The sequence below is a fragment of the Bacillus rossius genome, assembly GCF_032445375.1.
Source record: "Bacillus rossius redtenbacheri isolate Brsri chromosome 9 unlocalized genomic scaffold, Brsri_v3 Brsri_v3_scf9_2, whole genome shotgun sequence".
In the NCBI taxonomy this organism is placed as follows: Eukaryota; Metazoa; Arthropoda; class Insecta; order Phasmatodea; family Bacillidae; genus Bacillus; species Bacillus rossius.
In genome coordinates, this window is record NW_026962013.1 from 8,707,986 (window position 1) to 8,837,216 (window position 129,231).

Consider the following 129,231-nt stretch of genomic DNA (forward strand, 5'->3'; position numbering starts at 1 on the left):
TACAATTTCAATCTTTACAAACTATTTCTTGGCTACTGGTTTCCAAATGAATATATTTGTTTAAAGTACAGAATTGTTATGTTTGGTGTGAAACAACTCATAATTTAATTGTGGCTCTACATTAACTTGTTGTCGAGGAAAAGTGCATACGAACAACGCCGAGGTCAATTTTTTTGTCAACTTAAATAATTAAATAGAGGAGAGAAATATATGGTACTTATGAAACAGGGAAAATTTGATGCATTCAATATGCACAGCTCCGCGCGCTCTTGAAACGACCCAGGATAAAGACAGTACGAGCCTGGCCCGTGGCAGCTCGGGCGTCAGCCCTTGCTCGTGAAAACACGAGTTTACGGCGCTACGTGTAGAGAATATTACATCCCCTGGCCTCGTTCAGCCGCCGATATCCGCTCCTCGAGAGGACAGAGTTGTTAGGGGAGGAGGGGGGGGGGGTTGCAATCTTCCTGAGCTGGAAGCAGACCGACTTAAGAGCGCCGGGTCGAAACTAATATGAAATTTCGAAACTGTATTTCGTAACTGGCCAGAGCACTCTTGCTCCGCCGCGGCAGGCCACCGGCAGAGCACATTCGTATTGCTCATTGCACCACTGTCATTGCAAAAACAAAAATAAAAAATTCGAAATAATTTCTAAGAAGTCCTTGAGTCACAGATTGTTTGTTTCTCATACAAATCTGCAGTTAGGCTCCGATCTCGATGATATTTTACGCACTTGACCTTCGAAATACGAGAGAGGTCTAGGTGAGATTTCTAGAAAACCACCCATAAAGAAATTAAATGGTAATACAGTAATAAAACGCGAAGAAACAGCTGCGTAACTCAGCGCAAAAACTAATAAGTAAGACCGGAAAAATTCGCGGGTTCAATGACCTCCAGGATAGACTCTAATATCCTCTGCACACTCGGGCAAATGCCAACTGTTCATTGGCTGTTGACTTGTGAGTCGTCTCGACTGGGTGGCCTGTGATTCGACACTTCTATGAGTGAGGGTCTCTAATTGGCCCTCAGTCCTCCAGATTAACAGTGAACCAATGACAGAAGGAACCCGCGAATTTTTCAGGTCTCTACTAATAATCACACTACAGCTTGAATACGTATAAAGTTTTACGGACCTTTCATGTGCGAGGAAAAGAGTACGGGAAGAAATCGTAACTGTAATCATAAGTAGAGCCCCGCAAAAAAAATTCGGGTTATTTTCAACGTCGTATATCACAGTTTAACGCAATTTTTTCGGCGGAACGATACGGCAATGGTGAAGATAAAAAAAAGGACTTCAACTACGTCACAGAGTTCTGTCTCCTGACGGTCCCTAACTCCGTGTTTCAACGAGCGATAATAATAAACAAATTGGCATCGCACTATCCTCGGGGCGATTCGCGGTCGATATGCTGGCAACGAGGATCGCTTCGAAAAGCCATCAGACCAGACGAGGCTCGAGTCAGGAGCCCATTCGGGATTGTAGACCTAACGGTCGGGAAACGGCGTGGTAATGGCGGGAGGCCGGGGCTTGTTTTAATTAATGCCCCTCGCGACAGTCACGCCGCCGACGCTGCTTTTTATTGCGTCGCTGGATGACGCTCCAGTTTGGGGGGGGGGGGGGTAGAAGGGGAATAGGGGGCAGGAAACATTACCATCGTTATGCAGTCGTGCAAGGCCTCGCTCAAATTGCTTTCCGAGAGGGGCTTTTTACGGTCCAGCAGGCCAGTACTGTTCGAGGGAAGGAGGGGGGGGGGGGAGAAAGAGAGAGAGATAAAGAGAAATTCCCCAACACCAAGCAGCGTAAATATGGGGGGGGGGGATGGGTGGGGTTGGGAAGGACCGAAAGCTTTAGACCGCGTGAAGCTATAATCGAATACGTGTGTCAATGAACTGGGCCACGCAACTTGCAAATTTTGACAGTTCCCGATAGTAAGTTACTACCAGCGGTTCCAAATTCCCAACTATCACTTTAAAAAGCATCACATGACGTTTGTATACAAACAGTGTTGACAGAACATAATTGCATAAGGTTACATTGACCATTGGTGCCACTTGTTAGAACTGTAAAATTTGAGAAAAAGTACATGCCAAATACTAATTGTTGTCCTCTAGCCTGTTTGCTGACATGCTAAAAAAAAAGGGGGGGGGGGGGGGGTTTGTCTGTAAAGTCGATTTCCGAACGATAATTTTACGTGATATGGTCATAAGAAAACATTGATGAAAAATTGCATACTTTTCAATTTTCAAATATTATATACAGTTTTTGCAAATTTAATTAAAATACTTTGTTTAAATATAATTACGAACAATTAGTTAAAAAGCCCGCCTTAACCTGTTTGATACTATAGAAGATTTTCTCGCACGGTGGTTGGCCGGTTCTTGCACGCTCGGCTCAGGCGTAACGTGACAATTTTTCGTGCGTGCAGCCGGCATTCATCGATTTACAAGACGTTATCACGTCAAAAAAAAAATTAAGCTAATCGTTCAAGGGCTATTATCCAAAAACCAGAGTATTTCAAAGTTGTAAGAACTATTGTTCACAACCAAGGACCTTGAAATTCAAAGCGCAACCATACATTTCTACCAATGAAAGGTTATCAAAGCTTCAGCCAGGGTTTTTTTTTAATTTTTTTTTTTAGATGTTACGTATTCTCCTGAAATGAATTATTTTGGCAATAATATCGACAATGGAAAATAAGTTCACATCTCATGGTCTAGGATTGGATGTTGGACGCAAGTCAATTAGCCTGCCTATGGCACACGTGGCCACACTTCCCCCCCCCCCTTTTTCTAGTGATGATGGCTGGGGATCCCCATCAGCTACCAAGCGGATCACTCCATCATCATCATTCTCTTACAATGGATCGAGTGATGGTATTGGGGAGGGGGGGAGGGGCTTGAACCATCGATTCCTCGCAAAATGAGTACCGCCCGATGAAGATTCATCGCGTGATAGCGTCACTCCACTATTAAATGATTTATTATGGGTTCATGGACCTACATACAGTGCTTGTTGAGATGTTTGCCTGGAAAATTGGTGCACTTGTTTGAGTTAGGCAAAGTTGTAGGAACTATTTTCCACAGCATATCGAGTGCATACACTGGGCGTTATAACTCAACCGAGGACCTTGAGATTCAAAGCGTAACCATACATTTATACCAATGGGAAAAAAAAGCTTCAGGCAGGTTTTTAAAAAGGTTACGTCCCTTTCTGATTTTTTTTGCAATAACCCATTCCTATAGTACTTCCTTTTAAATAAGTTTTCATCGTTCAACATAATTTTTGATGTTACACGGAGCAATTCACATAGAATGATTCTTAAATGACATGAGGTAAAAAACGAAAAACATCAACCAAAGCTCTGAGGATATATTCGCACTCATCTATAGTAAAACGGTCACGTGGCTTGGTGCTTTTATTTCTAATCGGATTTAGCTGTTGAGTAAAGAATAGTAAAATCCACAATGGACAGGTAAAATACTAGTACTGTTTTTATCTAAATTACGAAACCATCCCTAGTTTACACGAGCATTTCCCACCTTCATACACAAGAGCCGGTCTGAATGTTATCGCTAAATTTATGGGAGGTTCTTGCAGAATGTTTGCATGTCACGAACTCAATTGTGCTTACGTGAATTTTTGTTAGTGTGTTAATTCACGTACATGCATAAACATTAATACCTTCGGATTATAACAGATTATAAACGTTAATTTCAAACCTTGCTTATAAAATAAGAATCCTCTGATATGGAAATTATGTGAAGATTGTTTTAACCAAAATCATACTGTGGCAATGGTTAGGTTATCAAGTTCCGAATTTGAAAACCTTCAGAAGTAGAGATTATTATAAAAGACTGTTTATTTTGTAAAGAATAATCTGTGCACGACGTTTTACATCAGTGATTGACCAGACGAGTCCATAAAACAAATTACTTTTTTTCCAGTCTCTAATTGCTATGTTTCAGTTCAAATTTTCGTAAAGCAAATGAATTTGCAAATCTTTATTGTAGTTACAAAATCAGTTTTCCTGCCGGAACTATGGAGAATGCTGTTTTGTTTGTTCCAACAACGTTTTCCAACTGAAATAAATTTCGTTTTAATCAGAAATCGCATTTTTTCTAGTTAGTTGTGATTCATTTTTATTCATGTAGATTTTAGTTGGAAAAAAATACTTATAGTTTCAAATATTTCTTTCACCACTATGAACATGATTCATACTTTCATAATTAATGCATAATTACTTTAGCAGTTACTTTTATAATGTTAAGAACATACACATAAAAAAACTATGCTAATAGAAACCAAAATCATGTTTGCTAGTGAGTTACTCGCTGTGCTTATTTATAGCGAAAATTAGCTTTGGAATCTGTGATAATGATTATTATATATTTATCTTTCCCTCACTCAATAAAATAGAATATTTGTTGCAGGGACAGTTAAATTCGTCATAGCTGAGTGGTCAATTCACTTGCCACTCCCAGAGAGAACACAGGTTTGATTGCAGGCGGAGTCGAACCCTGATTTTACTCACGTGGGTAAACGTGGCGGACGTTTCCTTTTAGCGGGTGGGTTTTCTCGGGGTGCTCCGGTGTCCCGCACCGGTACATTCCGTCGCTACTTCATCCTAACTATACAACCATATATTAGTCCTAAATCTCCTTGATTTCGGCAAGACATTACTGTACCATAATGCGAAATTTCATTCAACGCTCAAGCAATCCGTTAAACTAAATCAAAGTGCATTATTAAGAATTTAATTTATGAAGTAAATATTTGACTGAATTTTTTTTGCTTTGTTAATGACATTAAATGCACACATTTAATCTTTGCTCTGTAAAATAAATTTAAAGTAATAGTCCATAGCACTCGTGACATTTTCAGAGCTCCAATATGTCCCGCTTAGTATTCATTATAATTTTCGTCACAAGTATACACATATTAAATTCAGTAAACAAACAAAAGTGGTTTAACGCGAACGTGACCCCCAGTGTGTGAAAATAGGCATGCAAATTGAAAAAAAACTTACATGCATAATTCACTATCATTTTAACTGCGTTGAAAAAAATAAATATTTAATTTGATTTGTGGCGAACTTCGCACGTAATAAATGCACATTAGCTGACGCTATCGTGAATATTTATGATGTTAAGTAATTGTTTAACCGGATAATAAACCGCAGCCAGCAAACACGGGGCCAAAAAGGGGAAAGTGTGTCACAGAGCAGACTAAAAATGTATCTTTTAAAAATTATATATATATTTAATTTACTTAGGTCTCGCATTGTAATGCAGACCATCAAAACACGTTTGTCACACTGTTGGAGACAGATAATCACACATGTTAAATTTCAGTGGTTTCAAAACAAAAAAAAAGTGTGGCGCCAAATTAGAGGAGTGTATTATCATTTTAATTTCTGATATCATAAAACAGGAGTAAAAACAGAAGCGGACAAACAGTTTACACAAAAGTTCCACAAAGGTTTTTTTTCTGCAAAATGGATTTCAATTCAATTTCAAACCATTGCCATATAATAAGCTTTCGTAAGAAAGAGAAATTACAACAGAAAACTTTATTCAGGACACTTCTGTGTTCGAGTATTGGCAATATACAACATAAATAGATATTAGTCTAAAAAACTAAAAAAACACGCTTTATATAGAAAACCAAACTAAAAAATAGAAAATAAATTTTAATAAATTTGAATTAAAAATACCGTAGTGTAAATTTTTTTTATAAATATAAATTAATAATAGTGTAAATAAGAAAATAATGTATTTTATTTTAAAAAAAAAAGCGTGGGGTGCGTGGTGTCAATACATATAAATATTTTATTGACAGATATGTTTAGAAGGTTTATCATTTCGATAATATCTTAAAAAGCACCCCACGCTTTCTTTTTAATTAAAATACATTATTTTATTATTTACACTATTATTAATTTATATTTATAAAAAAATTTCACACTATTCTTAACTCAAATTTATTAAAATATATTTTCTATTTTTTGGTTTGGTTTTCTATATAAAGCGTGTTTTTTTAGTTTTTTAAACTATTATTTATTTTCTACTTTTTAGTTTGGTTTATTTATAAAAGTGTTTTTTTTTTCCTCAATTTATTCCAGGTAAAAATCCTTAAACTGTAAGTTTTGATCTCTATCCAAATATGTTTTTTGATATATCGTCTGTCAAACTTATCCATATTTTACGTGTTTTTGATGTCTTTTATTTAATGATTTACTGACCTTGGCATAGTTTGGAGTATTTGTAACTGCTTGGTGTAGATTTACAGGTTGGTGTTCGAGTGGAATTTCAAAATTCTGCTTATCAGGTGTAACTATTGAGGTTATGCATATGGTGTTTGATTTCCCATCTGCTGTTGGTTTCACAGCAAAATCAAACCTCAATTTATCCATGTTTCGTGAAATATTTGCATAAAATGTTGTTTTATAATAATGTTTCACTCTTGGTTAATTGGTAAAATGACAAAAAGACGTAATTCTGTTTCTCTATTTAACGAAAGAAACAACATTTAAAGCCCTTATTTCAGGTTTTTTCTTCATATTTTTACAAATATAGATAATATTCTCTTCAAGAAAGTATATTGTTCACAATAATCATAACCCACTCTCACTTTTCATTTAATTAAATGTCACAATATTTAGTAGGCTTTGTTCATATCGCGCCAAAGACAAACTGAAAGAAAAGAGTTCGCACATGAGAGAAATGGCTTCCTTTACATATATGTCTTTGTTTCATTTTACCAATTATATAAATTGACAAAAATCTTATTTTGCAAATTTATTAATGGAATTATCTCATCAAACTAGTGTATTGTCGTCGGTCCTCGATAAATCTACAAAGTTTGAATGAAATCTGGCTGTTTAAAGTAGGTCAAAATCGCACCCAAAGGAGTCGGTTACAAACATACAAAAAAACATACAGGTGAAGCTAATATAAAGCGTGTAAAAAAGGAACAATTTTTGTGGAAATACTCAATTTTAAAATTATTTTATTATTGATTATACTTTGCTAAAATATTATAGATGCTTATTATCACTATGTTAATCTTCTTTATAAACGATAGTGTGTGTCTGTCTGTTCGTCTGTCTGTCGCTCAAACAGGCAGAAATGGAACAGCCAGAGGGCGTCTGTATGCATCTCGGAACCATTTTATTGACACATTTTTCTTGATTATCTTTGCTTTAAATCATTACCAAATTTCATTCGTAATGTAATTTTGTACCACTTGACCGTGTAAATGAAATAAAGTTCGTTCCGACTTTCTAACTTAACTACTCGATTGGAAACAGTAACTGACAGTAAAGTCATTTTGTACCACCGTGTAAATGAAATAAAGTTTGTTCCGACTTTCTAACTTAACTACTCGATTGGAAACAGTAACTGGCAAAAAAAATATTAATTCCACAATTTTTTTATAAAATGTTGGATGAACGACTGAGTTACTTTAACGCAGTGTAAGTACATTCGGTTTACTCTCGATTATCGTTTGCTTATTTTACTCCGCAGGAAATAAGCCAAAACAGGTTATTCCCCTTTCTTCTGGCTCATTAAGGTCTAAAGAGCTGAAATTTTGAGAAAAGGTTTTCCTTAGACCCTTAGAATCGCACAAAAAAAAGTGATTTTAATTTCAGCTCGTTGATTTTTTGTATCGGGTTAAAACCAAAAAACAGAACTTTCTAACTATTAACATTTTTTTGGGTCAACTTTAAACATTACGCTGGTATTGAAGCACATTTTTATATAATGTTAACAATAATGACATTTTTTAAACATCTTTCATGTCTAATGAGCATGTTGAGAGTTTTCTGCGTGTAGACTTCTGTACTGAAGCACGCGTAAAACAGCTGGTGAAAAATAATAAACTCTAGATAACTGCTGAAAACTCACCATACAATTTAACACTAAAAAGGGAATACGTATGTGCAATATTGTGCATTGATGAAAAAAGATGTGTTCACATTATTAAAACAATTTGTACAAATGGTTGAAATTAATATCTAAATGTTAAATAAGATGTATGCCAAAGCGATGAAAACCCATAAAGCTTGCTATTTAGAAGGGTCCCGCTAAGGTGAAAACGGGGAGTGATCGGGGGGGGGGGGGGGAAGGAGGGGAAATTCCCAGGAGTAGGGCTAGGTGGAGTTTCAAGATTATTTTCATTGTTTAGGTTTACTCTGATACGAACAAAATTCACAAATGGGTATATTGTTAAAATAATTTACAGGAAAACTTGCAAAAAACATTAGGTAGTAGTTTACAGTCTTCACATTTTTATGTTTAACTAGCTAATATCTTTCTATTTATATATTTATCTTTACAAAACAGAAGAAAACACATTTATATATATTTTTATTTATCTATATTTTTATCTATTATTTTACCTGCCACAAATATTACGTAGGTATATATAACACGTGCGTATTCGAATGAAACTTTGTGTCAAATTTTCAAAGCAATCGGTGAAGAACTTTCGGAGATATGGGATTTTAAAAAACCGAACATTTACTTTTTTATTTGTATAGGTTGTTGAGTTTAAAGTTATGCATTAAATAGTACGTAGATCACCCGACGAAATAATTTTCCCTGTGCCCTTGGTTTGTCTGGACGGCTGTGGCCAGGACACGGACAGACTGACGGTTACAGCGAGGTGCGTGTTCTTGTGTGTGCCAGCAGCGGCGGCGGCGGAGACGGCGGCGGGGACGGCGGGGGCGGCGCTCTTCTTCCCGATGGACGCCGTGCGGGTGGCGGTGCCCGCGCGACTCGCCGCCCCCGGCCTGAGGCTGCTGCGCGCCGCCGCCCTGCGCGAGGACGGCTCCGCCCCCGGCGCCGGCCTGCGCTACCGCCTGGACGCCGCCCCCGGCCGCCTCTCGCTGCACCCGAGCTCAGGGGAGCTGCTACTCGCCGCGCCTCCCGCAGGTCTCCTTGCTTCGTTCCCTTCGAGCTTTCAATATATATACTGTATAGAAGTCGCCAGCCCAGGTTAACATTTCTAATACAGTTTTGAGGTAGTTGGTTAAGGGGCCCGCCTCGTCAGGGGTGTATCTGTGTTAGTGAGGCGGGATGATGAGTGCGACGCTCGATGGTATTTCTAGCGCGGTATCGCCTCTAAGCGCAAGGCTCTGAGTTGACGCGTAGTCTTCTCGTCGTCACAGGATAACTGTGAAATTTGAGCGGTGACCGCAACATTATATGGCCGATAAATGAAGATAAAGGTGTAATGTAAGCCCCTTAAGTGCTTTTAATAATCTGTACTGGTTGTTTTACGCTTAAAAAATTACTCTGAAAACATGCGTTTTAGCCATTTTAACTCTTCTAGAAATACAGTTTAAAAACATGATCCAAAATTAAAAGTACTTTTCGGGCCTCAGCGAACTCTAAAATGCTTTTCGTAAACATACCCCACTCGGATATCTTGAGTAGTTTTGAAATCGCGTTGTTTTTCCTGAAGCTCTGCGCACCGTCTGTGTGACCAGGTAGGCGGAGCCCTTAATTCACCGCCGCAATCGCCACCATCTCCAGGGCATCGACTTGTGGTGGTCCCTAGCGGACAAGTGTCGAACTCTTCAAACACCCCTTCCCCCTCCCGTTGAACGACCTTGAGCTGCAGTGAATGATGGATGAGGGGTGCGGGGAATGACAGCGGGCGACAGTGCTGCGCCCTAACGGGTGAATAACAACTAAGACGATACAGGGCGTTACGGCAGCGCACTGCAGCGGTGAAGTTCCCAAGCTGCTCATCATACGCTTCTGAAAAACGTAGAGTAAATCCTATCCACTCGCGACTTCTATACAGTATATATATATATTCAAAGCTTCGAGCGACACTTCTGCGGGCAATCACTACAGACCTGCGAAATTCGCGGGTTCGATGGCCTTCGGGATGGACCGCACATACAAACCCCTGTACACTCGGGGGGAAAATAACGCAAGGTTCGTCGGCTGCCTTACTTGTGAGTCGTCTCAGCTGGTATGTGTCTGTGATTCGATCCTTCTTTCGGTCGAGGGTTTTTATAAACTGGTTGAGATTCGTCCGGATGAACAGTAAGCCAATAGCAAAAAATTATCTAAGAGGTATAGGTATGTGTGTTTGAATTCTAGCCTATCACCGAATGAATCCGCGAATTTTGGCAGGTCTCTAGCAATGACTCATCAGAGCATAACGAAAAATCATATGTTCAGTGCTCAGAAATGTGGAGTGGCAAAGGGAAGGTTTTTTTAAAAGGTTACGTCCCTTTCTGAAATAATTCTTTTATTTCTCAATAACCCATTCCTATAGTACTTCCTTCTAAATAAGTTTTCATCATTCAAGCATAATTTTTGACGTGACACGGAGCAATGTAGGCTACATAGAATGATTCTTAAATGGCATGAGGTAAAATAACGAAAACCTATAAAGCAAAAAAAAAAGCTTATCAAAAAAAGCTCTGAGGACATATTCGCACTCATTTATAGTCAAAGGTAATGTGTTTTACGTCGGAGTTTATTTATTACAATTTTAAACCTTCCATGTAAACATACATTGTTTATTTTTATCGTCCAAGTGAATTACTGAATACTAGCCGTGTGCCCAATTGGATTTCCCAAAATTTCATTCCCTATTTAACCCCTTTAAGGGCTGAATTTTCCAAACATCATTTCCTAGTGCTCACCTACATTACATAAGGAACTCTTAAGCAAAATTTCATGCTTCTAGATCCAGCGGTTTAAGCCGTGCTTTGTCAGTCAGTCAATTTTAAGAGTTTTATTTTGGATGAACATGCTCGGTGATGGTGTCAAAGTATTAGAATTAGCTCGTCACACTGACGTGTGCAAGTCCGATGCTGAGGAGCTCGTCCCGGTGGGGCATAACCGTTGAGCGGTCTCCCAGGAGTGACTTGATGTAGGCTTTTGGACATACGCCATTGCTAAGCACATGTATGTCTGTAGAAGATAACTACAAAAAAACCCAAATGAAAAAAACACAAATTAAGCAAAAAATTGCTGTTCTCAGGATTTAACACCATTGTGGAGCATTGTGCGGTGTTAAATTCTGACAACAGCAATTTTTTGCTTAATTTGTGTTTTTGTCATTTGTGTTTTTTTTTGTAGTTTTCTTCTACAGACATACATGTGCTTAGCAATGGCGTATGTCCAAAAGCCTACATCAAGTCATGCACTCCCATTGCACAAATCTCCAAGGAGTGGTTCTGAACTGGTGCAATCACGCAACGAGCCGACCGACACTGAAGCCACTGGTGTGGGTCCGTGCTGAGGTGCTGTCAGCTGTCGGCCACTGACTGGCTGTGGTCTCCCGCCTGCAGGTAGCGGCGAGCACCAGTGGACGGCGGTGGTGGAGGCGTCAGAGTCTCCGCTGGGCCCCGCCGCCAAGATGAAGGTCAGCGTCGTACTGAAAGACGCGGCGGACTCCGACAAGGTGCGTCCATCCAGCTCCTTCCTTACCCCTTCCCCCTTCTGCTCCGCGCGACAGAGACTAGGATCTGCAGCCCCGTGATCGACTGAAGTAGCTCTTTGGCTTCCGGGTTGTAGCCGCGTCCTCGGCGGATATGATTCAACCGACGTTTCTGGTCGACGTTGCAGTCGCCATCGTCAGGGAACTTTTACCTACATAGGTAACTGCGTAGGTAACTACGTAGGGTAACTGCTACCCCTGATGATGGCGACTGCAATGTCGACCGAAAAGTCGGTTGAATTATCCGCCAAAGACACGCGGCTTAGATAACTGCTCCCTGATGATGGCGACTGCGATGCCGACCGAAACGTCGGTTGAATTATCCGCCGAGGACACGCGGCTTGGGTAACTGCTCCCTGATGATGGCGACTGCAACGTCGACCGAAACGTCGGTTGAATTATTCGCCGAGGACACGCGGCTTGGGTAACTGCTCCTTGATGATGGCGACTGCAATATCGACCGAAACGTCGGTTGAATTATTCGGCAAGGACGCGGCTGGAACTCAGAAGCCAAAGCTATTTTCAGACAATGGCCAGTGAAAGCCGGCGAACGTTATTAACGTGATCAACTGTTTGTTGTGCCCGTCGTCAACGGGCTGTACAATGTCGTGATCATGAGGGAGCATTATGATCAGCTAAGTTGCATTAAGTGTCTTTTCGCATCTTCAAGTATACAACAATAACAACGACAATAAATTGATCCGTCGGGAGACTGGGTTTTGTGTACCAGCCATCACCACAGGACATTGCCTTGCAGAGATGAAAGGGCATAAATTCATCCAGTTCTTAACCCGGGATGGGAATTTTTTTTTGTAAGTTGACAAATACTTGACCTAGTTGGGAATCCAACCTCCGAACCCTTGGCTCACAAGCCAGAAGCTCTAACTTCTGAGCCAACTGTTCTTATTATTTGAATATAATCATGATTATCATGACATTTAAAATACAATATGCAGTCAAATATTTCAGGTTTGTTAAGGTAAAATGTAATTATAAAAAATAAATCTACAATATATCTCGCTTGTGCCAAATATTAGAGAACAAAACTTGAACTTTTATAAATTTTTGTCCCTATACATAAATATATATTTAAGAACTTTAACGAAGTGTTAAGGGTGAAAACAGTGGGTGCATCAAATGCAATTTCGCCTCTAAATGCTAAGTAGTAACATAGACTGCAGTCTCTTTTTACCGCTAGCTGTATGCATCACTGAGACTAAACGAAAAGATCCTGTAATTTCACTGAAGAAAAATTTGTAACAAATTTCAGTGGAGATATTTTGGTTAGCTTTGGATGTATTAAATTAAAAATATTTTAAGACATTGTAGCATAAAATCCCACTTGTTTCATTTAAATATATTCCACATATTTTTTCAGTTACCACAAAATGTTTGGACGTTTGGCTAACCAATTAGTGTAAAGCTTGTCCTCTTTTCATGAGAAAAAAGACTGCGAACATGTATAATTTGTTTTTGACGTGACAACGTCTATTAAATCGATGAACGCCGGCTGCACGCACGAAAAAGTGTCCCGTAACGCACATTGTCCCACTACGATGTGTCCCGTTACGCTCATTGTACGCTTGCGCCGCATCTATCTCTCTTCCACTATATTGGTCTATGCGTCCGAGGAGAAGAAAGACAGCGGCAGCAACAACTTACATCTATCTACACGTGATCTGTTTCGTCGACTGTTTATAAAGTGAAGTGAAAAGTTAATGTGGTTTTCATTTCGGCAACAAAGGTTCATTATTCTTGCATTTTAAAAATCTGATTACTAGTAGGCCTATAATTTCAAGTATTTATTCTTTTATTATTAAAATAAAAATGATTCAATTTTATTCATAAAAGTATGCAATCATTTCATCAATGTTTTTTTAAGACGTTGTCACGTTAAACTGTCATCCGTTAACCGACTTTACAGAAAACCAATTTTTATCTGTTAAGTTTCATCGTTGTGCACCGTAAATTTTCTTTTTAAATGAAATAGAAATATTCATGTAAACTTACATATTTGTTAATTTGTACATTTACACTAAAATAACTATATCACTACAAAAAAGTGTTACCATTTATGCTTCGTGCTGCCCAGTACCTCCATTATTGAGTTATTTGCAAACAGTTGTTTGAATAGCTTTCCAGTATTAGCTGCGCAAGTTAAACACGGAAAAGCAAGTGAAAGCCAAAAGTAATATAAAAAATTAACTTTTCTGTGGCTTTAAAACCAAATAAATAAAATGATTATACAATAACTTCATGATTGTAAGCACACACTCTCTTAATATCTAGCATTTATTTCAAAATAACTTTATCATCGTCAGTGTAAGCTCTTACATATGTTTTTACTAGTCTGCATTTCTATATAATTATTGTACAGCGGAACTGTAAGTATGTTTGCAGGAAATCGACTAAAAAATTGCCAAACTAATTATACAAATTATATTTCACTGTTATGAAATTACATAATTCATGCTGCAATAATAACAAAAGAACACATAAATTAGTTCGTTACCGAGGTTAGATGTTATTGCACGTAATGCAGTGTTAAGGACACACAAAACTACAGTAAACTCGTGGAATAACATCATGTCAGTGTTAAGAAGACTGCAAGTATCCGCTCTACCACTCTGGTTCTGGGGGTAGAGCGCCTGCCTTGTGACTTGTAGGACCCGGGTTCGCGCCCCGGCTCCTCCAAGGCGGATTGCCCAGACAAAATGGTGGCATTTTCTCTGGTAGGAATACAATCCCTTGTAACAAGTCAGGCTACCAAAGAAACGGTGGGTGGAACAGAAAAAAACCTTCCAGGTGGCTTCCAAATGGGGAGCCCGTTTCTTTTCCTGGGCTCCCCATGCGGTGGCCATTCCGGGGGTTTCTCCGGGGGAACGGAGTTTTGCAAAAATATTTATTGATATCTAGAATGTACCATTTCAACAAATTAAAATATTAAATTTTGATTCTATTCGTTTGATATTGTTTCAATTCAAATCGGTTTATTTCATTACAGTTGGATTCTTACGATTCCGTTTTTTTGTAAAAATCACTTCATTTCATTTCGTTTATTTGGTACCAATTCATTTTGTTTGATTCATTAGGTTATAATTCACTGTGAGACTTGTGGTGGTACATCTTGCAGGACGTGTCCGCTCTGTGCTTCTGGCAGCACGCGGAGTACTCTGTGTTCGAGAACCGGCCAGCCACTGTCCTAGGTCCTCTGGGCCCCGCGTTCTACTCCCTGGACGCCACTCAGCTCAACTACACTCTCCTGAATGGTGAGCAGAACCGTGACATACCGCTACAGCGGCATGAAGAACAGGACACTCTCTTAGTGAGACTCCATCACCCAACTAGATGGAACTAGATGCTTGCTATTTGGTTTTAAGGTGTTTATATAGTTCAACGATTGGGGTTTGAAACTATAACGTAATTCGTGTAGCTAAACACTTCATAAATAATTTTTGAAATACCCGAAACTGTTTACTTCCTGAAGAATGTTCAAGAGCAGATCATTCTGTCGTTCATCACCCGATTCCAAAAAAATGTGTTATTAGTACAGGACTGGCTCAGCCCATTGTTCTTCAGTGTTGACTATCGGAATGCAACCGCTGTTGTGATGAACTTTCAGCCAGACTGTTTTTGATGGTTGATGTAACAACGACAGGAACCAGCCAACGGTCAGCAAACAGGCGGACCGCGGTCCGTTTGCGGTCCGAACCTCGGACCGCCAAATATTGTAATGTATTGTAGGCTATACCAAGTACAAATTAATACGTAGATAAGGTATATATTATCAGTTGTTTTTTCTCTGGATTTCTCGTTAAACATTTTCCCACGGTAGCCGGTCCCCACCTAAAACTACTTGCCGACCCCTGAACCGGACAAAAACAGCGGAAAATTTCAAAATTCTCGTCTGTTGGGCAACTATCGCGGCGTGGATCTCGGAGGACAAGGGTGAGTGTTGTCTCGTCTGTTGGGCAACTATCGCAGGACAAGGGTGATTGTTGTCGGGTGTCCGCAGGCTCGCAGTACGCAGGGGTGGAGCTGCTGCCGGGGTCCCAGGGCTGGACTCTGAGCACCAGGCCCGACCTGGACAGGGACTCGCTGAGCCCGGGACCCCAGCTGCGCCTGAGGGTCGCCTGCTCAGCCCCGGGCGGTGGCCGGAGCGCTGAGGCCACGCTGACTGTCTCCATCAGGGACGAGGACGACAACCCACCGGCGGCTCAGGAGCCGGGCCAGCTGGACGTGGGCATCAGGGCCGGCAGCCTCAGCAAGGTCGGTCACGGATCTTACAGAAGTCCAAACTGTGGAAGGGTTTAAAGGAATTGGCGACCCGTACACCCTATCCAAAATTCTGGCTCCAAACTGTGGAAGGGTTAAAGGAATTGGCGACCCGTACACCCTATCCAAAATTCTGGCTCCAAACTGTGGAAGGGTTAAAGGAATTGGCGACCCGTACACCCTATCCAAAATTCTGGCTCCAAACTGTGGAAGGGTTAAAGGAATTGGCGACCCGTACAACCTATCCAAAATTCTGGCTCCAAACTGTGGAATGGTTAAAGGAGTTGGCGACCCGTACAACCTATCCAAAATTCTGGCTCCAAACTGTGGAAGGGTTAAAGGAATTGGCGACCCAAACACCCTATCCAAAATTCTGGCTCCAAACTTTGGAATGGTTAAAGGAATTGGCGACCCGAACACCCTATCCAAAATTCTGGCTCCAAACTGTGGAAGGGTTAAAGGAATTGGCGACCCGTACAACCTATCCAAAATTCTGGCTCCAAACTGTGGAATGGTTAAAGGAGTTGGCGACCCGTACAACCTATCCAAAATTCTGGCTCCAAACTGTGGAAGGGTTAAAGGAATTGGCGACCCAAACACCCTATCCAAAATTCTGGCTCCAAACTGTGGAAAGGTTAAAGGAATTGGCGACCCGTACACCCTATCCAAAATTCTGGCTCCAAACTGTGGAAGGGTTAAAGGAATTGGCGACCCAAACACCCTATCCAAAATTCTGGCTCCGAACTGTGGAAAGGTTAAAGGAATTGGCGACCCGTACACCCTATCCAAAATTCTGGCTCAGTCTGCCTTCTCGCGGTGCTGCGTCGGTTCAACAAAGTTGTCCTGAGCTGTTTTTGCGGCACCTGATGAGTAGTACCTCAAGACCAACTTTCGGTCTGATAATCATAAACACACACTTGGTTTCGGTCATGAAAACAAACCGAATGTTACTTTAACCCCATTGCCTTTTTTTCTCTCTCTCCTACCTGCATGAGATTAATAGCATGTCAAGTTTGTCGATGGGTTGGAATATGGAAAAAAAAACCGTTCTACGTGTCTTAGCTGACATCTTCAGTATGTCATCTCGACAGCAAAATGTCAAAAGTGATTTGTTAGGAACCATGTGACAAGGGTAACACCTCGAGGGCATCACTTTGAGAGCTATAGATTAAGTGTGACAAGTCGCGACCAACACATCGAAGCTACACAGCAATGTAATTATTGACATCGTCGAAATTATATACTTTAATGAAGAAATTAACATGCCACACCTTTATCGACATGGGATGCATGTCGAGATGGTTATCGATTTCTTTGTTTTGCCCGTTTAGGTCAGTGCTTAAATTTTTTATTATGCTTTTATAACTTGAAGTTTTTATTGAATGACAAATTTTATTATTTTACAAAGTGGACACATTCTGGTTGAATATCTCATCAATGTTTTTTATTATGACGTTGTCACGTTAAACTATCGTCCGTAAACCGACTTTACAGACAACCAATTTTTTTTATGTAGTTTCTCGGACACAATGTGATTGTTGAAGAAACCCTCGCCGTACCTTGCCTCAGGGAGGTGAGGTAATAATGGGTAGTTGTCGTCGACTGGTGGCAACACTCACGATGTGCTCTTGCGTGCGCGACAGTAACCGCTCGGCGGTGTGACAAAATGGACGGGGGGAAAATCACCTCCAGCCGCCATTTGCAGCTCCATTAGGCCTAATGAGCCGACGGGGCGGTGGCAACCACTCTCTGGTCGGTGGGACGGAGGTGGGGGATGGCGCTGTTAATGGCCACCTTCCGGAAGAGTGTTTTCTCCCTTCTGCGTCGCACAGAAGCCATTGCTTCAGATTTAACCATGAGTTAAAAAATAATCAGGATGTAGTAGGGGAAACGAAGGAGTTCTGGGACAGTGTAAACATTGATTACGCAATGATGGTAGCCTCCAGCAGACGATGACTGGTTGTCAACATTACGTAATCAATGTTTACACGGTCCCAAAAACACTGTCGTTCTCTACAATATGGCAGCCTCCAGCAGACGACGACGACTTCTGGGGGCCACCATCATTGCGTAATCAATGTTTACATTTTAACAGAAGCCCTTCGTACCCTCTGCTCAGGGACCCCCAGAAAATAGTTACGACATGAATAAATAAATTTAAAATACATATGAGCAGTTTAGCATCGTTTAAAGTACAAGTAGTCACATGGGAAAAAAAGACCCCTCATATAATAGTGGTATTTACATGACGACGATTTATGACACCATGGTCACAGAGGTGATAAGAACCAGAGGCGAAATCAGCTGTGCACACCCGAACTCGCCGTGTTGACACATCGTAGGCTAGCCGCCATTTTTGTGGCAAGTATAATTCTGGCGTTGGTATAGCGTTTTAAACTTTGGGATGCTGCAGAGATCAGTTTTATGAAAATGAATGAGTTTCGTAAACGTTTTGGAGCCACTTGGTGCTCGGCACCAAACTGTTCAAACAACAGTGGTTAATCTGAAAAAAGAAGCTTCTTCAGATTTCCTATAGATGAAATACTGTAAGTAAAAATAACGTGTCAATCCAGTACCTATAAGTTCTGCAATGTTGATTCCACAACTTGCAAAATGTGGCTGTTACTTTCCTTCTTATATTTGTTATCTTAATTATCAGTAATATTTTAGAGTGTAATGTGGGTTTGTTAACTTATGCAGTAAACGAATATAGGAACTATCGCGATTAAAATTGGCCTAGCGTGTTAAAATAAATTAGCTGCCTATAGACCTATAAGTGTTCGAGTAAAACCATCAGAGTGCTTTAAAACATAAGTGATGGGCTAAAATTTTCATTTAATTATATGTACTTTTTTCATGTGGGTACATATAGTGTTGAGTAATGATTTCATTAACATGAAACGTAATCAGTTCGGTTACCTAACCTGAGGTAAACCTAACCAAACATAATTGTAACCTAATAAACCTTATCCCAATGTAATCTAACCTTATCATACTTAAAAAATGAGGGTAAATGTTCCGTATTGCATATCCAGGTGTATCCAGATATACATTTGTCCTGATGGCATGATCCTGTACAACTGAACCTGGGGTACATGATGCTTTTTTTTTTTTTTAGCAGTGTGGATGAGCGTAGCGCCGACGCATTTTACAGCGCGAAAGCTGATATAAAAAAATAAATTATTTGTAAGATAAATTACATCAGGTTTCGCGCTACGCCTCAGCGCTACGTGTCTCTCCCACTGCTAAAAAAAAAATAAGCATCATGTACCACAGGGTCAGCTGTACAAGACCGTGCCATCAGAATCGTACCATCAGGACCACAGGGTTAACTTGGATACGCAATACGGAACTTTCACCCAAATGAGATTAAGTTAGTTCTTTAGTAAAAACAGGGATTTTTTTTTCAAGACTTTTGCACGAGAAGCTATTCCTGATATTTGTTATATAATTTGAATTTATTGCAACAGGTTGACTACCTACTGTCCTAGAACTAGGCCTAATACTTTCCATGCTTTACTCACTTAGGTACGTACCAAAAGAAAGGAATGATTAGTGTGCATGTCATTTGTGTATATTTTTTTTTTAATATTTTTGGAGGATCAAATGCAACAAATTTTATATAGGTCTTCCCACTATTTCTTCTTGTATGCAGATATGGTCATGGATTGTGTGCTAAATAACCTCTGATTTCAAGCAAATAAAATATTTCGTAAGTTGCCTATGCAAACACGCCGTCACACACGGACAAATAGGCTCGTCACTTAATTAAACACGCTCTAACACAACAAAAAATCACCGTCTCATAATACTTCACCACTAGCCAATCTACGCATGAATCGTAACTGAATGCATTCGTTACGTATGGTCCACGCATTAAACCTTAATGGCAAATTGAATATAATTATGTGTCGAGTAGAAATTTTACGGAATAATGATCCATACTTCAGGAAAACGTAGCATTCAACATGTGTTTATGAGCAGCGCACACGCCACAAACATGGCGACCAACTTTTCGACTGTCTGCTGTCGAGTTCGCCAAGATCAAAGAGACCGCGCCTCTATTTCGTCTCTGGTTCACTTATATACTCTGTGCCATGGTGGTATAATCATCACATATCTTGCCTTCTAAAATGAAGATCTGGTTTCGATTCTTGGTGGAGTTAAATATGTATTTTATATAAATAGAAACATGGTAGACCTTTCTGTGAATTTGATGCGTTTCTTCGGGTACTACAGTTCTCACACCAATCCATTCCATCTCTGAGGAACTATATTTCGGTGAGCAGTTAAAACCAATTTCATTAATTCAGTAAAGGAATGATAGTCTTGAGAAGTTTGGAGGCTTGACTACTTGAAGTTATTTCCTACTTTCGAAGAACTGTATTAAGGCTAGCATTGACCCTACCACCACTAAAATCAAACAATGAGTTTATATGCAGTATTTTCAGCGACCTACGTGCAATTACGAGATTTAAGTTTTTCACAAAAAAATAAATGTTTGTTTTGAGTGTAGTATGCATTTATAATTTAAAATATTAAAAATGTGTACGAGACTATTACACATTGCATTATATATTTATATTAAGACCCTCAATTCTTCCACTTGTGAATAACGTTCATGATGCTAACATATCGTTCGCACACTTCATGTCCATTTACAAACGTAGGCATTCAAATGTATGCATGTAACATTACAATAAGTTTTCAGAATTATATGTCCTATATGTAATTTTTACTACTGGTAGGAAAGAATAATGTGATCAATTTTTCGTCTCACCCAGTGTGCGAATGAGCGAGTGTGAAGTGAGGAGTTTCATCTTGACAAACATATCTCTATGGCTTAATAGAAGGGAACAACTTCCTTGCCTGTGAAAAAAAACTCCCCTTATGAACGTTAAGGTTATTTTTAATTTTTTTCAAACATTTATATATTTAAATTTAACTTTATTTTTCTTGTGTTAAAGCTATTTCTTGCTCTTTTACTCTCCACATGATGTTTGCTTAAAATAACTTAAATATATTAAACTTATTACCAGGTAAATTAATTCAAACTCCCATCACTCTTTCATCATTAAATGGGTTTGACAAATGTTGTGTGGTGTTAGGGTTAAAATAAAACCTAAATAACCTCAAAAATATACATCTATATCTCATATCAGGTTAAAAAGTGAGTTCCCTATTCAACACAAACTACAATCCGCAACCTTGTTAAGCTCGAGAAAAAAGTATTCCACAGCAGCTCCAGAAGTACGACTTCAATAAACTGGAATGTGTCGCACCTGTAACGAGCTCCAGCGTTGCCTCTGATGCATTTGAAGTCTGGTGGGGCATGAAAGAAGTAGTTGGAAGTGCAGATTTCTCTCGCTGCAGACTGGAGTCGCCTCTGACTCGCCCCGTGTCTGCAGCAGGAAGTACAACTCCGCAAACGAGCGAAACGCAGTGGTCGTTCTACCAGAAGTGCATTCAGCGCGCGAGCTTCCAAAGCAACACTCCTCACAGTTGTGACTTCGTCGAATAGAGAGAAACATCCATCGGCTCAAATGAAAGCGTGCGTTGATAAGTATTTTTATGAACATAACTCAGAAACATCATTTTTTCATATTTGCAGACTGGAATAAAGAACCGTTAGGCGCCCGCATTGTGTTAGTGAGGCGGGATGATAAGTGCGACGCTCGCTGGTGCTTCTAGTTGCGGTGTCGTCTCTAAGCGCGCTAGGTTGTGAACTGGCATGCAGTCTTATCGTCGTGCTCAGAGCAACAATGAGATTCTAGCGGTAACACGTTGTTAGCCATTTTCACGTTTCTAAAAATACAGTTTAAAAAATGAATTACGGAAACAGATCTAATATTTTTACCCATTCGCCTTCAGCGTATTATTAAACGGTTTTCTTAAACAGACACCACTCGAATATCGTTATCATGTTTCAATTCATGTGGTTTTCTTCTGCAGCTCTGTGTGCGTAGGTAGGCGGGGCCCTTAAGAGGCCGCCAAGGAAATAAATCACAAACTAGCGGACTATGAAACACGAAAGTGTTATTTTTGGACAGGGAGACGGTGATACCACGGGAAGGATCGCCCATTGGATCTGACAGGTGACACTAATCTCCTATCCTGCAGGTTAAAAATCCCGTGGAGTGGATACATAACCAGATCACGGGTCAGGCTATGCAGTACCGAAAATTCGTGGCTAGGCTAACATATTAAACACCGCGTCGATTCGAGATCATTGTCCACGAACCGCCCCGAGTGTCGGTTCATATCGAATTTCCATTTGATCTTCGGTCAGAGCTCGAAACACAACGGTGCAACAGCAAACGTGGTCCGACCATGATGAACGGGTGTATACCATTTGTCCGAATGTCCACTTCTCCGATCTCATTTTGTTCGAAAGAACCACTTGTCCGAGTGACCACTTGTCCGAGCTCGGAGAAGTTGACATTCGGACAAATGGTTGGCCCATCGACGAAACTAGTCTCTGACGGTAAAGTACGCTTTAACTCTGGCGGTGCAACTGGCCATGACTCAGATACGCCCGTGACTTGGGAGGGTGCCGGAGGGGGTGGAGAGGGGGGGGGACAGACGGTCCTCGACGCGCGGGGGCGGGGGTCGATACCTCGCACATGACGTCGCCGAGGATGCCGTGGGCAGAGACGTCCCGTAGCGAGGAGAGGGGGGGGGTGAAGGTTTAACCCCCCCCCCCCCGTCCCGGAGCACCGGCTGGGTGCACGAGCCCCAAGAGCGCGTGATCGCTAAGGTCGACTCTGGCTCGTGCGCCTCACGCCTCACAGCCTCTACGCGCCTGGCACAGGACTGGCGTGCGCCTCTACGGAACATTAAATTAAAAAGGGTCTCTGCACGTCCCTTCATCTCATGCAATATTAATTTAGAACTTTTCATAACGGTCTTAAATGCTATTCGTAATCTTGACACATTAAATAAATCTTAAACCATTTGTAAATGACGCCTTAACAAGGATTAGGCCTCGCAATCTTGCGATTTAAAATATTTTGATACCGTTTGCAGTAAAGTCTCCGTGATTTTTTTTATATGGCATAGTTTTGAATGCTTGTTGAAGTCAACACTTGTGAACTGGTGTGATATTTGTAGTCGCCAACGTGAAATAATAAGTTATTTCCTCGCAGCGCTTACGGACTAGTGTGGTTGCAACAAGGTGCAGAAGGACTGGGCGAGATGATTTGACATGAATTGGGATAAATAACTCAAAATTAGAATTAAAGCAAAAAAAAATGGTTGTCTGTAAAGTCGGTTTATGGACGATAGTTTAACGTGACAACGTCATAACAAAACATTGATGAAATGATTGCATACTTTTATGAATAAAATTGAATCATTTTTATTGTATTATCACTATTTTGTATGGATTCAAAGAAGGAGTGAAATGAAATCTACAATTTAATTGACAAATTTACTTTTATTCGCGCTCATTAATTCAAATATGTTTATTACTTTAACGAAGAGATTATTTGAACTATAACTTTTATACATGTTTGCTATTTAACATCTTCCAATCTGTGTTATTCTGTTAAGGATAGGACGATGATAGGAAAAGTAGGAAACGAATGGGAGTGTTTCAAGTTAAATGTGCCTCGAAAAAGTCAAATCGATGGTTGTTCCAATCGAGTGGAAGAGAGATAGATGCGGCGCAAGCGTACAATGAGCGTAACGGGACACAGCGTAAAGGGACAATGTGCGTAACGGGACCCTTTTTCGTGCGTGCAGCCGGCGTTCATCGATTTATTAGACGTTGTCACAACAATAAAATTCTTTATTTCGTGCATATAATTCTACAATCCCCGTTGCCATTGCAAGTTATCTCTTGTAATTTTATAAACATTCAACATTAAGTCTTAAATCAGTTAAGGTAAATGGGACTGGGGGAAAAAGCATTGCGTACATTAAGATACCGAAACAAATTTACATCTTCCACTCGTAAATACGAGGGCAATGGCAAATGCCCTGATAAACCAACAAAACGCTTTCTTTGAGAGGAGTTCCTCGAAAGTTATGTTCCCGAGTATCCCAGCGGTATGCGCCGGCTGTGGACTCACTCTGTTGTAGTCGCAAAGTGTACGGAGCTAATGAGGGTCTGGGGTAAGTGGAATATCTGAGCAAGAAACACGGCAGGGGTGTTCTGCAAAACGTCTTAACCACTGCGAACAAATTATTTAATCAAAAAAACGCGAAGTATATTGCTCATAAAGACACCTTCACATTTTGTGACGTTTAATAGTCTAGCGGCTATGGTCTGAGGAATTTTCCTGCTCATTTATTCCATTAGCCCCCGGTTCACAAACGGGCCAACCGGGAATACGCCCAGAGCGCCAGATTTTAAGGGGCGGGAGAATTAGGGGTGCGAAAAAAAAAAATAAGGACAAAAAATTTTTATGGGAGGGAAATTAATTTTTTTATCGTATGGTAATATTTTATTTTCAAAAATATATTTCAAGGGGAAATTTGAGTCTGTACTAACCATTGCAGTGCAATTAAAAATATTATACTTAAACCAAATACTTCAGAAATAGATTAATAATTATTTCAATAATATACAGTATATTATAACATGTATATGAAATTTAATAATAAAAAGGACAAACGCCTATGTATTTGATAAACCTTAGTATTAAGTTACATAATACTCTGTTTTAAAATTGATAAAGCTTGGATTTGTAAAATTTTATGATGTTCACTGTACATGTTATACTGCAAGGACAGAAGACTAAACAACAGTCTTCAATCTCCCATCGTTATATATGCTAAATAAAACGTTACAAAGCCTTAAAAATAAATCGCACATGCTCATTCATATTTCAAACACGTTTGACTATTTATTGTATACCGACATAGAAGGATAACATTAAGATATATGATTTATAAATAGCAAACATAATTTATTAGATTTTTGAATTGTTTATTGTAAATTAAGAGCATGACAAAAACGCATTCACGTGTGCCGAGTTTGCGCTCTTGTGGCATAATCACGAAGAAAAAATAAGCGAGCGAGCCTTTCAGTATGTGTAACATCTAACTTTCGTAAGGAGCTAATTCATGTGGTCTCATGTTTCAAACACACTTATAATAATAACTTGGACACGAAATTTTACGTATAGAATTTTTTTAAATGATGACAAGAGTGATAAATATACGCAAATTATGTTTTCAACTACATTTCTTGACACAGTTTTAGTAACAGCCGCTAGAATCTGTTGTCAGAGGAATTACGTTGACTATAGAATCATTCAAAGTGAAGACCAAAAATTTAAACTCTGTAATGAAACTGCTCCGATATAAGCGAAAAAGACTTGAAAAAAATACTAGACCCCGGATTTGGACCTGATTTTCAACAAGTAATTTTATTAAAATACTGTCCTCTCTTGTTAAAATTCATTTAAACGGTTGATTAAGTTTCCCTTTGGCTTTGCGAACTTGCGTTCGCGCTCTAAGGCCGCAGACGGCAGCACCGTGGTTGTTGCACATTTCCGTTTCTTCACTTTCGCCGCATTTCGCGGAAATGACTCCTGCCAAATGCCGTATCCCGAGAGCTGCGCCGTCGCGCATCACAAACGTGAAAAATCGATGGCAGCGCGAGTGTCCGCTCCTGAGGACTGTGGCCAGTGTGTGGTAGGGGCCTCCACCGGGATCAGAGGCGCAACAACTAAATTTCCAAAAAGGGGGGGGGGGGGGTGGCAATATATCTTTTTATAAAGAATCATTGATCCCCTTTGTTGAAGCGGGGGGTCCGGGGGTCCTCCCCCGGGAAAATTTGAATTTCAAGGTGGAAAATGGTGCTATTTAAGCAGTTTTATTAACTAAAAATTGATTACACAGCACTTTCTTTGCCCCCGTTTGCCCCCACTTCAAGGTTTCAGAGGGGGGGAGGGGCAAAATACCCTTGCCCCCCCCCCCTGTTGTTGCGCCCCTGACCGGGATAGCATGCCTTCTGGAGCTAGCGGGTCGTATCGGCGAGGGGTGGGAGTGATTCAGGGAGCTCCCCCCGGTGGCGTGACGGGAAGCCTACAACTCACGTAGTTTCGGTTCCCTGCAAGAATTTCCGAAGATTTCCGAAGTTTTTGCGTTTTTGGTATTGTCACACTTCAGCCGCTAAATCAGAAGTTTCCGATGAAAACAAGCATGTTGTGACTGACCTGACCTAACCTAACCCTTCGATTTTTTTTTTAATTTCAATTTTTGAGAGAAATGACGAAGTTGCACGAACGTGGTAGGTAACCGAAACTACGTGAGTTGTGGGCTGCCGGTGGCGTGACAGTGTTGCCAAGTGGCAGGGTCGGCGGCGCCCTCCCCGATAGGGGCAGAGGGTCAGAGTTCACTGGCCTCATTGTTGACGCACGAGTTACTCTCTGCTCTGCTAACAGCATAGGGGAAAGAAAACTACCAGCTAAGAATTTCATCTTTTTTGGAAAGAAAATAAAGAATCAGACGCAGGTCCCATGTAGCTTGCGCTCTGGCCAGACAATCTTCAGCCGTCTTCTTCCCCTTCATTTTCCAGTTCCCTCCCAAAACATCATACAATTTTAAAAACGTTCGCAGGCTTTCACCGGCCATTGTCTGAAGTAGCTCGGCTTCTGGGTTATAGCTGCCGCGTCCTTGGCGAATAATTCAACCGACGTTTCGGTCGACATTGCAGTCGCCATCATCAGGGAGCAGTTACCTACTGAGGTTCTTACAAGTTATCCTGCCTTTATGTACTCTCGCCTGAGGGGAAGGTGCTTCCTGATTGGCCCTGAAAGGCTCTGATTGGCCCACAGCTACAGCCAATATTATTCGCCAAGGACGGACGCGGCTACAACCCAGAAACCAAGCTACAGCATAAAACTTTACAAATTCAATCTTATTTGCTATCATTTTTAAAACAGCACATGATGCAACTAAATACTAAGGTTCTTCAAAGACCAAATCATGTTTGTCTTTTTTTTATTTTTTTTAAATTTTGATAAATGATTGTTTCTGTTTTATAAGGCTGTGATAAATACCGTAGTAAATCATGAGTAAACTGTATATTGTTAAACCAGTTTCTAACGTTTTTTTTTGTTTTAAGGCCTGCACAAAGCTGACGCATTCGCAAAGATTCGCAGTTATCTAGAACCCGAAGTAAGTTGTTGTAAGAAAATATCCTTCAGCTGAATACACACGCCCTCTTTTTTACTTCCGGTTGACCGTTAAACTTCCTGTCTCAACTTTCATAAGCGTTTCTTATTTCTCCGGTATTTATTTTACGTCTGCGGAAGAAAAACACGTTGGTCCTCTTTTCCTCGTCCGCTGGGGAAAGGGGGAGGGAGGGGGGAGAATTCCAGGGAAAATGTCGAGGAGAGACTCGCTTTCCTGATCGAAAAATGAAATGTATCCTCAGTAAACATTGCGAGAACCCGCGTATGCGAAGATCGCCTCGAAGCATTTTGTTTTATTTTCTCAGTTTATCTCGTGAAACAAATCATTTTTTTAATTTCCCCCCGGATATGCGAGATCAATAACTTAAGATCTTAATCCTGCTATTACTCTTCTTTACGTTTGCTCTGGTGACTTAAACACACAATCCTTTAGTTTACTAAGGCAGAATTCTTAAGTCGTTTTTTACGTGACGTGTCTCTAAATCTGAAGAACTAATTTTGAGCGAAAGTAAAATTTTGGTTTCACACTCAATTTTCAGTTGAAATAATTACCAGTATTTGACGCAAAATAACACACAAAATAAACTCCCGCAATACCTACTTATTACTTGATAAATTGTATAGTACGTAATTAATCCCGAAAAAATGCCGCAGAATGTATTTAAGGTAAATAAACATCAAAAAAATTAATTCGTTGAACTCTGTGGACTTGCATGAACTCAGCATTACTTTGCTGCAAAGTTGTTTTTTTTTTTTTTGTGACACACTTCCTAAAACGTTGGTATATTCTCCCAACTTCGATGCGATTTAGCCTCGAAAGCCAAGGTAGTATTTTTACAGTTCCTAAGGCTGCCTATTTCTCTCAAAAGACAAATTGTGTTACGTTTAATTTCGACAGGCTTCACGTAAAAGCACCTCGCTTATTTCCGGATTCTGGGAAACGTCTGCTAGTTAACCAGCAGAGAGAAGAAGCAAGAGCAGACTAATTGTTCGCAATTACAGATGTGCCGGCAGCGAAGGGCTGAAACACATTTTGCGTAACTGCGAACTGTCTCCGGGGGTTGCCCTTGGGAATCCCGGAGTTATTAATTCCCGGACCGGTGGCTCCGGGCAGGCAAATGACGCACGGTCTCTTTTTATTTTCCTGACAAAAAAAAGTATCCTGCGAGAACATAGGTCCATGGTTTAATGAGCAGTTTTTTTTTTTAAATTCCTGTTTATTCCTTCCAAATGTCACTTGTCTCCTATCACGTGTCTCAGTCAGGATTACAATATTCATCTCCTAAGGTGCCCACCTAGTCAGACGTGATGTGTGTTGGTGAGGAGGGACGATAAGTGCGACGCTCGCTGGTATTTTTTTAGCGCGGTATCACCTCTAAGAGCAAACTTCTGAACAGGCGCGAGGTCTTCTCGTCGTGCATGGGGAAACTATGAAATTTGAGCGGTAACATTAACATATATGACATAGAAATTAAGATAAAGTTCTAATACAAAGACCTTGGGTGTTTTCAAAAATCTTTATCGGGCATTTCATGTCCAAAACGTATTCTGAAAACACGCTGTTTTAGCCCTTTTCACTATTCTAAAAATACATTTTAAAAATGAAATACTGAAATATAACCACCCATCCGCCCTAAGCGAATTTTTAAATGTTTTTTAAAACAGACACCGGTTTTAAAATCCCGTGGATTCTTCTGTGGCTATGCACACCGTATGTGTGCCCAGGTAGGCGGGCCTGTTTAAGTCACCATTCTGATCCTGGTTTCATTACTGTCGGTATCAAACCCGTGGTTTTATTCATCTATTAATACAGTTACTCGGTTGAAACGGAAATACTTCATCAAATGTATGTAATCGTATGTATTGTGTATTAGTAGCTGTAGTAATTCATCGCAGTGGACTTAAATATCAGAAATGATCTTCCGTTGCTGAGCTTATTTTGTCATGAGGCTTGAAACAATTCCTTGGCTTCTCACCTTCGGAGGATTTCAATTTCTGAGTTTTAAAAAAAACTAGGCCACCTTTTTAAGTTAATATGGAACATATATTATCCACACGTAATGTTTCATTCAGATCCCTTGCGTCGTTTAATCGTGATAGAGTAGCATAAAATTATTTCCTCATTATACTATAGAAAGGATTGTGAGGATATATTATACAAACGAACAAGTCAGTGTTAATATGCGTGACCTAAGCACATTCTAGCCATCAACGTAATCCAATCGCTGTCCTTTTTAATTCAATGGTAAGTGAAGCCTCAAATATTGCCGTTTTATCTCGCCATATCGATCAAACACTACAGTATGTAGCTTAAGACAGTTATTTTTTTAATGTCTGTCTCACACAGCATGTTGGTTAATTCATTTTATCATCATTTATATTATTCATTTTATAATTCGTCCCTAATTTTCTGAACAGATACTTACGAAATACTATCTAACAGCTTTAAAAGGTAACGCAAGTGTTTATAGATACGATTACGTGTGTGACATTTACAGCTAGAAAATGATTTTTGACGTGACAACGTCTAATAAATCGATGAACGCCGGCTGCACGCACGAAAAAGTGTCCCGTTACGCACATTGTTCCGTTACACTGTGTCCCGTTACGCTCATTGTTCCGTTACGATGTGTTCCTTTACGCTGTCGGCGAGTGCAGTAATAATAGGTTATGTTACAATTGACTAAAAAATTATGGTGATTCATATAATTGATGATAGATATTTGATTACAGTATATTTATATGAAAACTTGTTCATAATTATATTTAAACTTTATAGCTAAACGCCAGTTTTTAAAATTAATTACAAGTCATCTACACGTGAACTCTTTCGTCGACTGTTTATAAAGTGAAGTGAAAAGTTAATGTGGTTTTCATTGCTTATTACAACAACAATTTCGTCAATAAAGGTTAATTATTCTTGCATTTTAAAAATCTGATTACTGTTATAATTTCAAGTATTTATTATTTTATTATTAAAATAAAAATTATTCAATTTTATTCATAAAATAATGCAATCATTTCATCAATGTTTTGTTATGATGTTGTCACGTTAAACTATCAACCAATTTTTTTTTAATATCTGGTGGGAAAATATAATACCTACCTTGCAACATATACAATAGATCCAAGGAAAACAATTATAGTAAAATCCCTTAACTGACAGTAATGACAAGAAAATAGACTGACGAACTCGGCGTGTGAGGCAGAGACTAACGGACTGTACGTGGCAACGTTATGCTCGCTGGAGGGCCATGGAGAGAGGGGTGGTGAAGGGGTGAGAAGAGGGTAACTTGAGTCCCGCAGGGAGGGGCGTGGGTGGTTGGAGACAGCGCATCAACAACGGGCGTTCCTAATTACTGCGGAAGCGACGCATTAACCCTTTAGGGTCAGGTAGCGCCCTCCGTAACTCCCTCTTTCCTTCTTCCAGTCGGTGGACAGCCCTTCTGAAATTTAATGAAAAACTTACCCCCGCTGGATGGAGTCGGAGACAGCCCTTTTCGCTCCGCCGTCGTTGAGGCTACACAGAAGACACAACGAAACAATTTGTCGACGGGAAACAGAAACACCGCCGACATTCGCTTGCCGCCGGAGTACACGAGATACCAACTAACAAATCCCCAACTATCAACTATTTATGTCGAAGTTATGTACATTAGGGCTCTGCCTCTGTAAGTTATTTCTTTTGAGGTAGCATCCACAAATTTGAATTACAAACATAATGTTTTAGTACCGAAACTTCCCTGAGCATTAACACGCAACTAATTAAACGCAACTTCACCAGCGTGAGGTTGTGGGTCCAACGACCCAGCAGCATGGGTTCCGCGCACTGAGCTGTGTTGCACCGGGCCCCACAGGGAGAGGAGCTCAGCGCCAACGTGGTGCTGGTGGACGCCGACACGGTCCGCGCCAACACCTTCCAGGCGCTGCTGGAGGGAGACCAGGCCGGTCTGCTGGAGCTGCTGCCGCCCACAGAGTTCGAGGACGACAGTGGCATCGTGCCGCGCACAGCCCTGCACATCAGTGAGTAGGCTGCCCGCCGCACATCCCTGCATCGCGGTCTGCATATGTGCCAGGCGTTCAGAGTATAGGCTGCCCGCTATTCCTCCCTGCACTGCGGTATGCATACACGCCAGGCGTTCAGAGCGTAGGTTACCCGCCATTCCTCCCTGCACTGCGGTCTGCATACACGCCAGGCGTTCAGAGGGTAGGCTGCATGCCATTCCTCCCTACACCGCGGTATGCATATGTGCCAGGCGTTCAGAGCGTAGGCTGCCCGCCATTCCTCCCTGCACTGCGTTCTGCATATGTGCCAGGAGAGCCACCTCGCATGTAGCCTCCATGCATGCTGGGCTGCACGACGCGCTCAGTCATAAAAGGCGACCATACAAAACCGTGAGTCCTTTCGATCAGCACTGGAAGTAAAATTTATATGGTTTTTTTATGCGGGTTCTTTTAAACATTATAAGTCTTTAATCACAATTAAGTCATAATATAAGTGTGGATATTTTAATATTTCAATACGCAGATCTACCACTGGCCACCTAGTAATATACAAAAACTTTTTATTATAAATTTTGCTTGGATTAAACTGTCTGTACTGCTTTCCCGAATTTTATATTTCTTGTGCTAGATGTTTTCTCGTTGTATGATAAATTAATCGTACAATTATATTACAAATTTTTCCAAGCGTATTTTTACTCCCCTTTTTTAATCATCTCTTTATATTGCCTTTTACAGCATTTATCATGCAAATGGAATTTGAAAAAAAAAATCCGTCTTTGCATATTATTCCTGTTCGAAAGTTATTTTTCATTTAATCTCTTTCTGAAAGTCAATAAATTACATTCCGCTTTGTGATTATTCTTATCTGTCTTCCATATCAAAAAGAGAGTTTATTTTTTCAATCTACTTTGAATATTCTTTCCCCAACTGTTGTGTGTTCTTCCATATGGTTATTTACAGAAAATGGAAATTGGCTCAGCCCAGGAAGGAATGTTAGATTGAAATAGTGATTTACTGGGTTAGCAATGAACAATATTCTAAATAACTTTATTGTGAAATACCACGATTGTACTAAAAATTCTACGTTAATTTTTTGCAACATAGTGTTTTGTGACAAACGAATAAACTTTTTATAATTCTAATTTTCCTTAAAATAGTAACCAAGATGCTTCGCTTTGTGGTTTTAATTTGCGAATTTATAATAGGTTATTAAGTATTCTATCAAGGGATTTATATATATATATATATATATATCTTGAAGTAGCGAGCCCTCATTTACAGCGTTGCACTCGGTCCGGAGTTCTTCAAGGCCTGAAGATTGCTTCCTCAGGGGCGGCGGGGGTTGATGGAGCGTGCTGGTGGTTTCAGAGCTGCGGGCCGCGGCAAACGCCAGCCTGCCTTCTTCGCCCTACTCCGTGAAGGTCAAGGTCACAGACACCTCCATGGTGCCACGCCACAACGTCGCCAATCACGTGAGTCGTCCAGCGTTGTGCATGGTGTCTCATTTCTCACTGGCGAAACTATGGGATTCAATAATTGTAAAGTAGCTTGGCTTCTGGGTTGTAGCCGTGTCATTGGCGAATAATTCACCGACGTTTCGGTCGACATTTCAGTCGCCATCATCAGGGAGCAGTAGGTAACTAACTGCTCCCTGATGATGGTGACTGCAATGTCGACCGAAACGTCGGTGAATTATTCGCCAAGGACACGGCTACAACCCAAAAGCCAAGCTACTTCAGACAATGGCCGTGAAAGCCTGCGAACATTATCAATAATTGTAAAGTTCAAAACTAACAATAAATGCCTTGTAAAAATGTGTCGAAAATCCTACGTTCACCTTTTATGTTTTTTTTACAACTTTTCTTTACCTCGCAGTTCAAAAACGCTAACGACTGCACATGTAGGAACTGGGGCTAAATCGATAATTAATTTCTCTCTCCACCATTAAATTATTTTCATATTAGGTTACAGACAATGTTACCTATGTACGTTGGATGAAGACTTTTTTTGTGATTACTTGACTGGTTGTGTGTAATTTTTTTTTAATAACTCCAATACACATTCGAAATGTTTTCAATATCCCATTTGAAATTTTTAAATATTCAAATTGATAGAAGCCTATAATTTTTTTTTAAACTGATACTGTAGATTCAAAAATATATTTTAGAAAACATATATATTGCTTTTGAACACAGTACAATTGAATCCCCGAATAACTGTGTTATACTGCGTGTATTAAAAAACAAATGACAATGACTTTATCATTTTCACTGAAAGGAATAAAACAATCGACGTGCTCTGTCATTCAAACGGACTTACACGCTGAAGTTGAAAAAGTACGTATTAAAAGAAATCATGTTCATGAAGATAAGACATAAATGTGTTCACTCATTTTTTTAAACATACAATATTTCAATTGGTAGTTACTGAAGGTGTTTTGTTTTTGTTACAATTTTACGTTAGAACTGACCATCACGAGATGTGTATCAACACAAGCCCTAGCTTTTCTAATTCGAAAAAACAAAACAATGACAAGTGTTTCGAAAATATAGCTTACTAAACTCTTCAGAAATGTTACTTAAATCGAATCAACTAGTAATCCCTGGCTTACAAACGGCGCACAAAGCTTCATCGTGAATGACAATAAATATTCATTTATATTTAATATAGTACTAAAAAAATAATGTAGGAAGTTGCTTTGCTTCTGGGTTGTAGCCGCGTCGAAGGTGAAGTAACTGGCAGTTGTACCTGCTTCTTGATGATGGCGACGGAAACGACGACCGAAACGTCTGTGATATCTTCGCCATCGACGCGGCTTGCTACTTCTGAAAGTGGCCGTGAAATCCTGCGATCTTTATTTCAAATAACGTACATAAAAAATAATGCATTATATATAGTAATAATAATAATACAGAAAGAGTTTGACTGTCTGTCGTATAGCGTGGAGAGGTAAAAGCCTGGAGCCTTGAAATTTGGTACTTAGGTCATCCAAACGGGGTCTATATGCACCTCAAAGCGATTATTTTCCAAATTCTCTCCATTTGAGGTAGGTTTCGAAGAAACACTACCTATTTTAGCCGTTACGATGGTGCGACTTCCGGAAAATTTTTATATAATTTTTCGTTTCATGGTCCATAGAACCCAAAACCATCGAAAGTAAAACAATAATAGTTATACTGTCAAATCCGTTACAATATGTTGCAAAAATTCGAAGCACTCACTGAAACTTCTGGCTCAAATAATTTTCGATGAAATGAATTATTACCATAAAAACCGGGGTTGAAATTTAAAAAAAAAAAATTCAGAACTTCTTTAGTATCAAAATCCATCGACATAATTTTTAAAAAAATTAATATTATCTTAAACTTTCGTCTAAATCAAATTTATATACGACCACGTTTTTAGTGCAAGGGATGAAAATAGTGTTTGAAGGTTAAAAAAATTGAATTACCTAAGATGGCATAAAATGAAATTCGTTCTATCCTATTCAATGCAGGATCATTGAGTTAAAAACATTCATAATATTTCCAATGCATGGAAAATCAGAAAATGTTTATTAATCATTTTTTTAATATTGGAGAGCAAATTTTATGTAGGCTACATTAAGGTCTTAAAATGTTCCCGAAGTTTATAGAAGCTTCCAAAATATTCCCAGAAGAAATAGATACTAAGATATCTACCTATGCCTGTAGATTTTGCCGAAAGGGATTTTTTTATTTAATATTTTAGCTTTTTTTATTTACATAATGGCTTATGTAGACCTCGATGGCATGATAAAATGAGGTACGTTTCATATCATCACCTTTACCAGCCTGGGAAATCCGGGCTTACAGAAGCAGCCGCGCGGAGCGGCACGAATAAACACCACCTTTCTCGATGTTTCGGACGTCGGGTCGGTCCGGGATTACGCGACTCGTCACGGCCGTTCTTGTCGGTTCGAGAAGGGCGCCACAGGTACTTAAAGCAGCGACGCCGGCCTTCGCGAGTAGTTCCGAGAGTTCGGATAGTTCCGCGAGTGAAGGGAAGTGCGACATCGGCGAAGAGGGTGAGAGACCCCCTCGAGAGTGGCGCGACGCGATAGTGCGATTGGATCGTGAGAGTGCAACCGAGTGGCGCGAGACTGTGTGTGTGTACAGGCGCGAGGTAAGAGGCGAACCACTGTCGAGCCTAGCTCCAGTGAGGAGTGCGAACTGCGGAACTTGACAGGACACTGATTGACATGCGAATAAACATTTTTTGAGTGCCGGTGATTTGCGATAGGTAGAGACCGGAAAAATTCGCAGGGTCAATGACCTCCAGGATGGACTCCAATATCCTATCCACACTCGGGCAAATACCACCTGTTCATTGTCTGCTGACTTGTGAGTCGTCTCGACTGGGTGGCCTGTGATTCGACACTTCTACGAGTGAGGGTCTCTAATTGGCCCCTCAGTCCTCCAGATTGACAGTGGACTAATGGCAGAAGCAGCACTAAGGTATAATTATTTGAAGTTTAGCATAACACGAAATGAAATCCGCGAAATTTTTCAGGTCTCTAGTGATGGGAGATTTTTAAGTGGAAATGTAAATATTGGCGATCAATAAAACTGTGATGAAAGTTAATCGGGCTGTCTCTCGCGAACGCAGGCCTGGCAACTGCACCGCTCCAGGAGCGACTGGCGGGTGACGCGGCGGCCGCCCCAGGGTGCATTGCGCGCGCTGGGTTCGCGAGGTCGACCTTCGACCCGGCGCTGAGGGCTTTCCGCTGTCACCGCGCGGCGCCCCGCGGTGGGAGGTCGTAGCTCACTTCCCGGGACGGTCAGACGTCGTCACCCCGCCGGTGACCCTTCACCCCTGCGCCTCTTTCCCTCGAAACTAATAACGTAGAGTCCCGGGAATTTCGCGGATTCCTCTGGCCTCGGGATAGAATTCAAAGTTACAGGTGTGCTCGACCCATGTTTACTTTCCCATTGGTTTGATTTCTTAGCGAGAACATTTTTATCCTTGTTATTTGGCACTACCTGATTCGCTTACTTCTCTCCTAGCTGGACATCGTTGGCTCACGGTCGTACAGGGGCGTGTCCAAATAACTGCGGTCCAATCATGAGCATAGTGCGACAGTGTGGAGGTTTGCATTCTAGCTTGCGACTAAATGAATGAGCGAAAATTCCGTGGCTCTACTAATAAGTAAACAAAAAAAGAGGGGGGGGGGGGGTTGTCTGTAAAGTCGGCTTACGGACGATAATTTTACGTGATAACGTCATAAGAAAACATTGATGAAAAATTGCATACTTTTTTTAATTTTCAAATATTATTTACAGTTTTTGCAAATTCAATTTAAATAATTCGTTTAAATATAATCACGAACAATTAGTTATAGAAATAAACTGAAATCAAATCAATGTCAATAAATTGTTAATTTGAAATGACGAAATTGGACAAATAAATTTTTTTTTTATATTTTGCTGCTTTTAATTAAAAAGCCCGCCTTAACCTGTTTGATATTATACAAGATTTTCCCGCACGGTGATTGGCCGGTTCTTGCACGCTCGGCTCAGGCGGAACGTGACAATTTTTCGTGCGTGCAGCCGGCGTTCATCGATTTATAAGACGTTATCACGTCAAGAAAATTTCAAAGCAGTCATGAGGACTTCCACAGAAGTGAATAAATTTTCGCAATTTTTACGGGGAAAAAATATATATTATCACACAACAAATTTGTTTTATCATGTTAGTAAAATAACTCCTAAATTACTATGAAATACGCATTGCATAGTAATTGTAGGTATTAAAAAAGTAAATAATAAAATTTCTTAATTGTTGGGTTATATTGCTACAAAGACTTCGTTTATATATATATATATAAGAATATTAATATATTTTATACTCAGTAAAATACTGCACAGTATACTTAAGATTTAAAATAAAAATCGTACAAAAACACAATTTGAACACTGTATACACACATTCGATTCACATATGCACAGCTCTGATGTACAGGGACTGAAGACGCGCGCACCACTGAGTGTGTGTATGTATATACATATATATACATTCACGTCACGTGACCATGTCGATGACGAATTACATACATGAATTTACTCCCTATCCAAACCTTCCTATAGATGTTTTCACTTCAAAAAGACCCAGAATAATTAAAACAATTTTGCAAAGCACATCTTCAATCCTGGTAAGTAAAACGACCCAGTATTAGATGCTATGTCAGTTACATTCAATTCAAATAATAATGCTCACGGAATAAAATGTTGCTAGTGCCTTAAACCTCTGACGTATTAATATTTTTTTATCAATGTAAATATGATTCTCCACGTATCTAAAATATATAACTAGAACATGTTTTTTGAAATAACTAAGGAACATGGTTACAAAACCTTTCCTTCCTCTTATCGCCCGTCAATGCGAGTTTAGAAACCAGCTGTAAAAAGAAGAAAAAAAATTTAACCGGTCTACTTTTTAAATTTACTTATAACATTACAGTGCTAGATGTCGTGATATTTGGCTCGACCCCCTTCTACCCATAATCTCACGTTATATTTTTCAAAATTGCGTCTTTTTTAGTGTAAATAAGTTAATCTGTGCTTGATTACGTTGGAATTTTTTTTAATATTTTGTTTAATTATTTTTTAACGACTAGTTAAGACTAGTATTTAAGACTATTTTACGGTCTTTCTTGCTGGAAAAAAAAAATAACGTAATATTTGCCGAGAAACCCTCCCCCCCCCCCCCAACCACAAATTCTTCTCCACAAACGTGAGATTGGTTGAGATTCGGCTCGACCCCTTCCCCCCCCCCTCCCCCCAAACGCCTCACGTAATAAATGGACGCCCCCTTATCCATCCAACATGTAACTGGTTTTTTTTTTTATTAAGTTGTTGTGGTTTTCTTAATCTGACTTCAGTAGTTTTTGACGTGACAATGTCTAAAAAATCGATCAACACCGGCTGCACGCATGAAAAAAGAGTCCCGTAACGCACATTGTTCCGTTACGCTGTGTCCCGTTACGCTCATTGTACGCTTGCGCCGCATCTATCACTCTTCCACTCTATTGGAACAACCATCGATTTGACTTTTTCTTTCGAAGCACATTAAACTTGAAACACTCCCATTAGTTTCCTACTTTTCCTATCATCGTCCTATCCTTAACAGAATAACGCAGATTGGAATAAGTTAAATAGCAAACATGTTTAAAAGTTATAGTTAAAATAATCTCTTCGTTAAAGTGATTAACATATTTGAATTAATGAGTGCAAATAAAAGTAAATTAATCATTTAAATTGTAGGTTTTATTTCACTCCTTCTTTGTATCCATACGAAATAGTGATAATTCAATAAAAATGATTCAATTTTATTCATAAAAGTATGTAATAATTTCATCAATGTTTTGTTATGACGTTGTCACGTTAAACTATCGTCCGTGAACCGACTTTACAGACAACCAATTTTTTTTATTTATTTATAATATCATTTGAATCCCGTGAGGGAGGGTCCGGCCCCAAGGACCATGTGACCTCACTGGTCACGTGTCCTGGGCTGTCGGACTGTGTGGTTGAGAGGGGGGGGGAGGGTGGTTGGTGAGGACATCGGCCTTGCAGCTCGCTTCCTGGAACCTGGGGGACGACCTGCCGCCCGCTGATAGGCTCCCGCTTCCCCGAACACCAGCTCCGTGGGCGGGGCCTGGCGCTCAGAGCCCCTTCCTCCAACCTGGTGGCGATCCGTGGTGCAGTTCAGCGCCTTAACCGAAAGATCCCGGCCAAACAAACAAACAAAATTGCCAGATCTTGTGGAATTTTCTTCACTCCTATTCAACTTACGATCATAATTCATTGTCATGTCACAAGTTTTTTGACGTGATAACGTCTTATAAATCGATGAACGCCGGCTGCACTCTCACGAAAAAAAAAGTGTCACGTTCCGCCTGAGCCGAGCGTGCAAGAACCGGCCAACCACCGTGCGAGAAAATCTTCTATAATGTCAAACATGTTAAGGCGGGCTTTTTAAAAGCAGCAATTTAAAAAAAAAATTGGATCAATTTGTCAAATTTCGTCATTTCAAATTAACAATTTATTGACATTTATTTGATTCCAGTTTATTTCTATAACTAATTGTTCGTGATTATATCTAAACAAATTATTTAAATGAAATTTGCAAAAACTGTAAATAATATTTGAAAATTAAAAAGTATGAAATTTTTCATCAATTTTTTCTTATGACGTTATCACGTAAAATTATAGTCCGTAAACCGACTTTACAGACAACCCCCTTTTTTCTTTTATACGTACAGGATCTTTCGACAAGTATCATGTACCACAGGATCAAAGTCTACATGTTCGTGACATCAGGATCGAGGGCTGGACTTGGATATGTGGTACGGAACTTTTACCGAGCTCTTTTAAACCGGCATTATTTAGTTCGGCACATTCGGTACTCCGGCAACGGGCGAGAGATTCACCCGTGGAAAATATTACTGCTGTGTATACAACCATGACTTGCAAAAAGTATCAACCTACGTAGGTAAACAAATCACTTTATTCTCAGTTCTACTATCAATCGTTAACTTTGAAAAAAGGAATTGAACAGGTAATTGTTTGAACGCATGAAAAATCACAGAATTATTATCCCTGACTCGTACACCACGGGCATTACTGCATAGAACTGTCAAACTCGAGAAGAGTTACGTGACGCAGACTATAGGTGCGATCGAAGAAAGCAGCTTCAAATACGTTTCAGCTTTGAATATATATACTGTATAGAAGTCGCCAGCCCAGGTTAAAATTTCTAATACGGTTTTGAGGTAGTTGGTTAATTCACCGCCGCAATCGCCACCATCTCTAGGGCATCGACTTGTGGTGGTCCCTAGCGGACAAGTGTCTAACTCTTCAAACACTCCTTCCCCCTCCCGTTGAACGAACTTGAGCTGCAGTGAATGATAGGTGGGGGGGTGCAGGGAATGACAGCGGGTGACAGAGCTGCGCTCTAACGTGTAAATAACAACTAAGACGTTACAGGGCGTTACGGCAGCGCACTGCAGCGGTGAAGTTCCCAAGCTGCTCATCATACGCTTCTGAAAAACGTAGAGTAAATCCTATCCACTCGCGACTTCTATACAGTATATATATTCAAAGGTTTCAGCGCTGGCCCGTAACTTAAGGAAAACCCGGACGACGATGACGAGGGGCGAAAGACGTTATTCTGCTCGACGACTGGGTTACCGAAGAGGCTCAGGCTCAGATTTGTTGCTCGATCAGGCGACACCGCCGCAGGGTCAGCTGCAACTGTGCTGTCATCACAGCCATTGCGAGCCTCGAGGTCCGAATGCAATATCCGGGCATCGAACCGCGGGCCCGCGTAGTAGAGTTCCAGGCCGCGGATTGCCGCCCACTGCCTCTGGTTGTGAAAATAGATATGATGTCTGGTGACTCCTGAGGTGTTGTGAGTTGGGTGGTTTGGCGGGGTTGCAGTCAGGACTCGAACCCGTGGTTTTGCTGAGGGCGATTTCAGGAGCACGGTGGGAGAGAATGTGTGTTAGTGTGATTTGGGTTCGTGGGTTCGAATCCCAGTAGAGATAGTTTCAGCGGGCTGCATGCCCTGCGCTCTCTATTTCGGGTGTGTAGGTTGTTAGCTGGCTGTGGTTTCTATTCGTACTGGGCGGAATGAGCAGTTGGATAAGTTATAGGATGGTGTAGGTTGATGGTCACTGTGGTTTTTGTGGAACTTGTTCGCGACGAATGGTAGACCTGAGTGAGATGTTGTGTGAGTACACTCCTCGGGGCGACAGTCGGAGTTCCCGAAGACCTTCTTCGGGCGGAGTTTCGCCCCGGCGGAAGAGAGGCAACCAATCAAAGTCGAGGCGCGAAGTGCGAGACCAGAGATGAACGGCAAGCTTTCGAAACTTTCCGGGCGTCGACCTCTCGGACCGAAAACAAGTCCTCGACAGAGATGTGTAAAGGGTCTCTACTCATCGTCTCGAGGGGGTCGTTACCACAACGCCGAAATACCATAACGCCGAATGTCAAAATTGACCACAACGCCGACAGCTAGAAAACTGCTGTGTACCACAACGCCGAAATAACAACTGAATGAAGTCGTGTGTGATTCTTAAATGTACCTTAACGCCGAAATACCACAATCAAACCTAACCTCACATAACCTAACCTAACTTAACCTAGCCTATCCTAGCCTAGCCTAACCTAACCTAGCCTAACCTAACCTAGCCTAACCTAACCTAGTCTAACCTAACCAAGTCTAACCTAACCTAGTATAACCTAACCTAGTCCAATCTAACCTAGTCTAACCTAACCTAGTCTAACCTAACCTTTGTGGCAGTCCTGCAATGGCATTTTTCGGCGTTAGTGTATTTCGGCGTTGTGGTATTTCGGCGTTGTGGTGCGTCCCCGATGTGTAACATCACGTGTTCTTGAGCTGCAAACACACATAATACGAAACTCAGACATGAAATTTACCTTTGAATCCTTTAAAATAATGCCGGTCGTGATAAATATACACACAAATTGTATTTTTCAACAGCATTTCTGGACGCGAATCACACGTAGTTTCACCACTCGCCGCTGAACGTCGCTGCTGAAGCAGCTACGTCGAGTGTGTTGAATCATTTGATTAGCAGAACGAAATTTTAAACTACAAAACTAAAGGTCTTCAATAAATGCGAAAAAGGCTTGTAAAAACACTACTATAGCATACTACAATGCTACTTTAGGCCTGATTTTCAACAAGGGATTTTATTACAATACTGCCCATCTTGTTAAAATTGATAAAAAAGTAAATGCTATAAAGTGTCCCTTTGTCTTTGTGAACTTTGGTTCGCGCCATCCGATACAGATGGCAGCACCGTGGTTGTTACACATTTCCGCTCCTAATAAAAGTTTTGTAAAACTGCAAATGGCATAAAGCTTTGCCTCGCAATTTTACAAGTTATATCGTCGGCACTTGAGTTTCCAATGAACATCTTTGTAAAAGTGCGAAAAGAATTTTACAGTGTAAGTTAGCGGAGAAATGAAGATAAAGGTGCAATGCAAGTCCCTTGAGTGCTTTCAAGAATCCGTACCGAATGTTCCATGGCCTTAAAATTTATCTGAAAACACGCATTTTTAGCCATTTACACTTTCCTAAAAAAAAAAAAAAAGTTTAAAAATTAAATACGGAATCAGAACTAACCATCTGCCCTCAGCGTATTCGGATAACTTGAGCAGTTTTCAATTGGTGTGTGTGTTTTTTTTTTTCGGAACCCTCTGCTCACAGATTGCGTGCTACAGGGGCAGCCTCGTCAGGGGTGTATGTGTGTTAGTGAGGCGGGATGATAAGCGCGACGCTCGCTGGTGCTTCTAGCGCGTTATAGCCTCTAAGCGCAAGTCTCTGAACTGGCGTGCATTCGTCTCGTCGTCACAGGATAACTGTGAAATTTGAGCGGTGACCGTAGCATTATATGGCGGAGAAATGAAGATAAAGGTGTTATGCAAGCCCCTTAAGTGCTTTCAAGAATCTGTACTGATTGTTTAATGCCTAAAAATTACTCTGTAAACACGCGTTTAAGGCATTTTAACGCTTCTAAAAATACAGTTTAAAAACTTAATCCGAAATTAAAAGTACTTTTAGGCCCTCAGCGAACTCTTAAATGCTATTCGTAAATAGGCCCCACTCGGATATCTTGAGTAGTTTTGAAATCGCGTTGTTTTTCCTGAAGCTCTGCACACCGTATGTGTGCCCAGGTAGGCGGGCCCCTTAATCTCTTAGTCACTCACGTATACAAGGGTCACAAACTTGGAAAATACGTCAATGTCACATACTACTTCATAGCTCACTCCACAACGATATTCCAACCTCCCGTATAATACCTCCTAGAGTTTCCGCTTGCGTTGTCCGACTTCACTGCGAGTCGCAAATCCACAGCCCAGGCCTCAGCATTTCTCATTTCTGGAAAGATGGCGTCGCGTCGAATCACATCGCGTATTTCCGCCCGCGTTCGCCGAACTTCGGCTCCGACTGGCCACGCCTCCCAATCTCCGGGTTCCGCGGAAATCCAGCCGGGCCGTTAGCGGGAACGTGGATGGAGGGAGTGGAAGGGGAGGGGGGAGAGGAGGCAGATAAACACGGAAAGGGACGCGTCGGCAGATAACAGCGCATGCGCGCGAGCGCGTGTCAGTTGTTTTTCGCGCGCGGGATTAACGAACTACTCTGGCGCTGTGTTCCCTGCTAGAGACGCCGAGGAGCGTCGCTCTTTCATTAACGTCGCCGGTCTTTTTATTTCCCCCCAAGGCAAACTACCGCCGAGTCAAGGAAAAACTTTCCGGCGCAAGTTAATGGATCCATACATCTAAGATTTTTCCTGTTGTTAAAGGAGCGAGATAAGAGCCGCAATACAATATACCGGTTCCAAAAGTTTTTAGGCCCTAGCAATTTTGACGTGAATACGTCTTTAAAATTATTTTCATGCTGGGAGGCAATTCAAAAAACGAATGATAACAAAATTGATGTTGCAGCTACATATCTATCATCTACATCCAAAATTTAATTACTCCGCTGGATAGCTAAAGGATCAAAGAATTCGTTACGCTAAGTGAGGACTGTGACGCATCGTGCGCGGTGGAGGGGGAAGCGCCGCCTTTTGAGGTCATTTTGCTGCGTTTCGAGATTTCCATTTGGACTCGGAGAAGCTACGACGATCGTTTGAGTTTCAGACGTCAGCTCTCGTCAAAATTTATCGATCGCATATATAAAACATTAGTGTAAAATAGATGCAGTGAATAAAATATATATATATTCAAAAATATATAATGTCGGCCTATACGCGTCAAAAAGCCAAATCCAAATACAGAGATCGTATACGGTTGGAAAGTGCTTCCCAAGAGCAACCGAATTGTACCAATAAAATGCCATATGACCGAGTGAAGCAGTGCCGGGAACGTAAAAGAATGAACGCGGCCGAGCGGATCAACGAAGGTGCCAGTACATCTGCAGCTGGGGCGGTTGAAATCATGCAAGTGGATGATGACTTGTTAGTGTTCAAACATGATTATAACGTACATAAAATAGCGTATTTTTTTATTTTGTATAGAAAATATTACCTGTTACCTACACGTACATACGGCCGTGTCCATGATACAGCCACACTTCATTTTGTTTTATATTTTATATATTTCGAATTTCCTTTCATTGAGACAGAGATCACTATCAGTAGATTTACAGAGACCTTAACATAGCGTTTATTGATAGTATTAATACAGGTTTTTTTTCCGTTCCCAAAAAATTAATTTAATTCTAAGGACTGTTATACAATGACTCGAAAACGGAGGCGGATCTCATGGAAAAGAGTTTCTACGATATCACGCAGACGTTGTCTCAGCAATGCTGAGCTCTGTTTACGTTGCTCTGTGCGACCAACAGTAGCCAGGCACTTGTCTGCGATGGTAGCAATGTATGTTTATGTTCTAAAAACGTTTTAAAAAAGGGGGTTGTCTGTAAAGTCGGTTTACGGACGATAATTTTACGTGATAACGTCATAAGAGAACATTGATGAAAAATTGCATACTTCTTAATTTTCAAATATTATTTACAGTTTTTGCAAATTTAATTTAAATAATTTTGTTTAAATATAATCACGAACAATTAGTTATAGAAATAAACTGAAATCAAATCAATGTCGATAAATTGTTAATTTGAAATGACGAAATTTGACAAATAAATCAATTTTTTTTTTAAATTGCTGCTTTTAATTTTAAAAAACCCGCCTTAACCTATTTGATAATATAGAAGATTTTCTCGCACGGTGGTTGGCCGGTTCTTGCACGCTCGGCTCAGGCGGAACGTGACAATGAGTCATGCTTTTTCGTGCGTGCAGCCGGCGTTCATCGATTTATAAGACGTTATCACGTCAAAAATGTTTCAAGTTCCAGAATATCGAGTGTTCTATTATTACTTTGTCGTTTACTTTTTTTTTATTAATGTAAATTCTGACCGCGCTATGGTTTCGAAGATTAATATTATTATTTTTTAAAATTTAATTAATATTTCATAACCTTGAAATGCAATCTCGTTGGTTGCCACTTGTTACGTTTCCGTGCGTTGTGGAAGCGGCAGGAACGATAGTGAAATACTCCGTTTCTAAGCCATTGTAGAGCGGGTCTAATGGCTTCTCAAAGAAAACAATTTGAAACAGGCAGTTGTTATTATTAACTTGAGACATTCTACCAAATTATACACCACTATGCTTTAGTGAAGCAATTTTTTAAATTAAAGATACGATAAAAAATAAATACGACCTAAAGACTGTTGAAACCAAGATGGCGTATTTCTATTCTTATCTCCCCCGTTAGTGTTTTTCAAAGTCTCGCACTTACACAGAAAAAAAAAATTTTGGAGGAGCGAAAAGTAAAGTGAATCCAAGTTTAGAACTGCAGGCTGGAGGCTCAGTTGCGTAGTACAGTTTTTTTATTCCTTTAAAAAAATATTGTTTGTCTGTAAAGTCGGTTTACGGACGATAGTTTAACGTGACAACGTCATAACAAAACATTGATGAAATGATTGCATACTTTTATGAATAAATTAAAATCATTTTTATTGAATTATCACTATTTTGTATGGATACAAAGAAGGAGTGAAATGAAATCTACAATTTAATTGATAAATTTACTTTTATTTGCACTCATTAATTCAAATATGTTTATTACTTTAACGAACATATTATTTTAACTATAACTTTTTGAATGAAAGTGATTGTTTTATTGGAATGTTCAATTGGCTCCATAAAATAGTATATTCCCTTGCACGTCGGTTAGGCGGCTCAACTTGATATTAAAATTTCAAAATATTTTTTTTTTAAATTCTCTTTTATGTTTCTTTTTGTTTATTGCGCTTTATTTTGGAAAAATAGAAAAATAGAAGAAAAAAAACCAAAATAATTCATTACTAAAAAAAATTGTTTAGTTAAAGTACTAAATTTAAAAACTACTTTTGAAAAGCCTGCCTTAACCTATTTAATATAATAGTAGATTCATAGGCCAATCGAGTGGAAGATAGATGCAGCGCAAGCGTACAATGAGCGTAACGGGACAATGAATGTAATGGGACAATGAGTCATCCTTTTTCGTGCGTGCAGCCGGCGTTCATCGATTTATTAGACGTTGTCACGTCAAAAAATCCACACAGTACATCAGATAACAAATGATTAGCATAACCTCAAAGGATACACGACCACACAGTTCGTAAATTAATTTGCTGAAATCAGTTTGTAAATAAACATCGTGAATCGAATAAGCTGCTAACAGGTGATGCGGTCAGCTAAAGAGATAAATTTAAAAAAAGAAAGTAATAGGGAAACAGAATGTTCCAGCAAAAAAAAAAAAAAAAAGTTCTGTACCGCTGTGAACTAGCGTAGGTCTGGATAATGTGGTGTTGAAGGTTTTTCCGAGAAGGGGCATTGTAGAGCCGCAAAACGAACATGCAGGCCGGCCGGAAAAAACACGTTCCCAGCGGGAATCTCGCTGGCGCTTACAAAGAGATGGTCGTCGAATGCAGGGATGATATATCAGCAGAGGTTATGGGTTGTATGGAGGGGGGGCGGGCATTTTGGGAGTAGCGCCAGTTGTACTGTGCACACGCGCCGTTACTCTGCAGTCAACACACACTCTCTCTCTGGGGTCGCGTTCGATATACTGGCAAACAGGTTGCCCGATTCAAAACAGCCGTTTACAAAAATATTTCAAAGCAGTCATGAGGACATGCCGACGGAAGTGAAAAATTTTTCGCAATTTTTACGAAAAAAATATTATCACACAACAAATTTGTTTCACCACATTAGTAAAATAACTCCTAAATTACTATAAAATACGCATTGCATAGTAATTTTAGGTATTAAAAAATAAATAATGATGTTCTTAATTTTTAGGTTATATTGCTACAAATACTCCGTTTTCTTTGTTATTCAAACTATATATCTATATGAGAATATTAATATATTTTATACTCACTTTTTACTTCACAGTAATCGTATACTTAAGATTTAAAAGCGCAATAAGTTATACAGTACTAATAGGAACAGATATAGTGTTATCGTTAACACGTCACGTGACCATGTCAATGATGACTTAAACATGAATTTACTCCCTATACAAACCTTCCAATAGAATTTTTCACTTCAAAAAAAGGACATTAATAAAAGCAGAAAGTTTTCCAGTAAAACGAAGGTTTCGCAAATGACAAATGACATGGACTCTGCATCACAAAGATGCCTATAAGTTTTTTTTTTTAAAACAAACTAATAGAATTTTACAAATTCATCTTAATTTATAGTTACAACGTGTTTCGGAAGAAAAAAAACTCTTGTGAATTTGTAATGACAAATAGAATTTTTCACAACTTCACAAACATAATAAGGTGTCGGGGTGTACATATGTTTTGTGGTATAGTTTCTTGAAATTTTTATGAGGACGTTATTTATTGAATTTAGTAACTAGTGATCTTTTGCTGGAACTCTGCAAAAACATATCGTGCATTTTATTTTATTCATTAGTTATGTTTGAGCGTAACGTCAATTTAAAATTAAAATTTTAAAAGATATTTTTTTAAAATATAAAAAAATGTAATTAATAAGGCTTGTCTCAAGCTGAAAACTAACTGCAGCATAGTGTTTACATTATTATGGAAATATGCAAATCCGGTTTATCGGGAAAATAAAAACCTATACCGTGACATACGCATAGCTATTAGCACATTTACGTTTTTCTGCATAGTCGCCTATAAAAACGCGCTTTACTTCAGAATTTAAATGATCAATCTAACTACAGTTACACAAAATATCTTATAAATATAAAGGTTCTTTAGGGTATACCTACATGTTTCTATTTTTATGCTTAAGCAGGTTTCGACCCGAGTGTTCGAAAAACATGTGTTGTTCAGGTAAAATGATCGCGTTGCCTCCTGTGAGGATTGAACTCACGACCCCTGGTTTACAAATTCAAATTCAAATTCAAAAGCTTTTTATTGCGATGTTTGCGTACATTGGTATTTACATAGGTTTACATAGTGGAACGCCAGCACATTGTGCTCTTTTTCCATAGTTTATAGACATTATACAACCCTTCATATATACATTTGCATTTATTTAATAATTGTTTTTAGGAGGAAAAGTTTAAAAAATTACAAGACCAGTGCTCTGCCACTGAGCTAAAGAGGCCGACATGAGTGACGATGTTATATTATGGAAACAATTGGCGGGAACGTGCTTCGGCAAGGTCATCTGCCATGTGTGGCGGGCGAACGTGACGTATTGACATAACATCGCTGAAGAGGAAAAGCTGTTATCTCGTTACTGAAGATAAGCCTAAGATGTATATCAAGCTCTGTCCCTGCCCGCACACGCCTAAATATTCACCTTCGGCCAACCTCGGGATTTGTTTTATTTTTGCGCAGGAAAAATGAATTCAAATATTAAAAGTGGTCGGTTAGGTTAGCTACATTAAAACACTTTAAAACACTATGGACGGTTAGTTAGGTTAGTATAGCTACATTACCGAGGTTGGCCGAAGGTGAATATTCGGGCGTGTTCGGGCAGGGACAGAACTAGATGTACATCTTAGGCTTCCCGTTACTGAACGCTAGTTTGTCAGTAAAACCACTCGTTTCATTTTAAAGGTTAAACATTTTTGCATGCCGATAGTTTTCTTATAATAATTTTTACGTATTTTCAGAATTTGACTATGAAAATGAAATTTTTTTAAGTCATTTTACATTTAAATTAACAAACTGTTTTCATGATTATTTGCAATTGTTTTATGAATTTGTAAATTAAAAATTTCTCAAAAAACCGGCTGTTATTAGAAATGACGAGAAAATTCAGTTGTGGGAACAACGGTTCAGACTTTTTTAAAATTGAATAATTTTTATTAAATTTGCATCAAATTATATTCATGATTTTTGTTTATAAACACAAGCTGTAAAAGTATTTAATATGAGTTAAAAATATTATGTATACATAATTATATTCATGTGACTATAAACAAGTTCTAGAATATGTAAATATTGCAAATTTGAAAGCACAGGCGGAGAAATGTTTGGCTTCAACGTCTTCATTTTCAACTCCCGCAACAGCATACCAAAAGTGGATTTAAAATATAGACCTGTTTCGGTATGCTTAAAACAAATTAAATAGTTTTATGATTTACGCATAGTTTACATGCTAAGACAAATTTGGTATAACTGCTTACGGATTAAGTGTAAGAAATTTAGTAGGTAGCCTACTCTGGTTGAAAGGAAAACAACAAAAATAATCGTTGAGTCATTGCATAGGTTGATTAATGACGTTACTTGCGGTAGCATCCAGTGCTCGAAAGTCGGCCCAATCAACTCGAGGTTGGAAATTAGGGGGCTCGTCTAGTCGGAGTGTAGTGAGGCGGGTTGATAAGCGCGACGCTCGCTGATATTTCTAGCGCAGTATCGCCTCTAAGCGCAAGGCTTCTGTACTGGCGCGCAGTCTTCTCGTCGTCACAGGATAAGTGTGAAACTTGAGCGGTGACCGTAACATTATATGGCTGAAAAATGAAGATAAAAAGGTGAAATGCAGGTCCCTTAAGTGCTTTCAAGGATCTGTACCGGTTGTTTTACGCCTAAAAATTATTCCGAAAACACGCCTTTTAGCCATTTTCACTCTTCTAATAACATAGTTTAAAAACTTAATCTGAAATCTAAAGTACTTGCCGGCCCTCAGCGAATTCTTAAATGCTTTTCGTAAACAGATACCTACTCGGATGGCTTGAGTAGTTTTAAAATCGCGTCGTTTTTCCTGAAGCTCTGCGCACCGCGCGTGTGAGACAGCTACACTACGCACGTGATAGCAACTCCTAATCATGGCGTCAGCTACGCGCACATCCTGGTGATAACACCAGTCACCGGGTGAGGGGGGGGGGGATGACCCTCTTATCCGTACTTACGAAACTATCGAGACTATCGATCGGCTCTTGTTTTGTCTTATCTCTCTCTACGTATTGTGTCTACTCCGAAGAGCCTCTCATAATACTGCCAACATCACAGCCCAGCTGAAGTGCTTTCGACCTGACTTGGTTCTAAACAAACACAGCCTTATTATTCCACTGCAAACTTGATACGGTACTCTGTTAGATTTTTCGTTGTTCTTTTTTTTTTGTCATTACTTTTATTCACGTGCTGTTTTTTTTTTTGACGTGATAACGTCTTATAAATCGATGAACGCCGGCTGCACGCACGAAAAATTGTCACGTTCCGCCTGAGCCGAGCGTGCAAGAATCGGCCAACTACAGTGCGAGAAAATCTTCTGTAATATCAAACAGGTTAAGGCGGGCTTTTTAAATAATTGTTCGTGATTATATTTAAACAAAATTATTTAATTTAAATTTGCAAAAACTGTAAATAATATTTGAAAATTAAAAAAGTATGCAATTTTTCATCAATGTTTTCTTATGACGTTATCACGTAAAATTATCGTCCGTAAACCGATTTTACAGACCACCCCCCCCCCCTCGTTTTTTTAACTCGATATCTCCCTTGCATCTCTGCCACAAATATTTTTAACAGATGTTCACTGGATATACAGACATTACGCTAAGTGAATATCTGTCGAGAATATTTGTGGCAGAACATCAAAGGAAAAGGAGGTATTGTGTTAAAATTTTTGAATTTTTGAATAAAAGTAATGACGAAAGAACGAAAAAAAAAAATACATGTATTTAAATTATCACGATCAATTTCCACAGTTATTCCATATGTAGGTATACAAGCAATGTCATGACAAATTAAGTGTTTTTAATCGCTAAAGTCTTTTTTTTACTGTCTGCCTTGCCTTTCTTGGCTAAACCGTATATACTCGTAAATGCCCATGTAGAGTATAACATACTTTAAAGCAAAATATCACGTGCAAAAAAATGGTCCAAACAAAACATTTAAAAAACTCGGATCATCACTTTACAACTCAAAGTACTAATTCATTATCTGATTGTTAGTGTTATTTTAATTTTGGTAATTTTATTTTGGTTATCCTGTTTGTCTGCTTTTCTAACAGGCATGTGTTAGTAAAATTAATAATAAACCTAAGCAATCAAAGTGTGTTCAAAAAAGTTTCATGGTTTCAGTTCATTTTTAAATTATTATTTGTTGACAATTTTAGTATAAAAACATGTCCACACAAAATATTTAGTGGACAGCACTCGCAGGTTGATTGTAAATACACTGCAGGTGGCTTACAGTAGAGACCTGTAGATAATTCAGCAACCTTAATCCTAATTCCAACACCACAACCATGCCTTTCTTGGGAATTAACCCTACTACCCCTTTTCCCACTTGAATTTGGCGCCATCCAAACTACTTTGACTATGCACAGCTAGATTTAATTACTTTTGTTGAGTGCTGTAACAGTTTTAATCCACAAAAATAAAACTGAGTTTTGCTTTGTAAGTCGTCAGCTTAATTACTGAACTCTCGTAACTCAAGTATTATCAGTACTTATATTTTTGCATTAAGTTTCTTTCATTTAATTACTGCGTGACCTCTCCGAGTGTTATAACAAAAAAAAAGTTTTTTTATGAAACACAATTCCCGTTTCAGCAAACCTCTTGAACAAATGTAAAAGGTTCATGAAAGTATTATTACAGTAAGCAGTCATACATGTTTGTTTTTTTACCTTTTTGGAATGGAGTGTCAAATTTTAGTTCTTTCTCTCTCCTGCAAAATTAGTGTTAAGGGAGTCACGAAGGTTTGCTAACTAGACCAACAAAAAGGACATTCGCCGTCAGTTTATACAGAAATTTATTGTAAGTGGCCAACGTGACATTCAGCTCGATAAGTCTCCTAATTTCGATAAATTAAAGGACAACGGGTCCTGGCTTATACTACACAATTAGTTATAATTTATTTCGTAAAAAAAAAAATCTTACCGTTATAAAGACAGTAAATGAGCTAGAGATGATTAAAAAAAAGTTAATTAACGTGTTTTGCTGTCAGTATTTTGACAGGCATGTCTGTGGGAAGGACTGTAGAACGTTGGCACGGATCTCTTTTAAGTCCATTTCATCCCACAGTGATTTCGGCCGATGAAGATGTCTGTCATCAGTCAAGCACGGCAGTCAAAATGACGCCGCCAACACGTTTACGGCGCGCGTGGTGCAGGGGGTAGCGGGTTGAATGGGTCAGCAGGGGATGGCCCGTGGTTAATGGCTGGCATCCGAGCGTGTGTGTGTGTGTGTGGGGTGACAGTGGTGGAGGCAGGCATGCGTCGACGCCGAATGGCCTTCGATTCCGGGAAACACGACGCAAGTCGCGAACATCTGCAGCTGACGTGCGTGGTGGCAGATGTCACAGCACCCACCTGCCAGTGACGTATGAGGACCTACCCGGGCACACGCACGCGGTGCGCAGAGCTTCAGGAAAAAACACACGCGATTTCAAAACTACTCAACATATCCGAGTGGAGGTCTGCTTACGAAAAGCATTTAAGAGTTCGCTGAGGGACGAAAACATTCTTTTGATTTCGGATGAAGTTTTTAAACGGTATTTTTAATAAGAGTTGAAATGGTTAGAACGCATGTTTTCAGAGTAATTTTTAGGCGTAAAAAAAAAGAGTACAAATTCTTGCAAACACATAAGGGACTTGCATTACACCTTGATCTTCATGTCTCGGTCTTATAATGTTACGGTCACCACTCAGAGCTCGCAGTTATCCTGTGCACTGGGAGAAGACTGCACGCCAGTCCAGAGGAGACACCGCGCTAGAAGCACCAGCGAGCGTCGCGCTTATCATCCCGCCTCAAGAACACACATACACCCCTGACGAGGCGGGCTCCAAACAACTGCTCAAGGCTCCGTCTCAAACGACATGCTGATTTTCCTCAAGGACTATTTTCCTAAAACTTTAACAGGATATCTCCCTTGCGTTTGCAGTTCTGCCACTCGGTGCAGAAAGACGCACAAGTCTTCGTGATTACAATCAGTTGCGCACCTTATTTATACACCCATGGTATTACACCAAGTGAATAACTGTTAAAAAATATTCGTGGCAGAGCAAAATAAAAAAAAAATTCAAATGGAGGCATCGAGTTAAAATTTTTATAAATAGCCCTTAAATACGCGACGAAGAAATGAAACAATCCACGTGTCGCCTGGGACCGAGCTTTAAGGAGAAGAGATAGGCCATCTCGGTTTTCAACGGCGGCGGGACAAAAGTCCAGTGACATGAACACAGCTTCACTATAGCATTTTAACGACTGAATGTAGTCGTTACTGACTGTCACTGGACTACCTTCCCAATCAAACAAGAGCGTGCGATCCCTAACAGTTGTGTTTTAATTATGTTCTGGAATGTAAAAAATAAATCGAACTGGAAGTATCTCCCACCCTTCCCGAAAGGGCGCATTGTTGGAAGGGAATGTGAGAATTAGAGCTGAAGCAAATCGTATGTATTCGGTACTGAGTAACGGGTGCGCCATCTGGTACCGAGTAACGAAACGTTACTCACGAATGCATTCGTAGTATGGAACAGTTCACTTGTCGTTCTACACTTTACCTATTAAATCAAATTAAATTTTAGAATGACTTAAACACAAGTCTGTTATCAAAATACGGAAAAGTGAAGAAAAAAATGCACCTTACACAGTTTGGTATGTAATGTATAACTGTATGATTTCTACCAATTACGAATGTTGCGATGCCGCGACGTCATAACTGTACGCGTACGCCAATACGACTCGATTCGTTGCTCTAACATAACATAGCATGTTATGAGGAATCAGAAGTAACGAGTAACGTAACGATACGATAGTAACGAGCACTAATTGGCATAGTAATGGATACATACGGGTATGCTTTTTTTTGGTTACTTTTACACCTCCAGTGAGAAGGGAAGCCTTCATTTCACAGACGTGAGAGCCACACCCGAAGTTCCCCGAAGTTCATGCTCGCTATTTTTCCGTTCCATCTCATTGCATAAACCGGTGTGGCATTAAATTTTGCGGTCGATTAGGATAGGTTAGCTACGTTATAAATACTTTAAAACATTGTGGATGGTTGGTTATATTAGGTAAGTATTGCTACATTTAAAAATACTTTAAAATCATTTAATGGTTGCTTAGCAAATAACTATTTTAATATGTAGCTATCCAGCGCTAGGAAACCTTTTACATGTATTCACAGTATCTTTAATGTAGCTATCCTAACCAAATCAACCGTCCACAATGTTTAAAAGTATTTATAATGTAGCTAACCTAACCTAATTCACCATTAGTTATCATGAGTTACAATGAACAAAAAAAAAAACCGAAGATGCACGATCGGGCATTGACTCTCTCGTCTGTGAAGAGAAGGCTTCCCCCAGTGAGAATGCCGGCCGCAGGTCGGAACAATCTGTGACCGACTGCGGACTGCGCAGGCGGAGGTGTCCCTGCGGCTGCGGCGCGAGGACGCCGCCCCCAGGCGCGCCGGGGGCGGCGGGTCCCGGCGCGAGCGGCCGGCGCCCGCCCCCGACTACCCGCCGCGCGTGTGGCTGTACCGCGGCGCCAGCGCCTACTCGCGCGTCGCGACCCCCCGCCACCCCGCCGGCGCCTCCTTCAGCCTGGCGCAGGGCGGCCAACTGTTCGGCGTGACGCCGCGCGGCGGCATCCTGTACGTGGCGCGCGTCGAGGCGCTGCAGGCGGCCCCGCCCGCAGTCACGTGAGTCCCCCGCGGCGGTGTTGCCGGCGTGTGCGCGCGCGCGGTGTTGCCGCGACTCTCTCCCTCTCGCCCGCGCGTTCGCGTTCATCAAGCTCTGTCCCTGCCCGAACACGCCCGAATACTCACCTTCGGCCAACCTCGGGTTAATTTAGCCTATATATATATATATATATATATATATATATATATATATATATATATATATATATTTCTCTGTTTATTTTAATGTAGCCATACTAACCTAACTAACCGTCCATGATGTTTTAAAGTGTTTTAATGTAGCTAACCTAACCGACCACTTTTTAATATTTGAATTCATTTCTCCCTGCGCAAAAATAAAACAAATCCCGAGGTTGGCCGAAGGTGAATAGTTCGGGCGTGTTCGGGCAGCGACAGAGCTTGATGGACATCTTAGGCTTCTCGCACGGGAAGACTTCTTTCTTTTCACAGACGAGAGAGCCACACCCGAAGTTCCCTGAAGTTCAGGCTTGCTTCCCCCCCCCCCCCCCCGTATCTTTAATGTAGCTGGTCCTAACCAAATCATCCGTCCACAATGTTTTAAAGTATTTATGATGTAGCTAACCTAACCTAATTGGCCATTAGTATCCTTTTATCAACACACATTTACAATGAACCAAAAAAAAAAAACCGAAGATGCACAATCAGGCGTTTTGCTCTCTCGTCTGTGAAAAGAAGGCTTCCCGCGTGTGCACGCGCGGTGTTGCCGTAACTCTTTCTCGCCTGCGCGTTCGCGTACTTCCGGACACAACACGTTCTCAGTCCGGTCGTCAAACAGGTGGAAGACCTTGTGGAACTCAGCTCTAGCGATGGAAGTGAGACTACTTGGGTCAAGTTTATAGCCCACACGCTAGATAGTAGCTTCCATAATATTTTACTAACATAGCTAAATTGATTGCGGTAAGTAATGCAGAAATCTATCATCAGGGCAAACAAACTAGTGAAAATGAATTCGCTTTATTTTGGTAACAACGTATTTTATGGTGTTTCATACCAGACTTTTTTTTTAATCTTCTACTAATTTATAATGAAATTTTCCTTTTTTTTTTACTTACAAAATTGTTTTTCCTTTCTGGTTAGATCTCTTTTACTAAGTCGTCAAGTAGTTAATTTAATATTATAAACTTAACACGTTGGATTTCAACCTCTTGCAAGAGTTTTTTTATTATTGTAGTTATGGGCCCAACTGACAGATAGCGCCACGTGGCGTTAACCCTTTCACTGTTTTTGTCCTCCTAGCTGGACAATTTATATCTGAATGATGCATGCAGTTTATGAAACCTTGAAAGGGTGGATTAAGGTTCGCCTACATTCTACCATAAATAATATTTTATGGTTATGAAATGATATTGTATTGTAGGACCTACTTTAAATAATTATTATCAAATAATTAATCTTTAAGATGAGGTTATTACCATACAAAACATTCCAAAAAAATAGTTTAGTTTTCAATAAAAAATATAAAGTTTGGCATATCTTAGGAATTGACAAAGTGTGACTGAAAGGGTTGAATATGTTTTTCTAGTTTGTAAAAAATTATAAATAGTTAAACATTTGAAAATAAGAAAACAGGGCTGGACCCGGGGGTGCAGCCATTGGGGGCCATGGACACCCCTGTGGCCACGTGTCACGGGCGGAAGCGGTGCACGTGTCTCGTCTCGTGCCGGCGGCAGGGTGCAGGTGAGGGCGGAGCAGCCCGGCAGGCCGGCTGCTCTCCTGCAGCTGGAGGTGCAGCTGCTGGGCGAGGCAGCTGGGCCCTGCCAGCTGGCGCACGGCTCGGCCTCCGACTGGAGCCGCGAGTACTGCTCGGAGCAGCGCCGCGCCAGCGCCTGCGCCAGGACCTGCGGCTTCGCCAGCGCCGCGGGCCAGCGCTCGCCCGCCAGGTACGCCAACCCCTCCCTCCGACACTCCCCTGTTACCCCCAGCTGGCGAGACTTCAACCGCGCCGTCCGTCTGAAGCTGTGTTCGCCCGAGACCAGTACAAACCGCAACTGCAACGCGAACATATGTAGTTATTTCGGGGGCGCGTCGTTTTGCCTAAAATCATTCTGCCTAATCGTGTTTCCCCACCTTCGTTTTGCCTAAAATTCGTTTTGCCTAAAGTCTATTTGCCTAAAGTCGTATTGCCTAAAACCATTTTGCCTAAAATCGTTTTGCCTAAAATCGTTTTTGCCTAAAGTCGTTTTGCCTAAAAGTCATTTTGCCTAAAGTCATATCGCCTAATGTCGTTTTGCCTAAAGTCTTTTTGCCTAAAGAACATTTTAGGCTAAATGACTTTAGGCAAAACGACGTGTGCTCGTTATTTCACAACAAAAAAAAAATAATTTCAATTTTTTTAAAAAATTTTCATAACGGGTGTTACTTTATTATTGTTTTTTTTTAAATTCCATTAAGAAAATTACAAAAAAAAATTTAGTCGTAAAAAATAACAAGTTGGGCATAAAAAATGTACATAAATTCCATTAATACACGTGTCCATTGCGCTCAATCTTGCCTGAAGCTCTCTGCAGTGGACAAGTGCGTGTGGCAAGCTGCGTCAGCGCCGGCGGACAGACCGGATTGACGCGACTGCGCGGATGTGGCAGGCCCTCTGGTGTCATGCGTCCAACGACTTACACCCGGCGTCGGCCCACGTGTTGAATTCTTGTTTGCTAAGCCCGGAAATATCTCCGAAACGAAACTATGCAACCAACGTTGAATGTATCTTTTATTGTATCTTCTTTTTTTTAGTACTAGTTATTTTATTTGTTTATGGTAACTGTATTAGTTTTGAAACTTACTGTGGCTGGCTGTCTGGATGGATATCCGCACCAGCCCTTCACAATGATTTTCGTGTTTTTTTTTTTATATTTATGTTTGTTTTGGTGTTTATATGGTGCCAGCCAGTTTAAGACTAGACTGCCACTAAATAAATAAATAATTTAAAATTAATCATTGTGAAAAACGGAATCAAAGAAATTTTTTACTTTTACCCCTTGCCGATGTTCCCCTTGAGACTTCCTTTTGCCTCACCTTGCCCATGTTCCCCTGGAGACTCTAGTTTACCTCCCCGGCGACAGTGTTGTGGCGCTGCGCAGGTACCAGGCGGGCTGCCAGTGGCGCACCAGCAGGAGGGGGCAGGCGGGCTACGCCACGTGCTCGCCCTCGCTGGACACGTGCCCTGACGGCACGTGCGACGCCCTGGAGAAGATGCAGCGCAACATCTGCCCGCAGGACTGCAACTGTGAGCACGAGCGCCTCCGATAATACCTCGTGGAGAGACAGGGGTGGATCCAGGGGAAACATCCTCCCTCCTCATTTTATACTTTTTAACTTATAAATTTCTAAAAAATAAATAAAAAAAAATTATTTAAGAATGTTTTCAAACACTTTTGTATGCAAACAGTGTACCATTCCCCCCCCCCCCCCCCCCCCCCCCGGTTTCAAACCGCTGCTGTCGGAATCCTAACCCGACTGTGATAGGCGCAGTATATCTAATAACCTGGTGCCATTTAAATTTAGTTTCATGGACGAGGAAAACAAATACTAGTCCAGGTAGGTTATTTTCTGCATTACACATCCATGTAACTGGAAACATTTTTAAAAATAAATATTTTTGAGGAAAGTGAAATGCGGCACCTACTATAAATATAATTACAGTGAGTCATGAAACGTTGCTAGAATATTTTTTTTCCCACGTGAAAGATTGGATATTTTTGAGTTTGCCTGTCAAAATGCATACGTATTAGAATTTTATATGTATTTTTTAATCTTCATACCTTAAAAAGGTTTTTTTACTTTTTATCTAGGACTAAAAATACCAATAAGATTGTAGTATGCAGACAAAAAACAAAAAGTGTCAGTTTTCCGCATAAATTCAAAGGAGAATGCATAAAGACATTTATCAACCTCTCCCCTCCCCTCTTATTCAACTAATGCCCAGCTACGCTCCTAAAATTTTATACTAAACAATTTTCTTTTAAAACCAGTTTCTTTTGCTTGAACTTGTGGGACGCGAAGCCACCACAACAGTGTGTTTCTCAGTTGTGACAGTTATAAGTTGTATGTTTCTAAGTTACGGCAGTTCCAATGTGTATGTTTCTAAGTGATGGCAGTTATAAGTTGTATGTTTCTAAGTTGTGGCAGTTATAAGTTGTATGTTTATAAGTTGTGGCAGTTATAAGTTGTATGTTTCTAAGTTATGGCAGTTATAAGTTGTATGTTTCTAAGTTGTGTGTTTCTAAGTTACGACAGTTCTAAGTTGTGTGGTTCTAAGTTTAATGTTTCTAAGTTGTGGCAGTTCTAAGTTGTATGTTTCTAAGTTGTGGCAGTTATAATTTGTATGTTTCTAAGTTACGGCAGTTCTAAGTTGTATGTTTCTAAGTTGTGGCAGTTATAAGTTGTATGTTTCTAATTTGTATGTTTCTATGTTACGGCAGTTCTAAGTTGTATGTTTCTAAGTTATGGCAGTTATAAGTTGTATGTTTCTAAGTTGTGGCGGTTCTAAGTTGTGTGTTTCTAAGTGACGGCAGTTATAAGTTGTATGTTTCTAAGTTGTGGCGGTTCTAAGTTGATTGTTTCTAAGTGACGGCAGTTCTAATTCATGTGGTTCTAAGTGCCGTGGGGGTGCCCGCAGCGAGCCGCTTCTTCGACTCGGACCGCCTGCTGAGCGGCCAGCCGGGCTACCTGAGCGGCGACATCGCGTGCTGGTGCGAGGCGGACGGCACGTGCCTCTGCCTGCCCCAGGAGCCCGACGGCCTCGCCAAGAGACCCACGGCCGCCCCCGCCGCCGCCGCCGCCTCCGAGACCCCGACACCGCCCCCGGGGGCGGCGCGCATCCGCCAGGCGGGCGCCGCAGGTCAGGGTCTCCACTTCGCCCATTACAGTAATACATGCATCGCAAAGGGTTTCTGCAGCGTTGAAATACATAAGTACTTGATGATAATATCCGAAGTGAGGCTTCCATGGGCACGTTGAGAGTAAAATTCCGAGGCCGATTTTTAATGCAACGTTTTCGTGAAATATTGTTGTCAAACTTTCCTGACGCGAAAAAGACAGATAATAGGTACTTGGCCCGAAGATATATAAAGCAAGTGCTATGATATATACGTTGCTGGCCTCGTTTTCGTTCTCCTCTTTGTCCGATGATTCGTCCAACAAAAAAACCGAGAGAGATAGATGAATGAAAGAATAAGACAGGGAGTGTGCGCATGCGCTTGTTACAGAAAATATATATAGGGATCCTATACAGTCAGCTGTGAATTTTATCTTTGCTACCAGCGGGCTCGCGTTCCAACTTGTTCGACCAGCAGCGTAGAGAGCGCTGTTGAGAGACAGTCCCTGCATTTACCTCATAGCTAGCGCTACCTGTTGCGAGTTTTATATATTTCGTTCAGAGACTGAAGAAACGGGTACTACGCACAGTTTTTGTTGTCCTTTATGGTGTATTTCAACAGTTAGTAATATTTATTGTTAATTAATCATTATTGATTTATCAATAGATATTGATATCCTGAGCAGTAATTTTGTTAGACCGTGTTTGTTTAGGAAATTGACTTTTCTGTCTCTTTTTCGCTCTCTTTCTCTCTCACATTCTTCTATTTCTCTCCCTCTCATTCTCTCTCTTTATCTCTATTTCTTTCCCTCTCTCTCATTCTCTCTCTCTCATTCTCTCTCTCTTTCTCTCTCTCTCCATGTTGTGGCAGTGTAAACAAGCAATGGCGCATGTCCAAAGTAATAATTCGAATCAGTCTTCCCCCCAAGGCAAGACTCGTTGTAAGAACGGCGGGACCGTGTTGGGACCGTGCTGGGACCGTGCTGGGACCGTGTGGTTGCAGTTCGGCCCGTGCAGTGCGGAGCTGACTGCGTGGTGGGGGTGACGGCCGCCTGCCTGCTCGTGGTGTTGTCCGCCGCGGGCGCCTGCGTCCTCTGGAGGCTGCGGTGAGTACCACCTTTGAATATATATACTGTATAGAAGTCGCCAGCCCAGATTAAAATTTCTAATACGGTTTTGAGGTAGTTGGTTAATTCACCGCCGCAATCGCCACCATCTCTAGGGCATCGACTCGTGGTGGTCCCTAGCGGACAAGTCTCGAACTCTTCAAACACCCCTTCCCCCTCCTGTTGAACGACGTTGAGCTGCAGAGAATGATGGATGAGGGGAGCGGGGAATGACAGCGGGCGACAGCGCTGCGCTCTAACGTGTAAATAACAACTAAGACGATACAGGGCGTTACGGTAGCGCACTGCAGCGGTGAAGTTCCCAAGCTGCTCATCATAAGCTTCTGAAAAACGTAGAGTAAATCCTATCCACTCGCGACTTCTATACAGTATATATATTCAAAGGTACCACACCCTCTGGCAACGAATTCTAGCGGCGGGTGCGGAAACTACGTGTGATTTCGCGTTCAGAAAAAATCAGTTAAAAACACACAATTTGTGTATACGATTGTCGCGCTCGGCATTGTGTTAAAGAATTCTACGTGGAATTTCGTGTCCGAGTGAACACGAGAACACGTGAATTTGCTTATAACAGACGTTAAGATGTTACACATCCCTGGCGAGCACTGAGACACTTGCTCACGTGTTTTTTTTTATTATTTACTTGTTATTGGCATGTAGCGAAAGTCCTGTTTGACAGTTCCCCGGCGGGGACGCACCACAACGCCGAAATGCCAAATTGACCACAACGCCGACAGCTATAAAACTGCTGTGTACCACAACGCCGAATTACCACAACGCCGAAATACACTAACGCCGAAAAATGTCATTGCAGGACTGCCACAAAGGTTAGGTTGGACTAGGTTAGGTTAGACTTGGTTAGGTTAGGCTAGGTTAGGTTAGGTTAGGCTAGGTTTGGTTAGGCAAGGCTAGGATAGGCTAGGTTAAGTTAAGTTAGGTTTTATTGTGGTATTTCGGCGTTAAGGTACATTTAAGAAACACACACAAATTCATTCAGTTATTATTTCGACGTTGTGGTACACAGCAGTTTTCTAGCTGTCGGCGTTGTGGTCAATTTTGACATTCGGCGTTATGGTATTTGGGCGTTGTGGTAACGACCCGTTCCCGGCGACTCGTGCACAAATGTGCGTGGACAGTGGCGTAGCCAGGATTTGTGTATGGGGGGGGGGATGTTAAGAAGCACGGCCTCGCTTATTAAAGCGGGAGGTCCGGGGGTCTTCCCCCGGGAAAATTTGGATTTTAAGGTGTAAAATAGTGCTATTTTAGCGGTTTTCGGTTCTTAAATTTAAATATTTGTAATGGTAAATTTTTTATTAATTTTTAATATGAAATTTGTTTGAGTGATGAATAAGAAGTTAGTAAAAAGATTTGGCGCTAAGGGGGGGGGGGTGGTGGTTTGATCACCTAAACCCCCACCCCCTAGCTACGCCCCTGTGCGTGGACGATCGAAGGCGACTCGAGCGAGCGAGTGACGTGTGTGTGTTGCGTGCAGGTGCGTGGGCCGGGCGCGGCGCGCCAGGAAGTGCCCCGCCGGGCCCATGACGGCGGCCTCAGGGGCGCGCGCAGACTACCTGGAGGGCGCGAGGCAGCCCTTGGACGGCCTGCTGTCGCCCTTCGACCCAAGCCTGCCGCTGTCGCCCGCCGACCCGCGCGCCGCGGTCAGTGGGAGAAGCCTGAAGATGTCCATCAAGCTCTTCTGTCCCTGCCCGAACACACGCGCCCGAATATATTCACCTTCGGCCAACCTCTCGGGATTTGTTTCATTTCAGCGCAGGGAAAACGAATTCAAGTATTAAAAAGTGGTCGATTAGGTTTAGCTACATTAAAAACACTTTGAAACACTATGGACGGTTAGTTAGGTTAGTATAGCTACATTAAAATAAACGGAGAAACATAAATATATATAAATAAACCCGAGGTTGGCCGAAGGCGAATATTCGGGCGTGTTCGGGCAGGGACAGAACTTGATGGACATCTTAGGCTTCCCGGTCAGTGGCCACTCCTGTGCGACAATTTATTAATATACATTACCGAGACACACACAACACTGAATTTCCTAATTTTTAAAATTTTGTTTCTAATTTTTTCTTAAGTTACGATGGTTTTAAGTTCAAGTGGTTATAAGTTACGATGGTTCTAAATTTGTGTGTTTCTAAGTTACGATGGTTCTAAGCTGTGTGTTTCTAAGTTACGATGGTTCTAAGCTGTGTGTTTCTAAGTTACGATGGTTCTAAGTTGTGCGTTTCTAAGTTACTGCTATTTTAAGTTGCGTGTTTCAAAGTCATGATAGTTCTATGTTTATGACTTTCTAAGTTGTTTCTTGGTTGTGTGTCTGTAAGTTATGATCGTTCTAACCTACCTATGAAAGTTCTAAGTTATGTGGTTTAATTCTATGTTGTGACGGTTCCAAGTTAAGACTTTAAAAAGTTATTTGGGGTTCCCCGATAATGAGTATCAGTCGGTCGCTGGGTTTTTTCCGACACTTCTTTCTCGTGGATTTCGAAGAAAACTTCTGAGAACTCACAGTCCCTAGATCCAGAAACCATCGTCCGCTGGCGCATCCAGTTTCGAATTTTGAGAAGGGGCTGATGACCCAAGAGGTTTGAGTCGCATGAAATAATACCCAGTTAAATAGTTAGTTAAAAAAATAATAGCCAATATAAAAGTTATGTTACCACAATTTGAATCATTAAAAAAAAATTACATTATAGTAGTACTAAAAAATTATAATTTCACAATTTTTATAAAAATTCGGACTTACTACAAAGGTAAAGTGCTGTATGTAGTATATTATTTAAATTATTTTTGATCTGGGAAAACCATCATAAACCAGCAGTGGATTATGTCAAAGATATTATGTAAAATCAATCTGCTCATTACAATAATTATCGAAAGAAAACTATTAATAACTGAAATTATGCAAAACTCTAATTTAAAAAAAATGAATTAAATATCGCTCATGTAAGTAGAACAATTAAAGATTAAATTAGTAAAAGATTCAGACTTTCTCAACCATTGTCTGTAAGGCTATCAGTGGTTTTCAAGGTTAAGCCATGTCAAATTTGTAGTATTCCAGCAAGCATCACTAGAATTACCATATTTTCATATTTTTTTCCTTGACGTCTGAGACACAAGGTGGTTGTATCATTAGCCAAATTCATTGCAAGGATTCGATTTACCTTGTAATATTTGGTTGTAGTTGGTTTCAGTTGTAAATGTAGTTAAGGTAAGGTCATGAGCTTTAGTATTCAGACATAATATCAAAGTGTGTTAAGGAGGACTGATAGGAATCGTAACATACCATCTTCGTCTGAACCGTTTTAAGATGATAACAATAGTTTTTCATTCAGTTTTGCAAAATTTAATTTTTCTAAGTATGACACATGATCTATGGCATACCGGAAGTTAATAGTTTCTGGCTTCTAATGACAGTTTCTAGTGTGAATTAATTGGAGTTTAGTTTTGTATTATTTGTTTAAAATTACTATGATTATTAATACTATCAATAGACACTGTTTTATAGTCTTAGAAAATTTCTGCCTTAACAAAGGCGAAGTTTCAATGTTATTCAATTTTTTTTTTCCCCCAATAAGGTGTATTTTGTACCCATTCCTCCATCTAAATAAAATAAGTAAAAAAGGGGGTTGTCTGTAAAGTCGGTTTACGGACGATAATTTTACGTGATAACGTCATAAGAAAACATTGATGAAAATTTGCATACTTTTTCATTTTGAAATATTATTTACAGTTTTTGCAAATTTAATTTAAATTAATTTGTTTAAATATAATCACGAACAATTAGTTAAAAAACTCGCCTTAACCTGTTGATATTACAGAAGTTTTTCTCGCACGGTGTTCGGCCGGTTCTTGCACGCTCGGCTCAGGCGGAACGTGACAATTTTTCGTGCGTGCAGCCGGCGTTGATCGATTTATAAGACGTCTTATCACGTCAATAAAAAATATAATAAATAATATATTGGCATATTTCGTGAGCCGATGTTGGTTTCAGTTTCCAGGACTGGCCCGCCAAAGGCCCGCGGTGTTGAGACTGTCCTAGCTGTGGAGTCGGACGGGTCGTGTTTCAATTACCGGGAAGGGAACGCCGAATGACTGGCATCAGTCTCGGGACGTTAGGAGGACGAGATTAAGCGCGCAATCCCGAGGGAACTCGACAGGATCTCGGGAGCACTTACCTGGAGGCGTCTTAACGAGGTCCCTGGGGATATCACGGTCCCTGCCGGGCGCGAAAAGGAGTAGGAGGATGTATAGGACCTCGGTGGGGCATCGACTTCAGCACCGGCTGCCTGGGCAGCTGGGCTGGGCTGACGTGTGAAGTCACCCCGCCCATTTTAGAAAAGAGTCGAGCACTATACCTAAGTATTTTGTATCCTGTACTCTTTCTAAGACACTACATTTTTTACAGTTAACGTTTATTTCGTTACATACATGAATTGTTAGTTCGTGTTCGATAGGTTGACCCAAAATGTTGGCAGAGAAAGTAATGTATTTGGTTTTATTTATGTTTAGAGAAAGAAAACTATCATCTAATATTTCTTTGACTTTTTAAGTTCGTTATTTACCGTTTCAAAAACCGAAGGACAATTGTCGGATGAATATAAAATTGCAGTATCATCTGCAAAAGAAACTATCTGCCCCGTTATGTCTAAGTTACATAGATCATTTATATATATCAGAAACAAAATTGCCCCAAGAACACTGCCTTGTGGGACGCCTATAATTATATGTAGAATGTCTCCTAATTTATTATAACATTAATAATGCGGGCTGCAAGGCCCAAGCGCCCAACCCGTGCATGGTTCATTCTTTCTGCCCCGCCCAACTCTTCTTACATGGACCTTTTTTCCCCCTTTGTCCAGTAGTTTCTTGCTTGCTTTAACGCACGTTTATTTGATCCCCGCATTACCCTGCCCAGGGTTTTCCCTGTGTCTACGCAGGTTTTACCTGGGTCACTTTAGTTAGCTTTTAGGCTAAGGCAACCTACGGGGCGTCAGTCAAGGCCAAAATGGTGCCATGACTGGCCAGTAAACCCCAAATAGGCACACGATGCACGCGCCCTTGTTCAGCGTGTTTAATGCCCCGCGTGGTACAGTGTACAGGCTTCGGCCTGAGACACTCTTAGGTCCTCCTCTAACCCGGACTCCCCCTCCTTGCACACTCAGATTGACTTAGGCTAGGAAAAAAAACTTGAGCACAATGAACCTTCCTGCGCGGGAGGATGTTTCACCCAGGATAGGCGACAAGTAGTCTGGTCTGACGAACCATCGACGTGGGAAGATCCAGGGCCAAGACCGGGTGATGACTTAAGTGTGATGAACCCACGACACAAGAGGTTGTCGAGAAGTATACCTGGCTTGACCACCACGATTATATAAGGCCTGCAACATATTCTACACAGAGGCATTGCTTGAGGATTCGACGACTCTTAACTGAAAGCAGCAGGAAATTATCATTGTAATCCATAAAAACCCATTACCAATCATCAATCACAAATAATTTATCAATCATCAATAAATAAAATTTGTTCAGTCATCAACAAGTTTTTTATCACTGAATCAAATTTATCATCATTTTATATCACCAATGCCATTATCTTAAATGAAGGGTTTGTACATTATGCCACTTTATTACTACTAATCATAACTGCATATTGTTATACACAATACCAAACAAAGAGAGAAAAATCAGGGGCCTCAGGGTGTATAACACATCAGTCTTAAATGACACGATTTTGATTTTGACTAGCGTCGATGAGTTTGTCTCACTCCCTCCGCCTAGCTTCCACAACATATAATGTTTTGTAATGTTGTAAAAATGGCATGTAATGGTATAAGGTACGGCTTACAATTTTACAATCAATGTTAACACACTGGGTTTAGCTGGTGACAAGTACAACAAATTGCAATACAATGCTCTGCGTCGTATTTAAGTTTAATTGCCACTATCGGCAGTGGGTGCAACTTCCCGTGTCTATTGACCATGGTATGAGTGTTTACAGACGTTCAGTATAAATACAAAGTTTGTTTTTGTAATGCTACTGTTACTTTTATTGTAACTGTAAAGAAGCTACCTTTTTACAAAAACCAATTTGTAACTTTACAAACATTTGTACTTTTATAAAAACATTTCAGTTCCAGTTGCATTTATTTAGAACTGTGTGTTGTTTGAAGAGGCCGTTGTGATCTCGGAGGGACTGTGTTCGCAGCCCGACCCGAAGTGGGAGTTCCCCCGCGCGCGGCTGGTCGTGGAGCAGACCCTGGGCGAGGGGGAGTTCGGCCGCGTCTTGCGGGCCCGCGCCCTGGACATCGGCGGCCGCCCCGGTGAGTGGGCGGCGTCCCTCCCTGCCGCTCGCCCCATTAGCACCTCTTCTCCTTGTTCCTCTTCCCCTTGTTCCTCTTCTCCTTGTTCCTCTTCTCCTTGTTCCTCTCCGCCTTGTTCCTCTTCTCCTTGTTCCTCTTCTCCTTGTTCCTCTCCGCCTTGTTCATCTTCTCCTTGTTCCTCTTCTCCTTGTTCCTCTCCGCCTTGTTCATCTTCGCCTTGTTCATCTTCTCCTTGTACCTCTTCTCCTTGTTCCTCTCCGCCTTGTTCCTCTCCGCCTTGTTCCTCTCCTCCTTGTTCCTCTTCTCCTTGTTCCTCTTCTCCTTGTTCCTCTCCATCTTGTTCATCTTCTCCTTGTTCCTCTTCTCCTTGTTCCTCTTCTCCTTGTTCCTCTCCGCCTTGTTCATCTTCTCCTTGTACCTCTTCTCCTTGTTCCTCTCCGCCTTGTTCCTCTCCGCCTTGTTCCTCTCCTCCTTGTTCCTCTCCTCCTTGTACCTCTTCTCCTTGTTCCTCTCCGCCTTGTTCCTCTCCGCCTTGTTCCTCTCCTCCTTGTTCCTCTTCCCCTTGTTCCTCTTCTCCTTGTTCCTCTTCTCCTTGTTCCTCTCCGCCTTGTTCATCTTCGCCTTGTTCATCTTCTCCTTGTACCTCTTCTCCTTGTTCCTCTCCGCCTTGTTCCTCTCCTCCTTGTTCCTCTTCTCCTTGTTCCTCTTCTCCTTGTTCCTCTCCGCCTTGTTCATCTTCTCCTTGTTCCTCTTCTCCTTGTTCCTCTCCGCCTTGTTCATCTTCGCCTTGTTCATCTTCTCCTTGTACCTCTTCTCCTTGTTCCTCTCCGCCTTGTTCCTCTCCGCCTTGTTCCTCTCCTCCTTGTTCCTCTTCTCCTTGTTCCTCTTCTCCTTGTTCCTCTCCGCCTTGTTCATCTTCTCCTTGTTCCTCTTCTCCTTGTTCCTCTTCTCCTTGTTCCTCTCCGCCTTGTTCATCTTCTCCTTGTACCTCTTCTCCTTGTTCCTCTCCGCCTTGTTCCTCTCCGCCTTGTTCCTCTCCTCCTTGTTCCTCTTCCCCTTGTTCCTCTTCTCCTTGTTCCTCTTCTCCTTGTTCCTCTCCGCCTTGTTCATCTTCGCCTTGTTCATCTTCTCCTTGTACCTCTTCTCCTTGTTCCTCTCCGCCTTGTTCCTCTCCGCCTTGTTCCTCTCCTCCTTGTTCCTCTTCTCCTTGTTCCTCTTCTCCTTGTTCCTCTCCGCCTTGTTCATCTTCTCCTTGTTCCTCTTCTCCTTGTTCCTCTTCTCCTTGTTCCTCTCCGCCTTGTTCATCTTCTCCTTGTACCTCTTCTCCTTGTTCCTCTTCTCCTTGTTCCTCTCCGCCTTGTTCCTCTCCTCCTTGTACCTCTTCTCCTTGTTCCTCTTCTCCTTGTTCCTCTCCGCCTTGTTCCTCTCCTCCTTGTACCTCTTCTCCTTGTTCCTCTTCTCCTTGTTCCTCTCCGCCTTGTTCCTCTCCGCCTTGTTCCTCTCCTCCTTGTTCCTCTTCTCCTTGTTCCTCTTCTCCTTGTTCCTCTCCGCCTTGTTCATCTTCTCCTTGTTCCTCTTCTCCTTGTTCCTCTCCGCCTTGTTCATCTTCGCCTTGTTCATCTTCTCCTTGTACCTCTTCTCCTTGTTCCTCTCCGCCTTGTTCCTCTCCGCCTTGTTCCTCTCCTCCTTGTTCCTCTTCTCCTTGTTCCTCTTCTCCTTGTTCCTCTCCGCCTTGTTCATCTTCTCCTTGTTCCTCTTCTCCTTGTTCCTCTTCTCCTTGTTCCTCTCCGCCTTGTTCATCTTCTCCTTGTACCTCTTCTCCTTGTTCCTCTCCGCCTTGTTCATCTTCTCCTTGTACCTCTTCTCCTTGTTCCTCTCCGCCTTGTTCCTCTCCGCCTTGTTCCTCTCCTCCTTGTTCCTCTTCCCCTTGTTCCTCTTCTCCTTGTTCCTCTTCTCCTTGTTCCTCTCCGCCTTGTTCCTCTTCTCCTTGTTCCTCTTCTCCTTGTTCCTCTCCGCCTTGTTCATCTTCTCCTTGTTCCTCTTCTCCTTGTTCCTCTTCTCCTTGTTCCTCTCCGCCTTGTTCATCTTCGCCTTGTTCATCTTCTCCTTGTACCTCTTCTACTTGTTCCTCTTCTCATTGTTCCTCTTCTCATTGTTCCTCTTCTCCTTGTTTATCTTCCCCTTTAACCTCTTCTCCTTGTTTATCTTCCCCTTGTACCTCTTCTCCTTGTTCCTCTCCGCCTTGTTCATCTTCGCCTTGTTCATCTTCTCCTTGTACCTCTTCTACTTGTTCCTCTTCTCATTGTTCCTCTTCTCATTGTTCCTCTTCTCCTTGTTCCTCTCCGCCTTGTTCATCTTCTCCTTGTTCCTCTTCTCCTTGTTCCTCTTCTCCTTGTTCCTCTCCGCCTTGTTCATCTTCGCCTTGTTCATCTTCTCCTTGTACCTCTTCTACTTGTTCCTCTTCTAATTGTTCCTCTTCTCATTGTTCCTCTTCTCCTTTTTTATCTTCCCCTTGTACCTCTTCTCCTTGTTTCTCTCCTCCTTGTTCCTCTTCTCCTTGTTCCTCTTCTCATTGTTCCTCTTCTCCTTGTTTATCTTCTCTTTGTACCTCTTCTACTTGTTCCTCTTTTCTTCTTGTTCCTCTCCGCCTTGTTCCTCTCCTCCTTGTTCCACTTCTCCTTGTTCATCTTCGCCTTGTTCATCTTCGCCTTGTTTATCTTCTCCTTGTTCATCTTCTCCTTGTTTATCTTCTCCTTGTTCCTCTTCGCCTTGTTCCACTTCTCCTTGTTCATCTTCGCCTTGTTCCTCTTCGCCTTGTTTATCTTCTCCTTGTTCCTCTTCGCCTTGTTCCACTTCTCCTTGTTCAACTTCTCCTTGTTCCACTTCTCCTTGTTCCACTTCTCCTTGTTCAACTTCTCCTTGTTCAACTTCTCCTTGTTCAACTTCTCCTTGTTCAACTTCTCCTTTTTTCTCTTCTCCTTGGTAACTTCTCCTTGTTCCTCTTCGCCTTGTTTATCTTCTCCTTGTTCCTCTTCTCCTTGTATATCTGCTCCTTGTTCCTCTTCTCCTTGTATCTCTGCTCCTTGTTCCACTTCTCATTGTTCAACTTCTCCTTATTCAACTTCTCATTGTTCAACTTCTCCTTGTTCCACTTCTCCTTGTTCATCTTCGCCTTGTTTATCTTCTCCTTGTTTATCTTCTCCTTGTTCCTCTTCTCCTTCTTCCACTTCTCCTTGTTCCACTTCTCCTTGTTCCACTTCTCCTTGTTTAACTTCTCCTTGTTCAACTTCTCCTTGTTTCTCTTCTCCTTGTTACTCAACTACTTGTTCCTCTTCGCCTTGTTCTGCTTGTTTTTCCTGTAGCTCTGCACACCGTGCGTGTGTCCGGGTAGACGGTGCCCTTAGAGAATCTCGAAGTACTTATAAGAGTGTTCAGTGTGCATACCACCTGGACTGCAGCCGGGCCCCGGGCGTCGACAGACCTGCGAGCTGCCCACAGCACGTCACGAGGGCCTGTTCAATCAGCGTGATTGATGAGGGCGAGGGTGGAGTCGAAGGCCACGGCTGCCAGGCGGCCAATCACGACGCCTATCTTCATTCGAGCCGCGTGAGGAGGGTGGGGAAACAGTTCGATGCGACGCGGGTAAGGCAAGTGAGTGAGAGAAGAGAGAGAAGAGAGAGAGAGAGAAGCCAAACAGGTCACGTGATCCGGTCCCCAATAAAAAAAAACCCTCCGTATATGTGCGCCATCTCAGCCGGGAAAACCAGGCAGCAATTTCGCATCGCGCGTTCGCGTGAGAATGTAGTTGTGGAGTTTCCGTCTCGCGTGTGAAGCCAGAAAAAAAAAACCTAAGGGTGACATTGCCACGCGCGTCAATGACCGTGCCGCCTCTAAGTCAGTTCCCCGGGTAGCGGCGCCGAGGTGGAAACATCAGCGCTCCTGTGGTCCTCAGAACAGTGTGACTCTGGACATGGAGGAAAACTACGATACCGGAGCTGAACTCAATGAACTGAACCCAGGTCTTAAATCTCACTAGCCTGGAGTCCTTATCACTTACACTAGCGTTCGGACCGTAAAAATGTAATTAAGATTGAATATTGCTCTGTTTTTTTTTTAAATACTTCAGCATAACTTTTACCATATGCTAAAGGTTTTGATATTTTATCGTAAGAACTAGCCAAGAAAAACAAATATATTTTTAAATATTTTTTTCTTATTTTTTTTAACGCGTATTTCAACATGTTGGATAATCAGGTCACTTTAAATTGCTCTGCCTGCCCGGAATATTTATTTTTGTCTGAGTGAGGCACATATTATCTTTGAAAGATTTGTGCAATGGGAGTGCATGACTTGATGTAAGCTTTTGGACATACGCCATTGCTGAGCACATGTATGTCTGTAGAAGAAAACTACAAAAACCAAAAGACAAAAACACAAATTAAGCAAAAAATTGCTGTTGTCAACAGGATATAAACACCACATAATATTCCATAACAGGAATATGGTCAACAACCAAGGAACAACAAAGAAAAATGGACTAAGAGAACGAAAACACCCCCACAAATGATGACAGCACAAAAATATTGAACCCAAAAAAAATTCAGCACAACAGTTGAAACGAGACAAAAACACGACAAAACGAATAGACGAAACAAACACAATTGTTTTCCAAAACAGAAACAAGCAACGTTTCGGGAACTGCTCTCTGCTCCCGTCCTCAGGCAGAGACGCACATGGTACGAAAACACAGGTGCGACTCAGTGAGGCACAGTTTTAAAGGTGACGACTCCATGGGCGCGCCTCTTAGCTGTCGAGCAGTTACCATGGGCAACGAGTCTCAGGCGAACTCGTTATTTTACTAATGGAACGTCTGTAGCACAAAGAAAGTATGGCGATTATTCAGTGAAGATTGCGTTATGTTTAGCTAAAGTTATGTGAGATTGCTGCTTCAAAATGTTTTAAAGCATTCTTTAAAAAAATAATAATAATTGTGATGTACAAGACATCCTGAAATGTTATGTCTTAAATCGTCTAACACGTGTTTTCCAAATACAACAATATTTAATTAGCCTACCTAATCGCGGCGAAAGAATCAAACATTTATTAAAATATTTTGGAACATATTTTAAGGAAAATAATAATTTTATTAAAATTAATAGTCATTCTACGATCGACAGAATCTTCTCTTTTAATACAAAGATCACGAAGCCAGTAATTGGTGGAAACGAATGTAACAATAAATCGTCAAGTTACTATTCGTTTGAAAATTGCCAATTGAATTGTAACTTCCTCCAGCTAAGCACTTAGCTGTACAATTTATAGCTCTTTTTATGTTTATGACCCTATGCAGCAGTCTCCGAAGAACAAAATGGACCAAGAATATAAAGCCTGGTATATTTCCCAGTGCTTTATTTCATTCCCCCATTTTCGCTATAAATCGCTGATTGTTAATGCTTAAAAAGGGGAACGGGGTTAGCTTTGCGACGAACGCAACCTCCCTATTCAACCAGCTTGAACTTTGCGAAGCAGTAAAAGCTGCGCGAATGATGGATGCCGAATGAAATACGCCTCTTCGTGCCACTTCGCAGGATATGGCTGCCGTTAAATAACCGTAACACTTCGCCCAAGTTGTTCACTTGCGCAAGCACGCGTGCGCCCGAAGGTACAGCACGTTCTGAAAACATCTACTGACACCACAGTTTCAGAATTCACAGATAAATTTTAAAAAAAAGGGGGGGATTGTCTGTAAAGTCGGTTTACGGACGATAATTTTACGTGATAACGTCCTTTATAAATAGTTGACAAAACAGTTCACGTGTAGGTTGTGTGCTGCCGCTGTCTCTATTCTACTCGGACGCATCGGCCGATGGAGTGGAAGAGAGATAGATGCGTCACAAGCCGATCGTGCCTCTCTATCACTTGTTCCGCGCTCTCGCTTGCACGCTCGGCTCAGGTGGAACGTGACAATGAGTCATGCTTTTTCCTGCGTGCAGCCGGCGTTCACCGATTTATAAGACGTTATCACGCCAAAAATTGTACTTTCTAATTTGCAACAATTGTAAAGAAAATCGTAACATACGACAGAAGAATTAAAATGGAATACCCAACCCCTGGCCGCACATGCATGTGAATAGCTTCAGAAGAAACCACGCTATTTACAAACTGCTCAAGATGTCCGAGTGGTGTGTGTCCATGAAAAGCATAACTAAGAAAGAGCTGAAGGCGGATAAGTAGGTCTATGTAGCCATTTCGTTTTTAAAGCGTATTTTTTTGAAGAGCTAAAACGACACGAAACGCCCGGTACATGTTCTTGCAAGTACTCAAGGGCCTTCCATTAAACCTTTATGTTCATTCCTCCGCCATATAATGTTATGTTCACCGCTTAAACCTCGCAGCTATCCTACACACGAGAAGACTGCGCGCCAGTTCACGGCCTTGCGCTTAGAGGCGATACCGCGCTGGAAGCACCAGCGAGCGTCGCACTTATCATCCCGCCTCACCGACACAGATACACCCTTGACGAGGCGGGTCCCTCAATAACTATTTATCACTTGTTAAAGAACACTCAAGTCCAGTTTCCTTCTTTTTCACCCCTCCCTTCCCGCACCCCCCCAAAAAAATAAAATACATTTTTGAGGGTGAAAGAAGGTAAATTGGTTGCGGTATAAAAATCCCAGGTTGTCGTATCTAGTGGGGACCTCGATGTAATGACACACTTTGGCTTCCAGGAGAAGTACGTTTGCAAAACTGATGATTCGAGTACACGTCGTTTGTCCTAAAGTTCTTTGTCCTTAAGAAACTAGGAAAAGTCACATCTTGCATGAATGACGAGAATATAAAAACAATAATAGAACATGAACGATTTGACAGAATTCGATTTGGTTGGTTTTGTCAGCTATATGTTTTCATTACGGGGACCTAGATGTAAAAAAATATATTTAATATATTGTATAATTAAGAAAATTTTTTTTTACTTGAAAACTTCTATAGGAAGGTTTGGATAGCTAGTAAATTCATATAAGTCATCGACATGGTCATGTGACGTGTTAACGATAACACTATATCTGTTCAAATTGTGTTTTTGTTCAATTTTTATTTTAAATGTTAAGTATACGATTACTGAGCAGTAAAATGTGAGTATAAAATAAATTAATATTCTCATATAGATATACCTATAGTTTGAATAACGAAGAAAACGGAGTCTTTGTAGCAATATAACCTAAAAATTAAGAACACCATTATTTATTTTTTAATACCTACAATTACTATTCAATGCGTATTTTATAGTAATTTAGGAGTTATTTTACTAACGTGATAAAACAAATTTGTTGTATGATAATATTTTTTCGTAAAAATTGTGAAAAAGTCTCTTATTTTTATCAAAAAATGTTTTCTTATGTTACACAATTATATTTTACAAAGTTAGTATTTCTTATTTCAAATTATATTTGTATTATTTTAATTCTATTATTAATTTTAATAATAGTTACTTCTATTATTATTAATAATTCTATCATTTGAAGTTTAGGAAAAAATGTTGTGTACATTATATGGTTATTCTCTCTAAATATCTATTTTTAATATTATTTTAGATCCTCGATTCTATGTGGAAAACGTTAAAGATGTCTTCAGACGACAGAAAAAGAAAATTGAAATCAACAACTGTTTGTTTATAGTTTTAAGTTTTCACTTCTGTCGGCAGTCTTCATGACTGCTTTGAAATTATTTTTTTCCATAAAAATAAGGGTTTGAAACCAAAAAATAAACAAATATAAAAAATTTTGTGCGTAAAATTATTAAAATCACCTAAGAAAAACCTCTATAAAAACTAAATTTAATACTAAATATATTTCAAAATTTTCTTTTACAATTGCATGATAATTAAAATTAGCTAAAAATTGTAACATAATTTTTTTAATGATTTGGTTACCATACAGATTTTTCTTATATTGTGATTTTAATATATTGTTACGAACTAATTTGGGGAGAACTGGGTTCGTAAGGGATAGCTCAATTAGGTTTTATTACCATTTTATTAATTACTAATATTTGCATTACTAATAAACAATTGTACTTAAACATTTATAATATTTATAATATTTGTTCGCAAGTCACCCAATATCCTGTCAAGTTCCACAGTTCGCACTCCTCACTGGAGCTGGGCTCGACAGTGGTTCGCCCCTCACCTCGCGCCTGTCCACACACAGTCTCGCGCCACTCAGTCGCACTCTCATAGTCCCGTCGCTCCGCGTCGCGCCACTCTCGAGGGGGTCTCTCACCCTCTTCGCCGATGTCGCACTTCCCATCACTCGCGGAATACTCCGAACTCTCGGAACTCCCGCGGAGGCCGGCGTCGCTGCTTATATACCCGCCGGCAGTCCTTCTCGAATCGACGGGAGTGGATGTGACATAATCGCGCCGAAACACCCAGAAATGCAGCGTCCATTCCCGCCACTCCACGAAGGCGGTCTCAGGAAGCCCACAGAATTCCCAGGCCATTAAGTGATACATAACAGCGCCGTGGAAATGAGGGCTCAGGGGAAGGGGGGAAGAGTGTTTTGACGTCGAGCCGCGCTAATGCGCGCGTGACGTCAGAGACCGTGGCAGGCCGCCAGGGCAGATACCTGTTGCGTGTCGCGGTCTTCACTCTTGCGTTTGTAACAATATTCACAGCCTAGTTTCTTTTTTCTTCAAGCTCTTATTTTATGAAAAACCGTTTGCAATTACTGTATTGACGATTTATGTACACTCAGGTCTCTGTAATGAAAACCAACCACACGTCAAGTCGTTCTGTTTTCTATTATTATTTGTTTATATTCTTGTCAGCCTTCACGACGCGACATTTCACATCGTATCAAGTATTTTGTCCCGAAGTCGCTAGTCCTGAAGTTCGGGAAGGACGACGCTCGGACGGACCGCTGTCGGGACAAAGGGCGACTGCATTTGCATCCCGCATGAATGTGCCCAGGGTTTTCCCCGTGTCTGTGCAGGTTTCACCTGGGCCCGACCTATCTCTAGTTATAGTCTAGATTTAAGAGTGAGGGGAGTTAGTCATGGCGCCAATCGTTTGCCATGGCTGGCCAATCCCCCTCCTAGCACATGATGCATGCGTCCCTCTCCCTGCGTGGCTAATCCCAGCATGACTAGGCGTATAGGCTTCGGCCTGAGACGCACCTAGGTCCCTCCCTAACCCGGACCCCTCCAAAATACACTTAGTTTTAGCTTTGAATATATATACTGTATATAAGTCGCCAGCCCAGGTTAAAATTTCTAATACTGTTTTGAGGTAGTTGGTTAATTCACCGCCGCAATCGCCACCATCTCTAGGTAATCGACTTGTGGTGGTCCCTAGCGGACAAGTGTCGAACTCTTCAAACACCCCTTCCCCCTCCCGTTGAACGACCTTGAGCTGCAGTGAATTATCGGTGGGGGGTGCGGGGAATGACAGCGGGCGACAGTGCTGCGCTCTAACGTGTAAATAACAACTAAGACGAAACAGGGCGTTACGGCAGCGCACTGCAGCGGTGAAGTTCCCAAGCTGCTCGTCGTGCGCTCCTGAAAAACGTAGAGTAAATCCTATCCACTCGCGACTTCTATACAGTATATATATTCAAAGGTTTTAGTTAGGTTAGGAAAAAAGAAAATTGGTTTGCAGGCTACACGACGGTGGCCGTCAAGACCTTGAAGGAGGGCGCGAGCTCCCCGGAGCTGGCAGACCTGCTGTCCGAGTACCAGCTGCTGAAGGACGTGTCGCACCCCAACGTCATCAGGCTGCTAGGGGCTTGCACGGGGCCCGGCGCGCCCGTCTACCTCATCATCGAGTTCGCCGAGCACGGCTCGCTCAGGTACTCTGCCCAGGGGCGTGCCTGGGGGGGGGTGGGTAACCGGACACCTCCCCCCCCCCAGGGCTAAAAATATTTTAATATTAAATTCATAAAATGAAAAAAAAATATTTAGTATGATATTAAAATAAATTCAATGACACAAGCATAAATGTTTAATTAAACATTATTTTTAGATAGCCTAAATCAGCAATATTGAACACGTATTTTTCAAAATTTTCCCAGGGGAGGATCCCCGGACCCCCCGCCTTTCCATACCCCCCAGGCCCCCCTGAAAGGCCCTAGCCTTCTGCCTGACCTTCCCCCCCCCCCCCCCCCCCCCCCACAGAGCAAAATCCTGGGCACGCCACCGACTCTGCCTGCTTGGTTTAAACCAGGGGCGCAACAAACTAAATTTACAAAGGGGGGGGGGGGGTGGAGGCAATATGCCTTATTATAAAGAATCATCGATCCCCTCCTATTGAAGCGGGGGAAATTTGTATTTCAAGGTGGAAAATGATGCTATTTAAGCAGTTTTATTATCTAAAAATTTGATTAAACAGCACTTTCTTTGCCCCCGTTTGCCCCCACTTCAAGGTTTCAGAGGGGGGGGTGGATAAAATACCCTTGCCCCCCCCCCCCCCTGTTGTTGCGCCCCTGGTTTAAACTCTTCTGCTCTTAAACTCTTAAACTCTGTCCAAACACTTCTGCTCTTCTGCTCTTGGTTTCAAACTCTTCAAACTCTTAATTGTCCTGCGCCGAACCTGCGTGATTCGTGCTTGCACCACTATCTAACCCCTGCACGATCGTGTCCATGCGCAGCTAGTGACAAGTCTCCGAGTTTTAAGACATAGGGAAAGTCAATCGCTGCCGTGGCTGGCCAATCCCCGCGAACAAAGCACGGCTGAAAGTCTAGATTGATCAGGCGTAAAGACTTCGGCCTGGGGACGCACCTAGAGTCTTCCCTAACCCGGACTCCTTCCCAATAAATACACTTCGATTTAGTTGGATCACGAGAAAAAAAAATTAAAATTTTTCGTTGATTCCACCTATGGGGGTTAGACCCTTAAGGGATATTAGGCCCATCCATCTTGGATTTATCCATATTTTTGCTATAACTCTAGTTTGAACTATTTTAGCCCATTTTTTGACATGTCAAGGCATAAATCATACTAATTAATTGCCGTGAGGAAATAACTTACTATTTCATGCGGGTGACAACCACTTTGATGATAATCACACCAGTTCACAAGTGATGACTTCAAAAATTAGCGAAAGCTAAGTCCTCTGCCATCGATCCAAAACATTTAGCGGAAACTATATTTTAAGTGGTATCAAAATATTTTGAATTACAAGATGGCGGGGCCTAATCCTCATTAAGAAAGACAATGTTCAACTCAATTTATACGTAATTGTGGGCTATGATTTTTTTTCTCTCAAATGTATATTTCTTAAGTGTTTAAAATTTTCGCGACAGTTCTATAGAGCGTCTCATCCTTAGCTTGCGGTGTGCATTGAAATGGACATCTATTACCCTCTATTTCCAATGCACGATATCTGCTGTTTAGCGCTGTCCTTGTTTCGATGTGCGCTGTTGCCAGACACGCGCCATAGAGCGCAAACTTTTCAGACACACCTTTTGTAAGGCAATGAAATTTATTTTTAATGTGCCTGAATAATTGTACTTTGTAAAGCCATATTAAGAATGAGATCTGTGGAAATACGTTTTCCTGTTTTATTTCATTAAGAACATTATCTGATATTTCATTTATTATTTATAAAGAGAAGTGATTGAAAGACGCCATCTTGGTTTCAGATGTTTTCGTAAACAACTTGTTTACATTTTTTATTTATTTTTATTTTTGCTCATTTGTGTATAGCACATACTTTCATGGAATGCCTCGTTATTAATAGTGACTGGCTGTCACAAATAGTTTCTCCTGTGAAATAGTAATTGGTTTTTAGCATTTAATAATTTTTTTTCTGTCCGAATTACTACGATACTATCAGTAGGCACAGTGGCGTCTCGTCAGGGCAAGCAAGGCAAGCAGTGCTTGCCCAAGCAGTTTGCAGACAATGTATTTTTTAAATAAATATTTTATTCAGAATATTATTTTACTTTGGCTCGTGCAGTTAGGTGTATGTATTTTTTATATTATCTTCTTGGGACCCAATACTGTGCGCTGTGCGCTATAAGAAAAGAACTCGTCGACACACAAAACATGCTGTTTAAGAAGCGTTGCTAGGTTTAGAAGCGCTAGTAGGACCGCTTTCAGCAGGAAGGCTGCCGCAGTAGTTTCCTTTCGGAAGGGGGGTGGCATGATACAAAGGTTCGAGGAGCGGATTGGCTGTAAAAACACGTGGTAGAAGCTACGAAGGTAGCGCTTTCTTGCCGAACTCAAGCGAACATGGCCGAAGCAGACGGTGGAATTCTTCCGCCGACTGCTTCGGCTATGTCCGCTACAGTTCGGCAGGGCAGGTGGCGAGGGCGTTTCAGTCGGCGGTCGTCTCTCGGGGCGCGCGCATCTCTCTCGCGGGCTGTTGGCTGGGAGTTCCCTGCGACCTATTGGGTAACCAAAGGCTGGCAGTGCGTGGGGGATTTGTGGGCGTACGGGAGGCGGCCTAGCAGTGCCAACTGCTACCGACCACGTCCCGCGGGTAGCGGATACGGGATCCCAGCTCGAGAGTTGCAATCTCGCTGGAGTGACTGTGAATAACCACGTACCAGTTAACAGAGTTTCTGATCACGTATGAAGATAGTATATTTTGTGTTGGTACAAAAAATACCAACATTTAATTTTTACTATTCTAGTACATTTTAATGAGCTTCTTCTCTTTATTTTAAGTACCTACTTACTTTGCCATGTGTTGTCTGTTTATATATTTTGTACCAGATATCGATGATACTGCACTCCCACTTAGTATATAAATAATGTAGAGTAGGTATTTTATTATCAGAATAATGTATGCCAAACATTATTATTTTTCAAAAATAGTTTATAATTTTAAAAAAATGTCAATTTTTCTACCCGTGGAATAGTCAATGTACAGTTAAGAAAACTACTTAAATAGCACCCTTTTGTACCTTGAAATCCATATTTTCCCGGGGAAGGGCCCCCGGACCCCCCCCCCCCCCCCACCCCCACCCCACCCCACCAACGTGTTTTGGGGTGAACGGAGTTGTTGCTTTCCCTCATGTAAACCTCACGCCTCGCCACTGAGTAGGCACTATTTTGTGTGTCTTATAAAAAATCAAGAAATTGTATGGTTAAATAATAGTAGAGCTTGTTATGATTAACGATGAAATACAAGTAAGTCTTTTAACGTTGACAAGCCAAGTAGTGTGAATACGGGAGGGGACGCACCACAACGCCGAAATACAATAACGCCGAAAAATGTCATTGCAGGACTGCCACAAAGGTTAGGTTAGACTAGGTTAGGTTCGGCTAGGTAAGGTTAGACTAGGTTAGGTTAGACTAGGTTAGGCTAGGTTAGGTTTGGCTAGGCTAGGATAGGCCAGGTTAAGTTAGGTTATATTACGCTAGGTTAGGTTAGGTAAGGTTAGGTTTGATTGTGGTATTTTGGCGGTAAGATACATTTAAGAAACACACACAAATTCATTCAGTTGTTATTTCGGCGTTGTGGTACACAGCAGTTTTCTGGCTGTCGGCGTTGTGGTCAATTTTGACATTCGGCGTTATGGTATTTCAGCGTTGTGGTAACGGACCCAATACGGGAGCAGCCTGCAGACGTGACACAAAAAGAGAGAGAGAGAGAGTGTGTGTATGTGTGTGTGTGTGTGTGTGTGTGCTGTCACCTGGCGGTGCCTGCAGGAACTACCTGAGGAGGAGCAGGCACGTGGAGTCCGAGGGCAAGATCCCCAACTCGTTCGGGCCGAGCGACGCGAACCCGTCCGCGAACCACGCGGAGCAGCTGTCCACCACCCCCAGGGACATCCTCTCGTTCGCCTGGCAGATCAGCAAGGGCATGGCGTACCTGAGCGAGATAAAGGTCAGTACGGGACGGAGTGCCCTTTTGACCGGTTGTCACGCCACTTCGGATTTTTTTTTTTTTGACGTGACAACGTGTAATAAATCGATGAACGCCGGCTGCACGCACGAAAAAGGATGACTCATTGTCCCGTTAGGCACATTGTCCCGTTACGCTCATTGTACGCTTGCGCCGCATCTATCTCTCGTCCACTCGATTGGAACAACCATCGATTTGACTTTTTCGAGGCACATTAAACTTGAAACACTCCCATTCGTTTCCTACTTTTCCTATCATCGTCCTATCCTTAACAGAATAACACAGATTGGAAGAAGTTAAATAGCAAACATGTACAAAAGTTAATAGTTAAAATAATCTGTTCGTTAAAGTAATAAACATATTTGAATTAATGAGTGCAAATAAAAGTAAATTTATCAATTAAATTGTAGATTTCATTTCACTCCTTCTTTGTATCCATACAAAATAGTGATAATTCAATAAAATGATTCAATTTTATTCATAAAAGTATGCAATCATTTCATCAATGTTTTGTTATGACGTCACGTTTAACTAACGTCCATAAACCGACTTCACAGACAACTAATTTTTTTAAATCAACGCAAAGTTTGTACTATTTTTACTCATTTAGGCAGTCCAGCTTTCGTATTTTTTTTAAACTATTAAGTATTATATGTCAGCCTATAATGTTTTCGTTAGTTCTGTATTATTTTTAGTATTGTGTTAAGTTTAAAAAAAAAAGTTCAACGTACGTATTAAAATAATAAAAAAGAAAGTTTACTGACCCGACTGCGTTTTTGATTATTTGACTAGTTTCGTTTATCTCTAAAGAGTTTGTTATACCGTTTGTAATTGCGCGTTGGTTTATTAAACATACTGGTAAGCGTATTAACTTGAGTTACGTTATTTTTAGTTTTTACTAACACGATTCCATTCGCCCTAATTATGTTTGACTATGCTTATAACTTTAGTTTCACTTCGTTCTCGAAGGTTAGAGTATATGAATTAATAAATTCACGTAAATTTTGGAAAGTTTTCTGTTTGGGTATTCTTGCCGGTGAGGTGTGAGACCGGCTGGGTTGTAAACAAAATAGCACTTACTGTTAATTGCATCTGTTCAGTTATTTCCAAAATCAATTTTGCAGACAGGCTACCAACTCGGGAATAGTAACTGCAGGACTACACTAAGGCAAATATAAACTAGCTAGTAAGAACATTAGTCGCATGCATTCCTCAACCGAGATGAACCATGAAAATGTCTCCAATTGCGTTGGACAATGTTGAAAGCTGGGATTTATTTACTATCGTCTTTATTGCTGGCGGCGTTGAGGGAATATTCTTTTTCTTAATCACAATTTCTGCTATTACATAATACATTGAAATTTAAAAAAAAAGCATAGCATAAAAATAATAGATGATAGAATAGGTAATAAGATAAGAAGGGATTTAATATTTAACGAAGCGTTTAAAAATAAAAGATTACCATTAAACTATTTAACCAAAAAAGCTCATGTACAGGTAACTACAAATTACACGTGCTGGAAAGTAATCAACTCTTCAAAAAAATCACGTATTTCCAAAATGAGATAATAAGAAGTATAACATTAAATAGTCGGTCTTCTCGTCGAGCATAGGACAGCTGTAATACATGTGTGGTAACCATGACATCTGTACGTGCTGGTGGTCGCCGTCTACTGTTGCATCCCTGGGAGGCAGTGCCCTGGGCAACTGTTCTCGGGTCACGGTCCTAGTGTCTGAACAGTGTCTGAGCAGTGTCTGAGCAGTGTCTGAGCAGTGTCCCCCGCTGTGAGTGGGCGCTGTTCCAGCTGGTGCACCGCGACCTGGCGGCCAGGAACGTGCCGGTGGCCGCCGTCTACTCTTGCATCCCTGGGAGGCAGTGCCCTGGGCAACTGTTCTCGGGTCACGGTCCCAGAGTCTGAGCAGTGTCTGAGCAGTGTCTGAGCAGTGTCCCCGCTGTGAGCGAGCTATGTTCCAGCTGGTGCACCGCGACCTGGCGGCCAGGAACGTGCTGGTGGCCGCCGGCCGCATCTGCAAGATCTCCGACTTCGGGCTGACGCGCGACGTCTACGAGGACGACGCCTACCTCAAGAGGAGCAAAGGCCGCGGTGAGTCCGTCGTGACCAGGCGTGGGTGCGCCTAAAGTGAGGACGCTTCTATGCGCAGCTCTATGAACCCGCCAACTGTCAGTTCTTTGTATGGGAAGGGGGGGGGGGGGGGGGCGATTTACAAGAACAGTACTTAGGCCTCCATCACGCACGCCATTTTGAATTTTTTTTAAATTACTTTAGGCGCGTTATGAAAAAAAAAATTAAGAGTGACGTTTTACGATGCGTGCGCATCATGTAACGAAATTTTCACAGTTTGAAAAAAAGGCTACATACAAATAAAAGTTATACATGTGCTTTTGAATCTTAATCTTTAGTGTATTATATTGAATACTGGTTCATATTATAAAAAAAATCATTATTTTCAATATTATAAATATTTCAAGTGTATTTTCTTTTATATATATATATATATAAGAGGAATATTTCCCGTATGCGTAATGTATTTGCGTTATAAATTATTACAAAATGTTTTAATAAATATTTAAAATCAAAAAAATTAGAATAAACGTCCTGAAAATTTATTGATATGCATTATTAATTAAAATTAATATCGATTAAATTAAATTATAAGCTTTATCGCATGTTCATATTTATATTAATAACGAATATTTATTTAAATATTTTAGTTTTATTAAATTTAGACTTTACCAAGCGTATTTATAATATCACTCTATCACTCCAGTCCTTTTATTATTTTACTTCTATTAATTATTTTCATGCAAAATTAAACTTATTTCTTTATTTCACCAAGTACATATGTATGACTTCTAACGCGTGTGCATAAGTACACGCACACATTTTTTTTTTTTTATTTTTACCGTCCTACTTTTATTTAAGCACTGTTTAAAAATTTTAACACGATTTCTTCCTTGCATTTATTTTTTGTGTCACAAATATTTTCAACAGATATTTACTACTTGTAGTATAATACGTGATAAATATCACGCAAGTGATAATAATAATGAAGACTTATGATAATACTGACATACGCTATATTACATTAAGTGAATATCTATTGAAAATATTTGTGACGAAACAACAAAAAGCAAAAGGAGATATCGAGTTAAAGATTTGGATTAGCCCTTAAATTAAATCAGTGGCAAATAGAATAAAAAAAAATCAACATAGCGCGAGAGATCAAACCTTAATACGATAAAAAAAAATTAGGTTATAACTTTTTTTTTCGAAGATATGGTTTGAAAACCTTATTTCGTAGGGCAAATTCACGCTTCCTCTTTTTTTTGACGTGATAACGTTTTATAAATCGATGAACGCCGGCTGCACGCACGAAAATTTGTCACGTTCTGCCTGAGCCGAGCGTGCAAGAATCGTCCAACCAACGTGCGAGAAAATCTTCTATAATATCAAACAGGTTAAGGCGGGCTTTTTAACTAATTGTTCGTGATTATATTTAAACAAATTATTTAAATTAAATTTTAAAAAACTGTAAATAATATTTGAAAATTAAAAAAGTATGCAATTTTTCATCAATGTTTTCTTATGACGTTATCACGTAAAATTCTCTTCCGTAAACCGACTTTACAGACAAAACCCCCCCCCCCCCCTTCTCCTCTTTTTTTTTTTAAAACCTAAAGAGTAAAAATTTTATTTCGTAACTATTGTCGGGCAAAAGTGTGATTGCAACAGTTGCTCTCTCTCATTGCGGTCCAAGATAACAGCGGAGCGTCGGCTGACAACGTGCGGCCGTGTGTTCTCTTTTCTGCGCGCTCCGCTCAAGGCCAACTCGACCTCCGGGAGGGTTCATCGATATAAAACCAAGGTCCCGGGGACGATTTTGTCGGGCCTCCTCCCCGTCTCACGTTTAATGTACAGCAATTTAATTCTCGTTTTTGGCGATTAATGTTTATAATTTTTGTAGGTAAAAAAAAACAACAAAAATAGAATAAGTATAGAATGGAAAGTGCTGTCTTCTACATCTCGTCGAGGTCATATAGACAGGTCTGGCAACTTCATTCTCCGTCGGCTTAGTGAAGGTCGCTGCCGTCTGGGAACTAACGACGCTAGCTGCAGTGGAACCAGTTATTAACACCGTGTTCAATTATCAGATATTTCGGTTATTTAGAAAACGGAATAAATTTATACGATTATAACTAGATAAATTTAAGCTACGCTTTTAAATATACTTTTAACGTGTAAATTTCAATCCTGTTATCTATATGCTTGTCCTTTTGGGCGGGCAGACAAAATGTAAAAAATTAAAAAAATAAAATAAAATTTAAAAAAATTTAAGGACAGAGAAATAATTCATTTAAATATTCAACTACTATCAACATAAGCGAGTGCAGTATTTTAGTAGTAGGGGTATGAAGTTACATAAACCCCCCCCCTTTTTTTTTTGCCAGCCACCCACCCATCACACTTCCCTATAAATCTGAGAAAATTAACCATCCATCGCACGCAAAAAAAAAACTTTTAGTTTAAAAAACTTTAAAAAACGTTTATCAAAAAATATAATTTTAATTTAATTTTTTTGTCCGACAGCCAAATAACGCACCACAACTCTGAATAACTAAAATCGTGGGGTGCTCTCTTCTTTTATTATCGTAATGACTAAATCCTAAAATTTTCGTATGACTATATGCTAAAATTAGTGGTATAAAATTGAAGACAAAGGATATCCTGCACCCAATTAATAATTTTAAGTTCATTATTTTTATTATGTTCATATAGTCATCTTCGTAATGACAATATTCTAAATTTTTCGTATTGACTATAACCTAAAATTAGTGATATAAATTCTATTACAAATCATATAGTTATTACTGATAGTAATTTCAAGAAAAATTTTATCAAGCGTCTGATTTCTATTTTAAAGTCCATATTGTTATTAATTTCATCTATTCATTTCGTTAATGATCATATCCTAAAAAATAGTGATCGAAAATTTAAGACAAATGATATCAAGCATCTGATTACTATTTTTTAAAGTCCATATTGTTATTAATTTTATTTAATTAATTTCTGTAATTATCACATCCTAAAAAATAGTGATTAGAAAATTTAAGACGAATGATATCAAGCACCCTATTACTAATTTTTAAGTTCATATAATTATTTTCTTAATGACTGCATCCTAAAAATGACGATAAAAATGTCTAGGCAAATGATATCCAGCACTCTATTACTAATTTTAAGTTCATTATTTTTATTACGTTCATATAGTCATCTTCAAAATGACTACGTTCTAGAATTTGCGTATTGACTATATCCTAAAATTAGTGATATAAATTCTATTACGAATCATATTATTACTGATAAAAAATTTTAAGAAAAATGATATCCAGCACTCTATTACTAGTTTCAAGTTCTCTGTTGTTATCAAATTCGTGTAGTGGTCGTCGGACGGTCGGCCGTGGTGAGTGACTGGTGAGTGGTGAGTGGTGAGTGGTGCCCGCAGTGCCGGTCAAGTGGATGGCCGTGGAGTCGCTGGCCGACCACGTGTACACCAGCAAGTAGGCCGTGGTGAGCGGTGAGTGGCTGGTGAGTGGTGAGTGCTGCCCGCAGTGCCGGTCAAGTGGATGGCCGTGGAGTCGCTGGCCGACCACGTGTACACCAGCAAGTAGGCCGTGGTGAGCGGTGAGTGGCTGGTGAGTGGTGAGTGCTGCCCGCAGTGCCGGTCAAGTGGATGGCCGTGGAGTCGCTGGCCGACCACGTGTACACCAGCAAGTAGGCCGTGGTGAGCGGTGAGTGGCTGGTGAGTGGTGAGTGGTGCCCGCAGTGACGGTCAAGTGGATGGCCGTGGAGTCGCTGGCCGACCACGTGTACACCAGCAAGTAGGCCGTGGTGAGCGGTGAGTGGCTGGTGAGTGGTGAGTGCTGCCCGCAGTGCCGGTCAAGTGGATGGCCGTGGAGTCGCTGGCCGACCACGTGTACACCAGCAAGTAGGCCGTGGTGAGCGGTGAGTGGCTGGTGAGTGGTGAGTGCTGCCCGCAGTGCCGGTCAAGTGGATGGCCGTGGAGTCGCTGGCCGACCACGTGTACACCAGCAAGTAGGCCGTGGTGAGCGGTGAGTGGCTGGTGAGTGGTGAGTGGTGCCCGCAGTGCCGGTCAAGTGGATGGCCGTGGAGTCGCTGGCCGACCACGTGTACACCAGCAAGTAGGCCGTGGTGAGCGGTGAGTGGCTGGTGAGTGGTGAGTGCTGCCCGCAGTGCCGGTCAAGTGGATGGCCGTGGAGTCGCTGGCCGACCACGTGTACACCAGCAAGTAGGCCGTGGTGAGCGGTGAGTGGCTGGTGAGTGGTGAGTGGTGCCCGCAGTGCCGGTCAAGTGGATGGCCGTGGAGTCGCTGGCCGACCACGTGTACACCAGCAAGTAGGCCGTGGTGAGTGACTGGTGAGTGGTGAGTGGTGAGTGCTGCCCGCAGTGCCGGTCAAGTGGATGGCCGTGGAGTCGCTGGCCGACCACGTGTACACCAGCAAGTAGGCCGTGGTGAGTGACTGGTGAGTGGTGAGTGGTGAGTGCTGCCCGCAGTGCCGGTCAAGTGGATGGTCGTGGAGTCGCTGGCCGACCACGTGTACACCAGCAAGTAGGCCGTGGTGAGCGGTGAGTGGCTGGTGAGTGGTGAGTGCTGCCCGCAGTGCCGGTCAAGTGGATGGTCGTGGAGTCGCTGGCCGACCACGTGTACACCAGCAAGTAGGCCGTGGTGAGCGGCGAGTGGCTGGTGAGTGGTGAGTGCTGCCCGCAGTGCCGGTCAAGTGGATGGCCGTGGAGTCGCTGGCCGACCACGTCTACACCAGCAAGTCGGACGTGTGGAGCTTCGGCGTGCTGCTGTGGGAGCTGGTGACCTTGGGGGCCTCGCCCTACCCGGGGGTCGCCGTGCACAACCTCTTCCACCTGCTGCGCGCCGGCTACCGCATGGAGCGGCCCGAGAACTGCTCCGCGCAGCTGTGAGTGCCGCGGGGAACCACACATAACTTAGAAACACACAACTTAGAACAGTCATAACTTAGAAACCTCGAAAAAATCCACGTAACTTAGAACTGTCATCATTTAGAACGATCATAACTTAGAAACACATAACTTATAAACACACAACTCAGAAATGTTATAACTTATAAAGTCATACTTAGAACCATCACATCTTAGAAACACACAACTTAGAACTGTCATACTTAGAAACACGTAACTTAGAAACACGCAACACAACCACACAAATTAGAAACGTCGTAACGTAGAAAATCATCACTTAGAACTCTCTCAACTTAGAAAAACACAACTTATAACGGTCATGCCTTAGAAACACGTAACTTAGAAACACGCAACGCAGAACCACACAACTTAGAAACATCATAACTTAGAACCCACAACTTAGAACAGGCATAACTTAGTGTGTTTCTAATTTGTTTGTTTCTAAGTTGTGACAGCACCCCAGTGCCGAGGGCTTCTTCCTAGCCCGTGCTGAAGGGGGGAGGGGGTGGGCCTAGGTGCGTCTCAGGCCGAAGCCTACACGCCTAGTCATGCCGGGATTAGCCGTGCATCGGTGCCTAGCCACGGCTATGACTACTAGTCGAATCGGGGCCCAGGTAAATCCTGCACAGACACATACTGGGCACAGTCAGTCGTGCGGGAGTGCAAATATGCGTGCATTAAGTGTAGGAGAATACAGGAGACAGGGGATGGTCCGGATGAAGAGTTGGACAGAGTGCGGGGGTTGTGTGCTTGGACTCGTGGTCCACTTTGAAATTTATCCGGGTTTGGACGTGCCCGCCACATCAAATGAATGCAAGGACCCGTCAGCTTATATATATAATATAGCCGTGTACATTTGAATGATGGGCATTGACTCCCTCTTTCCAATGCACGATGTTGACTGTCAGCGCTGTCCTTGTTACAGGGTTCTCTTCTCTTGATAGATATACACAAGAGCAAGCACAAGTATTAATATTTTTATTTGGAATTTGGAACGACGATTTTTGCAAACACATTTGCTCGTTGTGTATCATCAAGACCACCATATGTATGATAACAGTATTATATATTGGTATGACCCTGATACTGGAGTAGGAGTGAGGTGCCTGATGCCGGTTCGCCATCTTGGACTGTGACTTCGCGGAGGCCATTTTTTACCTTGACCTTCAAAATTTGTCAAAAATTGCTATAAAAAAAAGGACTCAAATTTTGCCCAAATTTGCCAAAAATTAGCCAAAATTTAGTTTTTAGGAAAAAAATCCAACAAAAATTCTCAAAAAAAGAAAAATATATAACTTTACTATTTCGAGGGAAAAAATTCCTGTATTGAAGAAAATTTTCACTTTTAGTCCTCAAAAAGTCATAGACTTTGAAAAATCATAAAAGTGGCTTGTGACTCATAAAAACAAGCCGCCCTAAGCCACCAGGTCATTATCTCGACCATTAGAATCATGTCTGCCATTTTGAATTGTGGCGCAACCGTTGCAATTATCGTTACGTTCTCCATCTTATTATTTTCAAAAAAATTTGGGGAAATTATTAAAATTTATAAAAATATATGTAATAAAAATTTTAATAAAAAAACATTACATAATTTCGAAATTATGACGTTACGTCCGCCATTTTGTAAGTTTGTAATTATATAGCTAGAAATTCGAGAAAAAATTAATTTAATAAAAAATTATTTAAAAACGATTTCAATAAAATTTTATTTTTAAGAACGTACTAACATAATGGAGTTCGGAGTCCTCGGTTCAAACCTGGCGAGTACAAAATTAAAATGTCGATGGATCCCTCCTCTATGGAAACCACCGACAGGTTGACCTCCCACATAAATGGCTGGAACCTGAACGCGAGTGGCTTAATCGGTAAACGAGTTTACAGAACGCGTCCAATCATATAAGACCGGTTAAAAGAGGTTCCACCAAATAAACTAGAAACTTATACTGGTCAGCTCTACACTTGAGTAATAAAATAACCCAACGGCAGGAGCTGTGACCACAGAAATATTTTATGGACAAATCGTTAAATTATGTACCATAATTTTCTAGTGTCAAGTGTTTCATGTCTTCTTTTTTTTTTAAGAAATTTGAAGTACCGGAGGTTTATTTTCCACCATTAATCTGTGTAGTTTTTAATATATGTTTTTCTAAGAGATAAGAAAGTTATTTTTGTAGTCATAATGTTGGTGCCATATGTATTAAACAGCTAAAATTATCCTACTGGGCATACCGTCTCCATCTTTCTGACTGAAAAAAAAAACGCCAATTTTTTATACACAAAAATGTTGGAGCTCTCCGCTACTAGTCTGTTTTGAATTTGGTTGCACCAAGTATCGTAATACGACAATGTGAGAAACTCTGTCCAAATAGCATTGGCGAAGCGCGAGACACTTTACTGCATTGCTTTCAAGCTATTTTACATCCCACGTCACAAGATGGCTAAATAATTCACATTGTTCAGTTAGGCTAAGGAAAGATTTAAGCTTCCAGTGCTGAATTGTCACCCTAATGATGTAACTTTCAGGGAACGTCGGTTAAATGTAACACCATAGCGTTGCCTGACCTGTAAGACTGGACTGCCACCATTAGCCATTAACAAAACCACACCTATCGCTAGTAATAGTAAATAATTTAAGTAACAGATTATTCCGACCTACGGCCGGCGTTCTCACATTCCCGTCCCACACATGCGCCCTATCAGGGTAGGGTGGGAGCGACATTCCAGTTATTTTTATATACATTCCAGAGCTTATTTAAAACAGAACTGTTGGGGATCACTCCCTGTTGTTTGATCGGGAGGGTGTTAGAGCTTCGGCAATGACCAGCGGCTGGGGCCACCAACCCAGCATAGTCACCGCCTCAGCCCCGTACCCCGCTCAACTGACCAGACAGTTGGCTGTGTCCTGAGCCCTAAGACTTTATCAGCACTGCTGGCGCCTTCTCTGATCTCCCACATCACACTGGGACCCCTGAAAACACCCAGTGAACCCGTGGTCCGTTGGAGGCCTATAATTTAAGTAACACTATTTTTCGGTCCGAAGGCCGGCTCGCCCGCCACCTCCCCTCCCGTGTCTGTGCCCTTTTAGGGTGGAATAGGAGTCGTCTTTCAGATCTTAAAATCCAGAGCCCAACATCTGGACTATACTTGGAAAACAGGTCCCCTCCGCTCTGTGCTACTAGCGGACCGCCGACTGCCTGCGCAAGTCAGTGGACAGAGTTTCACAGGAAGTTAGCCTCAGATTTCCGCCGCCCGGAAGGTTCAGACCCCGCCAGTACGTGCTGACTTGGGAAACTGGTGACCACCAGACAGGCTTCAACCAACCAACTTGTCAATCCGGGTAGGAAAACCAGGACCGAGCCCGAGAGATGAATGGCACTACACGCCCCCTCCAATTACACCAATTAAAGCGGGGGACAAGGATGGTTCTTCAACCAGGGTGATCGGTACAGACACTCCAGGAGCCAGGCATGATTCCCAACGACAGTCAAAAATAGAGCAGAGCTGGACAGAGCGGGCAGCTACCAAGACCCAACCACTACACACACATTCCCTGTACACCATTTAATTTTTTTAAGTAGCAAATAATTTAATAATTTAATATTCATACTCATGTCCGAAAAATCGAATATTTACAAAGGCCTAATATACAGAAATGGAAATTTCGAGCTTGCAACATGCAAAACTGCATGAAACTCACTTGCGCTTCTTCTTTCTGTCTCCTCTCACGCTTGTTGGACCGCTCCAAAACAACTGCCATTCTTCGCGATGCAACGTCGACGTTGAAAAGATCCTGGATTGTGGTCTACATAAATGAAGCACAAAGTTAAATAAACTCCATACATTAAATACACCAATGAATTTATTACAAAGAAATATATAACAAGTTACATTCAATATCAAAACTCACTTTTAGGAGGAAGAATTCATGCCGACAACCATAACTTAAAAACCGCAAGTGAAGGTATCTCTCATCGTCCCTGCCGACAGGTACCGGGTGATGCGGAAGGTATCTCCTAGTGTGACTGCCGACAGGTACCGGGTGATGCGGAGCTGCTGGCAGGGCGAGCCCGGCTCGCGGCCCTCCTTCAAGGAGCTCGTGATGCTGCTGGAGAGGATGCTGGAGGACGGCGTGGAGTACCTGGACCTGAACCCGCGCGTCGTGCACAATCGGGCCTACTTCTCCTCGCCGGCCGGCGACCAGCTGCCCGCCGGTGCGTGACCTCCCCTCCGCGCGTCCTCTGCCACCTCCTGGGTTCGAGTCCCATGGCCACCGCGTCACCCCTAGTCGACTCCAACGACCTCCGTGTCGACCAGAAGTTAGGTTCAATGAGTGTATACACTTATATACATTATACGTGCATTCACAAATACATATACACACATATGTACCTAGGTTCACCCGGGTTAACTTAGCATTATCCAAGTTTGTTGGGTTAAAGTCAGAATAACCACTAAAATAATAATTTTGAACTTGGTATATACCCGTGTACACCGAGGTCATTTAAGATTGATTCATATCCTGAAAGAAAGAAAAAAAGTCTGTGTTGTAAATGGCATAAACCGATACTCTCGTAATAAACACATAGCCAATCTTTAAGGACAGAACCTATTAATTACTGTTAGTTCTTAAGAATTAAACTGTGGTTGCGATTGTTTGTCATTGGGTGACATTCGTGACGGCTTGGAAGTAGAATGGCTGTCACGGTAATGTAGACTGGAGGTCTGCTCGCACCATAAATCTCCAGCCGTCGAGAGGTTGTGTTCGCGTCAGGGAAGCATTGTTGTTGTTGTCGTCGCGGCAGACGGGGACGAGGAGGACGACGTGCGGTACGGCAACCTCAGCCTGCTGCGGTCCGAGTCGACGACGCCGCTGGTGGCGGCGGAGGCGGGCCCGCGCGGGCGCCTGGGCAGCGTGCCCGAGGAGGAGAACACACCCGGGGCGACCCCGCGCGCCGACCAGGCCCGCCTGCTGCGCTACCAGAACCAGGACGCCGCCTACCTCAGCCCCGTGCGCCGACCGTCGCCCGCCTACGTCAGCATGACCGGCAGCCCTGCCGCCGCCGCCGTCGTCGCCGCCGGGCCCACGTCGCAGACACACTTCTGAGGACCATCCGCCGCCTCCTGCAATTACCAGCAATCCTTCCTCCTCATTGGTAGTCGATCCACGTCGCAGACACACTTCTGAGGCCCGTCCGTCGCTTCCTGCAATCACCAGCAAACCTTCCTCCTCATTGGTAGTCGATCCACGTCGCAGACACACTTCTGAGGCCCGTCCGTCGCTTCCTGCAATCACCAGCAAACCTTCCTCCTCATTGGCTGTCGATCCACGTCGCAGACAGACTCCTGAGGCCCGTCCGTCGCTTCCTGCAATCACCAGCAAACCTTCCTCCTCATTGGCTGTCGATCCACGTCGCAGACACACTTCTGAGGCCCGTCCGTCGCTTCCTGCAATCACCAGCAAACCTTCCTCCTCATTGGTAGTCGATCCACGTCGCAGACACACTTCTGAGGCCCGTCCGTCGCTTCCTGCAATTACCAGCAATCCTTCCTCCTCATTGGTAGTCGATCCACGTCGCAGACACACTTCTGAGGCCCGTCCGTCGCTTCCTGCAATCACCAGCAAACCTTCCTCCTCATTGGTAGTCGATCCACGTCGCAGACACACTTCTGAGGCCCGTCCGTCGCTTCCTGCAATCACCAGCAAACCTTCCTCCTCATTGGTAGTCGATCCACGTCGCAGACACACTTCTGAGGCCCGTCCGTCGCTTCCTGCAATCACCAGCAAACCTTCCTCCTCATTGGCTGTCGATCCACGTCGCAGACACACATCTGAGGCCCGTCCGTCGCTTCCTGCAATCACCAGCAAACCTTCCTCCTCATGGGTAGTCGATCCACGTCGCAGACAGACTCCTGAGGCCCGTCCGTCGCTTCCTGCAATCACCAGCAAACCTTCCTCCTCATTGGCTGTCGATCCACGTCGCAGACAGACTCCTGAGGCCCGTCCGTCGCTTCCTGCAATCACCAGCAAACCTTCCTCCTCATTGGCTGTCGATCCACGTCGCAGACACACTTCTGAGGCCCGTCCGTCGCTTCCTGCAATCACCAGCAAACCTTCCTCCTCATTGGTAGTCGATCCACGTCGCAGACAGACTCCTGAGGCCCGTCCGTCGCTTCCTGCAATCACCAGCAAACCTTCCTCCTCATTGGCTGTCGATCCACGTCGCAGACACACTTCTGAGGCCCGTCCGTCGCTTCCTGCAATCACCAGCAAACCTTCCTCCTCATTGGCTGTCGATCCACGTCGCAGACAGACTCCTGAGGCCCGTCCGTCGCTTCCTGCAATCACCAGCAAACCTTCCTCCTCATTGGCTGTCGATCCACGTCGCAGACACACTTCTGAGGCCCGTCCGTCGCTTCCTGCAATCACCAGCAAACCTTCCTCCTCATTGGCTGTCGATCCACGTCGCAGACACACTTCTGAGGCCCGTCCGTCGCTTCCTGCAATCACCAGCAAACCTTCCTCCTCATTGGCTGTCGATCCACGTCGCAGACAGACTCCTGAGGCCCGTCCGTCGCTTCCTGCAATCACCAGCAAACCTTCCTCCTCATTGGCTGTCGATCCACGTCGCAGACACACTTCTGAGGCCCGTCCGTCGCTTCCTGCAATCACCAGCAAACCTTCCTCCTCATTGGCTGTCGATCCACGTCGCAGACACACTTCTGAGGCCCGTCCGTCGCTTCCTGCAATCACCAGCAAACCTTCCTCCTCATTGGCTGTCGATCCACGTCGCAGACAGACTCCTGAGGCCCGTCCGTCGCTTCCTGCAATCACCAGCAAACCTTCCTCCTCATTGGCTGTCGATCCACGTCGCAGACACACTTCTGAGGCCCGTCCGTCGCTTCCTGCAATCACCAGCAAACCTTCCTCCTCATTGGCTGTCGATCCACGTCGCAGACAGACTCCTGAGGCCCGTCCGTCGCTTCCTGCAATCACCAGCAAACCTTCCTCCTCATTGGTAGTCGATCCACGTCGCAGACACACTTCTGAGGCCCGTCCGTCGCTTCCTGCAATCACCAGCAAACCTTCCTCCTCATTGGCTGTCGATCCACGTCGCAGACACACTTCTGAGGCCCGTCCGTCGCTTCCTGCAATCACCAGCAAACCTTCCTCCTCATTGGCTGTCGATCCACGTCGCAGACAGACTCCTGAGGCCCGTCCGTCGCTTCCTGCAATCACCAGCAAACCTTCCTCCTCATTGGTAGTCGATCCACGTCGCAGACACACTTCTGAGGACCGTCCGTCGCTTCCTGCAATCACCAGCAAACCTTCCTCCTCATTGGCTGTCGATCCACGTCGCAGACACACTCCTGAGGCCCGTCCGTCGCTTCCTGCAATCACCAGCAAACCTTCCTCCTCATTGGCTGTCGATCCACGTCGCAGACAGACTCCTGAGGCCCGTCCGTCGCTTCCTGCAATCACCAGCAAACCTTCCTCCTCATTGGTAGTCGATCCACGTCGCAGACACACTTCTGAGGCCCGTCCGTCGCTTCCTGCAATCACCAGCAAACCTTCCTCCTCATTGGTAGTCGATCCACGTCGCAGACACACTTCTGAGGCCCGTCCGTCGCTTCCTGCAATCACCAGCAAACCTTCCTCCTCATTGGCTGTCGATCCACGTCGCAGACACACTTCTGAGGCCCGTCCGTCGCTTCCTGCAATCACCAGCAAACCTTCCTCCTCATTGGCTGTCGATCCACGTCGCAGACAGACTCCTGAGGCCCGTCCGTCGCTTCCTGCAATCACCAGCAAACCTTCCTCCTCATTGGCTGTCGATCCACGTCGCAGACACACTTCTGAGGCCCGTCCGTCGCTTCCTGCAATCACCAGCAAACCTTCCTCCTCATTGGCTGTCGATCCACGTCGCAGACAGACTCCTGAGGCCCGTCCGTCGCTTCCTGCAATCACCAGCAAACCTTCCTCCTCATTGGTAGTCGATCCACGTCGCAGACACACTTCTGAGGCCCGTCCGTCGCTTCCTGCAATCACCAGCAAACCTTCCTCCTCATTGGTAGTCGATCCACGTCGCAGACACACTTCTGAGGCCCGTCCGTCGCTTCCTGCAATCACCAGCAAACCTTCCTCCTCATTGGCTGTCGATCCACGTCGCAGACACACTTCTGAGGCCCGTCCGTCGCTTCCTGCAATCACCAGCAAACCTTCCTCCTCATTGGCTGTCGATCCACGTCGCAGACAGACTCCTGAGGCCCGTCCGTCGCTTCCTGCAATCACCAGCAAACCTTCCTCCTCATTGGTAGTCGATCCACGTCGCAGACACACTTCTGAGGCCCGTCCGTCGCTTCCTGCAATCACCAGCAAACCTTCCTCCTCATTGGCTGTCGATCCACGTCGCAGACACACTTCTGAGGCCCGTCCGTCGCTTCCTGCAATCACCAGCAAACCTTCCTCCTCATTGGTAGTCGATCCACGTCGCAGACAGACTCCTGAGGCCCGTCCGTCGCTTCCTGCAATCACCAGCAAACCTTCCTCCTCATTGGCTGTCGATCCACGTCGCAGACACACTTCTGAGGCCCGTCCGTCGCTTCCTGCAATCACCAGCAAACCTTCCTCCTCATTGGCTGTCGATCCACGTCGCAGACACACTTCTGAGGCCCGTCCGTCGCTTCCTGCAATCACCAGCAAACCTTCCTCCTCATTGGCTGTCGATCCACGTCGCAGACAGACTCCTGAGGCCCGTCCGTCGCTTCCTGCAATCACCAGCAAACCTTCCTCCTCATTGGTAGTCGATCCACGTCGCAGACACACTTCTGAGGCCAGTCCGTCGCTTCCTGCAATCACCAGCAAACCTTCCTCCTCATTGGCTGTCGATCCACATCGCAGACACACTTCTGAGGCCCGTCCGTCGCTTCCTGCAATCACCAGCAAACCTTCCTCCTCATTGGCTGTCGATCCACGTCGCAGACACACTTCTGAGGCCCGTCCGTCGCTTCCTGCAATCACCAGCAAACCTTCCTCCTCATTGGCTGTCGATCCACGTCGCAGACAGACTCCTGAGGCCCGTCCGTCGCTTCCTGCAATCACCAGCAAACCTTCCTCCTCATTGGTAGTCGATCCACGTCGCAGACACACTTCTGAGGCCAGTCCGTCGCTTCCTGCAATCACCAGCAAACCTTCCTCCTCATTGGCTGTCGATCCACGTCGCAGACACACTTTTGAGGCCCGTCCGTCGCTTCCTGCAATCACCAGCAAACCTTCCTCCTCATTGGCTGTCGATCCACGTCGCAGACACACTTCTGAGGCCCGTCCGTCGCTTCCTGCAATCACCAGCAAACCTTCCTCCTCATTGGCTGTCGATCCACGTCGCAGACACACTTCTGAGGCCCGTCCGTCGCTTCCTGCAATCACCAGCAAACCTTCCTCCTCATTGGCTGTCGATCCACGTCGCAGACAGACTCCTGAGGCCCGTCCGTCGCTTCCTGCAATCACCAGCAAACCTTCCTCCTCATTGGCTGTCGATCCACGTCGCAGACAGACTCCTGAGGCCCGTCCGTCGCTTCCTGCAATCACCAGCAAACCTTCCTCCTCATTGGCTGTCGATCCACGTCGCAGACAGACTCCTGAGGCCCGTCCGTCGCTTCCTGCAATCACCAGCAAACCTTCCTCCTCATTGGCTGTCGATCCACGTCGCAGACACACTTCTGAGGCCCGTCCGTCGCTTCCTGCAATCACCAGCAAACCTTCCTCCTCATTGGCTGTCGATCCACGTCGCAGACAGACTCCTGAGGCCCGTGCGTCGCTTCCTGCAATCACCAGCAAACCTTCCTCCTCATTGGCTGTCGATCCACGTCGCAGACAGACTCCTGAGGCCCGTCCGTCGCTTCCTGCAATCACCAGCAAACCTTCCTCCTCATTGGCTGTCGATCCACGTCGCAGACACACTTCTGAGGCCCGTCCGTCGCTTCCTGCAATCACCAGCAAACCTTCCTCCTCATTGGCTGTCGATCCACGTCGCAGACACACTTCTGAGGCCCGTCCGTCGCTTCCTGCAATCACCAGCAAACCTTCCTCCTCATTGGCTGTCGATCCACGTCGCAGACACACTTCTGAGGCCCGTGCGTCGCTTCCTGCAATCACCAGCAAACCTTCCTCCTCATTGGCTGTCGATCCACGTCGCAGACAGACTCCTGAGGACCGCCCTCCGCCACCTGCATCACCAGCAAACCTTCCTCCTCATTGGTAGTCGATCCACGTCGCAGACACACTTCTGAGGCCCGTGCGTCGCTTCCTGCAATCACCAGCAAACCTTCCTCCTCATTGGTAGTCGATCCACGTCGCAGACACACTTCTAAAGCCCGTCCGTCGCTTCCTGCAATCACCAGCAAACCTTCCTCCTCATTGGTAGTCGATCCACGTCGCAGATACACTTCTGAGGCCCGTCCGTCGCTTCCTGCAATCACCAGCAAACCTTCCTCCTCATTGGTAGTCGATCCACGTCGCAGATACACTTCTGAGGCCCGTCCGTCGCTTCCTGCAATCACCAGCAAACCTTCCTCCTCATTGGCTGTCGATCCACGTCGCAGACAGACTCCTGAGGCCCGTCCGTCGCTTCCTGCAATTACCAGCAAACCTTCCTCCACATTGCCTGTCGATCCACGTCGCAGACACACTTCTGAGGCCCGTCCATCGCTTCCTGCAATCACCAGCAAACCTCTCTCCTCATTGGCTGTCGATCCACAGAGGAGGAACACTTCTGAAGACCGTGTGCCGCTACATCGGCGTTGTCGGAGAGCTTCTGTCTTATTGGCTGTCGATCCACGTTGCAGACCGACTCCTGAGGACCTGCATCGTCAGCAAACCTTTCTCCTCATTGGCTGTCGATCCACAGCGTAGGAACACCTTTGAGCATAGGTCACCTCTCCAAGCTTCAGCGCGGCTAATAATCATTCACAGCGAAGGAAAAATTAATCAGTTTGTGTAGGTCACAGGAGACATTTCTCATTACAGGAAAAACCTTCGTGCGTACTAATCCCACAGGTTACATCCTAGCTATGCACGGATGGATAATCCCTCTGTATTATTACAAAGAAGTGAAACTTGCCGGTACCAAAGACACGGTGAAGCCATGTCTTTATCGCCTTATTTCTTTAATAAATAATAACTTAAAGAAATATCCAACGTTGTAAAGGACTTGTCTTCAGCGCAAGAATCAGTATGAAGACATATTTGTGTTACTTGTGATATGTGTTGTCGAAGATCGTGTGACATGAATACTTCTGCATACTACTAAATGTTCAGATTATTCCAATGTAAACAATTGAAAATGCTTTTGATTGTATGTAGAAACAATAATTTTAATAAAAAATAAAACAATATTTCTAATGTAATACAAACTGCTAACTTTGCCATAAGAATATGTTGTGCATTTTTCATCACTTGCATAGTTATGCTAATTATCCGAGAACATTTGCAATTAAGTATTTCAATAATTTTTCTCTAAATTATTTACCCTAAGACACATTGTAATAAACTTTCACAGAGTTGATCAGAACAATATTTTTGAAAAAGTAGAGTGATTCGAAATAATAAAAGAAACTTTAAGTTTAAGTACCCTTGGTTATATAAAATTACTTGTAACAAAACCTTATTTGGTATATATACTGGTCATTACCTTGAACTTGGAACTCTTCTTAATATATATTTAACCCTTTAAGGGTAAACGAAAGGTTACTTTAAATTTTAGAAATAATGTTCAGAAAAACTTAAAATATTTGTACTACTTAAACACAAACAATGCAAAAATTACTTATCGTTAACATTCAAATTTGTTTGATGGTCGTCATACCGAAAGTCTTCATCATTATACAGTTCTTGGAATAATTCCAAAATATTCATAGTTCTGAAAATATAAAATTTAGGCATATTTATATAATGTTCCCTATCGTTCTATATTTACTTATGTCACTTTGAAACAATCAGTGTTTTCAAAAATTAGTAATTGAATTAAAGAACATTTTTAAAAATCTTGTAATCTCCTAATTAATTTTTTTTTAATCCGTTACCAAACTTAGACCTGACCATTGGAAAGAACGCAAAGAAACCAAATGACTTCGAAACTTGTTTTGTTAATAGGCCTGTAGACTAAAGTAATTATTTAAGTAGTTAATTTCACTTGCTATAGTAAATTTATATAATATATCATTCTGCACTGTGATATGGAGAAGATGGCATCGTCCAAAAATTTTTATATTTTTATAGCCAGTAAATCGTTTCATTTAATGACGTTTTGACTAGAATAAAATAGAAAGTCGTTATTTTCACTATCTATAAGGTTTTAATGTAGATATATAAAATTTGTAGGGTGATTTATGAAATGAGTTAAATTTACGTGTGAGCAGAGAAGCATTATAAATTTATAATGCCTAGAGGTGTACGTTTAAGTTCAAGGCTGGCAGCCTGTTTTCGAATCATCATTAAAATATTTAAACTGATTTCATTGTGTATTATTGTATCGTTCTTCCAGTAAGAATTTGGGGTTGACAATTTGTACAACTGCCATAAAGTACTACACTCCAAATGTTCAGCGGTAATTAATGAGATATTTTATTAATAAACATTTGTCCTCTGGGTAACATGAAATCATTACGATTTATACATCAGCAATATCGCTTGATAAAACGTACCTAACAAAGTAACCTTTACCATGCTTGGCAAAATAGCCAGTTTGTTGTTTGATGAGAAATTTATTGGAATTAAAATAGACTAATGAAAATTACATTGTTGTATATGTTGTTTTGTTACAATAAATAGCTTACAATATGTACCAACCGTCAGATTTGTGTTCAAACAAAATTAATGTTGAAAATAGAGTAGAACATTATCTGAACATACTTTGTAAAAAAATTATCTTTAGATTTTGTCAAATGTCTGTTGCTGAGATTAAAGTTAAATTTTTTTAGGCAGTTTTAATCATAACTAAAACGACTCTCAAATTCTGACATTAATTTGTATGAGAACTGTTGGAAGGTAAAAACTGAATGTCAGAAACTGTAAAGCTTTATGATAATTGTGCATGTGTAATGTATTTCATTCTCTACAGTGGAGTATGTTTCAGAACAACGCCCATATAACATTATAACGTCCAAGACAAACTAAGACTTTTTTTATAAAGAAACACAAGTTATTAACAATTAAAACAATAGCCGATTGTGTATCATTTTAAAAGTTTTCAGTCCATAAGCTTTCATAAAAATACACTTGATTAATAAATATCGCTAATTGCACCTTTATCTAAAAAAATATGTCAAGGCTGTGTTTATTTCACAATATCTTTTACATTTTATAAATTTTGCCCCAGTATATTTGTTAAAAATGCATATGTTGTCAATTGTACACAAAAATTATTGTATAACTATCATATAATTTTTATTTTTATTTTTGTATTGTTACTTAATACAACCCAGAATTCTTCCATTTGTGTACTTTGTAATAAGAAGTTAAACTGATTATGTAAAAATATGCTAAATAATATATAAATACTATCAGAAGAAGCATAACTTAATAAAATATGAGAAGTAAAATAATATTTAAAATAATCAAGCACCAATTTTTATTTTTATTAGTAGTGGAAAAAATGATAGCAAATATTTTGAATCTGTGAAGAATTGAATTCATTTTTGCTATCATTTTCCCCTTCATAAAAGCAATAAATGGAGAAAAAATATGGTACTGAAACAAACCCAATAAATCCTTATATATTTTTCACAAAAGTCTAGGATATCCCGCCCAGCTAAGCTATCGTTTGTACCCATCGGGGTTTATCACGCACAGATAGAGGAAACTGGTGCCTGAATTGGTAATTAAAGCAAATGAATTGATTGCAGGAATATTCCCAAATTATATTTTTTAACAAGCAAACGGAATACTGATTCGCTCCGGTGGGATTTTAAAAATTATACATACGTTGTAAATAATTTAAATGTGTTTATAGCATTGTACACCGTACTTTTACTATCGCAGAGAATATCTTATAATTATCCCTATACTACCTACTCTTCGTATGATTGGAGTAGTTGTGTCGCAGTTTCGAGTTCGAAATGTGTAGCAAATAATTAGCGATCAAACTGGACTTCCTTTTGTGTTCAATGCTGCCTTTTGTGCAGCCAATTGAAACGATGAAAAAATTATATTTATTTACATATAGAAACAAAAATTTTAATAATAAAAAAGACAATGTTTCTAATGTAATACACACTGCTAACTATGTGCACATTTTCATAACTTGCTTGGGTATGCTAAGTATCTACGAACGTAACTGCATTTGCAAATAAGTATTTCCATAATTATTTCTCAATTTTATTTTATCTTAAGACACATTGTAATGAACTTTCAAAGAGTTAATAAGCATAACATTTTAGGAGAAGTTAAGTGATTCGAAATAATAAAAGAAACTTTTAAGTTTAAGTACCCTTGGCCATACACTTAGTACGTAGTGGCAAAAACATTATTTGTTATATATGCTGGTCACTACCTTAAGCATTTGCTTGCGTACTTCGTAAATAATCGACTGAGTTGTTGAATGTAATAAAACATAGTGGAAAATATGCTTTTTGAATAAAATGAAAATGAAAGTGTTCTTTATCCATATTATTGCATGTGGTTTATAAAGTTCGACTAAACCCAAAACCGTCTTACTCACTCGGAATATAACATGCTTTGTTGTTTGGTATTGTTCTTTTCCTAAAATTCACAAAATTTTAGTGTATTGAAAACATTAATAAAATTTATTTTTATAAGAATTAATAGTATTAATAAATACCAAAAAAATAATTTCATTGAAATTAATATTCTTAAGTCAACTTTTTACAAACAGTCTTGAAAAAATTGAGATTTGTTAATATGAACGTATTGAAAAATAAACACTAATAATTCAATTTGAAATGAACTTACAAAACAGCTGTTATTTTAGAATTGTCATTTTGCCAATGAAAATTCATAAAAATTGGGACAATTAGATGAAATGCATACAGTATACAAATTAACGATTTACGAAATTCTTCTTTCGAAAAATATAGAAACAATTTCAAAATAATAATTATTTTTAAATGAGTAAACATATTCAAGCAGTAAATTTAATCACTCTTCAGCCCGGTTCTTACTTATCGATTTAAATTTACTGGAAAGTTATTCCAAGTTTGGTTTTGTATCATGCTCACTATTCAAGAACGAAATTTCGCTATTAATTCGAGCTCATCCCAGGGAAATGAGATACGGGGCTTCAATTCGAAAATTTTCATGGGACTAGAATGTATTGAAGATCTGTGAAGAACCCCCAAAGGTAAAAATTGGAATGAAAAATTTTTTCGCAGTTGGTATGTATTGTGAACTGTGCTTAGTTGTGGTGTGTGTCTTCTCTGGCATAGCAAGCATAGTATACGTTTTAAGATTCCCCTACACCCGATGTACCGTGGGCTTGTGGACAAGTGCTTAATAAATCAATTTAAATTCATTGGAAAATAAAATATATTCATACTAAGATATTTCCCCGAAATCTGAATATACCAAAACCACAAAAAATATCGGAAATGTGGTTTGATACGTATTCTTTTTAAACTCCAGCTCGTAATATATTACAGTAGTTTTACGTGTGTATTTTACTGCTTCACAGAGAAAACCTTTCACCAGTATTGGTTAAATTGCATGAACACAATAAGTTCTTTAAACAACTCTAAAATAAATTATTTGTATTTTACAGAATTAATTTTAAATAAATTCCGTAAATAAATTCTTTATAGATTTGTGTCACAACTTTAAAACTGAGAATATGAAAATTATAATGATATTATTAACTTCATTTATAGCCAATAATATCAACGACAAAAACTTGATTGAAATATAGCTTTGAAATTTTATACTAAACAGCACGTAGACTTAAACTGTTGTTTTTTTAATTTAAAAGATTATTTATTTATAAAGTGATGAAAAATGTTTTAATCGCCTCATAATGGCAAAACAAACCACAAACAAAATAATTGATTTAACAATTAAACACCTATGTTTAAGATAATTTTTAAAAATCTCCCGGAAAAGCAATTGAAATAATAGTAATGATGCTTTAGATCTAAATAAAAATTGTATTTTTTCATCCCAAAATTTTTATATTTTATAGTAATTTATATTTCAAAAGTACCAGTGCACCAAATTAAGTGTTATAATATTGTTAAAAGCTACAGCCATTATATATTTGATCATTATTAAGACACAAGGAGACATATCACGTAGGCCACTTTCGTGTAGTAGTATTCCACATTACTTATTTATGTCACGTCTAAATTCATAAGTATTTATTTATTTTAGTAAGTAAAAAATTAAACTTTAGCCAAAAATTACAAAATTTAATTTTTGACAGTTAAATGTTACACTCCTTGCTTGGTTTTGGTATCAAATGCATTATGGCTTTGTCATACTTAGATGTTAGAAGTGGACTGATAAATTATAAATAGGTTTATATTTTTAATGTATTCACATCGAATGCAGAGCTTAATAAAATTGCATAAACAGAGGAAGAAAACCGAAACTGTTTTATTAACCATCCTTTATTTTATAATGTCACCCAATAGCATTATAGAACGATAAGACTGCTCATAGCATATTTGGGGACAGAGATTTGTAGCTAATCCGGTACATCATCAGAGACACTTTTCTAGTCCCCCCTTTCCAAAAAAAAAAATATTAATTCCCGTAGTTCTACTTAAACTCTTAATCTCCTAAACTTGCTCACCGGGGAGATATAAAAATTGAAGCTAGTTCCACGTTTCATAGAAAACGCGTCCAGTAATATTTCACATGCAACACGCTATCCCTGCACACGGCAGGGTCTAGGAATGAAGGCCCTTTGAAATATTGACAAACGTAGGCAGTTTGTGGCTCTTGGATGCCAACTTGTCAGGCGTGAGTGAGTGACTTAATTTGTAACGACTTTTGGCACTGCATTGAGGAATCGCCGAAACGTGGTCACCCGAAAAACCTCGTTTCTCGTATTTTTGTATCGAGACTACTAATAGAAATTTTTGAAAGAAACAACTGACTAGCGTCGGAGTTATATTATAGACTAATTCCATTATCTAGAGAGAATAAACATCGTGAAAATTCACTTCAGTTCTTCGACTTCTAAAACCGTAAATAATTTTCGAAATATGACCGTGCTTTCTGTAATAAAATCGACGCAGCACATCTTAAACATCTTAGTTTGTACACACTTACCAAAGATGGCGAGCGCACGGAGGCCGGCGTCGCTGCTTTAGTACCTGGGGCGCCCTTCTCGAACCGACGAGAGCGGCTGTGACGAGTCGCGTCATGCCCGGCCGACCCGACGCCCTAACAGTCCAGAAGGGCGATGTTCATTCACGCCATTCCGCGCGGCAGTACGTAGAATTCCCAGGCCACTGAAGGTGACAATAGCCCGAGGCGGGACGATGGGTGGTGAGCGGTTGGAGGAGAAGGTGGGGTAGCGACGACCCTTGTAATCCGGCCAGGCGCGCGTGGCATGTCTTACGTCAATGGTCGGCGTGTGACGTCAGTGGCCGTGCAGCGCCGCCAGCCAGCTCCGATCCTGGCGCGCGTCGCGGTCCTATCTGCGTTCGTAATAATATATAATTTTAAACCTGACTTTATCCTAAAGGAATTTTGAACTTAATATTTTTAGTGGACGAACTTGGTAAGAAATAATTTTACCTGACTATCGTAGTCCAGTTAAGACTAAGGACACTGAAAGAGATCGATAACCAAGCACATGTTTGCATTGTACACGTGGTCGTTCATTGTGTTCAACGATAGGGCCTAAGCGAATTAAACTACTTTCCTTGTTTTGTTGTAGTGAGTTGTAAAGAATGGATGGCTATGTCTGCATGAATATATGATAACTGTGTGGGTCTGTTTTTCAGCTCATGGTATGGACGTGTTTGTTAGACTTCCGCGAGATTGTCAAGAAGTGTAGCGTTTGCATTGTGCAAACATTTCCAATAGCTGAATTTCATTGAAAAGACTGTCTTTAAGAAATTGTAATCCAAACTTACTAGCCAACATCAGGCGTGGTCGAACACAGTATCTTTAATGTTATGGGCGTGACAATATCGTGACAATATCGCAATCACTAAATCACAGCGTACCGTCTCCTGGAAATTCCTAACACTATGGTGGAAAAAACATTCACTTTAATAATGAATTTAAAAAAAAAACTAGAAAATGCAGACAAAAAAATGTGTATTCTCTCTCAAGATTGCGACGATTAACAATGCGACCCAGCACACGCTATTATTTTCAGTAAATGCAAGGCCACTCGTGCAGGAAGCCTGGTATAAAAGCAGCCGTGCAAAAGTGCTACTTACTGAACGGGCGGGGAAAATGTGGGTGGCAGTGGCTCTGTGCCTCGTGTTCACGCTCGCGGCGGTCTGTGTCCGGCGCCGCCGCAGGAGATTGCGTCGCCTGATCGCCGAGATGCCGGGACCAAAGGGACTCCCCGTCTTGGGGATCGCCCTGGAAGCAAACCGCAACGTCGCCACCATCATGGACTTCATGAAAGAACAACGATCCATTCACGGAGACACGATCGCAGTGTGGTTGGGCCCCTGGGCGGTGGTGCTACTGACCGACCCGCGCGACATGGAGATAGTGCTGAACAAGACCGCGACTCTCTCCAAGTCGATGTTGTACAAAGTCCCTCAACTCATACTGGGATACGGCTTGCTGACGGCTGCGAGAGACGACTGGAAAAGATACCACAAAATAACGACGCCCGCTTTTAAAAACGTAACGCTGCTGAGCTTCCTCCCAGCATTCAACGAAAAGAGTCGTGTCCTTGTAGATGTACTCAAAAGCCATCAAGATGGTTCTAGTTTCGATGTTTTGACATACATGAATATGTGTACGCTAGACATCATCACCGACACCAGCTTAGGCGCAAACATGGACATCTTAAAAAATAATCGAGTGGAGTTAGTGGAAGGTTTAAAAAATGCCGAAGATATGGTATTTTATGCAACGGCTCAACCATGGTTATGGATCCCATGGCTCATGAAAACCACATCGTCGTACAAGAAAATGGTGAATGGTATGAAAGTTCTATGGGATTTCGCAGAAAATATTATTGACCAAAAATTATCTAACGGCATCACCGTGAATGGAATACGTGATAAAGAATGCGCGAAAGAAAGTGATCAATTGTTAGACATAAAATCTAAGCGTATGGGTTTCTTAGATCATGTGGTTTCGCTTATGAAAACTCAGTCTACTTTACTGACCAAAACTGAACTCAGAGACAACACCATGACGGTTATTGCTGGAGGGACTGACACCGCGGCAAGTGTCATGTCAGCTGCTCTGAAACTACTGGGCCTTCACCAGGATGTGCAGAGGAAAGTCGTGGAGGAACTTGAGCACATATTCGGCGATGACATCCACCGGGAGGTGACGGCTGAAGACTTGAAGAAGATGGTGTACCTCGAGCAAGTGATCAACGAGACCTTGAGACTGTACCCACCACTGCCAATAGTTAGCAGAGTAGTCGAAGAGGAGGTGGACATTACAGGTTACACTCTTCCAAAAGGCACCATAGTACTGATGTCGCCTTTTATCACACAAAGAGACGCTTCTAACTTCCCTGATCCGGACAAGTTCGATCCCGATCGCTTCAGCTCCGAGAACAGCATTGGCCGGCACCCTTACAGCTTCATCCCCTTCTTGGGAGGACGGAGGATGTGCATCGGGAAGAAGTACGCCTACATGCAGATGAAGACTATCCTGTCCGCTGTGCTGCGCAACTTCCGAGTTCTGCCTTGCGGCTCCAGAGAAGACATGGAGAAAGTGGAGTTTCGTTTGACCCTTCACATGGTTACTGGTAACAACATCAAACTTATTAGAAGATAGACTGCAATTCTTTCTCATGATATACTTCATGTAAACAGAAATGGTTTAGTTCAATATTTTTAACCACTTGTGTTGGGCATTTATAGACTACATATTCTAACAATTCTTAAGTCAAGTTTTTTTTATTTCAAATTATCATTAGTTATAAAATTTAGCTTATTTTAGCTAGCAATAGGTAACATGATATGTAATGACTTAAAAAGGAAATTCTATTTCCTCTACAAAATTTGGCTTATTGCAGTCACGTTTAAAAAAAAATTGAATTTTTTTGCTTCAATTAATTAAACTTATACGATGAATTGAGGGTGAAAACTTTTCATATTCGTTTTAATTGTTATAATATTTGCACATTTTAAAAGATTATATGTATATTTGTAACGGGTATTTTAATTTTATTAGTATATTCTTAAACAATACAAAAATGTATGTTTGTAGTATTTTTTTATTTAATGTTTATTTTAAAGGTTGATACCTTATAATTTTAGTATTCATACAAAATTATAAAAGGATTTTTTAACTGCTGTTTTAATTCTTTATTTTACTTAATGTTTGCTTTAAAAACCCTAATTTATAATTAATAAGCCACAATTTGCAATGCCTATACATTGGAACATGAAAAAAAAATAACTCAACAAGACGAATTTTCGCAATTTTTCTACCACCAGCATGAAGTGTAAAAAAAATTAATCACTTTATACTTTAGGTAGTCTGGTGGTAAAAAAAAGGGGGGGGGGGGAGTTTGGGATTTGCAACTAGTATTGAACTTCTGAAATGAGATCTGCGTTAGACCTATGGATTTTCATGCTGAAACGTAACACGAAATGATATTCTTCAATGAAACGGAGGAACGTAACAGTATTAGGGTGAGTACCCACACGGGGAGGAAAATCTTTGTTCGTCTTAGCAAAATAAATGTCTTTAATTGAAGAAGTAATATAAAGGGTGATTTTTAAGCACGTAATATTTGCAGTAAAAATTGTTATTTTGCATTATTATTTCTTTACCTTAATTGTACATACTTATATTTTGTTAGATTAACAAACAAAAATTTTGTAACAGAAAAATCTTTGTTCACCCCAGATTAAATTACTGCAAGTAAAAAGTTATTTCACCGTTTACAAATGAATATGTGTTTCAATAAAATAAATACTTTTACGACCTATGTGGCGAGAGAACTTGGTTAGTAAGGGCTAGCCCAATTAAGTTTTATTACAGTTTTATTAATTACTAATGTTAACAGTACTAATAAATATTTGTTCTCAAAATATGTCCGATCACAAACCACCGACGCCAGAAAAGTCCAGAAAGGTGGTGTCCATTCGCGCCACTCCGCGCGGCGGCCCACGGAATTCCCAAGGACGCTCAGCGATAGATAGCAGCGCCGAGTTAGGAAGCTGCGCAGGGGGTGGAGGGGGAAGGGGTATCGTCGACCCTTGTAATCCGGCCGGACAAGCTTGGCATGCCTTACGTCAGTGAACGGCACGTGACACGGCGCGTGACGCCAGTGGCCGTGCAGGGCTGCCAGCCAGCTCCGAACCTGGCATCGTGGTCTGGTCTCTCGCGTTCGTAACAATACGTATATTTGGTTCTGTGTGCGTGGTATCACATAACTATTAATGATGAGTATTGTAAGGGCACGTTCACGAACAACACTGCGCGTAAGAAAACCTGCTATGCAGCTCAATAGTTTTACACGTTCTGTTTTAATTTTTGAAGTGAAAACTTCTTCAGTCACGGTGAGCATTTTTTGGGGTGGGGCAAAACTTATGGGTTCTCGTCACCGACATGCTAGTGATATAATACCAAAATCATTTTCTTACGTACATTCGACGTAGAAATGATGTGATATTGCACTTTTAAAAACAAAGTTTTCAGTTCTGTCGACAGGCCCCATGACTGCCTTTTGTTTGTTTTTTTTTTTTTTTTTTTTTTTCAAATTACCTAATTACCGACTAGTTTAAAAAAATGTATAATCAATCATTGCGCAGTTTTGTATGTAACAGAAAAAAATAGACACCCTCAAGGTTTCTTCTAAACGCCATAAACGTGGGTCTATCAAACGCGAGTTTATTGTACGACTTGTGAAATGCAAAATCACTCTCTGAGGATCCACGGCTTCAAGGTTACAGGTTTGAATCATCGTCGTCAGGTGGCGCTGGGGGTGTGGCGGGGTGAGATGGCGGACAAAGATACGGCCGTGTTTTGGTGCGTTCCTTGAAAGGGGGGGGGGGGGGGTAAGCTGTTTTCTAGAAAAGGATGGGGGGATTTTACTCTGCATTTAAATGAGAGTAAGCTGGACAAAAATTTGTATCGTCATTTTTGAGGAGTGAACAAAATGGTCTGAAATGGTTGTAAAAACAAATTAAACTCAGTGAATGCATTTTTCCAATTCACTGTAAACTCAAAGATGTACTTAAGTGACAACAACGAGAAATGACCGATTATGTGATAATATGACTATCTGATTGATGTTTTCAGAATTTTCATTTAAGACGCAATAAGACGCTAATGCATAGTTGTAATATCATCATCTTTTCGTCACCCATTTGAAAAAGAAAATCTTTATTCCATGCAAATTACTATAAAAAAGGCAATAACTCTTCGCAGTCTGGTAAAAAAAACACACACACACACACACGGATAGTGTTGTGACCCTCGAGCTGAAAGAAATAAATGTGTGTGATTATCTAACAACGGAAAGGGGAAAAAAATTACTTTTCTGCAGAAACTCAGAAAAATAAATCGCGGTAGTTACGTCGTGATGGTGTGATAAGTGCGGCCTTGGATGCTCTCGGGCAATGCCAGGCGGAATGCGCGAGGCAGTCATTTTAATTGTAATTGGAATGACGCTTAATTGTGGATTATTTCGAAGCATTGTACTCTCACACCTAGCAGCACGTGTCAGGAAAGCTTCATTTACGAGGACAGAGAGGTTCATAACAATTCCCAATGCAAAACTTCCACAAAATTATTTAAAAAAAAAAAAAACAACTGTGTATCATTGTTATTTTCATTAAATTTCTTTTCTTTTTTTTCCTTCCACCAAAATGATTACACAAAGTATTTATTCAAAATCAGCCGTTTCAATGAGCGTTCTCGGCCAAATCAAATGTCACACTTTAAACGCGATAAACATTCAACCGTCTGTTTCAAGGGCAGTTCTTTTTATTGTAAACGCTGTTTTTTTTTACAAAATAATAAGCATGAACATGCGTTGTTCGTGAAGCGAACATGAGTATTCATCCTATTTAAAAACAGTTCTTTCTATAAATATTGAGAAAAGTTTAATTATTTTCATTGGAAATTAAAAGGCGATTTGTTTAAGGTACACTATATGTATATGTGTGTATGTGTGTGATATATATTAGTGTATAGAGGCAAATCCGATCAGTTTTGCATACTCTCAAGAGTGCGACAGTAGTCAACCTACAAACTAGAGTTGCAAGTTTATCACGAAAAAAATAATTGTTAAACGTCTTATAGCCTAAATTGCTTCCCAAAGACTTTAAAGTTAGAGCATATCAGAAAAATCTATGTGCGATAGGGTGTTAACCCCAATTATTTTTCAGTAACAACAGCGACAAGTTTTAAAGTAGTAACAAACCGTTGATATATAATAAATATTACGCAGATGCTCAATGGCAATCTTCAATTATTTCTCTATCACGTACAATAAATAAAGTTATTCAGCTCTAATTTCCAAGGTGTATACCATTCTTGGAAAGCACTGGTATGTGTTTATTTTTTCCTTGATGAACCTGAAATTGAAGTTCACTGGTCGAATGTGGTTGGTGTCACTGCTTGTAAGGTGGTGGAATTAATGCGCGAAAATTTGGTATCCCAGGGGGTCAGGCCCACTACACGGTTGGACGTTCCGGAACTCTGAACATCTGTGTATAACCATGCGGAATGAAACAATACTTATCGGAGCATGATTTTCACTAAACCACTTCTGAAGTGAGAAGTTAAATTTTACGCTATGAAAGGAAAGAGTTGTGTATTTCAAGAGAATAACAAGATGGTTGAGACTCTACAGTGCGCGAAGTGTAACGCTTAGGAGACTAGCTCCAAAGACACACAAGAAGAACAAGGTTACTCCCATTCAGGATTCGTCTAGGAGGGGGGACGGGAGAAACCTGTATTGTGAAACTAGAAAGAAGTAAAACTAGAGAAACCCGTTCCTAGTGGTTTTAGTGCAGCGAAGAGAGCGGGCCGGATAATGTGGCAGCTCGTGGTATCGGGTGTGCTGATCGCGCTGGCCGTCAGTTGGGTTCGGTTCCGCCTGGGTCGGTACTACCGGCTGCTGTCGAGGGTACCCGGGCCGAAAGGACTGCCCCTGCTGGGAAACACCGTCAGCATCAACAGCAACATCGACAGGATCCTGCACTACATCTGGGATCAGCTGCGTGAGTACGGACCCACGGCGTGCGTGTGGGTGGGACCATACACAGTCGTCGGGCTGTCAGACCCGCGCGACGTCGAGATAGTGCTGAACAAGACCGCGACTCTCTCCAAGTCGATGCCCTACAAAGTCCCTCAACTCTTCCTGGGATACGGCTTGCTGACGGCTGCGAGAGATGACTGGAGAAGATATCACAAAATAATGAGTCCCGCTTTTAAAAACCTAACGCTGCAAAGCTTCCTCCCAGCATTCAACGAAAAGTGCTGTGTCCTTGTAGATGTACTCAAAAGCCATCAAGATGGTTCTAGTTTCGATGTTTTGACATACATGAATATGTGTACGCTAGACATCATCACCGACACTAGCTTAGGCGCAGACATGGACATCTTAAAAAATAATAGAGTGGATTTAGTAGAAAGTTTAAAAAATGCCGAAGATATGATATTTCATGCAACATTTCAACCATGGTTATGGATCCCATGGCTAATGAAAACTACATCGTCGTATAAGAAAATGGTGAATGGTATCAAAGTGCTATGGGATTTCGCAGAAAATATTATTGACCAAAAATTATCTAACAGCACCACCGTTAATGGAAGTCGTGATAAAGAATGGGCGCAAGAAGGTGATCAATTGTTAGTCATAAAAACTAAGCGTATGGGTTTCTTGGATCATGTGGTATCGTTTATGAAAACTCAGTCTACTTTACTGACCAAAACTGAACTCAGAGACAACACCATGACGGTTATTGTTGGAGGGACTGACACCGCGGCAACTGTCATGTCAGCTGCTCTGAAACTTCTGGGCCTTCACCAGAACGTGCAGAGGAAAGTCGTGAAGGAACTTGAACACATATTCGGCGATGACATCCACCGGGAGGTGACGGCTGAAGACTTGACGCAGATGGTGTACCTTGAACAAGTGATCAACGAGACCTTGAGATTGTACCCACCACTGCCAATAGTTAGCAGAGTAGTCGAAGAGGACGTGGACATAACAGGATACACTCTTCCTAAAGGCACCATAGTACTGATGTCGCCTTTTATCACACAAAGAGACGCTTCTAACTTCCCTGATCCTGACAAGTTCGATCCCGATCGCTTCAGCTCCGAGAACAGCATTGGCCGGCACCCTTACAGCTTCATCCCCTTCTTGGGAGGACGGAGGATGTGCATCGGGAAGAAGTACGCCTACATGCAGATGAAGACTATCCTGTCCGCTGTGCTGCGCAACTACCGAGTTCTGCCTTGCGGCTCCAGAGAAGACATGGAGAAAGTGCAGTTTCGTTTGACCCTTCACATTATTCCTGGTTTGAAAATAAAACTTACCGCGAAATAATAGTTCACTGTTCTTACACTGTATCTTTTTAATTTTTATGGTTAATGTTTAAAGCATGTAGCATGTTCTGCAATGTATCCTTTAAAGCTATGAATGAGTCTTGACACTTGAGTTAAGGCTTACTAATTGTTTATATATTGGTATAGCAAATTATTATGCATTGCCTATACGCCCATCATCGAGACTATTTATTTAAAATAAATATATATGATATATGTTTTAAAATGAACAGTAAGGTATAGCATATATTTCAAAATCATTTAATTCTTACTATAATAATTATTTAATTTTTTTTTGTTTTTACTAGAAAATTTATAATTCCATTAACTTCATAATGTAAATTAAACCTTTCAAGGTTTAAATTTTAACATAAATTAAAATAAGCATTTCAGATAAAATAGGAGTAAAAATTGACGAAAACATATAATTCAACTTAGTCTATTCCAAACAATTATATACATGTATATTTTAATAATAAAATAATGGAGTGGATAATTCTGTACATTTACGATATTGAAAAAATACGAACTACTATTAAATTTTTTTAGGACTTTAATATAAGGCCTGGGAAATAAATTATAATGAATAACTTAATTTTATAATTGCGAAATTTTAATTTTAAATTGACCACCTAGGTTGGGAAAAGGAGGGAAGGGGAAACTTTTTTTTCAATAACAACCATTTTTTCCGAATACCGTGATATACATAATAAAGTGTTGAGTTATTTGGAATAATCCGGACCTATCCCCTGCATAGTATTAAGAAAGTTTGAAACCAAAGCCATCAAAATACTTTTGTTTTCAGTTTATTACAGATTATCGAATGAACTGTTGTCAAATAGTACCTTACGATCCATCGCCATCTTCGCGTCGTGACGTCACGTCACTGTGATTCCAGTCCGAGGCTATCAAGGTCGAGGCCTGCCAGGTTTGTTATATTTGGTGAAACCGGTTCATGGGAAGCCTTCATTTCACAGACGAGAGAGCCACACCCGAAGTTCCCCAAGTTCATGCTCTCTTTTTTTTCTTCCGTTCTATCTCATTGTATAAACCGGTGTGGCATTAAATTTTGTGGTCGATTAGGATAGGTTAGCTACATTATAAATACTTTAAAACATTGTGGATGGTTGGTTATATTAGGTAAGTATAGCTACATTAAAAATACTGTAAAATCATTTTATGGTTGCTTAGCAAATAACTTTTTAATGTGTAGCTATCCAGGGCTAGGGAAACCGTTTACATGATTTCACAGTATCTTTAATGTAGCTATCCTATAACCAAATCAACCGTCCACAACGTTTTAAAGTATTATTATAATGCAGCTAACCTAACCTAATTGACCATTAGTTATCATGAGTTACAATGTTTGGCTCTCTCGTCTGCGAAAAGAAGAAGGCTTCCCTCGGTCCATTGTCACTGCGCAAGGCTGCCAACCTGCTGGGGCTGTCTGGAGAGCCTGTTTTTCCCGCCGTCGGAGCGGGTCCGCATGCCCGGTGGTAGACATGCCTGTTGTGACGGCACCCGCCGACCTGGCTTGTTGCTGGCTCGCTTGTTGCCTGCTGCCGAGTCTCCCTCCTGACCTGCTGGCACACGGGCGCAGCTCTTGCCACGGAGTCAGACACGTCGCTGCCATGATGGCGAGAGTCGCATATTTGGATTGTCTCTTTCAGGAGTGTTTCGTGGGATGTAGGTCTATGAATATGTGCCAACCTCAATCGGTAAAGACAGGAAACCAGTGGCGTAGCCAGGATTTGTGTATGCGGGGGTGTTAAGAAGCATGCCCCCCTCCCCGTGTTGATGCGGGTGGTCCGGGGGTCCTCCCCCGGGAAAATTAGGATTTTAAGGTGTAAAATAGTGCTATTTGAGTAGTTTTCGGTACCTACTTAAATTTAATTATTATTATGGTAAAAATTTTATTATTTTTAATATGAAATTTGTTTGAGTGATGAATAAGAAATTAATTAAAGATTGGGTGCTAAGGGGGGGGGGGGGTTGAAACCATAACCCCCCCCCCCCCTCCTGGGTACGCCACTGCAGGAAACAAAAATGCCAATAACTAACACTGAGCCGACAGTAGGTTTTCTCGGCCATCAAGATTTGAACTGTGCACCGAGAAAAATGGAGTTCTCTCAGTGATTTGTGTGTGTCCCTTTCCCCCTCCTTTCCGCCTACCACTTCTTTCACACACTATCGTGAGAGTTGTAATCTTGGTAGGAGCGAGTTTGACAGTTGCTACAGAGTAGTCTATGATAACTTATTTTAAATACAACTGTACTGTATATTAATTACCCTTCGGTATTCTCGTTAAAACTGTAGAGATTTTTGATGACCAGACAAAAAAAAAAACACTAATTGGTAGGGACAAGATTTACATGGCGAATTGTGAGAAAACCGAAATACACCGAAAAGCACGCCATGACACTGAATAATGCCGAAATGTAAGTCGACACACCATAAAGCACAATCGAAATGCAAGTTAAACCGTGGAATTAAGTAGAATGTAACCAAAACCAAATTCGAATCACGAAAAAAAACTTTTAATGTTTGTAATTAAAGGATTCTCATTATTTCCGGACAAGATTTGTACCGAAGTGCATGGATAAGAAAAATTAATAAAATATGTTTAGTGTGCATCTCTTACTGAATCACTTACAAACCACAAATTCTCGCCTATTTATTATTATTGTTTGAATGTATATGTTTTAGACCAATTCAACGCTAATTATTTAATTGTAAAAATGCACAATAAAAATTGTATCACTATTTTGGCACAGTAAGTATTCCAAAACAACTTTTATAAAAACAATAACATCGAACTCCAGCATTTTAAAAACTAAATTGGACTACAAATAAAAAAAATATCTTTTCATGCTAATTGAGCATGACCTTGGTTCTAAACGTGCTAGATATGAGCTTTCTTGAACTAACTCCGGCAGAGACAGTTCACCTCGCTCAGGAATGCACAACCAGTCTCTCATGCTATATTTTGCATCGAGTACTTTGCTATAGGGAATGCTTCCCCTACATACGCGCAGTTAACGGAAAGAATTTAATGTTCTTTTTTCATTCCTGAGCATGTGTGTTATTAGTCATGTGACCGGCAGCGAATACCAATGCCCTCGCATACGTTTGGCATTGGACGATGCTAGCCTCTCTCAAGTCTTCACCTAACAGCAGTAAAGGTCGGATGCATTTACGCACTCCAGGAAACTCGTACGTAGTTTGTTTGCATTCACGGATCTCAATTCTGTTTGAAATTTAATTTTATTAACCGTTTTTTGTTTATTCCCATGGGCTGACCACATCCAGTTTTTTTTTTTTTTTTATGTTCTCCAGACAATGCTGCTACACAATATTCCGAAAAAACAGAATTACAAGAGCAAATAAATTTAATTTTTACTGTGTTTAATTCTGATTTCCAGTAAATATAATTTAAATCATTTGTCCTGAATATTCATTTGGAATAAAACTTTATTATACGTATGTAAAAAGATAATATGCAAAAAATATAAACCAGTATTTAATTACAAAAAATACAGCATACAGACATTTGTAACATTAAAAATAAAATAAAAAATATAAAAAGTGATACTCCCTGGTGCAAAAAATATCTGAGAATAACACTTGCTAACAATCTAAAAACTTATAATCTTATTTAATTACAAATCTTACTATAAATATTGAGAAAATTTAAATTATTTTCTTTGGAAAATAAAAGGCTATTTGTTTAAGGTACACCATATATATATTTATATATATATGTGTGTGTATATATATATTTTTTTGTGTGTGTGATGGTGTGCGTATGATAGTGTGTGATGGTGTGTGTGTGTAATTGTGTGTGTGTGTAATGTATTCGTGTACAGAGGCAAATCAGTTTAATTTCGCATACTCACCAGAGTGATTCAGTATTCAACCTACAAACTATGCTTGCAAGTTCATCACCAAAAAAATTATTTTAAAACTACTTATATACTAAAGTGTTTCCCAAGGACTTTTAAGATGGATCATATCAGAAAAATCTATGTCAGATACAAATATAAACCTAATTTTTTTAATAACAACAGCGATAAATTTTAGAGTAGTAATAAAATTTTGATTTATTTAATAGTACACAGATGGTCAATGACAAATCTTAAATAATTTATCTATCACGTGCAATAAATAGTGATTCAGCACCTATTTCCGTGACGTATACCAACCTTGATAAGCACTGGTGTGCGTTTTCATGCGGAATGAAATAATACTAATCGGAGGATGATTTTCACTAAACGAATTCCGAAGTGAGAAGTTAAAACTTCTACTCTAATTGTGATTGAAAGGAAGATAGTTGTGTATTTCAGAGGGACTCTACAGAGCAGCGAGAGTGTAACAATTAGAAAACAAGCGGCAAGGACACCCGAGGAGAATACGTTTACTCGTGACGGTTTTTCCTCGTGGAGGGGGAAACTTTAAAGAGGTGGGGGCGATAGTAAGTATTTTGAAAAAGAAGAAGTAAAACCCGTTCAGAGGTTTCCTCGTGGTTTTAGTGCAGCGAAGAGAGCGGGCCGGATAATGTGGCAGCTCGTGGTATCGGGTGTGCTGATCGCGCTGGCCGTCAGTTGGGTTCGGTTCCGCCTGGGTCGGTACTACCGGCTGCTGTCGAGGGTACCCGGGCAGAAAGGACTGCCCCTGCTGGGAAACACCGTCAGCATCAACAGCAACATCGACAGGATCCTGCACTACATCTGGGATCAGCTGCGTGAGTACGGACCCACGGCGTGCGTGTGGGTGGGACCATACACAGTCGTCGGGCTGTCAGACCCGCGCGACGTCGAGATAGTGCTGAACAAGACCGCGACTCTCTCCAAGTCGATGCCCTACAAAGTCCCTCAACTCTTCCTGGGATACGGCTTGCTGACGGCTGCGAGAGATGACTGGAGAAGATATCACAAAATAATGAGTCCCGCTTTTAAAAACCTAACGCTGCAGAGCTTCCTCCCAGCATTCAACGAAAAGAGTGGTGTCCTTGTAGATGTACTCAAAAGGCATCAAGATGGTTCTAGTTTCGATGTTTTGACATACATGAATATGTGTACGCTAGACATCATCACCGACACCAGCTTAGGCGTAAACATGAACATCTTAAAAAATAATAGAGTGGATTTAGTAGAAGGTTTAAAAAATGCCGAAGATATGGTATTTTATGCAACGGCTCAACCATGGTTATGGATCCCATGGATCATGAAAACCACATCGTCATACAAGAAAATGGTGAATGGTATCAAAGTGCTATGGGATTTCGCAGGAAATATTATTGACCAAAAGTTATCTAACGACATCACCGTGAATGGAAGTCGTGATAAAGAATGCGCGAAAGAAAGTGATCAATTGTTAGACATAAAAACTAAGCGTATGGGTTTCTTAGATCATGTGGTATCACTTATGAAAACTCAGTCTACTTTACTGACCAAAACTGAACTCAGAGACAACACCATGACGGTTATTGTTGGCGGGACTGACACCGCGGCAACTGTCATGTCAGCTGCTCTGAAACTACTGGGCCTTCACCAGGACGTGCAGAGGAAAGTCGTGGAGGAACTTGAGCACATATTCGGCGATGACATCCACCGGGAGGTGACGGCTGAAGACTTGACGCAGATGGTGTACCTTGAACAAGTGATCAACGAGACCTTGAGATTGTACCCACCACTGCCAATAGTTAGCAGAGTAGTCGAAGAGGAGGTGGACATTACAGGTTACACTCTTCCTAAAGGCACCATAATACTGATGTCGCCTTTTATCACACAAAGAGACGCTTCTAACTTCCCTGATCCTGACAAGTTCGATCCCGATCGCTTCAGCTCCGAGAACAGCATTGGCCGGCACCCTTACAGCTTCATCCCCTTCTTGGGAGGACGGAGGATGTGCATCGGGAAGAAGTACGCCTACATGCAGATGAAGACTATCCTGTCCGCTGTGCTGCGCAACTACCGAGTTCTGCCTTGCGGCTCCAGAGAAGATATGGAGAAAGTGCAGTTTCGTTTAACCCTTCACATTATTCCTGGTTTGAAAATAAAACTTACCGCGAAATAATACTTCACTGTTATTATACTCTAACTTTAAATGTTTATAATTATTGCTTCAAGCATGTAACATGTTATGCAACTTATCCTTCAAAGGTAAGAAAGATTCGTGACACTTGAGTTAAGGTTCACTTAATTGTTTCTATATTGGTATAGCTAATTCTTATGCATTGCCTATATGCCCATCTGTCGAGACTGTTTATTAAAAAAAAATTTCTTAGACATATGCTTTAAAATGATCAGTAAGGAATTTCATTAATTTCATAAATCATTAATTTTTTACTATAATCTTTATTCAATATAGTTTTGTTTTTAGAAGAAATATTAATTCCATTAACTTCATAATGTAAATTAAACTTATGCTTTAAATTTTAACATGGATTAATAGAAGCAATTCAAATAAAATAAGAGTAAAAATCGGAAGAAAAAAAACATGTAATTCAACTACGTTACGTCCAAATAACTGCCTACATGTATATGCTAATAATAAAATAATTCAATGGAAAATTCTGTACATTTATAATATTAAAAAAATACGATTTACTATTAAAATTATTTAGGGCTGAAATATAAGGCTTGAATTCTACCTATCTAATAGAGCATGAGAGAATTAAATTATAATGAATAACATAGGTAATTTAAAAATTGGAATTTTAATTTTTTTATTTGAACACCTAGGAGGTGTAAAGGAGGGAGGGGAAGATTTTGATTTTGTTAGGGCCGGTTTTATGACCCCCGGCTAAAGTTCCGGCTAAAACTTAACCGCAGGCTAGCTCTTATTTAGGTTTTATGACTCCCTGTTAACGTCTACCTTCCAGTTAAAGTCCCGGCTAACCTAGCGGGTGGATGAACCGGCCGCTAGCTGCTTAACCTGAGGCTAAGCAACAGAAAATAAAATGGCGAGATATCAGACGAGGTTAGTTTTTGATAGTGATGATGACTATTTGAGGAATTCTATTGAATGCAGGATGCGATGGAATAATTTAAATAAATATAAAATGCTTCGCCGTATTCGTCAAAGTTTTATTAAAAATTACATGGCATGAAAGTGTAGTGACGCTCTTCTATTCTCGTTGAGTCGTGTATTATTATTTGACTTTAATTGATCACGAAGTACATAAACGTATGCAATGTATATAAACTTAAATGTTCCTGCTTAAGTATATGTGTAAATAAGTGAATTTTAAAATTGCAAAACGAGGGTTATTATTACCTATAAAATGCGTGTTTTCGTGGAAGTTGTATCTGTGAATTTTTATTCGTAATACAGAGGACATATGCCGGGAATGAAATGCACTTCATACGACTTCAGACGTGGTTCTAATTCAATGAATACAATTGAATGTGAAAAAAATGTTACCCAATTATCTCTTCCCTATCTTACAAACCTTTAGGTACTTATTATCTACCTGCCACGCAAGTGCAAAACGAAAACAGCACTGTAATTATTCTGTTTCCCGTATCCAAGTTTATCCCTTGATCCTATCGACGTGACCCTTTATATGTTGGTCTTGTTTTATATTAGACTTGCTGTTTTAATTTAGAATGTTGAAAAATCCTGTACATAACTCAAAATACCTAACATATCACGATACAAACAAATTATGTCAGGTCTTGTAAAAATGTATTTCTTTCGTATACATTTTACAATCATAATTATTTCCCCAGTGAATATGTCTATTAAAACAGCAAGCATCCTACACCACAAACTAATTCCATCAGGATCGAATTAATTTGGATACGTGATACGAAACTATTAGTACAAAAATGAAACCTACACCAGTGAAATGAAAATCGACAAGTATTTTCCAGAAACAGGGTCTATATTATTTGATTATGAAATAAATTTATGAAAGAAATAAGTGTTCTCTAGAAAAAATGTCATCCCTATTAATTTGTTTGTATAGAATTACTTCGTTAGTTTTGGCTTAATATATAACCTAACAAAATCATGAGTTTCAATACAAGAGTAAATTTGAAAACACACGGTTTTGAATCGTAAATTGTAATTTTATGGTTTAATACAAAGCAGGTTTGACGTCGAAGTAGTTTTTGGTTAATTTAATTATATCTGTTGCAAGATAAAGTTCGCGGCATATTTCTTTACTGCAGCTGTAAACATTCCGAATCACAGTACAAACAAACAGCTGACTAACATTCTACCAGAAAAAAAACTGTCTTGCAACAAAAGTTACCAAATTCTGGTTTATTTCATTACCAACACACCCATTATTACACCACACGCTTCGTCAGGTTCCGGTTAGCCAACCGCAGGCTAAGTATGGGTCATAATACACCCCTCGTTCGTTAACCGGAGGCTAGCCCAACCAGAAGGCTAGCTAACCTGAAGATTTAGCCGGAGGTCATAATACCGGCCCTCAATAACCATTTTTCCGAAGCTAATAAAGCAAAGTATAAACTATTGGGTAAGAACAATAAACACTTATTATATATCAAATCCTTTTCACTATTTATCTCAAATTTCAGACCTAATTGAATAAATGGGTTTTTAATATATTTTTATAATTAGATATTTTAATAAATTCTACCAAGCAAATCTAGCAAAATTAAAATATTTGGAATACATGATAGTAAAAACATTTGAAAAATCCCAATTTAAATTTATATTTTCGAATTTTTATCCCCAAAGGGTTTTAAAGGGGGTAATGTGTTTTATGGTAAAATATCATAACTCCGAAGCCACTAAAACGGATGTTAGGATATTGGGTATGAATAATTCAACACTACCCAAAAACTTTACAATCATGTATTCTTTCATCATCATTTGGTGGTCTAGCGGATAAAAAGTGCAGGAAGATGTTGATGGACCCTAGAACACAAGAAGAGATAAAGCATATATTGGCACCCACTGATTGCAGGCCGTTTAAGTAAATATTTAAATTTGTTTAAGGCCTAAGCCTGTATGCCTAAACATGCTCAATATCAACCATGCGAAAAGCACCGCATGCAATCGTGTGCTTTCTGTGGGGGAATTGGCCATGATTGCAGCAATGGGCACTGTGACTCACCCCCTATCTTAACTTTAAACTATACTTAGCTAAGTGCCTGACGTATTAAATTTTTATTTACATTGCATTGAGTAACCAACATCGCTTCAGCGAAGAAAAGAAAGCAGAAAACCATGTTGAACTGGTAAACGATATGCTTAACATTTTGAAATCACTTTGGTGCAACATGAGTATTTAGCAGTGGCGGCTGGTGCCTTTTGAAAATGGGGGTTCACAGCATTAGGCTCTTTTTATAAAGAATCACAGAACCCACCCCCCCCCCCCCCCCTATTTTTTGAAGCGGGTGGTCCGGACGTGATCAAAAAGGCATACCGCAGAATAATATGTTGTGAAAGAAAAGCTCTCCTTTACTTGATTAGTAATCACATCACATACTACCTTGGCTGCAACAGTTCTATTTACATGAACATCTTCCACTTTCTTTTTTTTAGGATGCTGCTCTGGCACCGACATTTCAGTTCGCATTCTCACTTTATCCATATTCTCTCTTTCTTTCTCAAATGAAAGTCGAAAACTGTTAACATGTTTCCTGACTTTATCGGCATCGATGCTCCTTTTTTGTAGCTGATTAAACAAAATGTCTACGTGCTGCATTATATTGTGAAAAACTGTCAGCCAAAATACAAACACTGGATCATTCAACATACGCCGAATAGCTCCCGACTGATTGATTGTTGTTGACTGCTTGCATGACGACTCAATTTTTTTCATGCATTCAATCGGTTGTTTTCTGTACTCGTACTAAGGTGCCCTTGACGTCGTCCAGCCGAAGGCCACCCAAAGCCCGACCTACACCCTCCAGTATCCGACCCCGCGAACGAAACGCACCCCCAGCCATGGCCCACCCGAGTCAGGCGAGCCCCCGATACCAAGGTAGAACCAAGGGCAGTGTCTAATTAATTAAACACCTCGACCCCCATTCATTAACAATCAAACATAATTTAATAGTAACTCCACTATTAATTAAAACCCCCGCCCAAGGAAGGTGCGACGCAGGAGTGTCCGAGTCACGTGTGAACTTACCGTAATAAGTTTGTGAGTGCCTCCTTTGCGGCCTTCAGCCTAAATTAATTTTAGTGTTGTGTTAACATAAGTAATGTTAAAGTTGGAACAAAGAAATAAAAGGCTTTCTACAAACTTCTGACGACTGTTTTATTTCAGACATTGCAACCACGTTGTAATGCATGCCGCCATCTTTTCACACACACACCAGACATAAAAAAATGCTAGAATAATATTGCCAACTGTCAACACACATTTCCAGACTTACATTAATATAACAAAATTGCTCTATCTAGCACTCTCCCTCAATTTTGCAATACCTAGCCCCTCAATGCATTTGAATAATTTACTGTGAGGTAGAGCTTTGGTCAAACAATCTGCATATTGCTGAGAGGTTTCAACATAGCATAATCTCAAAATTTTCTTCTCCATCACCAGATATTTTACGAAATGGAACTTTACAGAAATGTGCTTTGATCTCTTGGTCTCAAAGGTTTTGCACATTTTGATACAGGACTGATTGTCTTCATAAATCACAATACCCATTTCTGGGAGGTGAAGAATATCACTCATGAGATTTCGAACATACAAACATTCACTGGCTGAGTTTGCAAGGGCAACATATTCAGCCTCAGTGCTAGAGAGGCTCACACAATTTTGCTTCTTGCTCCTCCAAAAAACATTATTACCAAAAACCTTAACAAAAAAAACAGATATACTCTTACGGTCACAAGTGTCATTAGCAAAATCTGCATCAACATAGGATTCTATAATATCATTATCATCACATCTGCAATAACAAAGACAGTAATCTTTAGTTTCGTTAATGTATCTCAGTACATTCTTTAGATGCCTAAAGTGAGTCTCATTATAACAATTTTGAAACTTACCAAAATAAGTGATGACAAAACATATGTCTGGTCGACTTCCTAACATAACGTACATGAGCGAGCCTAGTAACTCTTTATATGGTAGTTCTACTTTACATTGGATTTAAATTCAACTTGGGTTCCATGGGGATGTTTGAGATTTTACTATTGTGCATATCAAATCTGTGTAAAATTTTGTCAATTAGTTTCTTTTGACTTATTTGGATCAGACCCCTTTCAACAATTATTTCCAAACCCAAAAAATTAAAAAACCCTGTGTTGTTATGCATCTCCCTCATTTCAAATTCTTTCTTTAAATCCTCTTTGAGATGACTTATTTTTAATTTACTGTCAGAAAGAATCAACAGATCATCCACATATACAATTAAAAACCAATCATCTTGCATAAAGATGCATGGATCTACAACATTCCTTTTAAAACCCAAATATATTAGTACATCTTTCAACCTATTGTACCAACATTGTGAGGACTCTTTGAGACCATACAGAGATTTCAATAACTTACATACAAGGTTCCCATCTTGGTCCTCCATCTTCACAGTAACACCCTCTGGAATCTTCATATAAACTGGTTGTTTTAACTCACCATATAAAAATGCACACTTAACATCCAGTTGATCGATGCACCATTCTTTCTGGACCGCCGTGGAGAGTAGACACCTCAGAGATGTCAGGCGAGCAACTGGTGTATAAACTTCTTCTTCAGGCTTTGATTGTTGGAAAAATCCTCTTGCAACAAGTCTTACCTTCTTTATCTTCTCACCTAAAATCTCATTTTCCGTAAAAACCCTTTTTGAGTCAATGATGTTGTCTCCTGATGGTTCCGGAACCAATTCCCACACATTATTTTTCTTTAGGGTGTTGAGTTCCTCATCTATGGCTGCTTGCCATCCGGATTCCAATGCATCTTGAAATGTGTTAGGTAGTTCTGATGGTAGGAGTCCTGTTGACAACGAAGTTATCAAACTCGTGTCAAAATCTTGCAACCTTTCTAGAGGTCTTACTTTTCGATGGCTCTTTCTTGGTACATTGACGTGAATCAAATTTTCATCTTCTTCAGGAAATCCAAAAAAAAATCATCCTCGGGTTCTTCTTCAAAAGTTGGGTTGTCCTCATCATCGTTTTGTCCAGAATAGTCAAGAATGGAAACTCTGGACGACTGGGGTTGACTCATGACATGGTTAGGTTCTTGAACTTCCCTAAATTTAACACTACATGCTGTAATGATTCTACCCTTACTCTCATCCCACAATATATAACCATTACTAGTGTAACCCATCATTATTAATAGCCTTGATTGCGGGTCAAGTTTAGCCTTGACTTCTTCCTTTGGAACATGGGCATAGGCTACTGACCCAAATACTCTTATCCTGCTCAGATCATTGTAGCTGTACCAAATATCTGCAGGACATCCCTCTTTCAAAGTTGACGTGGGTGTTCTGTGCAGTGTGTATGTTGCTGCATAAATGGATTCTCCCCAAAATTTATTTTCAACCTTGGAATCCAATAGCATGCATCTGGCAGAATCTAATAATGTTCTGTTAAAACGTTCACTCACGCCATTCAGCTCAGGATTTCTAGGCACTGTATATTCTACTTGGATACCCTTCAATTTGCAAAAGTCAGTAAACTGCCCAGAGCTATATTTACCTCCATTGTCACAACGAAGCCTTGATATTCTGGTCTCAAATCTAGCTGACACCATTGCCTCATGCTCCCTGAATTTTTCAAGAACTTCTGACTTATGAGAGAGCAGATAAACCATGGAAAAATGGGAAAAATGATCTATGAATGTCACAATGTATCGTTTAGAGTCATAAGTCGGGGGACAGATTGGTCCAATTACATCTGAAGAAACAACTTCAAGAATTCTGCTGGGTTTCTTCTCTGGAGGTAGGCTTTTGAAGCTTTTCCTAGTTTGTTTGCCCTTAACACAAATCTCACAAAAACTTTTCGAGGGAAAGTACGATGAATGAGACATTCTTCTGTGCACAAGATTTGCATTATTGGTCAACAATACAATGTTCTCATCGATTTTGAATTTGATCACTTAGAGATTGCCAATCAAACTTCCAGACACCAAAACATCGAAGCCCTTATTCAATATTTTTACTTCTGCATTTTCGAATAGTACTCTAAATCCATTTTCCTCAATTCTTTTAACTGACAGCAAGTTATATTCTAAGTTATCACATACCAGAACGTCCTTTATAGTGACAGGCTTACCTTTATAAGTAGCCAGTTGTATGGTCCCACTTTTCAGTGCTTTGAGATGAGTACCACTTTTAGCCACTGCTATGTTTGAATTCACTTTCTGTGTATCCTTTAAAAGCTCTTCGAGTTTCTTGTTTATCAAATGATTAGTAGCACCAGAGTCCACAATGAAAGAGATCGCTGAACTGTCCGACATGAGACACTGACTCTGTACATTTTGCTCATGTTCATTAGCCATCACAAAAGTCACTTCACCATTATTCTCACGCACCTTATGGTTACTCTTATAGTTACCGCTTTGTTTTCCCCCAGTTAATCTACACTCACTTTTCTTATGACCTTTGCATCCACAAGTGTAGCAATTAAATTTGAATGGCACTTTACCTTGGTTTCTGAAACTATCACCATTTGTGTCCATATCCTTCCGCATGTTCCTACCGAATATTTTCTTTGAGTTAAATGCCACCACTTTCTCTTCACTGTTTACCTTTTCCTTTTTATGTAATTCTTCCTGGAGTAGAGCGTTCTTCACATAATTTAAGTTAACATCTTCCGAATTCTTACTAAAAGCAATGTCAATGGCACGAGTCACAGCGTCGTAGGTTTCCGGCATAGAAGAGAGTAGGAGAGTCATGACTTCAGCATCCGACATATTACCACCCGAGCTTTTAATCTCGTTTACCGTATTTTCAAATGTATTGATAAAGTCTTTCAAGTTTCCTGACTTAAACTGAAATGTTCTTAGTTTTCTCTGTAGATCGACTTGTCGGCTTATTCCTTTCTTGATGTAGGTGGAATCCAACATATCCATTATTTCCTTGGCTGTGGATTTATCCATGACTGACTCCAACACATTGTCCGCCAAACACTGTGTAATGATATTCCTTGCCTTCACATCGTTCAACTTAACGACGTCCAAATATTTACCTTCTGAAGGTGGTTTCTGTATGAGAACTTCTACTACACAGGATTGCTCCAGTACCAGCTTGATCCTGTGTTTCCAGAAGGTGTAGACTGTCCCTTCAAACTGCTTTATGTTTCCAGTCTGTTGTAACGGCGTCGCCATTGTGCCGATAACTTCTTACAATCCTCTTAGACACCGAGTTCCGTTTCTGATAGTTGTAGCTATCGTTTCTTAAGCCAATACTGGGCCCATAACCTGTTAAAGTTGGAACAAAGAAATAAAAGGCTTTCTACAGACTTCTGATGACTGTTTTATTTCAGACATTGCAACCACGTTGTAATGCATGCCGCCATCTTTTCACACACACACTCCAGACATAAAAAAAATGCTAGAACAACATTGCCAACTGTCAACACACATTTCCAGACTTACATTAATATAACAAAATTGCTCTATCTAACAAGTAACACCTCCCGTTTTTTTATGTATAACTAGCCACTGGAGCAGTCAGCAAGCGACGAACAGTCTCTGGTGGTACTCTTAACATTTAAACTTAATTTATGTAAATTAATTAACCATAATTATTAAAGAGCATTTGCCATTCAGATTAATTAGGAATAATTAATGTATGTATTTAGAGCTGCTCTCAGCTTATTATTAAAATAATTTCCGAATAACTAAACGTTAGCAACTTTGGCGCGAGAGAACGCTGAGACCTTCCCTTGCGCCAAGGGCAAACGCCAATACCGAGCGACTCGCGGACCAGGGCGGACGTGCGTTCCACAGGGACAGTGGCGTAGCCAGGATTTGTGTATGGGGGGTGTTAAGAAGCATGCCCCCCCCCCCTGTATTAAAGCGGGGTGGGTCCGGGGGTCCTCCCCCGGGAAAATTTGGATTTTAAGGTGTAAAATAGTGCTATTTTAGCAGTTTTAGGTTCTTAAATTTAAATATTGTAATGGTAACAATTTTATTAATTTTAATATGAAATTTGTTTGAGTGATGAATAAGAAATTAATTAAAGATTTAGTGCTGGGAGGGGGGGGGTTGAACCCCAAGAACCCCTCCCTAGCTACGCCCCTGCACGGGGAGCCATCATCCTTTGTCCACACCGAACAATACTTCTGGTAATTATAGTCATACAACCCAAACCTATTTTCTTCGTTTACGTTAACTCCTCATGCGTCCCCGGTCCTTTTACGGTGTAGGGCCTAACCCAGCCGCTTAACTTTAAACTCCCCGCACGAGACATTACACGGGGTAGTTCACCTTACGGCACGGGCCGACTCCCACTGCCAATGAACTTTTATTCAACATCGAGTGCACAGGTGCCGACGCAACTACGTGTAAACTTTGTATTTAATTTAACTGTGGGCTGCGGTTCACACAGGTGAATACGGGCGCCGCCAAATTAGCAATTATCGGGATTGGCCGCCTCCAATCAAATTCCCCCTTAACCTCGGCTGGGGTGAGGGCTTAACTAGCGACAGTGCGTCAGAGCACTCATATTGAATCAAGTGTAATTTTGTAGGGTAATTCCTTGTACGCCGTACAAGTGTAATGTAAGTGTAATTTGCGACTGTAATCGTTCACCTGATTAAACGACTACTCCACACCCTCCGTGCGCGACGTGTCAGCGACAGTAAAATCTCGAGTTCGTGTTTGTTATTGTATTGAGCTTCCCTACCCCAGCTAG

The 129,231-nt window shown here is 41.1% G+C and overlaps 5 protein-coding genes and 1 non-coding gene across 6 annotated transcripts; 4 read left to right on the forward strand and 2 right to left on the reverse strand.

Annotated features, from left to right (window-relative positions):
* The first annotated feature begins 8,882 nt into the window (after window positions 1-8,882).
* Window positions 8,883-92,860, forward strand: LOC134543246 (proto-oncogene tyrosine-protein kinase receptor Ret). The gene is made up of 19 exons (XM_063388151.1): window positions 8,883-8,934; window positions 11,319-11,431; window positions 14,601-14,736; window positions 15,483-15,736; window positions 30,747-30,912; window positions 32,263-32,366; window positions 54,293-54,573; window positions 56,265-56,474; window positions 57,669-57,814; window positions 59,207-59,428; window positions 60,408-60,510; window positions 62,024-62,189; window positions 66,755-66,869; window positions 76,525-76,714; window positions 80,524-80,701; window positions 82,695-82,824; window positions 87,530-87,731; window positions 91,789-91,967; window positions 92,559-92,860. Exons 2-19 carry the CDS (start codon window positions 11,387-11,389, stop codon window positions 92,858-92,860), a joined length of 3,129 nt encoding a protein of 1,042 aa, XP_063244221.1. The 5' UTR covers window positions 8,883-8,934; window positions 11,319-11,386.
* On the reverse strand, window positions 47,818-48,079 carry Trnat-ugu (transfer RNA threonine (anticodon UGU)). The gene is made up of 2 exons: window positions 48,044-48,079; window positions 47,818-47,853 (listed from the first exon to the last, which is right to left on the reverse strand). It is a non-coding gene; the product is annotated as a tRNA-Thr (tRNA).
* Window positions 66,906-68,969, reverse strand: LOC134543206 (trichohyalin-like). The gene has a single exon (XM_063388108.1). The coding sequence runs from the start codon at window positions 68,967-68,969 to the stop codon at window positions 66,906-66,908; it is 2,064 nt and encodes a 687-aa protein (XP_063244178.1).
* Window positions 92,861-106,162: 13,302 nt separating the features above from the next.
* Window positions 106,163-108,209, forward strand: LOC134542926 (cytochrome P450 4V2-like). Its single transcript, XM_063387518.1, has one exon. The coding sequence runs from the start codon at window positions 106,175-106,177 to the stop codon at window positions 107,693-107,695; it is 1,521 nt and encodes a 506-aa protein (XP_063243588.1). The 5' UTR covers window positions 106,163-106,174; the 3' UTR covers window positions 107,696-108,209.
* Window positions 108,210-111,878: 3,669 nt separating this feature from the next.
* On the forward strand, window positions 111,879-113,613 carry LOC134543050 (cytochrome P450 4V2-like). Its single transcript, XM_063387762.1, has one exon. It carries the CDS (start codon window positions 111,915-111,917, stop codon window positions 113,433-113,435), a length of 1,521 nt encoding a protein of 506 aa, XP_063243832.1. The 5' UTR covers window positions 111,879-111,914; the 3' UTR covers window positions 113,436-113,613.
* Window positions 113,614-117,962: 4,349 nt separating this feature from the next.
* Window positions 117,963-120,006, forward strand: LOC134542939 (cytochrome P450 4V2-like). The gene has a single exon (XM_063387550.1). The coding sequence runs from the start codon at window positions 117,989-117,991 to the stop codon at window positions 119,507-119,509; it is 1,521 nt and encodes a 506-aa protein (XP_063243620.1). The 5' UTR covers window positions 117,963-117,988; the 3' UTR covers window positions 119,510-120,006.
* Window positions 120,007-129,231: the final 9,225 nt, after the last annotated feature.

Excerpts from the sequence above, each read along its gene's own strand:
- LOC134542926 (XM_063387518.1), top strand. The coding sequence starts at position 106,175 with ATGTGGGTGGCAGTGGCTCTGTGCCTCGTGTTCACGCTCGCGGCGGTC.
- LOC134543206 (XM_063388108.1), bottom strand. The coding sequence starts at position 68,969 with ATGAACAAGGCGAAGATGAACAAGGCGGAGAGGAACAAGGAGAAGAGG.
- LOC134543246 (XM_063388151.1), top strand. The coding sequence starts at position 11,387 with ATGAAGGTCAGCGTCGTACTGAAAGACGCGGCGGACTCCGACAAG. Across the intron at positions 14,737-15,482 it reads CAACTACACTCTCCTGAATG|GCTCGCAGTACGCAGGGGTG; the intron begins GTGAGCAGAACC and ends GGGTGTCCGCAG. Across the intron at positions 87,732-91,788 it reads GAGAACTGCTCCGCGCAGCT|GTACCGGGTGATGCGGAGCT; the intron begins GTGAGTGCCGCG and ends GACTGCCGACAG.
- LOC134542939 (XM_063387550.1), top strand. The coding sequence starts at position 117,989 with ATGTGGCAGCTCGTGGTATCGGGTGTGCTGATCGCGCTGGCCGTCAGT.
- LOC134543050 (XM_063387762.1), top strand. The coding sequence starts at position 111,915 with ATGTGGCAGCTCGTGGTATCGGGTGTGCTGATCGCGCTGGCCGTCAGT.